The sequence below is a fragment of the Jaculus jaculus genome, chromosome 13 (assembly GCF_020740685.1).
Source record: "Jaculus jaculus isolate mJacJac1 chromosome 13, mJacJac1.mat.Y.cur, whole genome shotgun sequence".
NCBI lineage: Eukaryota > Metazoa > Chordata > Mammalia > Rodentia > Dipodidae > Jaculus > Jaculus jaculus.
The window spans coordinates 34065313-34182644 of NC_059114.1; the positions used below are offsets into that span (position 1 = coordinate 34065313).

Genomic DNA, 117332 nt, shown 5'->3' on the forward strand with positions numbered 1-117332 from the left:
AAAGAATTGGCATGGTTGGTTCATATCTTAACATAATAAAGGCAATATACAAAGTTCCTAAGGCCCATATAATACTTAATGGAGAAAGACTGGAGGAATTTCCATAGAGATGAGGAACAAGACAGGGTTGCCCTCACTCACCTCTGCTCTTCAATATAGTACTGGAAGTCCTAGCTCAAGCAATAAGACAGGAGAAAGAAATAAAAGGGATACAATTTGGAAAGGAAGAAGTTAACTTAGCTCTATTTGTTGATGACATGATTGAATATGTAAGAGACCCAAGAGACTCCATCCCAAAACTCCTGAAGGTGATTAACTCCTATAGCAAAGTAGCAGGATACAAAATCAATGCAGAAAAATCAGTAGCCTTTCTACATGCAAATGACAAAGATACAAAGAAAGAAATAAGGGACATGGTCCCATTTTCAATACAAAAAAAAAAAAACCTTGGAATAACATTTCTTGAGAATTTTCACATCTGTGTTCATGAGGGAAATCGGTCTGTAATTTTCTCTTTTTTTTCTTTTGTTCTATCTTTGTCTGGTTTTGGTATTAGGGTGATGCTGGATTTGTAGAAGGAATTTGGTAGGATTCTTTCCTTTTCTATTTTATGGAAAAGTTTGAGAAGCATTGGTGTTAGTTCTTTCATGAAAGCCTGGTAAAATTCATCACTGAATCCATCTGGGCCTAGACTTTTTTTAGTTGGAAGATTTTTGATAACTGCTTGGATATCTGTATTTGTTATAGGTCTATTTAAGTGACTAATCTCATCTTGATTTAATTTAAGTAGGTCATATAAATCAAGGAAATCATCCATTTATTCTATGTTTTCAAATTTAGTGGAGGATGTGTTCTTAAAGTATGTACCTATGATTTTCTGAATTTCATTGATATCTGTTGTAATTGTGCCTTTTTCTTCTCTAATTTTATTAGTTTGTGTCTCTTCTCTCTTTCTTTTGGTCAGATTTGCTAAGGGTTTATCAATCTTGTTTATCCTTTCAAAGAACCAACTCTTTGTTTCATTGATTCTTTGGATTGTTTTTTTTGTTTGTTTGATATTAAGTTATTAGCTGGGCATGATGGCGCATGCCTTTAATCCCAGCACTCAGGAGGCAGAGGTAGGAGGATCACCATGAGTTTGAGGCCACCTTGAGACTTCACAGTGAATTTCAGGTCAGCCTGGGCTAGAGCAAGACCCTACCTTGAAAAAAACAAAATAAATAAATAAATAAGTTATTATTGAAAGATGTGTATTTCTTCTTGCCATTTTTCTTGTTTGTAGTTCTTCCAGTTTCACCTTTGCTGTCTTGTATTAACTAGTATTTGAGTATGGTTTATTTTTTCCAGGTCCCTTATATGTGTGCTTTTCTTTCTCTTCAGCATGGAGGATCCTTTCAAGTATTTTCTGTAGAGCTGGTTTTGTCTTCATATATTCCTTTAGCCTGATTGTGAAATGTCCTTACTTCTCCATTTATTTGAATGGATAGCTTTGCAGGATAAAGTAATCTTTGTTGACAGCTGTTATCTTTCAGAGCTTAGAATACATTATTCCAAGCCCTTCTGGCTTTTAAAGTTTGTGTTTAGTAATCTGCTGCTAACCTGATGGACATGCCTTTGTATGTGACCTGATTTTTCTCTCTAACTGCTTTCATATATTTTCTTTGGTTTGTGTGTTTTGTAGTTTAATTGTAATATGATGGTGAGAGGTTCTTTCCTGATTTTTGTCTGTTTGGCATTTTCCTGTATCTGTATTGTCATCACTGTCCCTACTTGGGGGAAGTTTTCTCTAAGATTTTGTTGAAAATACCTGTTACACCTTTGGAATACAATTCTTCTCCTTCTACTATGCCCCAAATTCTTATGTTTGATCTCTTCATAGTGACCGGATATCTTGAAATTCCCATTCATGCTTTCCTATTGGTTTGTCTCTGTTGGACTGTATTAGATCTGCCACCTGGTCTTCTAGTTTAAATATTCTATCCTTTCCTTGATCTACTCTACTGGTGAGACTTTCTATAGAGTTTTCTATTTGACTTACTCTGTTTTTAATTTCTAGCATTTCTGATTTTCCCGATTGGTATTTTTTCATCATTTCTCTTTCCTTACTCATGTTTTGTATTTACCTCCTTATGTCATTAAGTTGGTTTCCTGTGTTCTTGTTCTTCTTTTTTTTAAAATTTATTTATTTTAGAGTGACAGACACAGAGAGAAAGACAGATAGAGGGAGAGAGAGGGAATGGGCGCGCCAGGGCTTCCAGCCTCTGCAAACGAACTCCAGACGCGTGCGCCCCCTTGTGCATCTGGCTAACGTGGGACCTGGGGAACCGAGTCTCGAACCGGGGTCCTTAGGCTTCACAGGCAAGCGCTTAACCGCTAAGCCATCTCTCCAGCCCACCTGTGTTCTTCTTAAGGAGCTTGTTTTCTTTTTTGATTCCTTTGTTTTCTTCATTGATTCCTCTGATATCTTCTTTGATTTCTTTGAGTATATATAACATCTTTTTTAAAAAAATCTTTGCCAGGCATTTCATTTAAAACATTTTCACTGAGGGGTCATTTCTGAAGAATTTATAATTTTTGGTGGGATTGTATTGTCTTGATTCTTTGTGTTTTTTATATTATAATGTAGATATTATTGTATCTTGAGATAGTTTGATACTTGGGTTTTCTAATTATCTGAAGTGTTCTTATCTGTGTAAATCAGACTTTATTTATCTTCAGTGTAGGAGTTTAAGGTGCCTGGTGTAGCTTTTATACTCCAAGAGAAATAGCAGAAGTGACCCTAGGTCTTGAGTTCATCTGCTCCTCATGTATTATAGTAGACTGAAGCAAATTACTGGCAAAATCTAAAAAACAACTAAGCAATATAGACATTGAATCAAAACCAGCATAGAGTATTTATACAAGCATGGGGATTAAACTAAACAGATGATCTAATAAAGCCAAAGTCCCTAAGGGTGTGTGTTGCTCCATACCCTGAAGCCTGTCAACTAGGAGGTTGAGATTTCTAGTCTGAAATGGGTTCCAAGTCAGCCTGGGGCCAATCAATCTCTGCCCCCAATAATAAAAAAAGAAAGACAAAGGCCCTAAAAATTGGGAAACATCAAAGGCAATAATGGTCAACACAAAATCGAGCTTATTTGAGATGTATAAAGCCAACTGAGAATATGTCATTCAAATGTAATACATAACCTTTCCTGACATGGAAAGAGAGATTATCACTTCCAGTGCAGGCCTATGTATCTGGCTTTGTATAAGTAGCCCCTGTTACCTTTTGGATGGCTTCCAATCTCACGAATGCTGAATGACCACCTTGATCTCTCTTGGTGTCAAGTGGCCAGGGATGAATGAGTTCTCCCGACCTTCATAGCTGTTTCTGTTTATTTCCCTCTCTAGGCTGGTTTGGTGTGGCTAGTGTGTCACCGTCTTACCTGGAAGCTCTTTTTTTTTTTAATGCAAGATTGAGAGAGGAAGAGAGGTAGAATTGGCCGGTCATGGCCTCCAGCAACTGTATTCAAATTCCAGACTCCTGTGCCACCTTGTGTGCGTGTACACCCTTGCTTGCATCACCTTATGTGTCTGGTTTATGTGGGATCTAAATAGCCAAACGGGTCATTAGGCTCTGCAGACAAGTACTGTAACCACTAAGTCATGTCTTCAGCCCTGAAAATATTTTTTTAAATACAAAAAAAAAAAAAATAAATAGAAGGGAGAGCAGGGTAGGGTAGCTCATACCTTTAATCCCAGCACTCAGGAGGCAGAGGTAGGAAGATCACTATGAATTCAAAGCTCCCTGAGACTACATAGTAAATTCTAGGTCAGACTGGATTAGAGAGCAAGACTCTACCTTGAAAACCAGGGCTGGAGAGTTGGATTAGCAGTTAAGACATTTCCTGCAAAGCCTAAGGACTCAGGCTCAATTCCCCAGTGCCCATGTAAGCCAGATGCACAAGATGGTGCATGCATCTGGAGTTCATATGCAGTGGCTAGAGGCCTTGGCATGCCCATTCCCTCTCTCTCTCTCCCCACATCTCTCTCAAATAAAATAAAATAAAAAACCCACAAAAATAAATAAATAACAATATAAAATGGAAGCCTGGCATGGTGTTACACACTTTTAATCCCAGAACTTTGGAAGCAGTAGGAGTATCACTGTGAGTTCAGGGTGAGAGCAAGACCCTACCTCAAAACAACAACAACAACAAAATAGAGGAGCAGCTAGTTGGAAAGAAGTGATTCAGTGGAGGGTGATACTAGAGGGGAGAAAGTGGGTGATAGGTGATTATGATCATGGTATATTGTCTGTATGTATGAAGGTTGTCAATCAAAAGTTTTTAAAAATGCCAGGCGTGATGGGTCAAACCTTTAATCCCAGCACTTGGGAGGTTAAGGTAGAGGATCACCAAGTTCAAAGTCATTCTGGGCTAGGGGAGACCCTACCTCAAAAACAACAAAAGTTGGGGCTTCGGGGCATGGTGTCACATGCCTTTAATCCCAGCATTTGAGAGGCAGAGGTAGGAAGATCACTCTGAGTTCTAGGCTACCCTGAGACTACATAATGAGTGCCAGGTCAGTAAGACCCTACCTCAAAAAAACAAAAAGGAAAGAAAGAAGAAAGAAAAAGGAAGGAAGGGAAGAAGGGAGAGAGAGAAGAAAGGAGGGAAGGAGGAAGGAAAGAAGTATATAACAATACAAAAATACTAATTTGAGGGCTGGAGAGGTGGCTAAGCAGTTAAGGTGCTTGCTTGCAGTGCCTGACAGCCTAGGTTTGATTCCCTACTACCCACATAAAGCCAGAGATGTATAAAGTGGCACATGGATCTGGAGTTCATTTGTAAGGGCTAGAGGCCCTGGTGTGCCCATTCTCTCTCTGTGCCTCTCTCCTTATTTTTTTAAAAAAATATAATTTAAATTTTTTAGTTCGAATGAAGGTAACCTATATGATTATCCCAAAAGCCATGTTATTAATTGGAAATCCTTTTGCCAGGGATGAGCTACTTCTTAATGAGTTGTTGGTCAGGGAGGCCTCAGAAGCATCTAAAACAACATAGGCTGTTGTCATTGCTCTTAGTTGCCTACTAAAGCTAGATGGTAAGTCTCTGTTGCTGAAAATAGCACACACTGTGATTGCAGGGAATAGAGAAATCAAACTCAATGGAGCCAGAAGCTTTCTCCTGCTGGCTAGCTGCCATAGTGCCTCGTAGACTGCTGCAGACTAAGAGTCATCATCAGTCTTACACAGCTGTGGGTCCTGTGTTCTCCACAACTGACCTTCCAAGCATGATGTTCCCACCGGTAAAATAATGACATGATTGTATGGAGTAGTCCACCACTTTTTGATTGTAGTAGAGGCCAGCTCTAAAGGAGGGAATTCATGCCTGGTACTGTAAATCTGGTCAAAAGTGAGTGGTGAGGATGGAGATCCGCTATAGTGGGGAAACCTTCTACTGTTGTTACGCTAAATGGGTAGGTTGTAAAGTTGCTTTCTAAATATTATGTTCATGCCCACATATAGTGAGTGCTGCTCTCAACCTTGATCATAAAAGTTTCTTTCTTTCAATAAACTTTAAAAAATAAATAAATAAAAATAAAGGGCTGGCCAGGCATGGTGGTACACGCCTTTAATTCCAGCACTCGGGAGGCAGAGGTAGGAGGATCACCACGAGTTCAAGGCCATCCTGAGACTATATAGTGAATTCTAGGTCAGTCTGAACTAGAGTGAGACCCTACCTTAAAAAACCAAAATAAATAAATAAAGAAAGGGCTGGAGAGATGGTTTAGCAGTTAAGGCGTTTGCCTGCAAAGCCAAAGAACCTCAGTGCGATTCCCCAGGATCCACATAAGCCAAATGTACAAGAGGGTGCATGCATCTGGAGTTCATTTGTAGTGGCTGGAGGCCATGGCCACCCAGTCTCTCTCTCCCTCTCTCTGCCTCCCTCTTTCTCTCTCTCAATCTCTCTGAAATAAATAAAAATAAAGTTTTAAAAAATTCTTTCCTTTTTGGCTTTTTCAGGTAGGGTCTCACTCTAGCACAGGCTGACCTGGAACTTACTCTGTAGCCCTGGTTGGCCTCCAATTCACAGTGATCCTCCTACCTCAGACTCCCGAGTGCTAGGGTCAAAGGCGTGTGCCACTGTACCTGGCTAGAAATTTATTTTTTCAGTAGGTGGAGGTTAATGCAGAGACTCATGGTCAAAAGTTCTGAGAAGAACATAATATAGTGATTTCAGCCCTAAATAGGACATTTTTTTGCCTTTCTTTTTTGTTTGCTTCTCAAGCTAGGGTTTCACTCTAGCCCAGGCTGACCTGGGACTCTATAGTCTCAGGATGGCTTCAAACTCACAGTGATCCTCTTACCTCTAGCTCCTGGGTAAAGGCATGCACTACCACACCTGGCTAAGTAAGGCACCCCGCCAGTGCTCATAGAACGTTGAAGAAGAGGGGCAGGAAGAATATGAAGAGCCAGAGGATGGGGTGGAGCGCTGCCTTCTGGGTACAACATGGCTCTTTCGCTCTTGAACTCACAATAACTGTGGTTACCTGCACAAGACCTGCATAAGGTTGAGTCCATCAACATAAAATGTACTTGGTTTTTGGGCTGGAGAGATGGCTTAGCGGTTAAGCGCTTGCCTGTGAAGCCTAAGGACCGTGGTTCGAGGCTCGGTTCCCCAGGTCCCACGTTAGCCAGATGCACAAGGGGGCGCACGCATCTGGAGTTCGTTTGCAGAGGCTGGAAACCCTGGCGCGCCCATTCTCTCTCTCTCCCTCTATCTGTCTTTCTCTCTGTGTCTGTCTCTCTCAAATAAATAAATAAATAAATATTTAAAAAATAAAATGTACTTGGTTTTGTCCTTCATATGTTATTTGATTGTAGCCTGATTTGGTCCTTGTTCTGAAATTCTTACAGGTTTACTTAATCTTCTGGCATTTGTGTAGCCCCTTAGTTATTTTATTGTCCATGGCCATAATCCGGTTTGGGGCATTTAATATTGTATTGCTCAGGGGCTGGGGAGATGATCCAGTGGGGAAAGTTGCAATTTGATGTGACTGAAGAATACAGTTGATGTGGTCTGATACTCTTATGCACACACAGGTGTGCATGTATACAGGTGTGCAGCCACATACATATATGCCTGTTTAGACGCAGGTAGGTATTGGCCACAGAAGGCTGTCTTCAATAAATAGCCACAAGATGGCAGCATTGTACAATCATTGCAACTGAAGAGCTTGAGTGGATTCTTTTGAATATATTTTATTTATTTATTTTTAATTTATTTGAGAGAGAAAGGGAACAGAGAAGAGAGAGAGAGAGAGAGTGTGTGTGAGAGAGAGAGAATGGGTACGCCAGGGCCTCTAGCCACTGCAAATAAACTCCAGATGTATGCACCACCTTGTGAATCTGGCTAGGTAGGTCCTGGGAATTGAACCTGGGTCTTTAGGCTTTGCAGGCAAGCACCTTAACCACTGGGCATCTCTCCAGCCCAAATCTGAGTGGATTCTTGAAGATTCCTTTGTATGACCATACTCCAAATTCTATTAGATAGATGTCTGCTTTTGTAGTTTATCTTTATTTTTTTCAGTAGAGTCTCACTGTAGCCCAGGCTGACCTGGAATTCACTATGTAGTCTCAGGCTGGCCTTGAACTCACAGCAACCCTCCTACCTCAGCCTCCTGAGTGCTGGGATTAAAGGCGTGCACCACCATGCCCCAGCTTTTGTAGTGCATCTTAATCACAGCATAATTAGCAGTTCTTTTTCCCAGGGTGTTTGGGATTGCATGGACTGGAGAAATGAGAAACCAAGGTTTTGAAGTGAGAAAAATCTGAGTTCAAGCCCAAGATGGACACTGATTCATTTAGTGCACTTGGACCCGTGGGCCTCAGCTGTTTTATCTAAAAATTTAATACAATTAAGTTACTTTCACTATGAAATCTTTTTATAACATGAACTAATATGCATAAGAATAATATATAGGGGGGAGAGATGGCTCAGTGGTTAAAGGTGCTTGCTTGCAAAATAACAGCTCAGGTTCAGTCCCCTAGTACTCACATGAAGCCAGGTATACAAAGTGGTACATGCGTCTGGAGTTTGTTTGCAGGGACAAGAAGCCTTGGCATGTTGTCTCTCCCTCTCTCTTAAAATAAATTTTTACAAAGAAGAAGATTATGTAAATTTTTATAAATACTGTGAAACAAAGTAAATATTGAAAGTAATTATTGCCTTAGCATGGAAAAATTAACCAGAGTAGATACCTTGTAGAAACCCAATATTATCATGTTGGTCAGAAGAAAGGTCCTAAGGCCTTTGGAATAGCCTAGAAATTCTTATTTCTGTTTCCTATGACACATTTAAAGCCTATGGTGCTCTAGTGGAAACAAATTGAGTACACGAAAATCAGTTGCAGTGACGTCATAGTCGTAACAGGTTTTTTAAATTTTATTTTAGGCACTGAACAATAATTGTGATGTTCCTATTTCATCTGGCAGTCTGTTTCCTTCCATCAGGAAAATTAGAGAAAGTCACCTTTGGCATTCATTGCCTAATAATAAATGCAGCAAAGTGTATTCCCATGACACTTATGGTTTAAACAAAGTGTTCTTGAATATCCTATTTCAACAGAGGTGGAGCTATGCCATCAATGACATGGGGTGGGACAGTAAAATATAAACTAAAGGGAATGGCAGAAGCTGGGCTTGGCAGTGAACATCTTTAATCCCTGCACTCTCAAGGCAGAGGGAGGAGGATCGCTGTGAGGCCAGCCTAAGGCTATATAGTGAATTCAAGGTCAGCCTGGGCTAAAGCAAGACCCTCCCTCAAAAAGCCAAAACAAAAAAAAAATTAAAATTAAAACATTGTCAGGTGTGGTGGTGCATAACTTTTTAATCCCAGCAATTGGGAGGTAGAGATAGGAGAATTGCTGTGAGTTCAAGGCCAGCCTGGGACTACAGAGTGGGTTCCAGGTCAGCCTGGGCTGGGCGGAGCTGGGATAGAGTGAGGCCCTACGTCAAAAAAAAAAAAAATATATATATATATATACATATATATATATATATATAAAATAATATATATATATTTTATATAAGTATATATATATATATATATATATATACACGCACACACACATATGTACATATATACATGAGCTTCATATACACTAAATGTGCTAGCAGGTAAGTAGAAAGGGTCTTAAGTGGATCATTTGCCTACCTAAACAGCATAGATAAGAAGCACTTTTAGGAATTCAGATCAAGTTTGAAGCCTGCCAGGAAGTAAGGAGATAGTTCACTACAAAGTACTCTTAACTGTGAAGGACTTTTTCAATCTAAACTTTTTTTAAAGATTATTTATTTATTTATTTGAGAGTGACAGAGAGAGAAAGAGGCACAGAGAGAGCGAGAGAGAGAATGGGCACGCCAGGGCTTTCAGCCACTGCAAACGAACTCCAGACTTGTGCGCCCCCTTGTGCATCTGGCTAACATGGGTCCTGGGGAATCGAGCCTCGAACCAGGGTCCTTAGACTTCACAGGCAAGCGCTTAACCGCTATGCCATCTCTCCAGCCCCTCAATATAAACTTTTTTAAGGCTTTGTGGATTAAGAGCCTACAACCCAAAGGTTCTTCCCCATGCCCCTCCCCATCATAACTCTAGCTCTGTTCACTGCAGAAAGTTCTTTTTTTTTTCCAAGTAGGGTCTCACTCTAGCCCAGGCTGTCCTGGAGCTCACTCTGTGGGCCCAGACTAGCCTGAAACTCACACCTATCCTCCTATTCTCTGCCACCCAGGAATTATTACTTTTGTGGTTTTTTATTTAAAGATCATTTATTAGAAAGAGGGAGAGAATGGGCACACCAGGAGGACATCTGTCCACTGCAAAGAACTCCTGCATGCACCACCATGTGCATGTGGCTTACGTGGGTACTGGGGAATCAAACCTAGGTCCTTAGGCTTTATAGGCAAGTACCTTACCCACTAAGCCATCTCTTTAGCCCTTTTGTGTTGTTTTTTATTTATTTACTTGAGAGAGAAGGAGAGAGGCAAAGAGAGGGAGAGGGAGAGAGAGAAAGAGAGAGAGTGCCAGAGCCTCCAGCTGCTGCAAATAAACTCCAGATGCATACAATACCTTGTACATCTGCTTTACATTGGTTCTGGGGTATCAAGTGTGGGTCCTTTGGCTTTGCAAGCAAGTTCCTTAACTGCTAAGCTATCTCTCTCCAACCTTTTTTTTTTTTAAATGTTTTTTACTTATTTATTTACTTGAGAGAGAGAAAGAGACAAAGAAAATGGGCACACCAGGACCTCCAGCCACTGCAAATGAACTCCAGATTAACGCACCACCTTGTGCATCTGGTTTAGGTGGGTATTGGAGAATCAAACCTGCCTCCTTAGGCTTTGAAGGCAAGCACCTTAATTGCTGAGCTATTTCTCCAGCCTCCCACCCCTCAGGGTGGGCTCGAACTCTCAGCAATCCTCCTACCTCTGCCTCCCAGGGCTCAGATTAAAGGTGTGTGCCAACCTGCCTGGCTCTAGAAATCCTTTTTATAACTGTGTTCAGCTTATCTAAAACCAAATGAAGAAGTTCCTCCCCTTTCTGAAATAAGTGTCTATGCCTTCTAGCATTGGCATGAAGACTTGAGAGTTAACAGGATGTGTTTCAAGACCCAGCTTTCCTCAGGAACGGCAACTCAAGCATCTTCCAAATTTAGTGTCACAAAGGATAGATGAGCACTAATGAGTCACAAGGAGAACAGTTTTAACACAAAGGAGGAGAAGAGGGACCGAGAAAAGAAAGAGACACAGAAATTTCCGAAACTCCAAATTAGAAGACTTCAAATAAAAATTGCTACCATAAACATTACATAGTGCCATGCAACACAGAACATTTCCAGGAGTTAGTGGTTCATGTGATTAAAAGAGAAATACTAAAAAATAATTTGGTAATCTAAATATTGTCAGGTCAGTCTGACCAGCAAGCTGGGAGTGGGGTAGAGAATGCAAATAAATTACAGCAGATCATCTTTTTTTTTTTAAATCAAGGTAGGGTCTCACTCTAGCACAGGCTGACCTGGAATTCACTATGTAGTCTCAGTCCTCAAACTCACGGCGATATTCCTACCTCTGCCTCCGAGTGTTGGGATTAAAGGCGTGTGTCCCCACACCTGGCTTTTTAGTAAGGTTTTTAATGAGTGCATGGAAGATCAGTGATGTGTACTCTATCCCTGTTAGGCCATATCTCTGGCTTTTCATGTATTATACATGCAGAATGTTCATTCCAGACAAATGACAAAAGGAGGGGTTGATGATTATATGTCAATAAAAATGTTAAAATAGCCAGGTGTGGTGGCACTCACCTTTATTCCCAGTGCTTGGGAGGCTGAGGTAGGAGGATTTCTGTGAGTTTGAGGCCAGCATAAAAGTACATAGTGAATTCCAGGTCAACCTGAGCTAGAGTGAGACCCTACCTCGAAAAACCAAAACAAAGGCCAGGAGTGGTGGTGCATGCCTTTAATCCCAGCACTCGGGAGACAGAGGTAGGAGGATTGCTATGAGTTCGGGGCCACCCTGAGACTACATAGTTAATTCCAGATCAGTCTGGGTCAGAATGAGGTCCTACCCTGAAACACCCCCCTAAGAATATTTTAAAAATATTCCTATAGCAAAAAATATTTATTTGTGAGCAGATTGAAAGAATATAAGCACACCGGAGTCTCTTGTCTCTGCAACTGAACTCCAGATGCATGCACCACTTTATACATCTGGCTTTATGTGGGTACTGGGGAACTAAACCTGGGTCAGAAGCCATCGCTGAGCCATCTCCCCAGACCTTATTGTTGGTGTGTGTGTGTGTGTGTGTGTGTGTGTGTGTGTGTGTGCGCGCGCGCGCGCACGCCTACTAGGGCCTCTTGCTGCAAATACCAGAAGCTTGTGCCCCTTTTTGCATCCAGCTTACTTGGGTGGCTTGGGAATTGAACCTGAGCCAGTAGGCTTTGAAAGCAGGTACCTTTAGCTTCTGGGCCATTTTCCCAGCCTGAATCCTTCTTCTTCCTAACTAGCCCCACTTCTACTTTAAGGTTTGTGTGTGTAAACACATGTCATATCTCTGTGTGGGACTCACTGATTAATCAGGGTTGCTTATATGAGCATGGGTGGTGGGTATTTCCCAGTGGAAAGACAATTTAGCATTGACTGCACCACTGAAGAAAATGTCTCCTTTCCTAGTAACTATTAGCTGCCAGTAATTCCTCAGGGAGAGGTAGAGGGGTGCCTTCTGAGCTCCTACACCACTCATGGCAGAATGCTGATGTGCCCAGTCTCGTGCAGGTCTTGTACATTTTTTTTCATGAGATAGGAACTGACCATCAACTCACTTTGTAGCCCCAGACTGGCCTCAAATTCACAATGATCCTTTTGCAGAGATTAAGCACACACACACCACACCTAGCTCAGGTCTTATTCATGTAACCACAACTGCTGTGAGCTCTTGAGTGTAACAGCTGAGCCTTATCTGGAAAGCTGTTTCACAGCACTCTTCCACACCCAATGGCTCTTATGTTCTTTGTGCCAGCAAATAGTGGCTTCCTTCCTAGAAACTGTGACCTCTCAAATCACAGGCTTTTGACCAGTTTTTTTTTTTAAACTTTTTTTTTGTTGTTTTTAAATTTATTTATTTGAGAGCGACAGACACAGAGGGAAAGACAGATAGAGGGAGAGAGAGAGAATGGGCGCACCAGGGCTTCCAGCCTCTACAAACGAACTCCAGAAGCGTGCGCCCCCTTGTGCATCTGGCTAACGTGGGACCTGGGGAACCGAGCCTCGAACCGGGGTCCTTAGGCTTCACAGGCAAGCGCTTAACCGCTAAGCCATCTCTCCAGCCCCAGTTTTTTTTTTTTTATACCAGGCATGAATTCCCTGTCATGAAGAGTGCCTCAAAACCAACCAGACAGTAATTGATTACTACCAAAAATTATGGGCCACTATTGCATCAATGGGCACATCTTGCCTGGCTGGTCACTTATGTAGCATAAGATACATTTAATATAGACTTTAAAAATATATTTTAGCTGGGCGTAGTGGCACACACCTTTAATTCCAGCTCTTTGGAGGCAGATGTAGGAGGATCGCTGTGAGTTCAAGGCCACCCTGAGACTACATAGTGAATTCCAGGTCAGCCTGGGCTAGAGTGAGACCCTACCTCAAAAAAAGAAAAAGAAAAAGAAATTTAATCTAGGCATGGTGGTGCATGCCTTTAATCCCAGCACTCGGGAGTCTGAGGTAGGAGGATGGATGGCTGTGAGTTCGAGGCCAGCCTGAGTGTAATTCCAGTTTAGCCTGAGCTAGAGCAAGACCCTACGATATATGTGTATGTGTGTGAAAAAAAATATATATGTATGTATACACACACACACACGGCATGGTGGCATATGTCTTTAATCCTAGCACTTGGTAGGCTAAGGTAGGAGGATTGCTGTGAGTTCAAGGCCACTCTGAGACGACATAGTGAATTCCAGGTCAGCCTGGGCCAGAGCAAGACTCTACCTCAAAAAACCAAAATTATAAAATAAATATATATATTTTAGGGACTAAGAGATGACTCAGAGTCTAGAGGCACTTGCTTATGAAGCCCAGGTTCAATTCCCCAGCCACCCACATGGAGTTGGACTCTGATGTGCATCCCCCATGCATGCAAATTAAAAGAAAACACACACATTTATACATATGTATACATACATATACACATATATACATATGTATATACATATATATATATGTGTGCGTGTGTGTTTATATGTATGTATGTATGTATGTGTGTGTGTGTGTGTGTGTGTGTGTATATATATTCTTTCTGTTTTGTTTGCCTCTTTCTCTCTCTTGAGCCACTTTGTGGAACTGGATTTATGTGGGTACTGATAATCATACTTGGGTTATTAGGCTTTATGGGCAAGCACCTTTTTAATCACTGAGCCAACCCTCTGGTTTTGTATATATACATTAGGGGTATATATTAGGGAGTAGGGAGATGGCTCAATGAATAAAGCTTTTGAGCAAGTGTGAGAATAAGGACTTGTAAGGACCTAAGTTCAGAACACTAGCATCCACCTAAGGGCCAGGTGGATCCTATCACTTGGGATGCAGAGATAGGGATCCCTGGGGTAAGCTAGCTAGCTACTGGCTGAATGAGTGAGCTCTAGGTTCAACTGAGAGACATTGCTTCAGTAAATGAAGCAAAGAGTGATGGAGGAAGACACTTAAAGTCAACCTCTGGCTCAGTATGTATGCACACATACATGTACTCACATGCATATACACACATGGTGTCCACACAAAAGAAACAAAAATGAAGAGGAAGAAAATATATTTTAGAAGACGACTTATATAGAAAAATGTTTCCAAATCATTAAGAAAAAGCATCTCAAAACAGAATGCATACTATGAACTTTTTTCTAATGTTAAGAAATAGAATCAAGTATATTTATACACATATATATGCTAATAGGCATGCCATGCTAGGGTTTAGAAAATGATATCCCAAACAATGGCCTAAGATTTAGCCTTAGGGGCTGGAGAGCTGGCTCAGTGGTTAAGGTGCTTGCCTGCAAAGCCTGATAGCCTGGATTTGATTCCCCAGTACCCATGTAAAACCAGATGCACAAAGTGGCATGTGCATGTGAAGTTCATTTATAGTTGCTGGAGGCCCTGGCACAACCATTCTCTCTGTCTGTCTCTCTTCTCTCTCCGTGCTTGCAAATAAATAAAGATAAATATTTTTTAAAAGAATTACCCTTAGAAGCAGAGTTTCTCTCTGACCTTAACCTGACCTCCTATTGCTTACTCCTCATTCTCCTCTGAAGCCAGTCATAGAAACCAGAATTTCTCTTCTTTACAGTGAGTCACAGAAACCAGAACCTATGTTCTTCAGAACCAGCCATAAAAAGTAGATTTGTTGCTCTAACCTCACCTTTCCTGGGTGTCACAATTGGCCATAAAAAAAAATTCTCTGACTTGTTTTGTCTCACAGTAGATCATAACACCCCCCCCCATTCCAGAAAGGATTTGACCCCACACACAGGAAGAAGGAATGCTACAAATGAAGGAAGAATCCAGACAAGCCTTGTTGAATTTCCCCACTCAGTCTTCTCTTTAATTAGGTCATAGCTTTTAAAACTTTATTTTATTTATTTATTTACTTTGGGGAGGGGGAGAAAGAGAGAGAGAGGGAGAGAGAGAATGGGCACTCCAGGGCCTCCAGCCACAGCAAATGAACTCCAGATGCATGTTCCCCCTTGTACATCTTGCTTATGTGGGTCCTGAGGAATCAAACCAAGGTCCTTTGGCCTTGCAGGCAAACATCTTAACCGCTAAGCCATCTCTCCAGCCCTGTGTCATACTTTTGTCTATTTCTTTTTTTGTTTGTTTGTTTTTCAAGGTAGGGTCTTGCTTTAGCCCAGGCTGATCTAGAATTCACTATGTGGTCTCAGGGTGGATTTTAACTCATGGAAATTCTCCTTCCTTTGCCTCCTGAGTGCTGGGATTAAAGGCGTGAGCCACCATGCCCAGCCCAATCACATTTCTAATGCTTCAGTGACCATTGGCATTAAAATCACTCTTCAGGGACTGGAGAGATTGTTCAGTGGTTAAGGAACTTGCCTGCAAAGCCTAATGGTCCAAGTTCAATTCACCAGTACCCACATAAAGCCAGATGCACAAAGTGGTATACTAATCTGGAATAATTTGTTTGCAGTGGCTGGAGGCCCTGGCACTCCCATTCTATCTCTATTCTCTCTGCTTGCAAATAAATAAATAAATAAGTAAATATTATTTTTAAAAATCCATCTTTAGGAGCTGGGCATGATAATACACACTTTTAATCCCAGCACTCAAGAGGTTGAAATAGGAGGATTGTCATGAGTTGAAGCCAGCCTAGGGCTACAAAGTAAGTTCCAGGTCAGCCTGGGCTAGAGTGAGAATGTGCCTCAAAAAAAAGAGGGTTAGAAATAATAAAAATAACAAAAATAAAAAGGACAGGTTTCTGGGGAGATGGCTCAATGGTTAAAAGTGCTTGCTTATTATTGCTAAAGACTCCACATACTTGGGCTGCAAGGCCACTGAGAAATCCTGCTGGAACTGAGCTGATAACCTCCTCCATGTAGACCAGCTAACAGAAAGCTAGAAGAAGCCATTCTACATGTAGTTCAATGGGAGCAAGAGATACCACCAGTGGAGATACTCAACAGTGGACACTGCAAGCCTTATAATTGGCCATCCAGGCCAAATCAGCCAAGGGATGCAATAGTGGCATGTCTGTCATGGGAGAAACCAACTGCCCTCTAATTGGACTGGAGGCCCACTCCATGGGAGGGAATACATCCCTGATACTGAAAACTTAAAACAGGGTAGTCATGAGCCCTAGGGGTGTAACATCTGCTGATGTCTGGATAAGTGTATATACTATGCTTATCAAACTGCCCAGTAAGCACTTCTCTTAATATTTATACCCTTACACTAATGCTACTCTCACTTTGGGTAGAGAATCTTCTCTTTTCAGATGCCAGTGACCTTGGCATGACTCAGAAGATAGCATAGTGCTGGAAAGAAGTGACTGGAGTACTGAGTAACATCTCGATCACACCTTCCAAGGCTCAGGGTCTAATGCGGAAGAGGTGGCAGAAAGAATGTAAGAGCCAAAGAAAGGGTAGGACTCCTTACAACATGCTCCTCCAGACACAAAATGGATATCCATGACCTCACCGTGCCTGACACTACCTACACCAGACCATCATAAGAGGAGGAAAAGATCATGACATCAAAATAAAAGAGACTGATTGAGATGGGGAGGGGATATGATGGAGAATGGAATTTCAAAGGGGAAAGTCGGGGGGGAGCGGTATTACCATGGGATATTTTTTATAATCATGGAAAATGTTAATAAAAATTGAGAGAAAAAAAAAAGAATGCACACACAAAAAAAGTGCTTGCTTGCAAAGTCTGCTGGCCCAGGTTTGATTCCCCAGTATCCATGTAAAGCCAAATGCATGTGCATCTGGAGTTTGTTTGCAGGGCAAGAGGCCCTGGAATACCCATTCCCTCTCTCTCTGCTCACAAATATATAAAAAAAGAAATTTTTTTTAAACCTTAAAAAAAATGAGACATTGTTGGTGCTGTCACTGGAAAACAGGCTGACTGGATTATCCCTCTGACCAAGAGCATATTTCATTTGTCCTCAGGGTTTTTTTTTGTTTTATTACAGAGAAAGAGGCAGATAGAGAATGGGTGCTCCAGGGCCTCTAGCCACTGTGTATGGCATATTTTAAAGCATTTCATTTTTCTAATTATTGTACCAAGCAATTCTAAAGATAGTCAGACCAGCTTGTGTTTTGGCATTTAACTGAACTTCTTATCTTTTTAAAATTTTAATTTTATTTATTTGACAGAAAAAGAGGCAGACAGGAGATATAGAAAGAGAGAGAATGGGAGTACCAAAGCATCCAGCCACTGCAAATGAACTCCAGACATATGCACCACCTTGCACATCTGGCTTGCCTGGGGAATCGAACCTGGGTCTTTGGCTTTGCAGGCAAGTGTCTTAACTGCTAAGCCATCTCTCTAGCCCTTAACTGAATTTCTTGTGCTTGCCCTTATTATACTCAAACCCACTTTGATTACTGTGAACTTTCCCTTGATACTTGCTTTGAAAATGTTCTTTCTTCCTTCTTTTTCATTTTTTCTCTTTCCTTCCTTCCTTCCTTTCTTTCTTTTTTTTCTTCTTTCTTTCTTTCTGAGAGACAGAGAGAAAGTGACAGAAAGAATGAATGGGTGAGCCAGGACCTCCAGCCACTGCAAACAAATTCCAGATGCAAGTGCCACCTTCTGCATCTGGCTTATATGGGTATTGAGGAATTGAACCTGGGTCCTTAGGCTTCATAAGCAAATGCCTTAATCACTTAGCCATCTCTCCAGTACATTTCTTTTCTCTCTCTCTCTTTTAATATATTTGAAAGAAGAGAGGGGGCCACTAATTCTGATTTTGCCACTAAGCTATCTCTGATCTTGGACAAGCCACTTTATTTATTTTTGGTTTTTCGAGGTTGGGTCTCACTCTAGCCTAGGCTGACCTGGAACTCTATAATCTCAGGGTGACCTTGAACTCATGGCAATCCTTCTAATTCTGCCTCCTGAGTGCTAGGATTAAAGGTGTGGGCCACCACGCCTGGCTAAAAATTTTTATTTATTTGCAAGCAAAGAGTGTAGAGTGGGGAGTATAAAGAGAGAGGTGAGACAGAGAATGGGTGCACCAGAGCCTCCAGATGCATGTCACTTTGTGCATCTGGGAGAGAGAGAGAATGGGCTCGTCAAGGCCTCCAGCTGCTGCAAATGAACTCCAGATGCATGCAACACCTTTTGTATCTGGCTTACATGGGCATTGGAGAATTGAACCTGAGTCCTTTTGCATTGCATGCAAGTGCCTAACCAGTAAGCCATCTCTCCAGCCCTAAATTCAAATCTTAAGATGAATTCAATGTAAGTCACATCTGAAAAGATTTGTCAGTGATGAAATAGTGACACAGCCCAGAGACAAATGAGGACCCTCACACACAGTAGTACTTTACATAGAACTTTTTTTTTTTTTATTTATTTATTTGTTTGAGAGAGACAGACACAGAGAGCAAGACAGAGGGAGAGAGAGAGAATGGGCGCGCCAGGGCTTCCAGCCTCTGCTAATGAACTCCAGACGCATGCGCCCCCTTGTGCATCTGGCTAACGTGGGACCTGGGGAACCAAGCCTCGAACCGGGGTTCTTAGGCTTCACAGGCAAGCGCTTAACCGCTAAGCCATCTCTCCAGCCCTACATAGAACTTTAATTATATGTCTCTGTAGTACCTCATTTTTGTTGTTTCTATTGAGGCAGTGAGGCAGGCTAGCCTTGAATCCAGCAATCCTCTTACCTCAGTATCCCAAGTGATGGGATTAAAGACATGAGCCAGAAAGCTCACCTCCTCAGAAACATTTCTAGAAGTTTAGATTAGTAGGTCCTAGTGTGAAATTTTTTGGGTTTATTGTAATTGTTCCCCCACCAGCACCAAAAAAAGAGGTCAGATACAGAAAGTAAATTTTTTTTGTTGTTATTTTTATTTATTTATTTGAGAGTGACAGAGAGAGGAAGAGGCAGATAGAGACAGAGAATGGGCGCGCCAGGGCTTCCAGCCACTGCAAATGAACTCCAGACGCGTGCGCCCCCTTGTGCATCTGGCTAACTTGGGTCCTGGGGAGTCGAGCCTCGAACCAGGGTTCTTAGGCTTCACAGGCAAGTGTTTAACCGCTAAGCGATCTCTCCAGCCCCAGAAAGTAAAATTTTTTACCTTGTAAATTAAAGGGCATCAGGCTTTTAGAATACTTTGAGAGATTCAAATGGGAAAGTGGGGGGGATGGGGAGGGAGGAAATTACCATGGGACATATTTTATAATCATGGAAAATGTTAATAAAAATTTAAAAAAAATTAAAAAAAGAAATAAAAAAAAAGAATACTTTGAGAGAGAGTGAAAGAGGCAGGCAGAGCAAGAGAATGAGTGCTTCAGGGCCTCCAGCCACTGCAAACGAACTCCAGACACATGTGCCACCTAGTGCATCTGGCTTTATGTGGGTACTGGGGACTTGAACCTGGGTCCTTAGGCTTTGTAGGCAAGTGCTTAACCACTGACCCATCTCTCCAGCCTAGGGCTTAAATTTTTTTTTTATTTGGTTGCAGAGAGACAGGTGGGGGAGGGAGAATGAGTGTGCCAGGGCCCATTTGGTCTTTTTGAGGTAGTGTCTTATTCTAGCCCAGGCTGACCTGCAATTCACTATGGAGTCCTGGGCTGTCCTTGAACTAACACTGATCCTCTCACGTCGGCCTCCAGAGAGCTGGGATTAACGGCCTGGCCCTTTGAACATTTTAATAAAATTCTGTTTACAAAGTTTTAAACGTTGTAATTTTTTTTTTTTTTTGGTTATATGTACGGTTTGCATTATCATTGCTTTTACTATAACCAAGATACGAGTCAGCCTTTCTTTGGGGAGGGCACAACTTTAACCATGCGCGGTTTCTTCACTGTTATGAACCTTTTCCGTTTATTATGTCGCTAATATTCCTTGCGAAGCACATGTCAGTACTGTTCTTGAAGATTAAGTAGGCAGCAGCCACTTCTAGCTCTTGTCTGCTCTGGTGGAGTGGGTGAGTGCAGAGCACGGGCTCCAGACTTCTAATCAGCGAGCCGGTGCCCACGCGAAACCAGGCTGATAAGGCAGGTCCCCAGGAGTGACCCGCAGAAGGGTCAAAGGTCAAAACACGCTCCCAGGGAACTCCGAAGGAGGCCTAGAGCTTCTCACAGGCCGCGAGATGAAGGTCACCGCTCCCGCCGCACGGCCGAGCAGTTAGCGAAGGCGGCCGGCCAACCGCCGGAAGTGGAAGTGGGTCTACCGCGGGGGCGAGACGGCCGCGCCACGCCTGCGCCGTCGGCAGGCGTTGCAGCGCGCGTGCGCGGCTGTGGTGCTTCGATGACGCTCGTGGCGTGGGCCGTGACTCTCGCGGATCCGGTTCCGCCCTCCCTCGCGCCGCCGACCCTGCGGGGCTAGCGCCCGAGCTCCCTTTCCCAGAGTGCCGCGCGCCGTGAAGAAGCGGCTCCCAGGGACCGGGGGCATTTTGTGTTGGCTGGAGCCGGAGTAACAAGATGGCGGCGTCGGCTGAGTGACCCTCGGCCCGGAGCCGGCGGCAGCGGAGGCAGCGGCAGCGCCGCCCCAGCTCAGTGCGCGGCCTCGCCAGCCTGCGACGTCCCGCGAAAGCGACACCACGGCGGCCGCCCGGAGACGAGCGGCCTCGCCTGAGTAGCCGCACAGCCCTCGTAAGCTGCCCGGCCCGAAGAAGCCGAGCGGTCGGCGGGCCGTTCCCCTTGGCCGATCGCGGCCTGAGACGCCGGGAGCGGCCGCCGTCGCCAGCCCCCGGCCGCCCTCCGCAGCCTCGCCCGGCGGACCGGCCCCGGAGGCCTCCATCCCCCGCTCAGAGGTGTCGGGGCTTGGCCCCAGCCTCCGTCTTCGCGGCGCAGGATGGCGAGCAGCAGCGGCTCCAAGGCCGAGTTCATCGTCGGAGGGAAGTACAAACTGGTGCGGAAGATCGGGTCCGGCTCCTTCGGTGACATTTACCTGGCGATCAACATCACCAACGGCGAGGTAATCGCCCGGGGCAGGGGTCGTTGGCGCAGAGCGCGTTGGCCGCCCGGCCCCCCCGCGACCCGGGCCGCTGGCCCTGCACGCACGCACGCGCGCACGCACCGGGAGTCGGGGCGAGCGAGCTTCCCAGCTCGGCTGCCTCCCCCGCGACTTCCCTAAAAGGGAAAAGCCCGGTGGGAAGGCGGGGGAGGGGGGACGACAAACCGTGAGGCTCCCAGCGTGTTAAGCATGTCCCTTTTTAGTCGTTCTTGAGGAGAAGAGATTAAAACCGTGCCCCCCGCGGCTTTCCTTCTGTTTTCCATATTTAATCCTGCTGGGTTCTTGTGCCAGTTAGGACCGTTTCCATTTACCTAGTTCCTTCAAAATCTGGCCCTAGATTTTGAGGTTGCTTCTTTAGCAATCGGTTCGTTCCAGAGGAAGTGTGGATATTGTCATTACCCCCCAAGAAGCCTTTTGAGGCTGGTGCCTCGTTTTATCACAAAGAGCTCTTCTCGTCCCTCCTGTCACTTCCTCCTTGTTGGAGCGACTTGGAGCTTTGCTAATGTGTCTTCTGCTTCCCAAGTGACACACCGAGTCCATAGGTTCGCTGATGCCCTCCTCCCTCTCTCCCCGCAGGAAGTGGCAGTGAAGCTAGAGTCTCAGAAGGCCAGGCATCCCCAGTTGCTGTACGAGAGCAAACTCTATAAGATCCTTCAAGGTGGGGTCGGCATCCCCCACATACGGTAAGAACCCATAAGCACATAGTGGAGCTTTGAAGAAAGCACAGCATGGGGAAATGGCTAGAGACACGGTTGGGACCAGCCGAATCTGGACCTTGCTGTGGAGTTCCCTGTAACCAGTTGTTATGACAACTATGTCAAACGTAAATTTTAGTTTGTCAACTGAATTAAAACAATTCGTTGGTTACACTGCTGCGATTAGCTTCTGTCATTTTTCCTTTCATTTGCAGTTAAGCAGACAGGTCGGGTTCTCTTTGATCCCTACGCGGAAGGTTTGTCTTCTGCTGTCTTTACGGCGGCACCTTTGATGTTTTGTCCTCCCAGTGACCGAGCTCAGCCTGTTCTGTCTGCTATCCGGGCTGGCTTGGGAAATGGCTGCTCTTTTGTTGTGTTTTTGTTCCAACATGTCTTCCTCCTCCGCTTAGAAAATGGCGGAACGACGTGACTCAACTCGTTCCTGCCCTTTTCTCATCTTAAGTTCACAAATTATGCTTCCTTGATTTCCTCTCAGCAGCCTTAAATGGATTAACTCTTTGAAAAGCCGAGGAAAAAAACTTCCTGAGGTGGTGAGATCGAGGGAGGGAAGATGGCATAATGACAGTAGGTTGTTCTGTCTGCAACAGATGCGACATGAAATTGCTAAATTATACTAATTAAAAATTTTCATATTCTTCCCCAAAGTGCTTATTACTCTTTCCTTTTGTGAATCATAATGCTTGGTACATTTTAGCTTGTACTAAGTTTTTATGGGAAATGGGAAAGGCAGTTTGAACAGTAGGGACGACGTTGAAATCTGTTACAAATTAACTGTATAAAAGAAAGCCTCACTTAACTTGATAAGTATCTTTAATCTGTTATTTTGTCAGTAAAATTTAAGAAAAACTGTCTTTCTTGGGTGGTGAGATATTGGTGAGTAAAATAGAAATAGTAATCAGTAATAGTAAAAGAAGATCACATAAAAAGATACTGTGTTCTTTCAAGTGGTTAGTTCTTTTTATTTTATCTTTTTATTTTTTTATTTAGAATTTTGTTTTTTTCTAGATAGGGTCTTGCTCTAGCCCAGGCTGACGTGGATTTCACTACGAAGTCTCAGGGTGGCCTCAAACTCACAGGGATCCTCCTACCTCTGCCTCCCAAGTGCTGGGATTAAAGGCATGCACCACCACATCAGGTCCCCTTCCTTTTTTTAAAGATAAGGGTATCATTCTGGCCCCTGTTGGCCTGGAACGCTCTTAAGATTCTCCTACCTTAAGCCTCTCTGAGTGTTGGGGTTAAAGGTAATGGCCACCTCACCTGGCTCCCAGATGGGCTAATGCTTTTTGTAAAAGGTTTTAGGTAAAGTGCTTTTTGTTTTGTTTTGATTTGTTTCTCGAGTTAGGGTCTCTAGGCCAGGCTGACCTGGAATTCACTTTGTGTACTCTCAAGATGGCTTTAATTCACATCGATTGGTCCTCCTGTCTCTGCCTCCTGAGAGTTGGGTATGCCACCATGCCCAGCAGATTAATTACTTTTGATTTAATTTTTTTTTTTTTTTTTTTTTTTTTTGGTTTTTGGAGGGAGGGTTTCACTCTAGCCCAGGCTGACCTGGAACTCACTAGGTAGTCTCAGGTGGCCTCGAACTCATGGTGATCCTCCTACCTCTGCCTCCCGAGTGATGGGATTAAAGGTGTGCGCCACCACGCCCGTCTCACTTTTGAAATTAACCTTTTTCAAGACTAGAAACTAAAATTTAGCTTAAGACCTCCCCCTTTTCTAGCAGTACTCAAAATAGTTGCTAAGAGATCCAGAATAGCTGAGAATTAAATGGAATGAGAAGTACTGTATTCTTTCTATTCCAGTTTCTATTAAGTAGTGGGTTACCTACATGAATTAATTCTGATGTGGAAACCATCAGAATAACACTGTAGAGTCTCATGCTCTGTGGACTGAGCTAGCTGCGAAATACACTACTTTAAAAATCCAGTGTGAGGGCTGGAGAGATGGATTAGTGGTAAAGGCGTTTACCTGCAAAGCTTAAAGACCCAGGTTTGATTCCCCAGTACCCACGTAAGCCAGTTAACACAAGGTAGTACATATATCTGGAGTTCATTTGCAGTGTCTAGAGGCCCTAGTGCACCCATTCTCTCTATCTGCCTTGGTCACTGTCTCTCAAAATAAATAAAATATTTTTTAAAAAAGAAAACTTTATTTAAAAAAAAGTGTGAGCCAGGCGATATGGTGCACACCTTTAGTCCCAGCACTTGTGAGGCACAGGTTAGGAGGATTTCTGTAAGTTTGAAGCCAGCCTGAGAATACATAGTGAGTTCCAGGTGAGCCTGGGCTAAAGTGAGAGGTAGGGACTTTGAAAAACAAAACAAAACAAAAAAACATAAAATCAGCTTTAATAAGTTTTTAATGAAATTGAATGATGGAATAATGTACCATTGGTTATTAATGATGGATTATCTGAAAATTCCAAATTTCTGTGGCAAAGATTAATGTGAAATTGGAGATAATCCAGGTTTGAGTGTTGGATCAGTCATCATCCTCATCTTGTGGCCAGATCAGGGCCTTTGACTCCTGCTGGATAGCTTTCCTGTTACTTTTTTTTTTTTGGTGGTGGTGGTTTTTTCAAGGTAGGGTCTCACTCTAAGTCAGGCTGACCTGGAATTCACTTGGTAGTCTCAGAGTGGCCTTGGAACTCAAAACAATCCTTTCTACCTCTGCCTTCTGATTGCTGGGGTTAAAGGCATGTGCTACCATGCCTGGCTTCTATCACTGGTTCTTTACAGGGAAGGTCACCTGTGTCTGGCACCTTTGACATAGCATAATTCTTTTAAGATTGATCCATGTTAGAAGACACAAATCAGTTTAAATTTAATGTATTGTGAATCATTTTCAACCAACACTAAATATCAGGTGTTTTCATTGTCTGGTAGCTTTTACTGGAGGACAGTGCAGATACAGACCAATTAGGGCAGTGAGTAATGTGCTGAATAAGCATATGAATAAATTAAACCAACTTGTGAGCTGAGTAGTGGATGCCTATTATAGGAAGGTGAATGCAGAGTTAGGCTTTCTCTGGGTGGGGCTAAATAGATTGCTCAGGAAGAAAGCCTGGTGAACTGGTTGGGGAGGGCATCCAAGAATAGAGTGGCTTCTGGGAGTGGTTCCTTAGGCAGAATGTGGTAATTGTGTAAGGGTGGAGAAAGTGTACATTTATTTCAGGATTGCTAGGGGCAGGTACATAGAAACAAATACAGTTTATTAGTTTTAAAGGAAATTATGAAAGGACAGTTTTTGCACTGAAGAGTAGTAGATGGGAAAGGATTGCATAGAGGTTCTTAATAGCTTGGTAAATACTGAATTAAGTTGGCTGGTTAGTTTTAGGTAGATAAAATATGGCACTCTAAAGCCTGGTGTGGTGGCACAGTCCTTTAATGCACAGTCCTTTAATCCTAGCACTGAGAAGGCAGAGGTAGGAGGATCATTGAGTTTAGGCCAGCCCAGGAGTTCCAGGTTAGCCTGGGCTAGAGTGAGGCCTTATCACCAAAAAAAAAAAAAAAAAAAAATCAATAAAAGTGAGGCAGTCTTATCCATTGAATGACAGCAATTATTTTTGCCAGATTTTTTCTTCATACACACATATATGCATATGTATATATATGTATACACAATCTGTTATAGGATTTACCCTAAGATACTTAGGGATATCCTAAGACAAGCTCAAAACTACCTGGCCTACATAGATGGCCTGCCTAACCAGCTTCTTCCTATAGAAGCCTAGCTTACAGAGCAAGGGTGAAAAGATGGCATCCAGTGTCATGCCATTTTAAGCAACTATATCCACGCCACTTGTGAATAGACACCATGATGCTCACTTGAAATTACTGCTTCTGAGCTGGGGGTGGTGGCTCATGCCTTTAATTCCAGCACTCAGGAGGCAGAGGTAGGAGGATTGCCTTGAGTTCAAGGCCACTTTGAGATTACAAAGTGAGTTCCAGGGCAGCCTGGACTAGAGTGAGACCCTACCTGGAACCCCCCCCCCAAAAAAAATAAAAAGGATGAAAGAAAAACAATTACTGCTTTTGTTACAGTTTCTTTTCTTGGTGTTACTTAGAATTGTAAAGAAACAATTTAATGTGTATCTAAGCAGTTTTTCCAGGCAGGATCTCACTCTAGCTCAGGCTGACCTGGAATTCACTATGTAGCCTCAGAGTGGCCTCGAATTTACTGTGATCCTCCTACCTCTGCTGGTATTAAAAGCTTGCGCCACCACGCCCAGCAGCAGTGCAATTCTGAAAGTATCAAATTTGAGTTCTACATCTCCGTGTGGTATTGAATGTGGCCTTAACTTCTGGGTTATTAGTTTGCTCAGCTATATAAATTTTTTTTTTTTTTTTTTTTTACTATTTTCTAGTTCTGTTGGGGTGGGAAAATGCTGATTAGAAAGGCTTGGAAATTCTGCCCTTCTTGGGGTGAGGGTGAAATACTTATATGCACTTGAGAAGGGTTTTGTGTGAATAAGAATTTCCTTCTTCAGGTGGTCATGGTGATGGCATTGTAGTTCTCAGGAGGTAGAGGTAGGATTGCCATGAGTTCAAGGCCACCCTAAGACTAAATAATGAATTCAAGGTTAGCCTGGGCTAGATTGAGGCCCCTACCTCAAAAATTAAAAAAAAATAAAATCCCTCCTTTAAAGTCTTTTGCTCAGTTCATCTCAGCCCTTTCAGTTCTGGAATTTTGAGATGTTTTAGAGGATAGTAGTTATAAAACATTTCATCAGTTTGATGTTATATCTTACCTTTAAATATTATTTTATGGCTAAAGTAGCACATAGAACTTATCTGCTGGAAAACTATTGACCATTAAACAAGAAGTATAGCTGAAATATACTTTTATAGGAAAATCATGTATAAAAAAAGATGGGTTGAGTCATGGGAGAATTAATTGCTTCTGTCTGTGTCTTTTAGCCAAAAAATATGTTAATTTTTTGTTGCTATTTTTATTTATTTATTTGAGAGCGACGGGGGGGGGGGAATGGGTGCATCAGGGCTTCCAGCCACCACATACGAGCTCCAGGTGCGTGCACCCCCTTGTGCATCTGGCTAACGTGGGTCCTGGGGAATGGAGCCTCGAACTGGGGTCCTTAGGCTTTACAGGCAATGCTTAACTGCTAAGCTATCTCTCCAGCCCCTTATGTTAAATATGCTAGAAGCTATTTATACCAAGTACAAGTAGCTTAATTTTAATTAATTCTAAATTTTCACCATTAACCAACTTAGATTTTTTTGTTTGTTTTGTATTTTGAGTTAGGGTCTTACTCCAGCCCAGGTTGACCTGGAATTCACTGTGTAGTTTCAGGCTGGCCTTGAACTCACAGCAATCCTCCTACCTCTGCCTCTTAAGTGCTGGAATTAAAGGCATGGACCACCTTGCCTGGCAACTTTATTTATTTGAGAGAGATACACACAGACAAACAGATAGAGAAAATGATTATACCAAGGCCTCTGGTCACTGCAAATGAGCTTCAGATGCATGTGCCGCCTTGTGCATGGGTTTGAGGTAGCCCCACTTGGGGCTCAGCCGTGGTGGTCCATGCCTTTAAATCTCAGTTTAGAGGCAGTGGTAGGATTGCTGTGAGTTTAAGGCCAGCTTGGGACTGCAGAGAGAGTTCCTGGTCAGCCTAGGCTAGAGTGAGAACCTACTTCAAAAAACATTTTCAAAAAGCTCATTCTTTCCATCCATTTTAAATAAATGAAAGAAATTTAAAAACAAAATGAAAAAATGACTATCCCAAACAAGCTGGGATGATGGAGTATGGCTTTAGTCCCAGTGCTACCGAGGCTGAGGTAGTTGAGTTTCTGTGGGGTTTTTTTTTGACAATTTCCCATAATTTGAGACAATAAACCCTTGTAATCCCCCCCACACTTTCTCTTTGCAACTCCACTCTCTCAGTCAGCCTCTCTTTTATTTTGATGTCATCATCTTTTCCTCCTCTTATGATGGTCTTGTGTAGGTAGTTTTAGGAACTGTGAGATCATGGATATCCAGGCCATTTTTGTGTCTGGAAGTCCTACCCTTCCTTTGGCTCTTACATTCTTTCTGTCACCTCTTCAACAATGGACCCTGAGCCTTGGATGGTATGATAGAGATATTTCAGTGCTGCACACTCCTCTGTCACTTCATGTCAATATTATGGTGCCTTCTGAGTCATCCATGGTCACCACCACCCAAAAAGAGAAGCTTCTCTAACAGAATGAGAGTAGCATTAATACATGGGTTATGAACATTAAGACAAGTGCTTACTAGGCAGTTTGGTGAGCATAGCATATACATTTGGCCAGACTCCAGGAGACGTTATAACTCTAGGGCCCATGACTTTCCCTCCCTCATGGGAATTCAGTATCAGACATGTATTTCCTCCTGTGAGCAGACCTCCAGTCCAGTTAGAGAGCAGTTGCTTTCCCCTGTAGACATGCCGCTATTGGCATCCATTGGCTCTTTTGGCCTGGCTGGCCCAACTTAAGGATTGCAGTGTCCACTGTTGTTTATCTCTGCTGGTGAGTTCTCTGTCTCCCATGGAACTGCATGCAGTGGAGGTTTTTCCAGCTTTCTGTCAGCTGTTCTACAGGGAGGAGGTTTTCAGCAGGATTTCTCACTGACTTTGCAGCACAAGCATGCGGTGTCTTCAGCAATAGGGTCTTACCATCTACTCCTGGTGCAAAACCAGTAGCCTTGGCAATGAACTGCAATGTTTTGGGGGTATCAGGGACCTTCCTGGCCAACAATGTGCTGGAATATGTATTCAGTTCCTGGCTCTGAAAATTTTCTATTTATTTTGGAGGTGGGGAGAGAGAGAAAAGTATGGGAAAGCCAGAACAAGCTTCAGATGCATGTGTCATTTTGTGCAGCTTTTAGTGGTTACTGGGGAATGAAGTCAGGCTTTGTGGGCAGGTCCCTTTATTACCCCTGAGCCATCTCTCCAGCCCCACTGTAGAATTTATCTGACAGAAGAAACATGTGGCTATAATGGCCTTTGGTGGCTGCTTGGTAGTAGTTGATGTCTTTAGCTTGTTCTTTGTTGAAAACCTAGGGCGCTGCCTTTGCCTTGCCTTAATGATCAATGCACTGGATGTGTTGTGGCTGTTGTAATGAGGATTTTGGAAGCGCTTAGCTTGGGTTGGGAATGGGACTCAGTTGGTAGAGTGCCTGCTTAACATGTAAGGAAGCTGTGGAAGTAGGGGCATGAAGATCAGGAGTTCAGGGTCATCATTGGCTACATAGTAAGTTCAAGGCCAGCCTGGGCCATATGTGACATTGTCTCAATAAAATGCAGGGGGCGGGAGGGCAAAAGGAGTGAAAACATTTTCCAGGCATTGTTCATAACTAAGGTATAATTGGACCAGAACCACGTACCCTCTTTGAGCTATACCAATCATTCTCTAACTTTGTAACACATTGGAATTACATGAGGATCTTTAAGAAATAACATCTCTATCCTAACCTAATGTTTTGATTTGATTTTTGGAATATGAAGTAGATTTTTAAGATGTTTCTCAGGTAAATTTGATGTGCATCAAAGTTCTGGAACAACTGCATAGCTGATCCCATTTTTCCTATAGCTACTTCTCAGTAAAGTGTGTACTTGTTTTGTTTGTTTTGCTTTTTGAGGTAGGGTCTCTATGTAGCCCAGTCTGACCTGGAATTCACTGTGTAGTCTCACGGTGGCCTTGAAGTCATGGAGGTCCTCCCACCTCTGCCTGCCAAGTGCTGGGATTAAAAGTGTGCACCACCATGCCTGGCTAGAATTTGTTTGTTTAAGAGAGAGAGAGAGAGAGAGAGAGAGAGAAAATGAGTGTGTGTGTGTGTGTGTGTGTGTATGTTTGGGAGCGTCAGGACCTCTTACACTGCAGGTTCTATATGTACCTTGTATACCTGGCTGTATGTGGGTAGTGGAGAATTAAACCCAGGCTGGCAGGCTCCTTTAATATCTACTGAGGCATCTCTCCAGTCCCCAGAATACATTTTGCAATGTGTATAAAAGTTGCCAACTTAAAACAAAGAATCTCTAGGAGTGTGGGGAATGTAGTTAATGGTAAAATAATTAACTTGGTATTCCAAAGGCCTGGATTCAGTCCCTAATACTGCAGAAAAGAAAAGGAAAGGAAAAAGGGAGTTGGAGTAGGTTCGCATTGCTGGCAGAAATCACATGATCAAGATCATCTTGTGGGAAAAAAGGATTTATTTTGGCTTACAGACTCGGGGAAGCTCCATCATGGCAGGAAAAACAATGGCATGAGCAGGAGGTGAACATCACCCCCTGGCCGACATAAGGTGGACAATAGCAACAGGGCAACAAGGTAGTGAGCCAAACACTGGCAAGGGGGAGCTGGCTATAACACCCATAAGCCTGCCCCCAACAATACACTGCCTCCAACAGGCATTAATTCCCAAATCTCCATCAACTGGGAATCTAGCATTCAGAACACCTAAGTTTATGGGGGACACCTGAATCAAACCACTACAGAGAGAAAAGATAAAAACAGTATGGTGGCACATATTATCGTTCCCTGTACTAACTTAGTAGCTAAGGTAGGAGATCACAAGTTTGAGGCCAACCTGGGATATGTACTCCCTTGTTTTAGAAAAGAAGAAAAAGGGCCGGGCTTGGTGGTGTACACCTTTAATCCTAGCCCTTGGGAGGCAGAGGTAGGAGGATAACCATGAGTTTGAGGCCACCCTGAGAGTGCATAGTTAATTCTAGGTCAGCCTGGACCAGTGTGAGACCCTACCTTGAAACAACCAAAAAAGAAAGAAAGAAAGAGAGAAAAAAGAAAAGAAAAAGGGGCTGGGGAGATGGCTCAGCAGGATGAGAGCTGTGTGTAAGCATGAGGAAGTTAATTCTATCCCACATAAAAAGTTAGGTATGGTCACATATGTCTGTGACCCTGGTGCTGAGGTGGATAAAGACAGGAGGATCACTGGGTCTCCTGTTCAGCCAGCCCAGCTAAAAAATGGAGAGCTTCAGGCTCGCTGAGAGGCTATGTCTCAGAGAAATGAGGCAGAAGAATGCTAAATATCTTCCTCTGGTTTCTGCACAAATGCATGTTAATACACAAATATTACACACATGTCAAAAGTATTTTTTTTAAGTTTAAAGAATAGGCTGAAGAGATGGCTTAGAGGTTAAAGACACTTGCTTGCAAAGCCTAATGACCTGGGTTTGCTTTCCCTGAACCCACATAAAGCCAGGTGCACAAAGTGGCACATACATCCAGAGTTTGTCTGCAGTGACTAGAGACCCTGGCACATCCATATTCTCTTTCTCTCTAAAATAAGTAATAATACTAATAATAATAATTATTTGCTTTTTCGAGGTATGGTCTCACTCTAGTTCAGGCTGACCTGGAATTCACTGTGCAGTCTCAGTTTGGCCTCGAACTCCCAGCGATCCTCCTACCCCTGTCTCTGTAGTGACGGTATCAAAGACGTGTGCTGCCATGCCCAGCTTAAAATAAATCTGTATTTTTTTAAGTTCAAAAAGATGAACCACTGGCTAGTGAGAAAAAGGACAAGAATCATTGCAAAAAAATGACAGAGCCAAAACTAGAACCTTTGTTTAACATGTTTTCTGTTCATTTTGATATGTAAAATTTTGATGTCCTTGCTTTTTCTTTTTTTGTTTGTTTGCTTGGTTTTGGGGGGCAAAGGGAACAGGGTCTCTAGCCCAGGGTTACCTGAAACTCACTTGGTAATCTAGGTTGGCTCCAACTCATCCTCCTACTTCACCTCTTAAGTGCTGGGGTTAAAGACATGGCTGTTTTTTGTTGCTGCTGCTGCTGCTGCTGCTGCTGTTTTTGGTTTTTCAAGGTAGGTTCTCCCTCTAGCCCAGGCTGAGCTGGAATTAACTATGTAGTCTCAGGCTGGCCCCAACTCACAGTGATCATCCTACCTTGGTTTAGCAGACAGCTTCAGGTTCGCTGAGATGAACTTCTAGACCAGGCACAATTATTAAGGAAGGGATATTTATTGAAGCTTATAGACCCAGGGGAAGTTCCATAATGGCAGAAGAAGCTGGCCTGCTTTCACAGGACCAAGAAGAGAGAGAGAGAAGCACAAGCCTAAAAGCCACACAGCACAGCACACTTCAGGAACTCCAGCTAGGCACATTTGCATATCTTTAGATTGAAATCTGAAACCCACCACCACACCTTAAGATCCACCCAGTGACACTGCCTTCAGCCAGGTGGCTGCAGATGAAAACTACAAACCATAAAAACACTGAATATATTGGAGGGCCATGTATTCAAACCACCACAGTTGGCCTCCCAAGAGGTGGAATTAAAGGTTGTGCACTACCATACCTGGCCTGATTTTTAGGTATTTTTTAAGATTATTTATTTATTTAGTTATTTGTTTGAGAGAGAGAATGAATGGGCACACCAATGGCCTAAGCTACTACAAGTGAACTCCAGACACATATGCTGTCTTGTTCATCTGGCTTTATGTGGGTACTGGGGAATCAAACCTGGGTCCTTAGGTTTTGCAGGCAAGTATCTTAGTCACTGAGCCATCTTTACAGCCCTCTGATTGGGAGAAATAGTGGGTGCTCCAAGGCCTTTAGCAACTGCAAATGAACTCTAGATGCATGTGCCACCTTGTGCGTCTGATTTACATGGGACCTGGAGAACCAAACTTGGGTCCTTATGCTTCACAGGCAAGCAAGTGCCATCTCTCTAGCCTTAATTTTTTTTTTTTTTAATTTGAGACAGAGAGGGAGAGAGAGAGTTTTTTAACATTAAACCTTTTTTTTTTTTTTTTTTTTTTTTTTTTTTGGTTTTTCGAGGTAGGGTCTCACTCTGGCTCAGGCTGACCTGGAATTCACTATGTAGTCTCAGGGTGGCCTCGAACTCTCGGCGATCCTCCTACCTCTGCCTCCCGAGTGCTGGGATTAAAGATGTGTGCCACCACACCTGGCAACATTAAACTTTTGAGTAATGTAGTGAGACTGTTGCTGGGAATTAAGATAAAAGTGGTTAAGATAACAGGTAAAAAATAGGCTTTTAGCTGGGTTTGGTGGCACATGCCTTTAATCCCAGCACTTGGGAGGCTTTCTTTTCAAGGCCAGCCTGAGATTATATGGTGACTTCCAAGCCAACCTGGGCTATAGTGAGACCCTACCTCAAAAAATAAATAAATAAAACAAGGGGGGAGGGAATTATGGTTTATTGTCTATAATTATGGAAGTTGGCAATAATAAAAAGAGGAAACAAAGCAAAAGACATCAAAATGGAAGGGAGACTAATTGGAGAGAAGGGATTCAGTGGATGGAGAATTTGAGAGTGAGGGACAAGGTTGGGTGCTGGGTGGGAATTATGATTAAGGTATATTTATGAAAGTTAAGTTAAAAAAAAGAAAAATTGCTGTTTTCCTATCCTATGAAAGAATCAGCTTTGTTTCCTCAGGAAATTTGATGTCATCCTCTAAAATATAAACTGAGTCTTCATAATTTGTGCACCCTTCTTTATTACCTGTGTCAATTGTACATGCTACATTGTAAGGAAAATAAAAGCTAGAAAAGCAGGAATCTGGTTTTCTTGTTAATAAACATTGATTGTTGAATGAAGCAATTGCATTGGTAGTGGGTAGTGTCATGTATGAATGGTGTTTGTTTCTCTTCTGGAGTCAAGGAACATGGGTGCATCTTTGAAGGCAGAGGGCAAGGAGGTGAAGACCTTGTATATCATACATAGTTCAAAGGCCTTCATGCTGGTCACCTGTGAGAAAGTAGTTGTGCAAGCAATTTTAGGAAGTAGGGTTCAATTGGAAAAGAGGGAAGACTAATCATGTCATATAATGGTTATTTTTTCTTTTTTAAAATTTTACTGTAAGCCACAATTTTTTCTCAATTTTTATTAACATTTTCCATTATTATAAAAAGTATCCCATGGTAATACCCTCCCTCCCCCCCCCCACTTTCCCCTTTGAAATTCTCCATCATATCCCCTCCCCATCTCAATAGGTCTCTCTTTTATTTTGATGTCTTGTTTTTTTCCCTAAGCCATAATTTTTATCCTTGACTATGATTTTTTTTTCCCCCAATCCTAATGTATTTGTGAGGATAGGGAGAATGAATAGAATTGGGTCTGCAGGGCTTCTTGTCTCTGCAAAGGGACTGCAGAGGAATGGTGTCAGTTTATGCATCTGTCTAGTTTTACATGTGTACTAGGGAATCAAACCAGGAGCAACAGAGGCTTTGCCAGCAAGTGCCTTTAATTGCTGAGCCATCTTCTCAACCTGGTACCTACTTTACTATATTCTCTTTATTGATTTATGTATTTATTTTTTGGTTTTTCGAGGTAGGGTCTCACTCTGGCCCAGGCTGACCTGGAATTCACTATATAGTCTTGGGGTGGCCTTAAACTACCTCTGCCTCCCAAGTGCTGGGATTAAAGGTGTGCACCACCACCCCCAGCTATTTTTGGTTTTTGAGGTGTAGAGTCTCACTCTAGCCCAGGGTGGCCTGGGATTCATTCTGTATTCCCAGGGTGGCCTTGAACTCAGGACGATCCTCCTACCTCTGCCTCCTAAGTGCTGGGATTAAAAGAGTGTACCACCATACCTGGCTATATTTCCTTTTTAAAAGAGAGTCAGAGACAAACAGAATTGATGGGCCTCAGCGACTGAAATCCAACACCAAATGCTTGCGTCACCTACTGGGCATGTGTGACCTTGCATTTAACTCACTTTTGTGTGTCTGGCTAATGTGGGTTCTGGAGAGTTGAACATGAGTCCTTAGGCTTCACAGGCAAGTGCCTTAAACACTAGCCATCTCTCCAGCCCTATATTCCTTTTTTTTTTTTTTCAAAATGTTTTCATTGTGTGTGTGTATTTATGTTAAACACGGCATTGAACACAAATACATGTTGTGCATTGAGCATATTCCACTGTTACGACTATTTCTTTTCCCTCCCAATAGTCTTGTTCCCCTAGGCACTTTGCTTTCATTTTCATGTCATATATACATATATGTTCTTAGGTATCTGTGTAAAATCTAGGAAGCAAAAGAAAAACATTTGTCTTTCTGAGACTGGCTTCATTCGCTTAATATGATTATGTGTATTTGTATCTGTTGTCTTGCAAATAGCTTTTTTTTTTTTTGAGGTAGGTTCTCACTCTAGCCCCAGCTGACCTGGAATTCACTATGTAGTCTCAGGGTGGCCTAGAACTTGTCACGATCCTCCTACCTTTGCCTCCCAAGTGATGGGATTAAAGGCATGCGCCACCACACCCAGCATTTAAAAAAAAAAAAATTTGTTTGAGAGAGAAAGAAGCTGAAAGCGAGAGAGAATGGGTGCTCTAGCATCTTCAGTTCTGCAAATGAGCTCTATATGCATGCATCACCTTGTACATCTGGCTTACATGGTTCCTGGGGAATTGATCATAGATTTTTTTGGCTTTGCAGGCAAGCACCTTAATCACTAAGCCTCCAGTCCATGTTCTTTTTCTTTAAGTACATTTATTTATTTGCAAGGGGGAGAGAGAGTGAAGAGAAACAGAATGGGCACTCCAGGGTTTTCCAGCAGCTACAAATGAAGTACAGATGTATGTGTCCCTTTGTGTATGTGGTTTTATGTGGGTATTGGGGAATTGAACCTGGGTCAGTAGACTTTGCAAACAAGTACCTTAGCTTCTGAGCTGAGCCATATCTCCAGCCCTGTTCATTCTTTTTTTTTTTTAATAAAAATTTTTATTTATCTCAGAGAGAACATGGGCATGCCACGGCTTCTGACCACTGCAAACACATCCACACACCATTTTGTGCTTCTGGCTTTATGTGGGTACTGGGAAATTGAACCTGGACTGCCAGGTGTTGCAAGAAGCACTTTTAACTGCTGAGCCATCTCCTCAGCACAATAACTTTGTTCTTTATGGTTGAAAAGAATAGCATTGTGTGTGTATATGTATTAGGAGTTTTAAAGTTTTGAGACAAGGTCTTAAAATGTATCCCAAGCTGTCTTAACAGATGATGATCTTCCTGTCTCAGACCGGTAGAGATTTTAGAACAGGAATAAAATTTCTACTCCTTAGCCAGGCTGCCCTCCAGATCTTCTTGCCTCTGCTTCCCTAGTGTGATTATAGGCATGTGTCACCGTTCCTGGCATTAGCAGAGAAATGCAACCTAAACTTATTTTAAAAAATTATTTATTTGTGAGCAGCTCAAGCTGGAGGCCGGCGTGGAGAGGACCAAGGTCTCTCAGGCAGCTGCAGAGCTTCAACAGTATTGCATGCAGAGTGCCTGCAAGGACGCCCTGCTGGTTGGTGTCCCAGCTGGAAGTAACCCCTTCCGGGAGCCCAGATCCTGTGCTTTACTCTAAAAACTGTAGGGAAAAACTTTATTGAAGAATGCCTCCAAGTCTCAAGTAAACAGTTTTCTAAATGACTTAGATATTTCAGACCTTTTCTGGTCTGGTCCTATATGCAGAATTCTACAGAAATTAATGATTCTTCTATTCAAATAAGGAAACCAAGTAAAAGAGTAGGATTTTAAAATGATAAATGGCTTATTTCTTGTGCTGAAATATTTTGTATTAAGACAAACAGAAATCTTACCACCAAATATACTAAAATGCATCTCTTTCATAAGTGAAATACTGTATTGCTATATATGGAATATCATGTATGTTCTATTTACTGGATGTTTACATTTTAGGAAGAAAACATTTTTACTAAAATAATTGGGTATTTATAATTTGTTGTTGTTAAGAGTTTTATGTTATAATAAAATTTGTTCTTAGGGATTTAGAATTACTAACTGAAGAGAGGGAAGTATAAAATTGGGAGAGGAGAACAAGCTTTACTAATCACATGATATCTTGATTTTCTAAGTGAGATTTTCATTTCTGAATGAGAAAAAAAAATTTTTTAACACTAAACTTAAAAGAAGTTTCTTTTCAGACTTGTTTGAAAGGATGTTACATTATGTTAGGTTGCCCCATCTTATATATGATGTAAATTGATCTTTTTTTGAAGTTCTTTTATACTTTTGCTTGTACTTTTATTGTCCTTCAAAAAATACTTTTCATGTCCTTAAAAAGAGTTGAAAATGTGACAGAACATTGCAAATGGTTAAAAACAAGTCATGTGCAACGATCACAAGCTAAGGGAGTTATTCATGTCACAAGTGTTTTACTTGGATTATGTGCCGTTGATTGAATTTGGGATACTTTTAGAGCCATCCATTGTGTTTGTAAAGGAAATCTTTGAAGAGCTTGAAAATAAAAGTTTTACCTAATTCATCATTGTCTGTGACAACAAAAAAAAATTATTTATTTGAGAGAGAGAAAGAGGCAGATAGAATATAGGTGTGCCAAGGCCACCAGCCATTGCACATGAACTCCAGACGCATGCTTCACCTTATGCGTCTGGTTTACATGGGTCCTAGAAAATCAAACCTGGGTTCCTAGGCTTTGCAGTAACTTTGCCTTAACTGTTAAGCTATCTCTCACACTCTCAAACTAATTTTTTTTTTACTTTGTTTTTTCTAGGTAGGGTGTCTAGCCTAGGCTGAAAGAGTGTCACTGAATTTATCTAATTCTCTTTGGGCTCTAATTAGGGAAATCTTCAATTAGAGATTACTTTGCACATTATTTCTTTTAAAAGTGATTGTGAAATTGCCTTAAATGTAGGTAATGCTGGACTAGTGGTAATTGTCCAGCACTTGGAAGCTAAGGCAGGAGGATTGCAGGTTCCAAGGCCAGCCTGGGTTTCATAACAAGATTCTGTGTCCCAACAAACAAAAAATGATGGGGAAATAGCTCAGCAGTTAGAGGCTCTTGATTCCAAAGCTTGATGGCCTGGGTTCAATGGCACATGCATTTGCATGAGCAAGAGACACTGACATGCTCTCTCACTCTTCTCTTCCTCATCTTTCTCCTCCTCTTCCTTCTCATTTCTCTCCTTCTCTAGATAAAGGGCTGAACATGTAACACAGTAGTAGAGTGGTGGATTCCATCCCCATCACCTTTAAAGAAAAAGACCTAGGCAAATTAGATTTATTAGATTTATATAAAAATCTGTTAAAGCTCTTAATAGTGTCAAACATTTATTTTGGCAAGGTCTTGACAACTCTAACACTGGCTTAGTGCTGCAGGATGAAAGTATAAAGAGAGAAAAAAGGCTGGACATGGTAGCACATGCCTTTAATAATCCCAGCAGTCCCAGCACTGGGGAGGCAGAGGTAGTATAGCCCTGAGTTGGAGTCCACCCTGAGACTGCATAGTGAGTTCTGGGTCAGCCTGGGTTAGAGCAAGACCGTATCTCGAAACCCCCCCCCCCAAAAAAAAGAAAAGATAGATAAAAAGGAGAGAAAAAAAATGAAAGAAATGTAAAATTGAGAGGATAAGGAGAACTTTTAGTTTATCGTTTACTTTTAATACAATTAATTAATATTACCCTCATCTCCTTACTCCTACTCTCTTTGGTTTGTTTCAAGTAAACATTTACATGAGCAGAGAGAATAGAGAGGTAAGAAAGAGGAAAAATAATCACAGCTGGTATACAGGGGTTTAGGTGTAATGAGGACGCACCAGTTCTGCCACTGTCACATTGACATGTCTGTTTCTTTTTTTAGGCTAGTGGGCAAGACCTATGGAAACTTAAATATTCTTCTCCTTATTAAGTTACATTTTTTGACACAAGGATGTGAAGTAGATTTTATGTGTTTGATGGTAGTTATTCATGTCTCAAGTGTAGGAAGTAGTTCTCAAAAAGAGGTGAGCAACCGTTGTAGGAAGACACTTGGACTTCTTAACCCTACTTAAGCTTAGGTTCTTTGCCCTTTGGTTTAAGATGTTAGGGGATCCTATTCATTGTACCTAAATATGAAGCCCAGCAGGCAAGGTCTGAAATATGACAGTTAATTGCAGGTTTATTTATTTGTATTTCTTTTCTTTTTTTAAATTCTATTTATTTATTTGACAGAGAAAGACTGGGGAGAAAGAGAAAGGGGGAGGGAGGAGAGTGAGACAATGGGTGTGTCAGGGCTTATTTGTATTTCTTGTGAGTGCCATGCCTACTGTGTCTACAGCTTTGCTGGATGGCATTGAGGGATAATGATAGTGAGCATATAGGACCACTGTTAGTTAGACTACTTTTTAGAAAAAGAATATAACTTTATTTATTTATTACAGCGAAAGACCGATAGAAGGGGGGGAAATGGGTGCGTAAGGGCCTTTAGCCATTGCAAATGAACTCCAGATACATATTCCACCTGGTGCATCTGGCTTCATGTAGGTACTGGGGAATCTAACCTGCGTCATTAGGCTTTGTGGGCAGGCCCCTTAACTGCTGAGCCATCTCTACAGTCCTTGGATATTTTAAATATAAACTTTGTACATATGGTATATCTTGGCATAGGTTCTTACGGTGTTCACAAACTTCATTAGCTTAAACTTTTAAATGACTTAACAATATTTTTTAGACAGTTTCAGTGTATCACTAATCTCTTAATATTGGCCATATTCTTTCTGAGTGAAATTTTTTTCTTTTTTAAAAAATAATTTTATTATTTGAAGGAAGGAAAAGAAGAGAGAGAGGGAGGGAAGGAAGAAAAGGGTTTACCAGGAACTCTAGCCATTGCAAATAAACTCCAGATGCCTGAACCAGTTTATGTATCTGGCCATCTCTCCAGCTCCTCTCTTTTATTTTGATGTCATCCTCTGCCTATTATGAGGGTCTTGTGTTAGTAGTACTAGGCACTGTGAGATCATGTGTATATACCCAAGCCTTTTTGTGTCTGAAAGATTGTATTGTCAGCAGCCCTCCCCTTCCTGTGGCTCTTATATTCCTTCCGTCACCTCTTCCACAGTGGACCCTGAGCCTTGGTGTGCTAGAATGTTTCAGTGCTGAGCACTCCTCTGTTACTTCTCCTGAGTGGAATTTTGTAGTAACAAATGGTGGTGATTTTCTGTCCTTAGGATAAGAAAAATGGTTAGTAATAGTCCATGAATTACATATTATATCTGTAATTGCACATTTATCTGTAATATAGTCCATGATAATTAAAACTATGCTTCTTGAAGCCTGGTGTGGTAGCCTTTAATCCTAGCACTTGGGAAGCAGAGGTAGGGGGATTGCTCTGAGTTTGAAGCCAGCCTGGGAGTACAGAGTGAATTCCTGGTCAGCCTGGACTAGAGTGAAACTCTACCTCAAAGAAAAAAATCCCTAAATGATTCTTATGAAATAACAAATATCTGTTAAAAATGCTTATTGTGCCATATGTGGTGGTGTATGCCTATAATCCCAGTACTTGGGAGACAGACGTAGGAGGATTGCTTACAAATACAGTTTGTAAGCAATCCTCCTACATTTGGTGGGAGTTAAGATAGGATGTTTCAGGCTGGAGATCTGGTCCAGAGGTTAAGGCATTTGGTTATAAATCCTAATGATCTAGGTTTGATTGCCTAGTACCCACATAAAGCCAGCTGCAAAAAGTGGCCCATTGGATCTGAAGATTGTTTGCAGTAGCTTGAGCCCCTGGCATGTCCATTTTGTCTCTGTCTCCTTCCCCTCTCTATCTGCTTGCAAATACATAAAAAAATTTTTTAAAAGAGTGGATGGCTTTTTACCTAATATGGTTATCATTTCTGAAGGGTGAGAAACTTGTCCACGGTCACAGGAATCAGTGGCAAATGGATACAGACTTCATCTGTCATGCTGCTGTGCAATGAATGGAAATGTCGTATTTTTGTTAAGCAGTGTAACTTAGTTAACCACTGTATTTGTCTTGTGAATTAAGGAAAAGTTTCTTCAAGTAAAATCTAGGCATTGCCAGCGTGGTGGTATACAGAGTGGGTGCCTCAAAACAATAGCAACACAACAACAAAACCAAAACCTAGCCAAAAAAGGAATTTTTTATGGTAGGTTTTTTTTGTTGTTGTGGTTTGGTTTTACGAGGTAGAGTCTCACTTTAGCCCAAGCCAACTTGGAACTTACTCTTTAGTTGTCTCATACTGGCCTCAAACGTAGAGGCAGGTAGAGAGAATGGGCACACCCAGGGCCTCTCTAGCCACTGCAAATGAACTCCAGATCATGTGCTGCGTTGTGCATGTGGCTTACATGGGTCCTGGAACCTGGGTTCTTAGGCTTCATAGGCAAACACCTTAACCTGCTAAGCCATCTCTCCAGCCATTTTTTTTTAAATTTATTTATTTGAGAGCGTCAGACACAGAGAGAAAGACAGATAGAGGGAGAAAGAGAGAATGGGCGCGCCAGGGCTTCCAGCCACTGCAAACGAACTCCAGACGCATGCGCCCCCCTTGTGCATCTGGCTAACGTGGGACCTGGGGAACCGAGCCTCGAACCGGGGTCCATAGGCTTCACAGGCGAGCGCTTAACCGCTAAGCCATCTCTCCAGCCCATCCAGCCATTTTTTAAAAGTACTCTAGCCTGGCCTTGAACTCACAGTGATCCTCCTGCCTTAATTTCTCTTACCAAGCCCAGTTGGGAAATCTGTCTCATCTTAGGATTTAGTAACTTAAATGTTTTTCTCATTAAGTAATTGTTTAAGTTTTTGTAATAATCTTCTCTTCTTTTTTTACTTTGTTTTGTTAGGTGGTATGGACAGGAAAAAGACTATAATGTGCTAGTCATGGATCTTCTGGGACCCAGCCTCGAAGACCTCTTCAATTTCTGTTCAAGAAGATTCACAATGAAAACTGTACTTATGTTAGCTGACCAGGTGTGTGAAATTTTGCCAAAAATAAAAATTAAGAAACAAAACTACCAATGACAGCATTAAAAAAAATATTTATGTATTTGACAGGGGGGTAGAAGCAGATAGAGAAGATGGCCGCCAGGGCCTCCAGCCACTGCAAACAAACTCCAGACGCATGCGCCCCCTTGTGCATCTGGCTTACATGGGTCCTGGGGAATTGAACTGGGGTCCTTAGGCTTCACAGGCAAACACCTTAACTGCTAAGCCATTTCCCCAGACCAACAACATTTTATAAGCCAGAATATTATAATCTTATGTGTCACTATTTAAATTTAGACAAGCAGAAGTAGGATATTCATTCAAGTGCATTAACCCAATATGATTTGTAAATGTCTTCCTCTGTGTATAGGATAAAGTATTATTAAAATTTTTTTTTTACTAATCATGTTGTTAACAGCATTTGGGAGGCTGAGGCAGAGGGATTACGAATTCGAGGCTGGTTTGGATTGTTAGGAAGACCCTTTCTCAAATGAACAAAGGGGAAAACATTGAAGTAATGAATTTTCAAGCACTTGTAGCTTTGAAGCAAAGCTTTAAAATTTGAGTTACGGGCTAGAGGGGTGGCTTAGCAGTTTGTCTGCAAAGCCATAGGACCCAGGTTTGATGCCCCAGGACCCATGTAAGCCAGATGCACAAGGAGGCACATGCGTCTGGAGTTCGTTTGCAGTGACTAGAGCTCTGGCCTGCCCATTCTCTCGCTCTCTTTCTCTCTGTCAAATAAATAAATAAAATTTGAGTTAGGAGCTGGGCATGGTGGCACATGCCTTTAATCCCTGCACTTGAGAGGCAGAGGTAGGAAGATCACCATGAATACAAAGCCACCCTGAGAGTACATAGTGAAATCCAGGTCAACCTGGGCTAGGGTATAACTCTACCTCAAGAAAAAAAAAAAATTCTTTTTTGAGTTAGATTAATGTATTGCCTGAAGTTTGAAGTAATTAAATGGCCTTACACCTGTGATCCTGACACTCTGTGGAGGCTGAAGTAGGAAGGGACAGCATGTGTTCAAGGCCAATCTGGACTGTAGGGTGAGATCATGACTCAAAAGCAAAAAAAAAAAAAAACAGGTCTTTTTGGGGGAGGGGTGGAAAGCTGAGGAAAGTCCTGGCCGACCTGAAACTCACTGTGCCCCAGACTGGTCTCTTAACTCAAGGCAGTTCTCCTAACTAGTCTCACAAGTGTGCTTCCACACTAGCTAGTTAATTGCTTTGGTTGTTAAGATGTATCTCATGTAGCCTATGCTAGCTTACCAGGCATATACCACCATGCTTGGTTTTATATGTTGCTGGGGATCAAACCCAGGATTCTCTCTGCTAAATGTATACTTATTCCCCCATTTTTGTTGTCTTTTTAAGGGTAGGACAATAGTGGAAATGATAGAAGTAAAATTCAGTGTGCTTATTAAAATGCTGCTATACAAAGCTTGGAATGGGGCTGGAGAGATGGCTTAGCAGTTAAGTGCTTGCCTGTGAAGCCTAAGGACCCTGGTTTGAGGCTTGATTCCCCAGGACCCACGTTAGCCAGATGCACAAGGGGCTGCACACATCTGGAGTTGGCTTACAGTGGCTGGAGGCCCTGGCGCACCCATTCTCTCTGCCTCTTTCTGTCTGTCACTCTCAAATAAATTTAAAAAAGAAAAAGGAGAAAAAAAAAGAAAGCTTGGCATACAACTTTAATCCAGTTCTCAAGAGGTTGAGGCAGGAGGGTCACTAATTTGAGTTCGATACAATGACATAGCCAATTCTAAACCTTCCTTAGCTACTTACTGGGGTCCTACCTCCAAAAACAAATGTGAGAGGGTGCTATTTATTTCTTTTTTTAAAAAAATTTTTTGAGGTAGGGTCTGGCTCTAGCCCAGACTGACCTTGAATTTACTATATAGTTCCAGGATGGCATCAAACTCTCAGCAGTCCTCCTGTTTCTGCTTCCCAAGTGCTGGGATTAAAGGCATGCACCTCCACACCCAGCCAGAGAACGCTATGTCTTAAATTGGATAAGAAAATGAGATGATAAATAGCTGGTATCTGGTGACCAATATGTGACAGACTCAAGGTTTTGTTTTTAATATTTAACTTAAGCTATATAAGTTAAAACAATGTATTTTTTTTTTTTTTTTTAGATTTATTTATTTGAGAGCGACAGACACAGAGAGAAAGACAGATAGAGGGAGAGAGAGAGAATGGGCGTGCCAGGGCTTCTAGCCTCTGCAAACGAACTCCAGACGCGTGCGCCCCCTTGTGCATCTGGCTAACGTGGGACCTGGGGAACCGAGCCTCGAACCGGGGTCCTTAGGCTTCACAGGCAAGCGTTTAACCGCTAAGCCATCTCTCCAGCCCAAAAAATGTATTTTAAATATGTGAATGAATCCTAATAAAAGCAATTCCTTGTATTTGGTAGGCTTAGTAAAACATATATGTAGTGAATATATATTGAGTGTTTACCACTGGTGAAGAGTTGGCCCTTCTATGGCCTTAGAGTGTTGAAGAGAAAGATACAAAAGTGTTCAAGCCAGCCATTATGGTGCATGCCTGTAATCCCAGTACTTGGGAGGTAGAAGTAGGGGAATCACTGTGTGTTTGAGGCCTCTCTGAGAAAAGGAAAAAAAAAGTAAGGGAAAATGAGGATGAACAACTAATGAGAAGAGCAGGAATATAAGGGTACATAAATAAGTGTCATTCTTTAGATATAGAATATATTTATGTAATAAAAGCTGTCTGTATGCAGGGAACTCCAGGAAGTAACAAGAAAAGACAAGTCAAAACAAATAATAGGCAGTGTTTAGTTTTATAGTGCATAAAGTAGCAAATTCAAATTGCCAGTTAAAATGTTCAGATTCTCAAACTTCATGTTAGGAACAGAAAAGTGAGGTAAAGCTGGGCGTGGTAGTGCATGCCTTTAATCCCAGCACTCGGGAGGCAGAGGTAGGAAGCAGGATGGCCATGAGTTCAACGCCACCTTGGGACTACATAGTGAATTCCAGGTCAGCCTCGACAAGAGTGAAACCCTGCCTCGAAAAACCAAGGGGGGGGGGGGGGGACATGAGGTAATCCTTTTTTTCTCCCCAAGGTGGGTTCTCTCTCTAGCCCAGGCAGACCTGGAACTCACTGTTGTCTTATTGACAACAGTCCTATCTCTGCATCCTTAGTGTTGGGTGGGATTAAAGGTGTGTGCCACCACACCCCGCTTGAGATAATACTTTTTACCTGCCATATTGAGAAAGTTTTGAAAGCAAATGCTTTTAACCGCTAAGCCATTTTCCTAGCTGGCAAAGTTTTAAAACTGAAATAAATGATTGGGGAAAATAGTATTTACTAGTGGTGGAAATACAAATTTCATATCCTATTTTGAAAGGTAGTGGATGTTGTTGTACAAAAGGAAATAGAGTATCCTCATCAGTTCCTCATTGTATTGAATTTATAGCTCACGGAGAAAAGCAGCAAGTAGGCTTTTATCTAAATATGTATTTATAGCATTGCATAGAGGGAGAAATTGGAAGCTACCGGAGAAAATGTTTCTCTCTAATAGAATTTCTGTAGGTGTTAGAAAGGATATTATAGGGGGCTGTGGAGATGATTTAACAGTGAAAGATGCTTGCTTGCAAAGACTGCTGTCTGGGGTTCAGTTCCCCAGCTACCCATGTAAATCTGGATAGGCATTCCTTTGTACTCAGGAGGCAGAGGTAGGAGGATCAAGGTGAGTTTGAGGCTACCCTGAAACTGCATAGTGAATTCAAAGTCAGCCTGGGCTACAGTGAGACCCTACCTCAAAAAAAAAAAAAATCAAGAATGAAAGGGGAGAGAAGAAAAATAAAAGAAGAGCTCCAGGAGCTGGGGACATGGCTTAGTGATTGAAGGTACTTGCATTGTTATGCTGCCAACCTGGATTCACCCCATGACACCCACATGAAACTGGATGTAATTTGGACAAACTTCTATAATCTCACTGTGACTAATGCAGTGGGATGCATAAAGAATGTCATAGTTTGTGGGTCAGCTAGTCTGGCCTTCCCAGTGGCAAAAACTGGAAGGAGAGAACCAATACCCAGAGGGTGTCCTCTTGATCTCCACATTGTATACACACACATTTTTTTAAAAAAGAAAAGCTTGTTGAGTGATATGCTTAATGAACTTTTTCAGATTATATAAGCATGGAGAGAAACATGGTAAAGTCACCTAAAACAATTTAAAACACTTCAAAAATTGTCTGTTTGAGGGGTGGGCACATGCCACAGTGTGCTGCTGCAAATGAATGCCAGTAGCACATTGGGGGCAGATGCATTCCTGTTCTGCATTGGCTTTTTATATGGGTACTATGGAGGATTGAGCTGGTGTCAGCATGCTTTTCAAGCAAGTTCCTTTACCTGCTGAGCCATCTCCTCAGCCCCTACTACTTCTATAATTTGAACATGTCAGACATCAAGTATTCTTATCAGGTCAGATCCATTTTTTAAAAAATATTACTAATTTATTTACTTGAGAGAGGTAAATAAATAGAAATTGTGCACATTAGGCCTCTAGCCATTGCAAACAAACTCCAGATGCACAAGCCACCTTGTACATCAAACCTTGGTCCTAGGCTTTGCAGGCAAGTGCCTTAGTCACTAAGCCATCACTCCAGTCCCAGATCCTTATTTATTTATTTATTTATTTGAGAGAGAGAGAGAGAGAGAGAGAGAGAGAGAGAGAGAGAATGAGCGGGCCAGGGCTTCCAGCCACTGGAAACGAACTCCAGATGCATGCGCTACCTTGTGCATCTGGCTTACGTGGGTCTTGTGGAATTGAACTGAGGTCCTTAGCTTTGCAAGTAAATGCCTTAACCACTAAGCCATCTCTCCAGATCCATATTTTTAATCGGACAAACCAAAGACCAAATCAGGTTTGTATCTGAATATCCATGAAGCTAGAAATAAATGGAACTTACATTTAATTTTTTCTAATGCTGTCATTATGAACTATAACTGAAAATCTGGAATACTTGAGAAATGATAATGCTTCTATCACCTATTATTTTTTCCTTTTTTCTTTTTCAGATGATCAGTAGAATTGAGTATGTGCATACAAAGAATTTTATACACAGAGACATTAAACCAGATAACTTCCTAATGGGTATTGGGCGTCACTGTAATAAGGTTAGTCAAAGCTCTTTGCATGAAAGAACAAAGAGTAAAATATTGACACGAACTGCTTTGGTAAATTTTTCAATCTTTAAAAAGCTATCATAAGTAGAATTTGCTGTAATTGCTTTAAAAGATTGTGCTAGAAGGATGATCAGCTAACTCTATTAACTTAGTAACTTGAAATATATCCTTCCAACTTACCCAAACAAGATGAGTTATCTTTTTGAAAGTATTAAATTCCAAGGCTTAATGAGCTATAATCATCAGTATTTAACTTAAACAGTTGTATCTATTTTTCATTCACTTGAATAGTGAAAAGTTCTATATATATTTCTTCTGAATGCTACAAATCAGATTTTAACCTTTGGCTCTAAAGTGTGGGTTTTGTTATATATGTGCTTGTGCCAGTGTGGGATCCCCTGACCCATCTGTCACTATGACGTTAACATTTGGTGATTAAGCATAGTTGATACTGAGAAAGAATTCTTCAGTCTTTTAATTCGTGTATTGAAAGGGATTAACTTTTGGGCCTGGTTCAAAAGTAGTTAACAGTGTCTTACTTGCGTCCTAAGTTGGGTGAGTTCTCCAACCCTCTGCCCTACTTTTAAAGGAAAATACAGACAAGTGAAATGAACATGCATACTGTAAAACTCTAGTGCTCATTTGGAGTCTCAGAATGGTTCAACTTATGGGGCAATTGGGTTTTAGTGACGCATGATTGCAGTTAGAAACTAATTGTATTGAAATTTTTCTGCCATGATTAGTTTTGAGTGAATTGCTTTTATCCATTCAATGTTGAGCTCGGGCAGACAGGCAGCATTGGCAATGCACTAAGCATGTTATGATCCGATAATCTTACAGAAATTCTCAACTTCAGGACAACTTGGGGGCTTTTTGTTCTTGTGGGGCTTTTTTGTTTTGTTTTTGGGAGGAAGATTCCCATTTGAAGTGTAAGGGAACATTTGGTGTTTTTAGGTCTGGCTATAAATGTTTACCTTTGTTTGCCTGTATGAATGCCAACTTGGAGCCATTACATTAGAATTGTTATTTGTAAGTGTGAGATACTAATGTTGGTCTGACCAGTTTTAGTAAATTATATTTTTCATTGAACTTTAAATAATGAAAGGCTTTTCAGTCTTCATATTATTGATCCTGTCATTCCCAAATCTCATTTTTAAAGTGTAGCTTCTCTTGAAGCATCCATGTTCTTAGTCATTGAAAAACCTAGTAATCTGGTTGAAAAACAGAAAATTACTGATCTAAACTTTTTGAGTGATTTTGTCAATTTGACTCTCTTCTTTTGGCCATTTTTCCATCCCTCCTTCCCATTTTCTTTCCCTAAAGACCCCTTATCTTCAGATGAATCCCTGTGCTGCATAAGGAGGCTTACAGTATATGATTTTTGCCTTCTACTTAAATGATGGCCTTGTGAACACTTCATTTTGGGGGTTTCCCCTCCTTAATCATAGTTGAATTTTGGAAGTCCATGTTGCCTGGTAGTGAATGCCTTTTTCAGGATCTGTGTCCTCTTGCAGATTCAAAAGAATTTTATTGAGCTGCTTTCCTGTAACAGTTTCCAAAGGACTATAGGACAGAAGTGAAGGGTTTTGTTTAACTAAGATTCAAAGACTAGTTGGTTTTGAACCCGTTATCGTGTTTGACTTAGGTAGTTGGGTTTTTATTTATTTATTTATTTATTGTTTTTTTGGTGTTTATTAAATAGTTTGAAAAATGCCAGTTGTATGAGACTGGATCCTTTGGTCAGTTTGTTCTAGTAGTTTTCTATTCATGGGGAAGAAGAGTTGGGAGGGGGGTTGAGGTTGATTTTTGAAGTAAAATTTCTTACTTGGAAAATTGTTCTGAATTTGATATTTAGGAGTGGCCACTCCAATCTTAGTGAATTTGCACATCTCTTAAGTAATCAGCCCTGCATGCTTTTGAAAATAAATTTTAAGGTGACTAAATGCCTTCTACCTCTTCCTTACTGAAGATTTTTTCCCCATACACTCTTGTGGGGGGAGGGCAGATTCTGGTGCCAAATATTGCAGATCAAAACCCCCCAGTTTTGATTTAAAAATTAAAAAGCCAAATGTCACCATTGCTATCCCTGTTTCAGGCAGTGACACAATATAGTGGCATTAAAAACCCAAGTATTTTAGAATTCAAATGTTCTTAAGCATGTGATTCTTATTTGGAAAACTGAGAAGCTACAGTGCTTGGTGGAAGAAGGATGGCATTTGGCTACCCTGTTCTTTCTCTAATGCCTCGGTGTTGCCTGTCTGCGCCAGCCATTGTTGCAATGTAAGCAATACTGTTTGATGCACTGCCACCCTCTATTGTCTGTTTAGTGTTTAGAATCTCCAGTGGGGAAGAGGAAAAGAAGCATGACTGTTAGTACTTCTCAGGACCCATCTTTCTCAGGATTAAACCAGGTCTGAAACTGTCTCCTATTCCAACCTCAATCCCAAATTCATGTGCTTTTCTTTTTTATTGTTTTAATTACTTTTGTTTTAACTCTGGAGAATATAGATCTTGCTAAAGCACCTCTTATGTTGGCATTATTCAGACATACTTGGCAAACATAGAACATTACTGAGATGTTTCTTTGTGGCTTTTGCTTAAAACTTGTGAAGCTTAGGGCAAACCTAAATGAAAATAGGGACTTTTATTTTAGATCTGTAACATTGGAAATACTATGTTGGTCTGGATTTGGAATTCCCTACCTATAGTAAACTGGAGATATCAGTTTTTAAAAACATTTTGAATGCATAGAAAAATAGAAGTGGGGTGTGGTGGCTCATGCTTTAATTCTAGCACTTGAGAGACTGAGGTAGGAGGATCATCTTGAGCTCCAGGCCAGAGTTCTGAGCTACCAAGTGAATTCTAGGTCAGCCTGGGCCAGAGTAATATTCTGCCTCAAAAAGAATAAAGTTGTTCGTCCTTATCAGTGCTGTAAAATGAATTTATCCTTCCTGACATTTCTCCTCCCTAAAAACTTAGGCTGTGTAGGTCAGATTTCAAATCTGATTTATCACAGCTAGAAGTTTTCAGCTTCTACTGGAAAGATCATTATATGCTGTGGAACTAGACATTATATACTTTTGTTGTTGTTTGTTTTAATTATTTTTATTTATTTATTTGACATAGAAAGAGGGGGAGAGAGAGAATGAATAGGTGCACCAGGGCTTCCAGCCACTGAAAACAAACTCCAGATGCATGTACCCCCTTGTGCATCTGGCTAACATGGGTCCCAGAGACTTGAACCTGGGTCCTTTGGATTTGCAGGCAAACGTCTTAATCACTTAAGCCCTCCCTCCAGCCCTTGTTTGCTTTCTTTTTTTTTTTTGTTTGTTTGTTTTCCAGCCCTTCTTGTTAAAAATTTTATTTTTATTTATTAGGTAGGTAGATAGAGAGAATAGGTATACCAGGGCCGCCTCTGGCCACCGCAAACAAACTCAAGACAACATGTGCTCCTTATATATCTGGCTTATGTGGGTCTTGGAGAATCGAACCTGGGTTCTTTGGCTTTGCAGGCAGGCACCTTAACTGCTCATTATATTCTTAACAGTGTAGTAGGACTGGGGATATAGCCTATTTAGTAAAGTGCTCTTTTTGCATGTATATAAAGACAAGTGCAGAAGCCAGTTGTGGTGGCATGTGCCTTTAATCCCAACACTCAGAAGGCTGAGGTAGGAGGATCATTGTGAGTCTGAGGCTACCCTGAGACTATATAGTGAATTCCAGGTCAGCTTAGGCTACAGTGAGACTCTCCCTTGAAAAAGACAAATTCGATCTCTAGTACTACTCAAAAAAAAAAAAAAAAAAAAGCAGTGCCTGATGCAAGCCTATGAATTCATTGCTTGGAAGGTGAAGGCAGATAGATGGGTCTCTTGGGTTTTCTGTCCAGCCAGGCTAGCCTGATTGATGAGGTCCAGGACAACTAGAGACCCTAACCAGAAGGTGAGAGTGGTGTTCCTAAGGATGACACTCAGGTTGTGCTCTGGCCTCCATTCCCACATGCACACCACATACTTATTTAAAAAGAAGTTTAATAGAGGCCAGCCTGAGACTACATAGTAAATTCCCTGCCAGCATGTGTTAGAGTAGAGTAAGATCCTACCTTGACAAATCAAAAAAAAAAAAGTATAATTGTAACAATTTAAGCACCTACTGAACTACATGTTCCATTGCCATTACTGACATGGAAGGTAATGAATGAGTGCATAGGCTGATTTAGATTTTGGTACCCCAGTAATTTAATTCTATTATTTAAAATAACTCTTTAACATGCTTTATTTAAAACATGGCTCACTTCGTAGCCTAGGCTGCCCTCAAACTCATGGCAAGTCTCCTGAGTGTTAAAGTTTTAAGTGTGAGCCACTATGCTCACTACTTTTGCATTTCTTTCACGTTTGTGGAAATGGACAGTTCCCCCCCCCCCTTTTTTTTTTAAGAAAACATGTAACATGCTTCAGAACAGAGAAATTAGAACAGGAAAACTAATAGTGATATGTAGTGCCTTGTCCTTGTGTGTTATTTAAGGAACCATTTAATTCTTCCCTGAACTTCTGCCTTATTTCAGGGACCACCTGCTGCTATTGAAAGGGCTTCTGAAATTCAGTTAGCTTTATCCAAGAAAAGAAATAACAACTATTGGGCTGGGTATGGTTGGTACATGCCTTGGTTGGTACATGCCTGTCACTACTGCACTCAGGAAGAAGAGACAGGGGATTGTAGTAGGTTTGAGGGCAGCCTGGTTTATATAGAGTTCAGGCCAGTCATAGCTACATAGTGAGACCCTATCTTAAGAAATGAAGGAAGAAAAGAAAGGAAGGAGAGGGAAGGAAGGAGGAGAGATGGCAGCTATTATGGGGAGAGTAGATGGTAGACAAATAAAAAGGTGCATGTTTTTAAATCTTAATATGTTATAGCCTCATTTTTACTTATCCATTCTAGGTTTTACTTACATTTTGTAGCATAACCATTTCATAATTTCATGTAAGTTATAACAAACTCTTAATATTTTATACATGTTAGCGATATTAGGTGACCTTGCAAAAATATTTTTTTGTTTCTACTGCTAAAAAATAGAATTAGCATTTACCAGGCATGATGGCATACACCTTTAATCTCAGCAGAGGTAGACGGATCACCATGAGTTCAAGGTCACCCTGAGACTACATAGTGAATCCCAGGACACCCTACCTCGAGAAAAAATAAATAAATAGAATTAGCATTAGTGTTTCTAAAGAGAAAAATCTGTGTTTTTTAAAACAGTAACTCATTTTTTTCATGCCTTTAAGTAAGTAATCTGCATTTTTTTAAGATTTTATTTTTATTTATTTGAGACAAAGAGGGAAGGGAGCTTCTAGCCACTGCATACAAAGTCCAGATGAATGCGCCACCTTGTGCATCTGGCTTAGTGGGAACTGGAGAATCAAACGTGGGTTCTTTGGCTTTGCAGACACGCACCTTAACCACTAAGCCATCTCTCCAGCCCTGCATTTTTTTTTAAGTAGATACAAACCTTAACATACATAGTTAGTGTAAGTTCACAAAAAAGCAGCTTGACTCAAAAAACTATGCCTGTTGTCTTTGCATATGTCCTCTCTCAAACTTACTTGATTCTGACTTTGCTTATTTGGTTCTGCCTTCACATAATTTCTTATTTTTATATTGAACATTGAGGTGGGTAAGAAAATAGGGGTTTTATTTTTGGTTTGTTTGTAATACTGTTTCTTCTATGTGGAGGAGAGAAGTCTAGTGAGTACGGAGTTCTGTGAGTCAGTTTTTGTGGGAAAATAATATTAAGTTACAAATGGAGCTATTGAATATAGGTTTAGATTTTAAAAACCATAAGAGAGCTATCAGGTATTCCTCTTTATTTTGAAATTCTACAGAAGCAATACCAGAAAATGTCCTTTAGAGGAAATTACATGTGCCAATTACTTTTTATTCACAATTCTCATATTTACAAGAGTGGTGGTTTGTTTTTTTTTTTTTGGAAATACTATGAATATAGTGTCCTGAATATTTGTGGAGTTAATTTTTCTTGTTTTGAGTATGAATCTGTAGAACTTTATGATTATTTTTATTTTGCTTAAGAGAAGTATATTTTGCTCATTTATTATTTGTATACTAAGCTATGGTTTTTATCTCAAGAGAAATGCAGTATGAAGCCGGGTGTGGTGGCACACGCCTTTAATCCCAGCAATCAGGAGGCAGAGGTAGGAGGATCACCATAATTTCAAGGCCACCCTGAGACTACAGAGTGAATTCCAGGTCAGCCTGAGCTACAGTGAGACCCTACCATGAAAAACCAAATAAAAAAAAAGAGAGAGATAGAAGAAATACAGTGTGAGCTATTCTACTATTTTATATTTCTCATATTCTTCACAGAATTCGATGGCTTTAAAATGGAGTTTAATCTTATTACTAAGCTTTTAATTATCTAGCATATTTATTAGCAATTTAGTCTTCATTCATTTATAGGAAACCAAATGAAAATCAGTAATGTATTTACAAACTAAATAGCTAGTGTTTTTACAATCCAACAGTATATAACAAGAGTACTTACAGTACCTGGCAGAAGCAAGTGTAACACTCACATTTCTTTTGTGTGTGTGTATGTGTGCGCACGCACACGCCCTGGAATTCACTATATAGTCTAACTATATATAGTCAAACTCAACAGCAGTTTTCTTACCTTTGCCTCCTGTGTACTGGGATTAAAGGCATGCACCACCATGCCTGACTAAAATTTTTTTTAATATTTTATTTTAACTTACTTATTTATGAGAGAATTGGCATGTTAGGGCATATAGCCACTGCAAATGAACTATAGACACATGTGCCACCATGTGTATCTGGCTGACATGGGTTCTAGGAAATTGAACCTGGGTTCTTAGGCTTAGCAGGCAAGTGCCTTAACCGCCATCTCTCCAGCCCATTTTTTTTTTAAATTTTTTTGTTTATTTTTTATTTATGAATGACAGAGAAAAAGAGAGAGAATGGGCGCGCCAGGGCCTCCAGCCACTGCAAACGAACTCCAGATGCATGCGCCCCCTTCTGCATCTGGCTAACATGGGTCCTGGGCAGTCGAGCCTCAAACCGGGGTCCTTAGGCTTCACAGGCAAGCGCTTAACTGCTAAGCCATCTCTCCAGCCCCAGCCCATTTTTTTTTTAAGTTTATTTGTATCTGTTTATTAGAGAGTTAGTGAGACAATGGGTGTGCCAGAGCCTTCAGCTTCTGCAAACGAACTCCAGACACATGTACATCTGGCTTATGTGGGTCCTAGGGAATTGAACCTAGGTCATTTGGCTTTGCAGGCATATGCCTTAACTGCTAAGCCATCTCTCCAGCCCATACTCATCTTTTGCTGCTGTTGTTTTTATTTATTTATTTGAGGAAGAGAGAGAATGGATGCTCCAGGACCTCCAGCCACGGCAAATGAACTCCAGACACGTGTGCCCCTTGTGAATATGGTTTACGTGGGTCCTGGGGAGTCAAACCGATGTCCTTTGACTTTGCAAGCAAACACCTTAATTGCTAAGCCATCTCTCCAGCCCCATCGTCTTTTATATATATATAAATAAAAGATATTTTTATCTATTTATTGGGGGAGGAATGGGCGCGTCAGAGCCTTCAGCCACTGCAAGCAAACTCCAAATGTGTGCACCCCATTTTGCATCTGGCTTACATGGGTCCTGGAGAGTCAAACCGGATCCTTTGGTTTTGCAGGCAAACTTCTTCACTGCTAAGACATCTCTCCAGCCCCACTCCCATCTTTCTTAATGAGAGATACTTGGTCAAGCCTTTTTAGCCTGAATCAATAACTTGGTTTACTTTATCACACACTAATGTAAATAGGCAGGTTTTCTGGCATGCCAGATTGCAAATTATGGCAAGAGACCCAATAGCTTAACAAACAAAAAAATTAGAAAATTAGTTTAATTAGAAAGGAAACAAAAGCCAGTTTGGGTGGTATATACCTTTAGTCCTAGCACTCCAAAGGCTGAAAAGTAGGAGGATCACCACGCACTTGAAGCCAGCCTACAGCTATGGAGTGAGTTCTAGGTCCACCTGGACTAGAGTGTGACTCTGCTTAAAAAAAAAAGAGTTGTTACATAGAGCTGTCCTGCTTGAGAACATATAGATATAGCTTTTATTACAAAATAGGATAATAATTTTTTTGTGAAACCCAAAATCTTAACTAAGATTTTATTTTAAATAATAGGTGCATGTGTTACAGATTTCATTTTATTTTAAAAAAAAAAAAGTGGGGCATTTTCTTTTTCCTAAGTTTTCATTCTATAGTGCAAGCTTGAATTACTTTTTACTTTTTTGCTTTTTTCTGAGGTTGGTTCTCGTTCTAGCCCAGGCTGACCTGGAATTCACTATGTAGTCTGAGGTTGTACTCAAACTCAATGTGACCTTTCTACTTCTGTCTCCTGAGTGCTGGGATTAAAGGCATGCACCACCACACCTGGCAGGTTTTTACTCTTTGGTTTTTCAAGGTAGGGTCTCACTCTAGCTCAGGCTGACCTGGAATTCACTGTGTAGTCTCAGGGTGGCCTTGAACTCATGGTGATCCTACCTCTGCCTCTATAGTGCTGGGATTAAAGACGTGTGCCACCGTGCCCAGCTCAGGTTCTATCATTTAAAAAAATATTTCATTTATTTGAAAGAGAGAATATGGGTGTGCCAGGGCCTCAAGCCACTACAAATGAACTCCAGATGCATGTGCCACCTTCTGCATCTGGCTTTACTTGGCTGCTGGGGAATTGAAACCAGGTTCTTAGGATTTGCAGGCAAACCACTAAGTCATCTCTCTAGCCTCTTGAACTACTTTTTGGTATTTTGAGGTAGGGTCTCACTATAGCTCAGGGTGGCCTTGAACTCATGGCAATCCTCCTACGTATTCCTGTCAACTCGTGAGATTAAAGGTGTTTGCCACCAAGCCCAGCTTTGAATTGCTGTTATTTTTAATTAATTAATTAATTTTTTATTAATAATATTCCATGGTAATCCCCTCATACTTTCCCTTTTGAAACACCATTCTCCATCATATCCCCTCCCCTTCTCAATCAGTCTGAATTACTACTTATTTATTTATTTATTTATTGGTTGTTAGAGGTAGGGTCTCACTGTAGCCTAGGCTGACTTGGAATTCACTATGTAGTCTCAGACTGCCCTTGAACTCACAGAGTTCCTCCTACCTGTGGCTCCCTAGTGCTGGGATTAAATCCTGGACCACCGTGCCTGGCTTTTATTTTTGTTATTAATAACATTTTGTGGGATTGTTGGCATTATCAGACTTTTAGGATTGTATTATTTAAATAACATTTTGTTTGACATTACTGAAGAGTGGCCTTTGTGGGTGGGAAGAGTCCCAGATAGCTATGTCTAGATTTGGAAACATGTTTGTTTACCAATAGAAATAGGGTGTCAGATTTCATTATATCAAACAGCCATGCTAGGAGGCATGTATATACTTCTCCACTTACTGTGTGTACAGACAGGCTCCTGAGGATAGAGTGAACTGGGCTGGTGAAGTTGTGCAAATAACAAGGATAAACTGTGGTTTTTTTTTTTTTACTTGATTTATTGATGAAGAATAGTCAAAGCTTACCTGTTCTACTTGTAATATTTCATTTGATATATTTGAATACATGCCATTAAATTAATAAATAGCCATTTCCTTGAACCAGGTTGAAATCTAATGTCCCTTTATTTCTCTTTTAAAGTTATTCCTTATTGATTTTGGTTTGGCCAAAAAGTACAGAGACAACAGGACAAGGCAACACATACCATACAGAGAAGATAAAAATCTCACTGGCACTGCCCGATATGCTAGCATCAACGCACATCTTGGTATTGAGCAGAGGTGAGACTGAAACTTGAATGTTTTTATCAGATCCATAACAGAAACAAGCTACTAATGGCTTGTTGCATTTTTTTTCTTGTAAATACCTAAGAGTGTCTTGAATGAATATTTGAAGAATGTTTATTAATTGTTCTGCATATTGCTTTTAGTTAGTGTAGAGAAACCAATTAAATTAGGTCTTTGTGTGCTTTGTTGAAAGTTGTGTCTTTGGGAGAAAACCGTGCATGATGGAAAGTTCAATGGGTGGTGCGCACTTACAGTCCTAGCATGTGGGAGGCTGAAACAGAATGGTGTTAGGATTTTGAAGCTAGCTGCTACTCTCCAGTACTGTGGTAGGCTGAAGATGGAAGGTTGCTTTGAGTTGGAGGTCAACCTAAGCTACAAGAGTGAGCTCTTATCACAGAGCAAATAGATCGTTATGATAGATCCATAGTAAATTCAAAAGGGGCTTGGCAGACCACCTCCTATTTTTTTAATTTTTCACTTAAATATATAATTTAGTGGGATAATGCTCCAACAATTTCAAATCTATGTTCTCTTTCCACTTTAATTTCTCTTTTATAATTTTTTTTCTCAATTTTTATTAACATTTTCCATGATTATAAAAATATCCCATGGTAATATCCTCCCTCCCCCCACTTTCCCCTTTGAAATTCCACTCTCCATCATATCCCCTCCCCATCTCAATCAGTCTCTCTTTTAGTTTGATATCATGATCTTTTCCTCCTCTTATGATGGTCTTGTGTAGGTAGTGTCAGGCACGGTAAGGTCATGGATATCCAGGCCATTTTATATCTGGAGGGAGCATGTTGTAAGGAGTCCTACCCTTCCTTCCTTTGGCTCTGGACCTCCCTGGCCAGCAACTCACTGGAGGTATCCCATCCCTGGCACTGAAAATTTTCTAACAACGATCTATGGCTCCTGAGTGTTCCATTGTCCAAAACCGGAGGATTCCATATGATTTATTTGTATCCTCTTAGATTTTGATTAGCCCTCCTTCCACCTTTGCTTTACTCAATCTCTTCCCCTGACCTCGCTTTGGGCCTTTTTAATAATTTTTTTTGCATGTATTTGTTAGGGTGGGGAAGAGAGAAAGTATAGGTGCACTAAGGCCTCTTCTCAACTCCACACACATGCACCACTTTGTGCATCTGGCTTTGTGTGGGTGTTGGGGAATAAGTCCCAGTTCTAATTTCACTTTTAAAAAAAAATTTGGTTTATTTTTATTTATTTATTTGAGAGAGAAAGAGGCAGAGAGAGAGAGAGAGAGAATGGGCGCGCCAGGGCTTCCAGCTACTGCAGATGAATTCCAGATGCGTGTGCCCCCTTGTGCATCTGGCTGACATGGGTACTAGGGAATCAAGCCTCGAACCGGGGTCCTTTGCCTTCACAGGCAAGCGCTTAACCGCTAAGCCATCTCTCCAGCCCCCTAATTTCACTTTTTATGCATACTAATATATTACAAAGAGTGAGTATGGGTGTGGCAGGGCCTCCTGCCATGCAAGTGAACTCCAGATACATTTACCACTTGGTGCATCTGACCTTATGGGGGTACTGGGGAATCAAACTTGAGCCATCTTCTCTCAAGCTCAATAATGTATTACCTATCTTTAAATATATATCTGTGTGTGTGTGTGTGTGTGTGTGTGTGTGTGTGTGTGTGTGTCATTGTTAGCTTTTTGGAGAATCCCTGTTCTTTTTTTGTTTGTTTGAAGTGTCTTGGTCCTTGTTTTTCGGTTTCATAACTTTTGTTTTGTTTTTTCGAGGTAGGGTCTCACTCTAGCCCAAACTGACCTGAAATTCACTATGTAGTCTCAGGGTGGCCTCCAACTCAACAGCAGTCCTCCTACCTGCTGGGTATGGTGGTACACACCTTTAAAAACCCAACACTCAGGAGGCAGAGGCAAGAGGATTTCTTTTTTGTTTGTTTGAAGTACAGAGTTGCTTAAACCTTTTTTTGTTCGGTTTATTTCTTAGGACTGCTTATAATTTTAGACCCCATTAGAAAATTTTTAAAATATTTTTATTCAGAGAGAGGCAGGAGGGGAGAGTTGGGTGCACTAGGGCCTGTAGCTGCTGGAAATGAACTTCACATGCATAGGCCACTTTATGTATCTGGCTTCGTGTGGTTACTGGGGAATTGAACCCAGGTGATTGGGCTTTGCAGGCCTACTCTTAACTGCTAAGCCATTTCTCCAGCCCTCCTGAGAAAAAATTTTTAGTGGTAATCTGTTCCATTGTGAACTTTTAATTATTTTAACTAATTACCTACTTGCATAACACACCAAATACTTCTTTCCTCATTTGGAGACTTTTCCTGTGCACAGACTTGATTTTCTTTATTTTCTGTAATACAGAATATAAAATAACTTTTTCTCTTCTAGCCGCCGAGATGACATGGAATCATTAGGATATGTTTTGATGTATTTTAATAGAACCAGTCTGCCATGGCAAGGGCTAAAGGTAAATCAAGCTTAAGTGTTGGGGTTTTGTTTCTCTTATTTGAAGAATGAAAATAAAACAGATGTTGTGTCCACACTCAAGAACTGGGATAGGAAGATCACCTGGGCCCAGGGGGTTGAGTTCTTACTCAATAACATAGCAAGTACCTTTTATCCCAAATCTTAGGGGAAAAAAAAGTGTAAAACCATGTATTGGGTAGGGAAGAAATCTTGGTGAAGCGTTTGCTACATAAGCATGAGAGCCTGAGTCCAACACCAGTATTCATTTAAATGCAATACACAGTGTCTTATACCTGTAATTATATCAGAGGTAGAGACGGGGTATCCGTAGGGCCCACTGGCTCAGTAGATTAGCTGAATCTCTGGTTTTATTGAAAAACTATGCTCCAGTAAAAAAAAAAAAAAAAAAGCAATAGAGGTAGAAATCCAACCTTGAACTCTGATTTTTACAAACACATACACTAAAAATTGTTGGAAAACAAGTATTAGGGAAGATGTCCTTTAAAGTATTTCCAAACCTAAGATTGAATTGACATTAATTTATTTTTGCCTTTTATTTGGGAAATAAAACCTATTATTTCAGTAAGAACTAAACAGAAGTCTTTCATTATGCCCAGGGAATAATTTCTTATTTTGTTTTGTTTTTAAATTAATTAATTTTTATTTACTGAGAGAGAGAGAGAGAGGTAGATGTGCCAGGACCTCACTGCAAACAAGCATCAGACGCATGCACCACCTTGTGCATGTGGCTTACATGAGTACTGGGGAATCAAACCTGGTTCCTTTGGCTTTGCACACAAGTGCCTTAACTGCTAAGCCGTCTCTCCAGCCCAGCAATTTTTTTTTTCTGAAACCTATTGGAAATTACTTAACTTTTATCCAGATGGAAGTTGATGTGTACTAAGGTATGAAAAATAAATCACCCTGACATAGAATTTAATAGCTGTTTAAATATTTTAGAGAGAAAAGGGCCAGGCATTGAGACACATACTTGTTAAAAAGCATTCTGGAAGGCTGGGGTGGGAGGATCACTGTAAGGTCAGCCTGGGCAACAGAATGAGTTCCAGGTCAGCCTGGGCTAGAATGAGACCCAAATCAAAAAACTAAAAGAAATATGGTAAAGTGCTCTGTTCCTATGTGAGCAGCTTTATCCATTAAGAACTTTATCCCACCCATTTTTAGTAACCTACCTCTTGAGTCATTGTGTATTTCTGTCTCATGAGTTAAGCTATTAGGGTCCTTACAGAGTGCTGGAATCCTCTTTTTGTTTGGTTCTCATTTTCTGCAGGCTGCAACAAAGAAGCAGAAATATGAAAAGATTAGTGAAAAGAAGATGTCCACTCCTGTTGAAGTTTTATGTAAGGTAAGTGTATATGCTGATTATTATTCAGAAATAATATAGGTAATCCCCCTTCCCCACAAGAAAAAAAAAGCCAGTGTAGTGGCTGTCCGGAGCCCCAGCACTTTGGATGGAGGCTAATGCAGGAGGTTCACATCTAGTTAAAGGCTAGCTTAGGTTATATAGTTAAGATCCTATCTCAGAAGGGGTGGGGGGAGTGCAAAAAATATTAACTGCTTACCCTACTTAAACATCCTCTTAGGGACCTATTTATCATTTAAAGTTTGTATTTTGGTTACTCTAAGGATGAGTGCTTTAAATCTCTGCTTTGTCTGTACTTTCTGGCTTTTTTTTTTTTAAACGAGAAAGAGAATTGGCATGCCTAGGCCTTAGCCACTTCAAAAGAATTCCAGATGTGTGCACCACCTTGTGCTTCTGGCTTATGTGGGTTCTGGGGAGTCAAACCTAGGTCCCTTAGGCTTCATAGGCAAGTGCATTAACTGCTAGGCCATCTCTCCAGCCCTCTGGTTTGTTTTGTTGGTTCTTTTTTTTTCCAGGCAGGGTCTCATTCTAGTCCAGCCTGACCTGGAACTCTGTAGCTTCAGGCTGGCTTTTATTAACTCATGGAGATCCTTCTACCTCAGCCTCCTGAGAGGTGGGACTTACACGCTACTATACCAGCCAATCTTTTGTTGTTGTTTATTTTATTACCTTTTTTTTTTTTTTTTTTTTTTTTTTTTTTGAGGTAGAGTCTCACTCTAGCTCATTCTGACCTGGAATTCACTCTGTAATCTCAGGGTGGCCTTGAACTCATGGCAATCCTCCTACCTCTGCCTCCTGAGTGCTGGGATTGAAGGCGTGTGCCACCATGCCCAGCTTTTTTTTTTTGTTTTTAATTATTTTTTGTTGTTGTTGTTTTTTCAAGGTAGGATTGGTATGAGTTCCAGGTCAGCTTGGGCTAGAGCAAATTCTACCTCAAAAAAAAAACAAAAAACATATTAGATAATCCTTTTGAACAGAACTTCATCAATCTGTAAAAAAAATTGATAATATATTCTCTTAAACTTGGTATCGTGGTACATGCCTATAATCACAAATGTTAACATTTGGCTATACTCTTGCAAAATGTACCTTTTCAGAATTATTTATTTTGGGGCATGCCAGGGTTGTTTTGTTGTTGTTTTGTTTTGTTTTGTTTTTTCAAGGTAGGGTCTTACTCTAGCCCAGGCTGACCTGGAATTCACTCTGTATTTTCAGGTTGGCCTCAAACTCATGGTGATCCTCCTACCTCTGCCTCCCGAGTGCTGGAATTAAAGGTATATGCCACCACGCCCTGCTTGCCAGGGTCTTCTGCCATTGCATACTAACTCCAGATGCAACTGCCACTTTGTGTATCTGGATTTAGGTGGATGCTGGGTTATTGAGCCTGGGCCAACAGGCTTTGTAAGCTCCTTAACTGCTGAGCCATGCATTTAGCCCAAAATCTACTTTTTTGTCCTTATTAAGATATATTTATTTATGCCGGGCATGGTGGCACATTCATTTTATCCCAGCACTCAGGAGGCAGAGGTGGAAGGATCACTGTGAGTTCAAGGCCATCTGTGATTACATAGGTAATTCCAGGTCAGCCTGGACCAGAGTGAGACTCTACCTCAAAAAACAAAACAAAACAAGTGTATTTGTAAGCAAAGATGGTGGTCAGGGGAGAGAAAGAGAATGAGGAAAGAGGGAATGGCGGGATCACCAGGTTTTCTTGCCGTTGCTACGACCACCAGAGGCATGTGCCTCTTTGTACATCTGGTTTTAATGTGAGTACTGGGCAATCAAACCCAGGCTGCCAGGCATTGCAGTCAAGCACCTTTAACTGATGGGCCATCTTCCTAACTCCTGCTTCTTTTTCTTTTGAATGAGACTTTACTATGTAATCAATGCTGTCATTAAACTCATGATCCTCCCGACTCAACCTTCTAATGGCTGGGGTTACTTGCAAGAACTACCATGCCCAACAACTCTTTTAGTTCAAAATAATTGTATTCTAACCCCCACTCTTTATTTTTATTTTTATTGGTTCCTTTGAGGCAAGGTCTCTCTTTACCCCAGGCTGACCTGGAGCTTTGTAGCTCCAAGTTGGCTGGAGCTCAAAACAACTCCAAGCAATCTTCCTACCTCAACCTTCTGAGTACTGGGCTTAAAGATGGTCACCACCACACCTGGCTTATGCTAACATTTTTATAGAGCAAATAAATCAACTTCAAAGGGTAGGATGAAAGTGCCCCCCTATTGTCCTGTCCCCAAAAAAGAATCATATTGTCTTTGAGTTTTTCATTTCTTTTTAGATATGTAAGTAATAAGTGGGGATGTCTGTCTGAGTTGTGATCACAATGCTATAGCAAGAGGATTTGTATTTCTTCTAGGACATATTGTTATGTTATGGAATGAAATTTTGTTTAAAATTTATAGGGAAGCCAAGCTATAATTATTCCTACAAAATAATGGCACACCATACTTAAAATAAATGTATTAAAATATTCCCGACTTAAAAGGTTTTGGTTTTCACTCTTTTAACTCTTGAACTTACAGGGGTTTCCTGCAGAATTTGCTATGTACTTAAACTATTGTCGTGGGCTGCGCTTTGAAGAAGCCCCGGATTACATGTATCTGAGGCAGCTATTCCGCATCCTTTTCCGGTCAGTTGTTCTAGTATTTTTAAAAAATATTTTAGTTTTATTTATTTATGAATAGTGGGGGGAGAGAGAAAGAGTGGGTGAGTCTGAGCTTCTAACTACTGCAGACAAACTACAGACACATGTGCCGCCATGTGCATTCGGCTTACATGGGACCTGGGTCCTCTGGTTTCATGGGCATGTGCCTTAACCACTAAGCCATCTTTCCAGCCCTGTAATAGAACTTTTTTTTTTTTTATTCTCCTCAGAAGTTTTTATTTTTATTTTATTTTTATTTTTTATTTGATAGAGAGAATAGACATGCCAGGGCTTCCAGCCACTGCAAATGCAGAGATAGGAGGATCGCCATGAGTTCAAGGCCACCCTGAGACTACATAGTGAATTCCAGGTCGGCTTGGGCTAGAGTGAGACCCTACCTCAAAACAACAACAAAAGGCCTGTCTGGCCCCATGAGACCCTTCCTCAAAAATTCAAAAAAGGGGGTTGCTGGAGAGATGGCTTAGTGGTTGCTTGTAAGGCCAAAGTACCTTGGTTCAATTCCCCCAGGCCCATGTAAGCCAGATGCATGTGGTAGCACATGTGTCTGGAGTTTGCAGTGGCTGTGGGCCCTGGCATGCCCATTCTTCTCTCTCTCTTGAATAAGTAAATAAAAAGAAAAATTAAAAATGTTCAAAAAAAGGAATCTGATAGCATGCAAGCAACCCCAAAGGAGTGTAGAGAGAGAATGGGCACACCAGGGCCTCCAGCCACTGGAAACAAACTCCAGGCGCATGTGCTCTCTTGTACATCTGGCTTACGTGGGTCCTGGGAAAATGAACTGGGTCCTTTGGCTTTGCAGGCAAACGGCTCAACCCCTAAGCCATCTCTCCAGACCCTATTCATTTGTTCATTTTATTTTATTTTTTTCTGAGGTAGGGTTTCACTCTAGCTCAGGCTGACCTAGAATTTACTATGTAATCCCAGGGTGGCCTCGAATTCACGGTGATCCTGCCTCCCAAGACCTAGGATTAAAGGCGTACGCCACCACGCCTGGCTCATTTGTTTATTTTTAAAAGAATACCTGTTGCTTAGAATCTTAAAATCCCAGAAATCTTTAAGGGACTAGCACCATCTGCCTCACATGCTTTCAATTCCGTGCATATTCTTTCTTTTTAAGAAGTTTCTCCTGCTAGGAATGTTCCCAGCTATTAGTAGTCTAATTTGCTGTTGTAGTTCTTCATGTTGTCTTTTCACTCCAACTCAAAATACTTCTTTCAGTAAAATTTCAAATGCATTTTCTTTTTTTTAAAGAAAATGAATTATTGGGCTGGAGAGATGGCTTAGCAGTTAACTCAACTTGTCTGCAAAGCCAAAAAATACAGGTTCAATTCCCCAAGACCCATGTAAACCAGATGCACAAGGTGGCACATGGGTTTGAAAGTTCATTTGCAGTGGCTTGAGGCCCTGACAGGCCCATTCTACCCCATCTGTCTAGTAAATATTTATTTTTAAATATTTTATTTATTTAAGAGAAGGAAAGAAGACTTATATGGGTTCTGGGTAATAGAACCTAGGTCTTAGGCTTTGCAGGCAAGCGCCTTAACTGCTAAGCCATTTCTCCAACTGCTAAGCCATCTCTCCAACCTCAAAGGTATTTTCTGTTTGAAAAGATAGTGTGTTTTCTTTCTAATACTACTGAACATAATGAATGGTAACATTTTCTCTCCATCAGGATATGTAAAAGGTTGAAATAGGGGGCTAGAAAGATGGCCCAGTAGTTAAGACACTTGCCTGCAAAGCCTAATGACCCAGGTGCAATTCCCTAGTATCCATGTAAATTCAAATGCACAAAATGGTACATGCATCTGGAATTTGGTTGTAGTGGCTAGAGGCTCTTGTACACCATTCACTAACTCTGTCTCTCTGCTTGCAAACAAATTAATGGCCTCTAACTCATGGTGATCTTCCTACCTCTGCCTCCCAAGTGCTGGGATTAAGGGTGTGTACCACTAAGCCTGGCCTAAGTTAATTTTTTTTAAATTATTTTATTGGGGCTGGAGAGATGGCTTAGCCATTAAGGCATTTGCCTGCGAAGCCTAAAGACCCAGGTTCGATTCTCCAGGTCCCACGCAAGTCAGATGCACATGGTGATGCATGCATTGGAGTTCATTTGCAGTAGCTAGAGTTCCTGGCACGCCCATTCTCCCTCTCTCTGCCTCCTCTCTGTCTCGAGTAAATAAATCAGAAAGAAAAAAATATTTTATTGAACATTTCAAAGTTAACTATAGGGAGAGAAATCTTAGAGGCTACCATACTTGGGAGGAAATACTCATGTTCTAATAAAATGTCCTTTCATTGTCTTGGAAGGTCAGTAGGATATTTACTGTATGCTGATGTTACCTACCACATTAACTTGTAACTTATTTTTATTTTCTAGGACCCTGAACCACCAATATGACTACACATTTGATTGGACAATGTTAAAGCAGAAAGCAGCACAGCAGGCAGCCTCTTCCAGTGGGCAGGGTCAGCAGGCCCAAACCCCCACAGGCAAGCAAACTGACAAAACCAAGAGTAACATGAAAGGTTAGTAGCCAAGAACCAAGTGACGTTACAGGGAAAAAAATTAAATACAAATTGGGTAATTCATACATTTCTAACAGTGTTAGATCAAGGAGGTGGTTTTAAAATATAATAAAAATTTGGCTGTATGTTTAAAAAAAATAAAAAGACGTCCTTGGAAAATTTGACTACTAACTTTAAACCCAAATGTCCTTGTTCATATATATATGCATATGTGTTTGCATATACATATATGTGTGTATATTATTATATCATTTCTCTTGGGATTTTGGGTCATTTTTAACAACTGCATCTTTTTTACTCATTCATTAACCCTTTTCCAAGATAAACATTTGGTGTTGGGAATATGGAATCAATCAATCCAAAATCCTAGACCTAACACTTGTTGATTTTTAATAATGAATCTGGTTAGCAGTGGTATTTTGACTTCCTTTCAGACTAACAGTGTTCAGAATTTTGTTTGTTTGCATGTTAATGCTTTAGCATTTAATACAGAAAATTACGAATGTGATCTAATTTTAAGAGGTGAGTCTGGCATTGTTCCCAACCTGTCTGTCTTCTCAGTTGCAGCACATCTCATTGAACTGCAAAAATCAATATATTTTGGTCACAAAAATAAAGCTGTCTTCTATCTACAAATAAAAGGACTTAATTTCAAAATGATTCTTTGGTAGAAATGTTGGCTGTTTTAAGTGTTTCAAATATCAGACTCTTGAAGTTTGATGTGGATTCAAGTGTGCAGTTAGGCCTTGCAAATTGAAGATGACTGGGGTGAATGCCATTAAACTACTAGTCTATTTTCTTTTTTCTCTGGCACTCAGTGCTTCTAAGGAGTAGAACTGTTAGGTCCATTCCCTATCACAGTTGCCATACAGTTCAACTCCTGCTTCTGAGTTAGTATTTATCTTTCTTTTCCCATTCCTGGGCTTTACTTCCTCATACTGGCCTACTTTGTGCAGTTGGTGAGCAGGTAAAGCTTGGATTTTGGTTCATAGCTGTTTAATTTCTGACTGACTGCTCTAGTCTGAACTTGATTGTTACAAATCTTTGTTACATTTTTAGTGTTGTGGGTTAATAATTTTCAATATCTGGTAAACTTCAAGAAATATAATTAAGGATGTCCTCCTCATCCCAGCAGCTCATTATTAAGAATAAGTGAGATACTTCCTTTCCCTATTGTTCTGTGTATTTGGGAAGGAGTCCAAGTTGAAGATGGATAGGGAGCTGGGTTAGGTGATAAAGCTTTTCAGGATAACAAACACCTTCTGAATGCACTGACTATACCCCTTAGCTGGGACTATTTACCTCTTGAGCTTTTTAATACTGCATAACTAATTACAGTGCTGTAAAGCTTATGGAGCAACTTTTTAAACTTGACACCTACAGTATATTTGCTTTTTCTTACAAAATGAACCTAGATTTTACCTACAGCTAGCTGGGATAATAGGATCATCACAAGTTGCAGTTTCTGGTGGTAAAATTGGATTAAACTCTCATCCAGTCTAGAACATTTTACTTCAGGCATTCAGCAGCCTTCAGAAAGAATTATCTTATTTTGAGCTACTTTATGTTGTTCTACTTACTGTGTCTATCTTAATAAATAAGCAGAATTTTTGTCCTGCCTTACCAGGTCTTAAAGATGAGAAGTTGGATCCTCTGAGTTAGTATGTTTCCTTGAAAAAGAAAAGTTGTAATTAAACTTAAGTTTATGCCTTATTTGGTATTGTGGCTATTTTTCATAAAAGTAACCCAGAATCTTTTTTTTTTTTTTGGTTTTGCGAGGTAGGGTCTCACTCTGGCTCAGGCTTACCTGGAATTCACTATGTAGTCTCAGGGTGGCCTCGAACTCTCGGCGATCCTCCTACCTCTGCCTCCCGAGTGCTGGGATTAAAGGTGTGCGCCACCACGCCCGGCTAAAATCTTAAGACATTTAACAACAGACACAGTGGGTCCTGCAAATTTTGACATGAACAAGATGATATTATTAAAGCCTTAAAAAGTCTGATTTATCAATAAATAATTCATGAATGACTTTAAAAGATGTACTTCTAGCTGTGCGGAGTGGCACACAGCTTTAATCCCAGCACTCGGGAGGTCGAGATAGTAAGATCACTGTGAGTTCAAGGCCAGCCTGAGAATACATAGTGAATTCCAGGTCAGCCTGGACTAGCACAAGACTTTATCTAAAAAAAACAAAATAGGGCTGGAGAGATGGCTTAGCGGTTAAGCGCTTGCCTGTGAAGCCTAAGGACCCCGGTTCGAGGCTTGATTCCCCAGGTCCCACGTTAGCCAGATGCACAAGGGGGCGCATGCGTCTGGAGTTCGTTTGCAGAGGCTGGAAGCCCTGGCGTGCCCATTCTCTCTCTCTCCCTCTATCTGTCTTTCTCTCTGTGTCTGTCGCTCTCAAATAAATAAATAAATAATTTAAAAAAATAAAATAAAAAATAAATGCATTTCTAAGGCCAGGCTCGGTGGCCTGAGTATAGTCTTTGCTACTCCTACGGGCAAAGGTATAAGGATAGTTCATTTGAACCCAGAAATATAGAGAGGCCTCATCTCAGAAAGAAAAGAGTGGAAATCCTAGATGCCATCCTTCAGGAGACTCTTTGGCTTCTTAGAAATAGCAACATTTGATGAACAAAGAAGTTTGACCCCAAAACACTAAGTCTTCTCGGTATATAAAGCTGTAAAAATGCACCTAATAGGCTGGAGAAATGGTTTAGCAATTAAGTCCCTAGCCTGAAAAGCCTAAGAACCCAGGTTTGATTCCCCAATACCCACGTAAGCCAGATATACAAGGCGGCACATACATCTGGAGCTCATTTGCAGTGGCTGAAGCCCTTGGCATACACGCCCCCACTCCCCTCTTTCTTTTTCTCCTCCTGAAGGTAGGGTCCTGCTGTACCCCAAGCTGACCTTGAATTCACTCTGTAGTTTCAGGGTGGCCTTGAACTCAGGACAGTCTTCTTACCTCTGCCTCCCAAGTGCTGGGATTAAAGGCATGTGCCACTTTGTGCATCTGTCTTACATGGGTCCTAGGGAATCAAACCTGGCTCCTTTGACTTTGCAGGCAAACACCTTAACTGCTAAGCTATTTCTCTAGCTCAAGTTGACCGGAATTCACTACATAATCTCAGGGTGGCCTCAAACTCATGGCAATCTTCCTACCTTTTTGCCTCCCAAATCCTGGGTTAAAGGCATGCACCATCATGTCTGGCTGTATTTTTTAATTTAAGGAGAAATTTATAATCTCAGTCATTCATTGATCCTAAGACATTTTCCAATGGTGAAAACACCATATAGTATCCTGTTAGTTAAAATTTTCAGAAGGTGTTTTTTTATACATTATGACTCCCCCCCCTTTGTTGTACTTTCAGAAGCTTGCATGTTAATGAAGTCAGTAATTCCATAGAAAATTATAGTAAGTTCTAGCAGTTCACTGAGAATGTTCAGATTCCTTGAAGTCTAACTCATTTAGCATGTATGGACTTGTTATGTAATAGGCAGATTTCTGTTCTGATTACTTTTCTGTTAGACCTTTTCAAATACTGCATTCAAAAACCAAGAAAGAAGGGGTTTCCTAATGTCCTTTTTGTTTTAAATAGTGAAGAACCCTAAAATTCTAATTGTTTTTCCTTACAAGAGAAAAATAATGTCAGACTTTTAACCTTTCACAGAAAAATGCTTTTCAAGGCATACCAAAAGTAAAGAGAAATATGTTTAGGATATTTAAATCCAATTGATGCAAACATGGTGGCACATGGAAAGCTAGGACAGAAGATTGCAGGTTTGAGGGTGTCCTGGGTTACATGATCCTATTTCAGAAAGGGGTATGCGCGCACACACACACACACACACACACAAAAAAAATCTAATTAAGTTCACCTTTTCTTTATTTGTTGGTTATGTGAAGGGAAAATTTTCAGCAATAGAGAAATTTTTAAAGAGCCAATTCTCCCATAGTTCTGTCTCTACTGTCATTTGCACACCATCCCAGATATAGATGTTAAAAAACAAAATTGTTGGCATTCAAAAATGATTTAGAAAGGGTTTTTTTTTCTGTCACATTAACCGACCTATGTCCATGGTCTTCTTGAATACTTCCAGTATAAACTGGGCTTCATCTACCATGTATTTCTGGCTTAACTTTTTCTGACTTCACCAACTGCTGCCCAGAACATGGCTGATTAATTCAGCAACCTAACCCCAAACACATGGGAAGACCTTGAAATAATCTGGAGAGACTGACCTACTGTGAATACACTCAATCGGAAGAAATCCTAGGGAACTGTATCTTACTGAAATCTTCAACTTTTATCAGCTTTCTTTTCATTATGGACAATAAAAATGGAGATTTTTTTAAAAATTAAGTAGTTCATCAGGAAATAAAGACGAGAGTATAAGAGTTGATTTGTGATCATCTGGAGCTCATCATTCTGAGGCTTGCTGGACCTGTCAGGCTTGAACATGTCATTTTGTGTGGATGCTAACGCAACTACGAGAAGACCTAGAAGACTAGCAGTATTGTTGTGCCTCGGTGTTATATGATGCTGCTCGTCTACCAGTTGTGGAAGGATTCACTTTCAGCAGGTATTTTAAAGCTCTACAACCTTAGAAATTGTTTGGAAAATTATTTCACATAGAGAAGACAGAATAATTTGTACTGTTGTTAACAGTGTGGAATGGTACTTTGTATTTATTACCATTCTCTTTGTAATGGTAAAAATAAAATATTTTTCACAATTTAATAATTAATAGTTTCTATAGAGAAAGAAGAGTTACCATAGAGCCGGTTGGATTCAAAATTTGCCTAATTTAATTTTGTGTATCCAAAAGACCACACAAGAATATTATTAGAATAGTTAATATGAATAATACATCTGGTGAATATTACATTCAAAATAACTGAGAAAGTTATGTTTTTATTACTGTGAAAGGATTCTGAATTTCAAATACCCATCACAAATGTGTAAGCCTTACTACATTATAAATATCATTTTGAACTGTCAGTGATGGCTCCCAACTGTAATCTTAGCACTCATAGCACTCAGGAGGCAGAGGCAGAAGGGTTCCTGCACACACACACATGAATACAAATAAATAATAGGAAAAAAATTGTAATGTAGCTATTAACTCATGACATCAACCCTCCAACTCTTGATAGTTTTCTCCCTTTTTCCTCCCCTTAGGAACAAAGGAATTCATTGCTCATTTTAACTGATGTTATAATGAAGATGTGTTCTCAACTTGCAGAAGTCCAGAAATGCCACATAGCCTGGAAGATTAAAAACCAAGAACTAAAGCATACTGAGGGAGAGAATGATTGATTATTAGTTGAAGGTTGAACGTTGGAAAATTATTGAATGATCCTATGGAGGTTCCTCTTGCTTCAGTTACATCATGGGACAGTTCACTGGAGAAATGACCCCTGGGTGGAATATATTATTACTGGCCCATCTGAAGAGCTAAATCTGGATTTGACTGCTGCATTCATTCTACCACGCATATTGTTAGGCTTACCTTTAACTACTCATTAAACAATTGTAATCACTAACTGTCCCAGCAATTCTAAACATATATAATTCTTATCAAGCAAATTTACCTATTAAAGACAGTAGAGTTAATTATATTTTGACTGACAAAAATAACTTGTTTCCTTTTTGGTTTGTGGCTGGTATTCCATCTGGAAAACTACTTGAGAGTATGTAGTATAACGAATCTCTCACTAAAATGTAATGGCATAATTGTAGCAAGTTATCTTAAAGAAAATTCCACTGGCTTTAGTGACTGTGAACACTTTTTTCTTTTTTTTAAGTGGAATAGAGATGGCTTAGCAGGTGCAAACCTGCAATGCCTAATGACCCAGTTCAACTTCCCAGTGCCTACGTAAAATCAGATATAGAAAGTGGCACATCTGTTTAGAGTTCGTTTTCACTGGCGCTTCACCCATTCTCAGATCTCTCTACCCACTCCCCTATGTCTATCTTCTCTGTCTTTCTGAGTGCAAATAAATAAGTAAAATATCTAAAAGATTTTTAAGGGCTGGAGAGATGGCTTAGTGGTTAAGGTCCTGGTCCGCAAAGCCAAAAGACCCAGGTTTTATTCCCCAGGATCCACATAAGCCAGATGCACAAGATGGTACTGGAGCAGCAGCTGGAGGCTCTGCCACACCTATTCTCTTCCTCCATCTCTCTCCCTCTCCCAAATTAAAATAAAATTTTAAGGGGGGGGAGGGCTGGAGGCTGAATAGATAGCTAGGGGCTAAGGCACTTGCCTTCAAAATCAAAGGACCATGTGACTGGAGTTTGTTTATAGTAGCTAGAGGCCCTTGTGCACCCATTCTCTCTCTCTCTCAAATAATAATAAAATATTTTAAAACAAGTTGTTATTGGCAACTTCCATAAGTAGAGACAACAGATCATGGTAATTCTCTCCCACCACCCCCATTTTCTCCCTCCCAAATCCACCCTCCATTGAATACCTCCTTTCCAAGTAGTCTTCTGTTTTGAAGTCGTCATTTTTTTCCCCCTCCTATTATGAAGGCCTTGTCTAGGTATTATCAGGCACTGTGCAGGCATGAATCAAGGCTATTTTGTATCTGGAAGACAATATTGTAAGCACTCCTCCCTTCCTTTGGAGGAACATTATTTCTACCACCTCTTACACAGTGGACCTTGAGCCTTTGAGAAAAAACATTGTGTTTATTTTTTTTTCCTCCAACCACAGTATTTGTGTGTGAGAGGGAATTGGTGTGCAAGTGCCTTTAACCACTGAGCTGTCTCCCTACCCTCTTTGTTTTTGTTTTTTAATCATATTTATGAATATCTTCAGACTTGGCATGGTGGTGCATGTTTAATTCCAGCACTAGAGGCAGAGGTAGGAGGATCATAGTAATTTAAAGCCAGCCTAGAACTAGAGTTAGTTCCAAGCCAGCCTGGGTTGTAGTGAGACCCTACCTCCAAAAAAAAAACAAAATTGTTTTTTCAAGACTTAAAACCAAATCATGAGGGACTTTGGTCATTTCTATTTGACAAGAGCACAATTTTTGCTAAAGAAGTTAAGAAAGATATGGTGTGGTTAGGTCTTCTGGAAGGATAGATTTAAGAGACACTAATGTCTTGAAAACTGGCTGTAGGTGAGATGAGAAAGTATCTTTACAGTATTTTCAGGTTACTGAGAGAGAGAAGTAATTTTCCTTCTCTGCCTCTAGCCATAGATAAAGCCTACAGTGCTTAGGATTTACAACCTTAGTGTTTATACCTAATTTGTATCAAGCAGTGTACTTAGAAAAAATCCTAATTGTAGCTGAATGTGGTAGCACACACCTTTAATCCCAGCATTTGGGAAACAGGTAGTAGGATTACTGTGAGTTCAAGGCCAGTCTGAGACTACATAGTAACTTCCAGGTAAGCCTGGGCTAGAGTGAAACTCTATATCTCAAAAAACAAAAAGCCTGATTGTATGTGATTGAAACTATATTCTCAGTAGGGCAGTGCAGCCTGGTTTACATTTGACAGATTTTGAAAAACACTGTTTTCTGGTACCAAAGGTGTATAGATGTCTGCTGGTACTTCTGTATCTTTTGAGAATTGCTTCCTGGAATCACTAAACCAAGAAATGGTTTTGATTATATATTCATATGTGAAATGATTGTCCCAGTTGTACTGAATTTGAAATATAAGAACTTTTGACTTGAAATGTTAACATTCTTTATTCAATTCCTTTATTAGGTTTCTAAGCATGAATTGAGGAACGGAAGAAGCAGAGCAGATGATTGGAGCAGCATTTGTTTCTCCCCAAATCTAGAAATTTTAGTTCATATGTACACTAGCCATTGGTTGTGGACAACCATTTATTTGGTGTAAAGAACTTAATTTCAGTATAAACTGGCTCTGGGCAGCATTGGTGATGCTGTATCCTGAGTTGTAGCCTCTGTAATTGTGAATATTAACTGAGATAGTGAAACATGGTGTCCGGTTTTCTATTGCATTTTTTCAAGTGGAAAAGTTACCTAAATGGTTGACACACAGATTGGTGGGGAAATTGTGCATATGCCAATTTTTGTTAAAAATTTTATTTGAACTATACTGCTTTGAGATCTCATTTCAGAGAATGGCATGAACAGTCTTCAGCCACAGTTGTGGTGGTTGTAAATGCTCACAATTGTGTCTTCTTAGGGTTGTTCCATCCCTGGGGTTTGCAAGTTGTTCACTTAAAACATTCTTTAACTGGTTGGCTTCTTGTTGCAAGCTAGCTGATGTGGTAGCAACCAAAGATTCCAGTGTTTGAGCATATGAAAGACTGCCTGCTTACCTGTGCTAGAAATAACAGCATCTAAAGTGAAGACTTAAGAAAAACATAGTGACTACTAGATTATTCTTAGGACTCTGCATTAACTCTATAATGTTCTTGATATTTAAAGAAAAGCATATTTGTCACAAATTTAGTTAACATCTTACAACTGAACATGTATGTATGTTGCCTAGATAAATGTAATCACTGTAAACATCTATATGATCTGGGTTTTTGTTTTATTTTGAAATGGGAGCTTTTTGTTTACAAGTTCATTAAAAACTAAAAACTTTCTGTAAGGAAATGAGATTTTTTTTAAGAAAAACAACAAAATGCCTTGCTTACTCACTATGAAATAAAAATCTCCCCAGTTTTTTGATAGACTACTTCAAGCCATTTGTTACATGACATTTCTTTGCAAGTCAGTTAAGATTTAGTGTGTGGATTTTCAAGAAGATATATATTAAAAAAATTTTTTTTTGTTTTTTTTTGTTGTTTTTTTCTTTTAAGATGAAGGGGAAGGCATTCTTTCTTTTCCTTTTGACTTGCAGGCACAATACTGCCACCACCAGAACTGGGCATTGTCACTCCTGCTGCCACCGACTGGCAGCAAGACTGATTTTGAATACGAATGAAAGCGCTCTAAGGGTTTAACTACAAAATACTTTCTTTGTAATACTTGTGAAATGGCTATAAGAGTGTCATACTGTGTGAAGTTTGTGATTGTTGACCCTCTCTAGCCCCCCAGCCCGCTTCTGTAGATGACCTGTGTGTGCGCGCATATGCGCGTCATCTCAGTCTTGTACACTTTTTCTCTGATCCAAGAGAAGGAAAACTTACCGATAATTCTTTAAATAGTGTAATTTATTCATTTACAGCATGTCAGGATAAATTAAAAGAACATTTGTCTGAAAATGCTGCCAGGAGCCTATTGTGTAAATGTAGGTATTTTGTAAAATAATCTCAAAGTTGTAAATTGACACAGATTGTGTCAGGTTTAACTTGTTTCTGTTTCCCCTTCCCTCCCCCTTTTTTTTAATTTGAAAAGCAATAATTAGTTCCATGAGTGCTCCATTCTGTCATCAAGTGATACATGAGGACCGTATGTGGAAGAAATCTTAGGTTGGGCGTTGGGGCGGGCAGCAGCTTTGTTTCTTTCTGATAATCATCTTGTCAGTTAAGGTTTTCATTTCTTGATTAATAAACCCTTTGATACTTTTAGCCAGAAATCAGTCTCATAAAGCTATTTTTGAGTATAGTTTGTGTAAGATAAAACTGTTTAGCTTTGGTAATGACTTTTCCAAGCTGAACTCCCTCTCTAGCAAGATATTTTTCAGTGCTTTTATTTACTATGCACTTAGACTATGCACTTTTTCTGAAATATTTTTGTAACACTTTTTTGTATTTTTGCCATTTGAAAAGGTTGTGGTGTAGTTGGTCTGTAATTAAGTTGCAGGTTTAAAACTGCTTTTAGCTTTGTAAATCAAAATCTAGGTGTTTTTGTCCTGGTATATTGTCGTTCATCTACAGCTGGAGCTGGAATCCCAGTGATCTTCTAGCTACCATTCATTTTCTTCACAGTTCACAAAGAAGAATGTGAAATTCAGTGAATGCTGTTACTAATCCTGTCTGGAAATGAAATTCATTTCACCAAATTAATTGTTTTTCCACTAAAATGATGATACAAGTTGAAGACACATCACTCTGAAATTGGAAGATCTCACCACTTAAGGCTCCACAGTGGCTTTACTCAGCTGAACTCTAGGTTACTCCTCTTTCCTTTGTTCACCCATTGGGGGGCGCAGTTTTTTAAATGTTGGGAGATGGCCATTCTAACTACTGTTGAATGTCTCTGTTTTGGGAAGGTATAACAAGAAAATAAAAAAATATATATGAAGGGAGAGGCTGGTTATCTCCTCCCATATGGTTGTGCTTTTGCTGTTACAGCCTACAAACGGACATTTGGAGGTTTGCTACTAAGTTTTTCTTTGTCAGGACCTACTCATACTAATTATTTCAGGCATAACATAGTGTAATAGCTTAATTCCACTGTAATAAAAATATCCACAGCAGAGATGTTAGAGGCTAAGCTGTTGAGCTAGTTTTCCCTTAAATTTGTTGAAATGATGTAGGATACTTTGTAATAACTAGAATGAGCCATAGGCATCCAAAAGGGGGCTGGCTAGCCATTGTTGTTGTTGCTATTGTTTTGTTTTTTTGAGGTAGGGTTTCACTCTAGCCCACGCTGTAGTCTCAGGGTGGCCTCTAACTTAGGACGATCCTCCAACTTCTGCCTCCTGAGTGCTGGGACTAAAGGCATGCGCCACCATGCCCAGCTGGCCTAGCCATTTTTAGCTCAACTAAAAATTCAGTAGCATTCAATATAGGTGAATCTTTAGTAGCTTTTTTTCCTTCTATTTTGGGACCTTTGGCTCTGAGTCAAACTGGTATGTACTGATTATTTTAGGTGTTTTTTTTTCTCTTTTGCCAGTTTAAAACTATGATAACCATATGTCCAAGATGTGAGGTTTATGTGAAATGAAGCAAAAATATGTAAACAGATCAAAATTTCATTCCAAATGTCCTGTCCTATTTATGGCAATGCTGGAAATTGGACACAGGGCCCATTAGGTTACATCTCTAGCCTGTTCTCTTAAAGTAAGAATGTAACATTATACTTGCAATGTTTCACCATTATGATGTTTTGGGAATTCCTATTCTTCCCCTACACACAGATAGCACAGAAACTTCTAGTAGTACTGATTTTTCACTGTGGCCCAGGCTGGCCTCATACACACAGCGATCCTCCTCCTTTTTGCCTCCCAAGTGCTGGACATACCTTTGTCCAGCCCTTTCAACTTCCGTACATGTATAGACAACATGCCATGATCATCATACTCTCTCACCCTAGTCCCAAATACCAGCTTCACTGAATCCCTTCTTTCGAGCTACATAGACTGTTGGGTTTTTTTTTTTGTTGGTTTTTTTTTTTTTTTTTTTTTTAGGTAGTGGCAGCCACTGTGAGGAATATCAGGGCCACTTTGTGTCTGGAACACAGTATCGTAAACACTCATTCCTTTGACTCAAGTGCTTTCTGCCACCTTCCACAATGGTCCCTGGCCTTGGAGGGTATGATAGAGATTTAGAGGGCAGTTTGGTGGTCATATATCCATTTGGCCAGGTAAGTCATTTCTCCCCTAGGGCTTATGACCTCCCTAGTGCTTAGACCTTTGTTTACTTTTTTCAGTATCATGGAGGGGTCCTGGCATCCAATCAGAGAGTAGTTGCTATATTTGGCCTGGCTGGCCAGCTGTAGAGCTTTTAGGGGTTCACTGCTGATTAGGACTTTGGTTTTTCTCCCCAAACAGGCTGCATAGCTCCAGTATCATCACAGCTAATCAACAGGGAAGAGACTTGTAGCTCAGCTCCAACTTGATTTTTTATTATTATTATTATTATACACAGGGAGCATGCCAGGGTCTCTAGCCACTGGAAATAAACTGCAGATGTAAGTGCCACCTTGTGCAGTGGCTTATGTGGGACCTGGGGATTTGAACCTGGGTCCTTAGGCTTCACAGGCAAGTGCCTTAACCTCTAAGCCATCTCTCCAGACCTCCAGCTGGATTTTTCAGCGACCTGCAGCCCAAGTATGTGGAAATCTAGCAATAGAGTCTTAATCTAGGCTGATTATCAACCAAGAGCCTTGGCAATAGCCTGTAATGTTTTGGGGCCACTAAGGGACTCCCTGATCTATATGCTGGAAGGTATCCCATCCCTGGGACTGCAGTTTCCGTGTAATAATTCATGGCTTATATGTACATTATCCACCTCCACAATATACTTCCCAAACTTAAACATTATTAACAAAGCAGAACATTTTCATATGACTTAAACTTTTTTGTTCATTTTTCAAGGAAGGGTCTCTAGCCTAGGCTTACTTGGAACTCGGTCAGTAGTCCCAAACTGGCCTCAAACTCACTGATCCTTCTACCTCTGCATCCTGAGTGCTGGGATTAAAGGTATGTGCTAGCTAGCTAGCATTGAACCCTTAACCCATACTTCTGAAACAACCAAAGATGGCAATCAAGTCTAAATTCATCTTGGCAAGGTATAACTGTGCAGTAAAATGGTGTATTGTTAAAATAGGACGTTTCTGAGGTAACCTGATAGACTAGTTCTCAAGACCTGAGAATGTGCAATGGCAGACTTTAGTGGCTCCTGGCAGAGTATCAGGCTTCTGTACTGCAGCAGAGAAACAAAACAAGCCATCCTTTGGGGCCAGACGGATGTTAAAAAGTGGTAGATACATGTCAGCAGGATGCAGGATCCACTGGAGGCATACAGTGGTCACATCTGCTGTTTACACTATGATAGCAATTTTAGTTCATTGAATAAGAATCTATCATTTCATGGTGTTACAGAATAAAAATGGAAGAAAAAAATGTTTCACTGTCAGCCTATAAAAGCAAATAGAGGCCAAGTGTGGTGGTTCATGTCTTTAATCCCAGCACTCAGGCGGAGGTAAAAGGATTGCTGAGTTCCAGGCCAGCCTGAGCTAGAGTGAGACCCTGCCTTGAGAAAATCAACTGAGTCATGCTTGTAACCAGTACTCAGGTTGAGGCAGGAGCATTATAAATTCAAGGAATAGAAATGGCAGAAAAATAATCTTGCAAACTAGTTTTCAGAGCTCTTATATATGCTGTCCTTAATCACGTTATCTCAGTGAGACAGCTGTTTGAAGTGAGTTACTCATAACCTTCTTGAAACAAGATTAGTAATAGCACTGTTCTCTGCATGTATGGATTTTCCACATTCTCAGCTTTCCATAAAGGCATGTGGTTGGAGGAAATATATTTGTGTGTGTAGTATGTACTGTGTGGGTATGTGCAGTGCATGAATGTATGTTTCCTGTGCTTGCATGTGGAAGACTGTGCCTGTAGGTTCTTTTTAAAAAATGCTTTTAAAGGGCTGGAAAAATGACTTAGCGGTCAAGGCACTTGCCTGCAAAGCCAAAGGACCCAGGTTTGAATCCCCAGGACCCACATAAGCCAGATGCATAAGGGGGCACACGCATCTGGAGTTCATCTGCAGTGGCTGGAAGCCCTGACATGCCCATTCTCTTTCTCTACCTGCCTATTTCTGTATCTCTCAAATAAATAAAAATGTTTTTAAATTTTTTAAAACTGTTTTTAGCTGGGTGTGGTGGCACATGCTGTTAATCCCAGCACTCCGGAGGCAGAGGTAGGATTGCTGCAAGTTCAAGGCCAGCCTGACACTACATAGTGAATTCCAGGTCAGCCTGGGCTCGAGTGAGACCCTACTGGGCCAGGGGGAAGAATTATTTAAGAGAGAGTAGGGCACACCAGGACTTCTGCCACTGCAAACGAACTCTGGATGCATATGCCACTTTGTGAATCTGGGTTTACAAGAGTGGTGGGGAATTGATCCCAGGCTTTACAGGCAAGCATCTTTCCTCACTGAGCCATCTCCTCAGCCCCTCCCTTAGGCTCTCAATAACATTCCTTTGTTAGGATGTGCTATCTCCAGGCTGACTTCAACTTCCTGTGTTCAAGCATCCTCATCCCAAGTGTTGGAACTATAGGCCTGTACCACTGCACTAGACTTCCTCTTTTTAGAAGAGCTTATGTTGTCTGTACATGTCAAAACAAGTATGGTCAGCTGTGGTAATACACCCTAGCATACAGTCTCCTGATGCAGAAGGGTCATATTCAATGTTCAAAGCCAGCTTTGGGTACAGACCCTGCCTCCAAAATTACAGTGGCCCAACAGAAGTTAAAATTAAATTAGGGTACAGAGATGGTTAAGGCACTTGCCTGCAAAGCCAAAGGACCCAGGTTTGATTACCCAGTACACATGTAAAGCCAGATTCACAAGGTGGCACGTGCATTTGCAGTGGTAGAGGCCCTGCCGTGCCGTTCTCTTTCTCAAATAATAAAATACAAAAAAATACTTTAAAAAATTCATGGGCTAGTTATAATGATTCGTGCCAGTTACCCCAGCACTCAAGAAGAGGTGGAGGTTGGGAAATCATGAATTCAAGGACATCCTGGGTAGCAGACCTTGGGGGAGGGGAGGACAGAAAAGGAGCTGAAAAGATGATTCAGCAGTTAAGAGGCGCTTGCTTGCAAAAGGTTCCAGGCCACCGTTTATTTCCCCAGCCAACTACATAAATCTGGCCAAGCATTTGTAACTGCAGGAGACCCTGACATGCCCATACAAACACATGCAAAGAAATAACTAAAAAGAAATCGGTATTTTTATCATGTTGTTTTTTAAGGTGGTGGGAAGATTTTACTCATCACAGTTATTTTTGTTGTTTTCAAATCAGGGTCTCACTCTAGCCAGGTTGACCTGCAACTTACTCTATATTCCCAGATTGGCCTTGAACTTAAAAAAAAAAAAGTGAGAAAATGTACCCAACATTAAGGGACAGAATTGGGATGGATGCTGATAAGGTGGAGGATGATTTTCAAATGGTTGGGTGATCTATTAGGGAGCCAGAAAATAAGTTCTCAGACCAAGTCTGGCCCTCTAAAATATCCTATGTGTCAACACTTGGTTCCATCTGAAAAACTGGTGACTCCTAAAGAACCATTCTATATGGGAGAAATTCTTAGATGTTAAGCCTGATAGCCTGGCACTGTGGCTTAAATATATCTTAATATTTTTGTAAATGCCACTTATCAGGCTTTGGTGGTTATTCCCCCCCCACACCCCGCATTACTGGTATTCAGACTCACACATGCTAGACAAGCTTTCTACCCCTGAACTGTACCAACTGTATCTTTGATTTCTATCCTTAGAGGGAAAGCTGCTACATTTATAACTACATGTATTACTTTTACTGAGTAATTTCCATGCCTTCTACAAAGCCATATTCAAATGTGCATTATCATCCAGGAAAATGTTATGGCTGATAGGAAGACTGCTTGCAAAATTTGGTTACACTGCCTTGTAGTGTGTCTGCAGTTATAATTACTGTGTATGAAGTGATGATAGGCTGAGAGGGTTAGACAAGAAAATGCCAATACAAGGGAAGGAGAGTAAATAAGACCATTAGCAAGATAGGTTTTCGGTGTATTCGCCAGGGGGTTAAACTCAAGGCCTTATACATGTCAGGAGACAAGCACTCATCACCAAGTTACAACTAGCTCAAGACTGATGAATATTGACATTAATTTTCTTTTGAATAATACCCTGTTTTGAGAGCAGAGCTCACTAGTGGTAGGGGTAGAAAAGACAGGATAATGCACTGTCATCCCTGGTGCTGGAGATCAAACCTTGTATATACTAGGTAAGTGCTTTACCACTGAGCTACACCCCCAACCCAAGACAGTGGCTTGCTTATTATTTAGGGCATGTTTTCATTATGTAGCCTCGTGACCCATCGTTGTATAGCAAGTTCCTCCTAAGTGAAATACTCCCTTGATGCTGAGTATAGTGACCCACACCTTCAATCTCTGCGTTTAGGAGGCTGAGATAGAATACCCATGAGTTTGAGGCCAGCCTGGGGCTACACTGTGACTACAATGACCCCTTGCCTCAAAACAAAAATATTCCCTCTTGAGAGAGTCAAGAAGTCAACAAATATGGGAAAACTGAAAAGATTATGAATTACTCCCCAAGATGCAGAAAACAGCTATTTAGGGGCAACTCTGACCTGTGTTATATAGCAATTTTCTGTGAATTGAAATATTCCCTCTTGAAGGCAGGGGCAAGGCAGAGTTCAGTAAGTCTGGGGGAAAGGTTGCCAGACCCCTCCCTAAAGTTACATGAAGGTTAAACAAGCCAGGCTTGGTGTTGAAGGCTTTAATCCCAGCATTGTGGAGACAAAGGTGGGAGGACCACTGTGAGTTCCAAACCAGCTTGAGCTCCTGTGAGCCTCTACCTCAAAATAAGATGAAACAAGTACTTGGGGAGGAGACTCCCACCTTCCCCGCTGAGCTCCGTGCGGGTTGTGCAGTGAGCTCCAGAGACGCAACTTCCATGAGTTGGCTGCCACTTATGCTGGGTGGGATTTTCCATGTTGTAGCTGCCTGTGAATCATCCATACCCATGTAAGCAACCCCTCACCCTGTTCTGTAAGTACTGCCAATAAACTCATTGGTTCACCTAAACTGGTTTTGGTGCAATTATACTTTGGCCTATAATATGAGCCCTAGATGAGTGTGTTGAGTCTCCCCATATGCCTCAGTCTTCCAAGCACTGGGATTACATGTTAGTGCCCAACAAAAACAAATTCTCAAGCCCAGCCTAAAACCCACTGAATGGAACTCATGGTAGGTTCCAGTCATGCCCAGTAGATTCCATTGTGCAATCAAGTTAGAACCACAGATCAAAAAAGGCCAAATTGGTAGCAGGTTGAATTGAGAATTGAAGATCCATGAGCTATGATTTGTCAGCTTTGTCTGATGAAAAGGTGATTGCTGGATTGTCAGTCTGCTGCCAGTTACCAGTATGCGCGCAGGTCAGAAACGCCACAGATTAAGAATTTGTTCCAAGCCGGGCGTGGTGGCGCACGCCTTTAATCCCAGCACTCAGGAGGCAGAGGTAGGAGGATCACCTTGAGTTCAAGGCCAGCCTGAGACTACATAGTGAATTCCATGTCAGCCTGAGCCAGAGTGAGACCCTGCCTCGAAAAACCAAAAAAAAAAAAAAGAATTTGTTCCAGACAATGGAAACATGAAATAGTTTTCATAGCTCACAAAGGGATTTGAACATTTTAGCTCCTGAAGCTGTATTCATCAATACCATGGCACCCCACCCACGTTCCCAGTAACCAGAGACAATGCCCTAAACCAGAGGTGTGGCTTTGGGAATTGTCATGACAGGAAGAGCCTGGTAAGTTTTACACTGAGAACTTTGTATGTGTAGAGGGTTGAATCCAGCTCTGGAGAACACAAGGATAAAGAACGGTGGATTTACTGAAGGAAGGAGAAGCAGCACAAGAACACTGAGCAAGTTAGCGGTGAGGAAGCTTTACTGTCTAGTCAAGGTCCTTAACGCTGATGACTACACTAGACAAACGATCATTAAGGAGACATGTATTTCTCTTTTAATGTGAGCCATGTAAAAATGCCTTCTCTAGAGCTTCCAAGTGGAGGCAACAGGGAAAAGTGATGGAAGCATACCACCAACTCTTCGTGAGCCCTTGGCCAGAACAAGGCAGCCCAGTCACAGTGAGGAGTGGAGGTGTTCAGTCAGGAATGACGTTCTGGGTCACAGGCTGCTGCTGTGTGCTACCACAGAGAAAGCGGCTTCTGCCTATGTCCATGCTAGGTCTTCCAGGAAAGCAGAATCCAAAACTAACAAACTCAGATGGCTCTTGCACTGGCTCCTTGCCTCTCTTTCAGGGTTTGTCACACAGGAAAACAAGCCATCTGTCCCCTCTGTTGCTAAGAAATGTGCAAACACAGCAAGAAATCTGCTGAGGGTTTAGCATTGCAGCTTTCCCATAAATGACCAACAGCTGTTTGGCCTTTAGGGCCTGAATCTGTTGGTGGTATAGCAATAAGAGGAGAATATTTCTGCTAGAACATTTTTGTATTATACTCTAACAAGAATGTGACCAATAAAACCACTGTTGAACGTTAATGTAGATGAGAATATTACCTTTCAGTGATACTGTGCTGTTGGCTCATTGGATTTGTGATCTGTTAAAACTGCATCAGATCTGCTGCCAAGTAACATGGGCCATTCACTCAGGGTGTAGGAGCTGGGCCCGGGGTGCTATAAGGTCATAGTCACTGGCAACCATGGCCAGGGCAGTGGCTGCATCTTGGAGCCCACTGACCATCCATGGGCCTTTCTCTCCCTGTGCAGGCAGTATGATCTCTTGCATTTGCTTGTGCTCGGCAGACTAGCAATCGCCTGTCAATGCCACAGCCCTCTGGGTTCCAGCCCAAGCACTGCGTCAGTCTGTACTGCACACACAGCTGTAATCACACCACTTGGGAGGTGGAAAAGGAGGATCAAGGTTATCCCTGGCTACATATAAAGTTTAAGCTAGCCTAGAATACATTAGACCCTGTCTCAAAAAGAAAAAAAAAAAAAATCAAGCTGGGTATGGTGGCGCACACCTTTAATCCCAGTATATGGGAGGCAGAAGGAGGAGGATTGCTGTGAGTTTGAGGCCACCCTGAGACTACAGAGTGAATTCCAGGTCAGCCTGAGCTAGAGTAAGACCCTACCTCAAAAAAAAAAAAAAAAAAAAAAAAAAGCCAGTGCTGGTGGCACATACCTTTAGACCTAGCTAGCACTCAGGAGGCAAAAGGAGGAAGATTGCCATAAGTTCAAGTCTACCCTGAGAGTACATAGTGAATTCCAGGTCAGCCTAGGCTAGAGTGAGACCCTACCTCAAAAAAAAAAAAATCAATGCGTGAACAGCTCCTCCTCCATGCTGTGCTATGTAACCTTTTTTTTTTTTTTTTTTAAGTTTTTCCAGGTAGGATCTCACTCTAACCCATGCTGATTTGAAATTCACTATGTAGTCTCAGGGTGGCCTTAAACTTGTGTTAAGTGATCCTCCTGCTTCTGTCCCCCCCCACCCAAGTTCTGGGATTAAAGGTGTGTGCCACCATGCCTGGGCTATGTAACTTTTTAAATACTTTTTAAATTTTATTTATTTGCAAACAAAGAGAATGGATGCTCAGGGCTTCTAGCCACTACAAATGAACTCCAGATGCATGCACCACTTTGTGCATCTGGCCTTTTACCATGAATACTGGGAAATTGAACCTGGGTCATTAGGCTTTGCAGGCAAGTGCCTTAGTCACCTAGCCATTTCCCCAACTCCATATTTTTAAAACTAATTATTCTGGGAGGGAGAATGGGCATGCCAGGACCTCCTGCTGCTGCAGATGAACTCCAGGCTTTATGTAGGTATTGGGAATCAAACCCGGCCATCAGGCTTTTGAGCCATCCCTCCAGTCCTGTCAGGTTCTTTTCTTGAAGGTTGTTAGTCTGAAACAAGAGGTTTGCGGTCCGTCCACTAGTGAGGACCCATGAGAATAGCTTCTTGGGATGAGTGGCTTTCAGGCCTCAGCTACAGAACAAGGGACTGCAACAGTTTTCTTCTATCTCTCCCTCTCTCCTTTACCTCTCCAGATTTGATTCCTGGACCTCCTTTAAGCTGAGCAAATTGTTTACTGCCTCCTAGCCTAATAACCTGTGTGAGTAGACTATTTCTGTGAGACCAAGACTCAGCCCCTAGCCCATGCAATTAGCAAATCAATGCAGAGATCTCAAATGCTGCTATGTAAACAATCTCCATTGCAGCAGGCGTGGGCGAGCTAGCCTACCACACTCACTTCCCTCCAAAATGAAGTGCCTTTCAAAGGCTAGTTTGTGAAAGCTTTCATAGTCAGCTGTTTGAGCTGTTTACAGTCATCTGACACAATGCAGGGAACTAGCAGGCTCTACCAATTCACTAAACCACTCTGGAAAATGTGTGAGGCTGGCTGTCTAGCCTGACTCGCTGCCCTTAGCACTTTTGTTCCAGCAATTAACTTTGCTTTTGAATCTGTATCTACTTGCATTTTGCTCTTTCCAACCACATTAGTTATCTCAGGTTCCATTAGTGTTCTCTCCATGGCTTGTTCGATTTCTAATAAAGGTAAAGCCACCACATCAAAGCTGCCACAGTGACAGCTTCCTCTTGCATTAACCTTTGCTCTGAACCACAGGCAGCATCTCGGGCTGGGGCACCTCCTTGGAGACAGTAAGATAGTCTTGAGACTGGTGTGGACAATGCCCAGTTACCAGAATGAATTCCTTTCTTAAGTGGGGGAGCAGTTGAATCTGGGGCCTCTGGCCATTAGCATATGCTCTACCATTGCACCCTCGGGCCACCAGCCCCTGGATTTTGCTCCAACATTGACAATGACATAGGCTAACTCCCTTTTCTACCCCAGATTGTTCATGTGTGCAGGAGGAATCACAGCACTTAGGAGGTGAAGATAGGAGGCTCAGGATTTCAAGGTCATTTTTGGGGGGGGGTTCAAGGTAGGATTTCACTCTAGTCCAGGCTGACCTGGAATTCATTATGTAGTCCCAGGATGGCCTTGAACTCACAGTGATCCCCCTACCTCTGCCTCCTGAGTGCTGGGATTAAAAGCATGCACCACCACACCTGGCTCACACAAGGTCATTCTTATTTTTTTGTTGTTTATTTTTATTATTTATTTATTTGAAAGTGACAGAGAGAGAAAGAGGCAGATAGAGAGAGAGAGAATGGGCATGCCAGGGGGCTCCAGCCACTGCAAACAAACTCCAGATGCGTGCGCCCCCTTGTGCATCTGGCTAACATGAGTCCTGGAGAATTGAGCCTCGAACCAGGGTCCTTAGGCTTCACAGGCAAGCGCTTAACTGCTAAGCCATCTTTCCAGCCCAAGGTCATTGTTGACTACATAGAGAGATTGAGATCAGTGTCAGTTACATAGGACCTCAAGAGAGACAGAGAAAAAAAAGAGAGATAGTTCTTATATCTAAACAGTTGGATGTGCTTTTTCATTTTGACCTGGGGAGCTCAGTCATAGAACACTTGGAAAGCACATGCAAGGACCTAGATTCCATCTGACAACTGGGGCAGGGGGTAGACTGAAGACATCTGTAGTATTTGAATAAGTTGAATCAGATATCCCCCATAAACTCATGTGTTTTGGGTGCTTGGTTCCCAGCTGGTGGCAATTTGGGAAGTGGAGCCTTGCTAGAGGAGGTATGTTGTCGGGGAAAGCTTAAGGGTGTTACAGCCAACTCCTCCTTGCCAAAGTTGAGCTCACTCTCCTGCTGTTGATTTCTCCTGCTGTGGCAGAGGTGATGTCCAGCCTATGTTCATGCCATGCCCTGCCTTGCCATTGTGGAGCTTCCCCTCAAGACTGTAAGCCAAAATAAAAAATTTCCTCCCTTCTGTTGCATATTTGGTTGGGTGCTTTATACCAGCAATGAGAAGGTAACTCCAACATTTTCTATTCCCCTACCAAAACCTTTATTGTAGGGGATGGAGAGATGGCTTAGAGGTTAAAGGAGCTTGCTTCAGTTCCCCAACACCCATGTCAAGCCAGATGTATAAACAGTTCCAGATCACACTATAGAGTTGCAGGTCAGCCCGGATTAGGGTGAGACCCTACCTAAAAAAATAAAAATATTGGTCTTGACAAAGACTTTCTGAATACAACCCCAATTGCTCAGGCAATAAAACCACAGATTAACCACTGGGACCTCTTGAAATTACAAATATTTTGTACTGCAAAGGACACTGTGAATAAAGCAAAGAGGCAACCTACAGAATGGGAAAAAATATTTTCCAGCTATATATCTGACAGAGGATTAATATCTAGGATATACAAAGAACTCAAAAAGTTAGATAATAAGAAATCAAACAACCCAATTAAAAAATAGGCTATGAGTCGGGCGTGGTGGCACACGCCTTTAATCCCAGCACTCGGGAGGCAGAGGTAGGAGGATTGCCATAAATTCGAGGCCACCCTGAGACTCCATAGTGAATTCCAGGTCAGCCTGGGCTAGAGTGAGACCCTACTTCGAAAAACCAAAAAAAAAAAAAAAAAAAAAAAAATAGGCTATGAAGCTAAATAGAGAGTTCTTTAAAGAAGAAATACGGATGGCATATAAGCATCTAAAAAATGTTCTACATCCCTAGTATTCAGGGAAATGCAAATTAAAACTACATTGAGACTCCATCTCATTCCTGTCTGATTGGCTATCATCATGAAAACAAATGATCATAAATGCTGGCAGGGATGTGGAAAAAAGAGGAACACTTCTACACTGTTGGTGGGGATGCAATCTGGTCCAGCCATTGTGGAAATCATTGTGGAGGTTCCTAAGACAGCTAAAGATTGATCTACCATATGACCCAGCTATAGCACTCCTAGGCATATATCCTAAGGACTCATCTCATTTCCTTAGAAGTACATGCTCAACCATGTTTATTGCCAATCAATTCATAATAGCTGGGAAATGGAACCAGCCTAGATGTTCCTTAACTGATGAGTGGATAATGAAGATATGGCACATGTATACAATGGAGTTCTACTCAGCGGTAAAGAAAAATGAAGTTATGAAATTTGCAGGAAAATGGATGGATCTGGAAAGGATTATACTAAGTGAGGTAACCCAGATCCAGAAAGCCAAGTGCCGCATGTTTTCTCTCATATGTGGATCCTAGCTACAGATGATTGTGCTTCTGTGTGAGAAGAAAAAACACTCAGTAGCAGAGGCCAGTAAGTTAAAAAGGAGATATAAAGAGAAGAGAAAGGAAGGGAGGAGTGTACTTAATAGGTTGGCATTGTATATATGTAAGTAAAAGAATAGATTAATGGGGTAAAAAGGCCCAAGTGTTGGGCTGGAGAGATGGCTTAGTGGTTAAGCGCTTGCCTGTGAAGCCTAAGGACCCCGGTTCGAGGCTCGGTTCCCCAGGTCCCACGTTAGCCAGATGCACAAGGGGGTGCACGCGTCTGTAGTTCATTTGCAGTGGCTGGAAGCCCTGGCGCACCCATTCTCTCTCCCTCCCTCCATCTGTCTTTCTATGTCTGTCGCTCTCAAATAAATAAATAAAAAATGAACAAAAAAATTAAATTAAAAAAAAGGCCCAAAGTGAGGTCAGGGGAAGAGATTGAGTAAAGCAAAGTTGGAGGGAGGGCTAATCAAAATCTAAGAGGAAGAGCCGGGCGTGGTGGCGCATGCCTTTAATCCCAGCACTCAGGAGGCAGAGGTAGGAGGATCACTGAGAGTTTGAGGCCACCCTGAGACTACATAGTTAATTCCAGGTCAGCTTGGACTAGAGTGAGACCCTACCTCAAAAATCAAAATTTAAAAAAAAATCTAAGAGGATACAAATAAATCATATGGAATCCTCTGGTTTTGGACAATGTAACACTCAGGAGCCATAGATCATTGTTAGAAAATTTTCAGTGCCAGGGATGGGATACCTCCAGTGAGTTGTGGGCCAGGGAGGTCCCTGATGCCCTCAAAACATTATAGGCCATTGCCAAGGCCCTTGGTTTTCCACCAGGAATAGATGGTAAGACCCTATTGCTGAAGACTCCACATACTTGGGCTGCAAGGCCACTGAGAAATCCTGTTGGAACTGAGCTGATAACCTCTTCCATGTAGACCAGCTGACAGAAAGCTGGAAGAAGCCATTCTACATGTAGTTCAATGGGAGGAAGAGATATCAGTAGTGAAGACACTCAACAGTGGACACTGCAAGCCTTATAATTGGCCAGCCAGGCCAAATGAGCCAATGGGTGCAATAGTGGCACATCTGTCATGGTGGAAACCAACTGCCCTCCAAATGGACTGGAGGCCTGCTCCATGGGAGGGAATACATCCCTGATACTGAAAACTTAAAACAGGGGTAGTCATGGGCCCTAGGGGTGTAACATCTGCTGATATCTGGATAAATGTATATACTATGCTTATCAAACTGCCCAGTAAGCACTTCTCTTAATATTTATACCCTTATATTAATGCTACTCTCACTTTGGGTAGAGAATCTTCTCCTTTCAAATGACAGTGACCTTGGCATGACTCAGGAGGTATCATAGTGCTGGAAAGAAGTGACTGGAGTACTGAGTAACATCTCAATCACACCTTCCAAGGCTCAGGGTTTAATGCAGAAGAGGTGGTAGAAAGAATGTAAGAGCCAAAGGAAGGGCTGGACTCCTTACTCCGTGCTCCCTCCAAACATAAAATGGACTGGTTATCCATGACCTCATAGTGCCTGACACTACCTAAACAAGACCATCATAAGAGGAGGAAAAGATCGTGACATCAAAATAAAAGAGAGACTGATTGAGATGGGGAGGGGATATGATGGAGAATGGAATTTCAAAGGGGAAAGTGGGGGGAGAGACAGTATTACCATGGGATATTTTTTATAATTATGAAAAATGTTAATAACAATTGAGAAAAAAAAGAAAATAAAAAATGTAAACAAAAAAGAGGGGGGCTGGAGAGATAGCTTAGTGATTAAGGTGCTTGTCTGCAAAGCCTATGTACCCAGGTCTCATTCCTTAGTACCCATGTAAAGCCAGATGCACAAGGTAGCACATGCTTCTGAACTTGGTTTGCAGTGGCTAGAGGCCCTGGTGCTCTGTGCTCACTTTCTTTCTCGCTAATAAATAAATAATTTTTTTAAGTTTAAAAGTGCTGGAGAGATGGCTTAGCAGTTAAGGTGCTTGCCTGTGAAACCTAAGGACCCAGGTTTGATTCCCAAGTACCAGTAAGCCAGACGCACAAGGAAGCGCACACAGCTGAAGTTCATTTGCAGTGACTGGAGGCCCTGACACACCCATTCTCTATCTATCTGCCTATTTCTTTCTCTCAAATAAATAACTATTTTTTAAGAAGCTTAAAAACCTTTATTGTAGTTACAATAGGAAACATAGTGGAATACTAATTTTGTGACTTTGATTTCTTTTGAGGCAGGGTCTTCATATGTAGCCCAGGCTATCCTTGAACTGTTTGTTTTTTCTAGGTAAGGTCTCCTTCTAGCCCAGGCTGACCTGGAACTTACTCTGTATTCCCAGGCTGGTCCCAAACTCACAGTGATTCACCTACCTCTGCCTCCCAAGTACTGGAATCAAAGGTGTATGCCATCATGCCTGGCTATCCTTGAACTCTTGATCCTATTTCTGCCATTCATGTACTGAAATTTTAGACTTTGGTCAACATGCCTGCTAAATTGATAGTGGAGGTGGTTTTGTTTGTTTGATTTTATTTATTTATTTATTTTTAGTTTTTCTAAGGTAGGGTCTCTCTCTAGTCCAGGCTGACCTGGAATTCACTATGTACTCTCAGGCTGGCCTCAAACTCACAGTGATCCTTCTCCTTGGGTCTCCCCAGTACTGGGATTAAAGACGTGAGCCACTATACCTTGCTGATTTTCTTTTGTTTTGTGTTGACATAGGGTCTCGTGTAGCCCAGGCTGAAGTCAAGCCTGCAGTGTAGTTAAGGCTGGCCATGCACTCCTGATTGTCCGGCCTCCGCCTCCCAAATACTGGGATTACAGGTGTGCACCACTGTGATGAATGAAGGCTCAGCTCTGAATGGTGGGCAGAACTAGAAGCTTAGTACTTTTATCTCCTTGAGTTCTTTATCCAAGTGAAGAAAATGAGGGGGTTAGGTTGCCAGGGTTTGGTTGGACAGGGAAAGTAAGTAGATGGGCTGCTTTTGCCAGCTCAGACCCACCTGACTGGTTTCCACAGCTCTTCTCCAGGCAGGTGGGTGGCACCCAGACTGTGCATGAGTCATTGTAGATACTTATCTGTGCAGCAGCCAGCCCTGCCCGCAGAGCACAGGAATTGCTGGGCAACCTGGGCAAGAAAGCTTGCACCTGGGTGGTTGTTGGGAAGAGTATATTCTCCTGACCCTGACGTGGACAGTAGGCCCTATCTACTTGGGGGAAAGAGGAGACCCAGAACAAAAGTGATCCCTACTGTGGAGGTGGAGTAGCTCAGAGCCCACATTTAGACAATGTAGTTGTAGTTCAATGTAGTTCAGGCTGAGAGAAGTAGTTAGCTGCGTGGCCAGAAACTCAGCAGTGAGGGCTGAGGCACGAAAGCATGAATCTTGGCCTTTCCACGAAAGAGCTATGTGATGCTAGGCAAGTCTCTCAGCTTCTGTGGTCCTCACAAGTGATGGTGTTGAGTGATGGACATCTCAATTCCAAAGGAGGAACCAAGATCTATTCCTAGAGTTTCTGCAAATTCAGTGTTTTATAAAATTCAGTCAGATTGTTAGCAATAGGGCAGACCCACAGTAGCCCAAGGAGTTCACTTTTCAGAAACCTCCAGTCCGGTAAAACTAGATCCTTAACTACACTACAGAAAGGCATTTCAGTGATACGGGAATGTAGGATGTCTTTGAGAGTAACAGAGCCATTCTCTGCTCTTGGTTGTGCTTTAACCCAGGAGTTAGGGTGCTGGATTGACTGTCACGGCCACACAAAACTTCCACGGAGTCAGTGACCTCCAGGTTCTTGTTTTATGAATTTAAAGAATGAAGTCCACAGATCATAGCAGGTGACACTTAAAAAGACTTATTGTAGAGTATTGGAGATCTTAAGAGAAAGAAAAAGGTAAGCTCCAGTAAAGTGGAAGGGGTCCTGAGTGGGTAATCCACCTACTGACTCTGATCCAGAGTTTTATATGAGAGGAATTCTTTAGGAAAAGAGTCAGGTTTAAGGGGAAAAGAGACCTACGGAGGGAACTCCTTTAGGGGTAAACTCAGTAATGGCCACTTGGTGGAATTGAAATCATTTTTTAGTTTTTAAATTTTTTTTCTTTTACTTATTTGCAAGTAGAGAAAGAGAGAAGAGAGAATGGGCACACCAGGGCCTCCAGCTGCTACAGATAAACTCCACATGCATACACCACTTTGCGCATCTGGCTTTACATGGATACTGGATGATTGAAACCTGAGTCATTAGGCTTGGCAGGTAAGTGCCTTAGCTACTGAGCCATTTCTCCAGCCCTTATTTTTTTCAAAGGTTTTTGTTGTTTATTTTTACTTATTTACTTGAGAGCGATAGAAAGAGAAAGAGGCAGTGAGAGAGAAATAAAATGGGCGCGCCAGGGCTTCCAGCCACTGCAAATGAACTCCAGACGCGTGCGCCCCCTTGTGCATCTGGCTAACGTGGGTCCTGGGGAATCAAGCCTCGAACTCACTGCGATCCTCCTACCTCTGCCTCCCGAGTGCTGGGACTAAAGGTGTGAGCCACCACACCTGGTCTTCAGTATTTTTTTTTTTTTACAACTGTTTACTTTTTACATATTTTATTTATTTGCAGCAGGGGTGGGATGAGAATGGGTGGGCTAGGGCCTCTAGCTACTGCAAACAAACTCCACATATATGTGGCATTTTGTGCATCTGGCCTTATGTGGGTACTGGGGAATCAAACCAGGATCGTTAAACTTTGCAGAAAAGCGCCTAAACCACTGAACCATCTCCTCACTCCCCTATTTGTTACTTGTTAAATGATTTTTAAAATATTTTTTATTTATTTTATTTGCAAGCAGAGGGAGAGAATGGGTGCGCCAGGGCCTCTAGCTACTGCAAATGCACTCCAGACACATGCGCCACTTGCTGTGTCTGGCTTTATGTGGGTGCTGGGGACTCAAACCCAGGTCATTAGGCTTTGCAGGCAAGCATCTTAACCACTGAGCTATCTCTCGAGCCCCAATTTGTTTTTTTCTTATTAAAAAAGTTATTTTATTTGAGAGAAATAGGCAGAGAGAGGGAGAGAGTGAGTGTGAATGGGTGCTCCAAGGCCTCCAGCCACTGCAAATGAACTGTAGACACATGTGCTACCTGTGTGTCTGGCTTACGTGGGTTCTGGGGAATCAAACTGTGGTCCTTTGGCTTTGTAGGCAAATGCCTTAACTGCTAAGTCATTTCTCCAGCCCTTTTTGTCCTTTTAAAAACAATTGTTCATTGGATTATTCTTGTTTGTTGTTCCTCTTTTCTCATTCCTTTGTCTCTCTGTTCTCACTCATTTTCCTGTTAGCCCTACTGATAAAGTTTACATGGTTCTCTTGCCCTATATTAATATTGACAATGTTGTTTTTGAATATGGACATTGAAGCCCTACATGTTGGTATTAAGCTATATTTTACATATTATACTTTTTTTGAGGCAAGCCCAACAGACTGCCTTATTTTTTGCAAGAGTGTCAGAGAGAGGGAGAGAGAATTGGTGTGCCAAGGCCTCCAGCCATGGCAACTGAACTCCGGATATGTGTGCCCCTTTGTGCACATGTGCCACCACGCATGCTTGTGTCACCATGCATCTGGCTTATGTGGGACCTGGAGAGTTGAGCATGAATCCTTAGGCTTCACAGGCAAGTGCCTTAACCACTAAGCCATCTGTCTAGCCTGATTATTATATATTGACTAGCCTGATCATTATATATTGATTGTTAAATTATCTAAAGGACACAGGGCTGGAGAGATGGCTTAGCAGTTAAGCGCTTGCCTGTGAAGCCTAAGGACCCCGGTTCGAGGCTCGGTTCCCCAGGTCCCACGTTAGCCAGATGCACAAGGGGGCGCACGCAACTGGAGTTCGTTTGCAGAGGCTGGAAGCCCTGACGTGCCCATTCTCTCTCTCTCCCTCTATCTGTCTTTCTCTCTGTGTCTGTCGCTCTCAAATAAATAAATAAAAAATGAACAAAAAAATATTTTAAAGGACACAGAATAGTAACACAAAGAACAAAATCAGACCTACTGTAGTGGTTTAAATGTATGGACCCATAGACTCAGACTGCAAACTTGAGTGTCCAGTGGGCGAAGGCCCACTAGGGAAGAGGTAAGCCGCTGGGGTTGATCGAGTCCAGCCGTAAGGTACGTGGACAGCACTTTGAGCTTGGGGGCTTTTGTGGTGCTGCTGTTTGTGGTGTCTCTCTGCTTGGATCTGTGGAAGTGAGTCTGATTCTTCCACCATTGACGGTGCTCTTCTGGAACTTGTAAGCCTGAATTAAACCCTTTTCTCCTATAACCTGCTTTAGCTTGGGTGTTTGTCCAGCAACAGGAAGCTAGAAACAATACCTAACATCAAATCTGTGGGCCTACATCCAACAAAACAGAGTGTAGGAAACAAGGATAGAACAAATAAAAGAGGGGAAAAAAAATCCATTTCCACAAATGCTCAAATCACAACAGAGAAACTCAAAAGAGTAAGGAACAACAAGCCACCAAAACACTCCCAAACTCTCACCTCCCCAACATTGGGGGTAGAAATGGGGAGAGGGAAAGTGCCAGAGAAAGAACTTAAGAGTTCTACTTCTAAAAATCCTAACAGCCCATGCAGATTCTACAAACAGGCAAAAGAAATTCAAATCTGAACATGGTGGTGCATGCCAGCACTTGAGGGGCAGAGGTAGGAGGATCACAGTGAGTTCGATGCCACCCTGAGACTACATAGTGAATTCCAGGTCAGCTTGGGTTAGAGTAAGACCCCACCTCAAAAAAAAAAAAAAAATCCAAAAGACAATATCCAAAGTGAGTGAAAGTAAATTGGAGGAAAAAGTCATAAACATGGAGGAAAAATTTATCAAGGAACTAGAAATGCTGAAAAAAGAAACAGAAATTATGTGATGATCAATCAAATGAAAATTACTTTAGAGCACCATACTGACACACATGATCATGCAGAAGAACTAATCTCAGAGATGGAGAAGAGTCGAGACCATAATACACACAAACTAATATAAATAAAAAAAATTAAAGAACATTACCAATATTTCCAAGAATTTGTATAAGCTAAAAAACCTCAGAATAGGGCTGGAGAGATGGCTTAGCGGTTAAGCGCTTGCCTGTGAAGCCTAAGGACCCCGGTTCGAGGCTCGGTTCCCCAGGTCCCACGTTAGCCAGATGCACAAGGGGGCGCACGCGTCTGGAGTTCGTTTGCAGAGGCTGGAAGCCCTGGCTCGCCCATTCTCTCTCTCTCCCTCTCTCTGTGTTTCTCTCTGTGTCTGTCGCTCTCAAATAAATAAATAAAAAAAATAAATAAAAACCTCAGAATACATGGGGTAGAGGAAGGAGCTGAGATAAATATAAAAGGAATTGTTTGTTCAATGAAGTTATAAAAGAAGATTCCCCAAATATAAAGACAGAGAAAAGCCAGAGAAGGATTTCTGCATAGCATATCACAGTAATGATTCAGGGCTGGAATTCTGGGAGGAATTAGGTTCCACAAAGATTCAGAGGGTCCCCAGGCCCATAAGCCCTAACTTTGGGTCCTTGTCCAAGTTGTCAGAGAATTGAAAACATGGACTTAGAGAAGGGTAAATTATGAATTATGAGACTTATTTTAGGAAGAGTTAGGATAAAGAGGGAAAGCAAAGCAAGAAAGGCCAAGCCAAAAGCAATTTTCCCTTTTTCCAGCCTGTTTGGGGAAGGGGAGGCCAAGAGGACCACCCTCACCTAGGGAAGGAGAGAAGAAGGTGGGAAGGATAAGGGGGCCAAGGGAGCTCAAAGGGGCTTACTAAGGGTTGGAGAGATGCTTAGTGGTTAAGGCACTTAGCTGAAAAGCCTAAGAACCCAGATTCAATTCTCTAGTACCCATGTAAGCAACATGCATAAGATGACACATGTGTCTATAGTTGTTTGCAGTGGCTAGAGGCCCTGGTGCACCCATATTCTCATTTTCTCTCTCTCTCATAAATAAATTTAAAAAAAATTCAAGGGTGGCTGGAGAGATGGCTTAACAGTTAAGGTGTTTGCCTGCAAAGCCAAAGGACTCAGGCTCGATTTCCCATGATCCATGTTTGATTCCCCAGGACCCACATAAGCCAAATGCACAAAGTGGTGCATGCATCTGGAGTTCATTTGCAGTGGCTTTATTTTGCTTTCTTTTTTATAAAAACTTTTTTCATATTTTATTTATTATTTTTTATATTCAACTTCCATAATTGTAGACAGTAAACCATGGTAACTTCCTACCCCCGCCTTTCCCATTTGAAACTCCACTTTCCACATTCCCTTTCCCCTCTCAATCAGTCTCTCTTTCATTTTGATGTCATCATCTTTTCCTCCTATTATGATGGGCTTACGTAGGTAGTGTCAGGCACTGTGAGGTCATGGATATCCAGGCCATTTTGTGTCTGGAGGAGCATGCTGTAAGGAGTCCTACCCTTCCTTTGACTTTTACATTCTTTCCACCACCTCCTCCACAATGGAAGCTGTGACAGAGATGTTTCAGTGCTGAGCTCTCCTCTGTCAGTTCTTCTCAGCAGCATGGTGCATCTGAGTCATCCCAAGGTCACCACCATCTGAAAAGAGAAGCTTCTCTAACCAAAAGTAGCATTAATATATGGGTATGAACATTAAGGGAAGTGCTTACTGGGCAGTTTGGTGAACATAGTATATACATATAGCCAGACACCAGGAGACCTTATACCTCTAGGGCTCATGACTACCTCTGTTGTAGGTTTTCAGTATCAGGCATATATTCTCTCCCATGGAGTGGGCCTCCAGTCCAATTAGATAGCAGTTGGTTTCCCCCATAACAGACATGACACTATTGTACCCATTGGCTCATATGATTTGGCTGGCCAAATATAAGGCTTGTAGTGTCCACTGTTGAGTATCTCTATTGGTGATTTTTCTCTCTCCCATTGAACTACATGCAACATGGCTTTTTTTGATTTTTCAAAGTAGGGTCTCACTGTAGCCCAGGCTGACCTTGAATTCACTTGTAGTTTCAGGGTGGCCTTGAATTTACGGTGATCCCCCTACCTTTGCCTCCCAAGTGGTGTGATTAAAGGTGTGCACCACCATGCTCGGCCTTTTTCCATCTTTCTGTCATCTGGTCTGTACAGAGGAGGTTTTCAGCTCAGCTCCAGCAGGATTTCTCAGTGACCTTGCAGCCCAAGTATGTGAAATGTTCAGCAATAAGGCCCTATCATCTATTCCTGATGGGAAACCAAGAACCTTGGCAATGGCCTGTAATGTTCTGGGGCATCAGGGACCTCCATGGCCAACAACTCACTGGAAGGAATTCCATCCCTAACACTGAAAATTTTCTAGTAACAATCTATGACTTCTGGGTGTTCCATTGACCAAAAAAGCAGATTTCCATATGACTTGTTTATATCCTCTTAGATTTTGATTAGCTCTCCCTCCTACTTTCCTAAATTTTTTTGGTTCATTTTTGTTTATTTATTTGAGAATGGCAGAGAGAGAGAGAGAGAGAGAGAGAGGCAGAGAGAGAGAGTGAGAGAGAAAATGGGCACACCAAGACTTTCAGCCACTGCAAATGAACCCCAGATGTGTGCGCCCCCTTGTGCATCTGGCTAAAGTGGGTTCTGGGGAATTGAGCCTCAAACCAGGGTCCTCAGGCTTCACAGGCAAGTGCTTAACCGCTAAGCCATCTCTCCAGCCCCCTCCCCCTTTCCTTTTGTCTTCTCCATTAACCTGTTTTCTACTTACATATATACAATACCATCCTATTAAGTCCTCCCCCCCCCCGCCCTGTTCTATCCCCTTTTTAGCTTACTGGCCTCTAGAAATTATATTCCTACTCACACAGAAGTGCAGTCATTTGTAGCTAGGATCCACATGTGAGAGAGAACATGTGACATTTGGCTTTTCTGAACCTGGGTAACCTCACTAAATATAATCCTTTCCACAACCATCCATTTTCCTGCAAATTTCATAATTTTATTTATTTGAGAGAGAGATAATGGGCATATGTCATGGAGAATCGAACCTGGGTCCTTTGGCTTTGCAGGCAGGTCCCTTAAACACTAAGCCATTTCTCCAGCCCAAAGGAAATTTTTTTTTTTTTTTTGGTTTTTCGAGGTAGGGTCTCACACTAGCCCAGGCTGACCTAGAATTTGCTATGGAGTCTCAGGGTGGCCTCGAACTCATGGCGATTCTACTACCTCTGCCTCCCAAATTCTGGGATTAAAGGCGTGCACCACCACGCCCGGCTAGATTTTTTTTTTTTTTAAAATAACTGTTTTGATCTCCATGCTCGTTACAGGTTTGTCTAAATGGTATTTCATCTTGATTTAATTTTAGTAGATCATATAAATGTAGGAAATCATCCATTTCTTTCAGATTTTCAAACTTAGTGGAGTGTATGTTCTCAAAGTATGTCTAGTTTTTTCTTTTTTTTAATTTAAATTTTTTTGTTTTATTTATTTATTTATTTATTTGAGAGTGACAGACAGAGAGAGAAAGAGGGAGAGAGAGAGAGAGAGAGAAAGAGAGAGAGAATGGGCGTGCCAGGGCCTCCAGCCACTGCAAACAAACTCCAGATGCATACGCCCCCTTGTGCATCTGGCTAACGTGGGTCCTGGAGAATCGAGCCTTGAACTGGGGTCCTTAGGTTTCACAGGCAAGCGCTTAACCACTAAGCCATTTCTCTAGCCCATAATTTTCTGAATTTCGTTCGTCTCTGTTGTAATGGTGCCTTTTTCACTTCTAATTTTATTATTTGTGTCTCTTCTCTCTTTCTGTTGGTCAGATTTGCTAAGGATTTATCAATCTTGTTTATCCTTTCAAAGAACCAACTCTTTGTTTCATTGATTCTTGTATTGTATTGTATTGTATTGTATTGTGTTTTTGATTTCTATTTCATTAATTTCTGCCCTAATCTTTATTTTTTCTTCCATCTACTGATTTTTCGGTTTGCCTTGTTCTTCTTTTTCCAAGGCTTTAAGGTGAAGCATTAAGTTGTTTACTTGTGACCTTTTCTTTCTTTCTTTATTTTTTTGTTTGTTTTGTTTTTTTAAGGTAAGGTCTCACTCTAGGCCAGGTGTGGTGGCGCATGTCTTTAATCCTAGCACTTGGGAGGCTGAGGTAAGAGGATCACCATGAGTTTGAGGTCACCCTGAGACTACATAGTGAATTCCAGGTCAGCCTGAGTTGGAGTGAGACCCTACTTCAGAAACACCCCCGCAAAGAAAAAAAAAATATATTTTAGGGCTCGAGAGATGGCTTAGCAGTTAAGGCCAAAGGACCCCAGGTTCAATTCCCCAGAACTCACGTAAGCCAGATGCACAAGGTGGCACATGCATCTGCTGTTGGTTTACAGTGGCTATATGCCTTGGCGCACTTATTCTCTCTCTCTCTTCCCCCCACTCAAATAAATAAATAAAAATTTAAAAAATTTTATTTTTTATTTGTTTGAGAGAGACAGTGAAAGAGGGAGAGAGAAAGAATGGGCACACCAGGGCCTCTAGCCACTGCAAACAGACTCTGGCTGCAAGTGTCACCTTGTGTGTCTGGTTTACATGAGTCCTAGGGAATTGAACCTGGGCCCTTTGGCTTTGTAGGCAATCACCTTAAGTGCTAAGCCATCTCTACATCCCCCTGATTTCTTTTTTTTTTTTTAATTTTTTTCTTTATTTATTTGAGAGTGACAGATGAGAGAGAAAGAGGCAGAGAGAAAGAGAGAGAATGGGTGCGCCAGGGTCTCCAGCCACTGCAAATGAACTCCAGGCACATGCGCCCCCTTGTGCATCTGGCTAACGTGGGTCCTGGGGAATTGAGCCTCAAACCGGGGTCCTTAGGCTGCATAGGCAAGCGCTTAACTGCTAAGCCATCTCTCCAGCCCCCCTGATTTCTTAATATAGGCACTTAGAACTATAAATTTCTTTCTTGGGAATGTCTTCATTGTGTCCCAAAGGTTTTGGTATGTTGTCTTATCATTATCATTTGATTCTATGAATTTTTTTCTTCTCCTTGATTTTGTCTGTAATCCATTCATCATTCAGTAGTGTACTGTTTAGTTTCTATGATTTTGTGTATGCTCTGCAGTTTTCCTTGCTGTTGATTTGTAGTTTTATCCCACTGTGATCAGATAGAGTACAAATAATTATTTCAGTTTTCCTGTATTTGTAAAAGTTTGCTTTGTTTCCTAATATATGATCTATTTTAGAGAATGTTCCATGTGCTGCTGAAAATAATGTGTATTCTGCATTATTTTCTTTTTTAAATAAATTTTTGTTATTTCTTTCTCTATCTGTATGTGTGTGGGTACATCAGGGTCTCTTGCCACTGCAAATGTAATGCCAGACACTTGTGCCACTTTTTGCATCAGGCTGGCTGGCTAGCTTCTTTCTAATTTTTTTTTTTAAGTTTTAAAATTTAATTTGTTTGAGAATGAGAGAGGCTGATAGAAAGAGAGAATGGGCATACCAGGGCCTCCAGCCACCGCAAATGAACTCCAGATGCATGTGCTACCTTGTGCATCTGGCTTTCATGGGTCCTGGGGAATCAAACCTGGGTCCTTTGGCTTTTCAGGCAAGTGCCTTAACCACTATGCAATCTCTCCAGCCCAAATTAATTTTTGTCATACTGTAGTTCAGGCTGTCCTGGAATTCACTATGTAGTCCCAGGATGGCCTTGAGCTCACAGAGATTCTCCTACCTCTGCCTCCCAAGTGCTGGGGTAAAAGGTGTGCGCCACCAAGCTTGGCTTGCATCGGGCTTTATATGACTGGATGGGGAGTTGAATGCAAGCCAGTAGGCTTTGTAATCAAGCAACTATAACTTCTGAGAGAGATGTCTCTATCCCTAAGGAACCTTTTCTTTTCCAGTCAGTGAGATCACAGTGTAGCTCCTGATGTGCATTGGATGCGATCACATTTGATATCCTGAAACTGCGTCACAAAGGTTGTGGGAGAGGTTAATATGTGGATTTTTGTTTTGTTTTGTTTTTCCAGGTAGGGTCTCACTCTAGCTCAGGCTGACCTGGAATTCACTATGTAGTTTCAGTGTGGCCTCAAACTCACGGTAATCCTCCTCCCTCTGCCTCCCAAGTACAGGGATTAAAGGTGTGCGCCATCATGCCCAGATCTGGATTTTTTTTTCTTTTTTGAGGTAGGGTCTTGCTCTAACCCAGGCTGACGTGGAATTCACTAACAAGTCTCAGGATGTTTCTCAAACTCACAGTGATCCTCCTACCTCAGCCTCCTGAATGCTGGGATGAAAGGTGTGAACCACCATGCCTGGCAGAGAGAGACTAGGTGCACAAAGCTTCAACTGACTGTGTAACCCAAACTCAAACTCCTGTCTAAGCCTCCCAAGTGCTGGGTTTATAGACATGTATCACTCGGCTTCTACAACTCTTAAACACTTTTAATTGGCCACAGGGAGCAACCAGAGGCCAGAAGAAATACAAGGAAGCACACATGCATCATTTCACAACACTATAATTAAAGCTTTGTGCTCTCTTTGGGTCAGATTCATTATCAGTTCTCTCATCCAGGATTTTGAACTTGAGCTTCATGACATGCTGAGTGAGGAAGTCGCTTCTGTCCCTTGTCTATACAGTGTAGATAATAACAGCATTCACTTGTGTGTTTGCTGAGTCTATTACAGTACAGTGTCACCAAGAAGGAGGCTTCCCCGGCACTTACTTCCCTTGTGTAGAGAGGTTCAAAGCCTAAAAGCAAAGTGTTAAAGTCTGCCACCTTCCCCTTCCAACCCTGGTAATGAAAATTGAACCCAAGTTCTTGCATATACTAGGCATGTGCTCTATTTCTGAACTATATACCTCCTCTTCCTCCCCGCCACCTCCCCAGACAGGGTTTCGCTCTAGCCCAGGCTGGCCTGGAATTCACTATGCAGTCCAGTAACCTTGAATTCACAGCAATCCTCCTACCTCTCCCTCTTGAGTGCTGGGATTAAAGGCATGTGCTAACATGCCAGGCTCCTCTCTACCTTTTTTTTTTTTTTTTTTTTGTTTTTAAAGTAGGGTCTCGCTCTAGCACAGGCTGACCTGGAATTCACTATGTAGTCTCAGGGTGGCCTTGAACTCACTGTGATCCTCCTACCTCTGCCTCCCGAGTGCTGGGATCAAAGGTGTGCGCCGCCACACCAGGCATTTTTTTTTTGAGACAGGGTCTTGCTACATAACCCTGGCTGGTTTGGTGCTTGCTCCATAGCCTAGGTTGGCCTCAAACTCATAACTATCCTTCTGCTTTCCTCCACCCAAGTGCTGGAGAGGCAGTTTAAAGTTAGCAGAACCCCAACAGGAGCCATGGTGCTGGAGTGTGAAGGCTGTACTGTGGGAGGGTCCACCTTGGGAACGGAGGTGACCCCAAGGCTCAGGTCCACTGCAGAAGAGGTGGCAGAAAGAATGTAAGAGCCAAAGGAAGGGCAGCACTGCTTATGATATAATCTTCCAGGCACAAAATGGCCTGGATACCCATGACCTCACAGTGTCTGGCACTACCTACACAAGATCTTCATAATAGGAGGAAAAGAGGATGACGTCAAAATAAAAGAGAGACTAATTATCACGGGGAGGGATATGATGGAGGCTGGATTTGTGAGGGGTAGATGGGGGAAGGGAGAGAATTATCATGGTTTATTTATTATTTGTTTGCTCTAAGTCCCAGCCCTCTGTGTCGGCTCTGAGAGGCTCTGATGAGGAGTGGTGAGCTGAAGGGTGGGGGCTGGTGGCAGATGCACAGGAGGCCAAGTAGGCTCCAGGAAGGTGGGCAGGCAGGCCCAGGGCACAGGCGGCCTGAGGCTCCTGTTGGCTAGGACCTGCTCTTTTAAGTTTTTGTTTATTTATTTACAAAGAGAGAGAGAGAGAATGGGCATACCAGGGCCTCTAGCTTCTTCAAACAAACTCCAGATACGTGTGCCACTTTATGCATCTGGCTTTCTGTGGGTACTGGGGAATCAAACCTGGGTTAATGACTTTGTAGTCAAGTACCTTAACTGCTAAGCCATCTCCCCAGCCCTAGGACCTGCTCTTAATGACAACTTGGGAGACATCACTTATCCATGGGAGACAGGTCTTTCTTTCCTTTTTTTAAAGTTTTTTTTTTTTTTCTTTTTTTTTTTTTCATGGTACGGTCTCACTCTAGCCCAGGCTAACCTGGAATTCACTATTGGTCTCAGGGTAGCCTCACACTCACAGCAGTTCTCCCACCTCTGTCTCCCGAGTGCTAGGATTAAAGACAGGCACCACCACACCCATTCAGGCCCTCATTTCTTAGCAAAAGTGTACCCTAAAAGTGTGGACACCTAGGGCTCTGAGTAGAAATAAGGCTGATGGGTAGCTGATGGGCAAAGGCCTTCTGAAGTTTTGCTTGTTTTCTGGATGGGATGTGGTGGGAAGGGCTGGATGTGGCCAGAGATCTGAACTCTTCTCTGGGCTCACTGCAGACTCTGAATGAGACCCTTGTCCCCAAAGCACCGTCTCCCCACATGGGAACTAGGAGTATTCTTATGCAAGGATTAAACCTGCATTCTTTTTTCTTGTGGTATTTATTAGGAATTAAATCCATAACCTTGCCCACACTAAGTAAGCAAGGATTAAACTAAGCAAGCAGGATTAAACTTGTATTCTTTTTGCTTGTGGTATTTATTAGGAATTGAACCCATAACCTTGCCCACACTAAGTAAGGTACCACTGAGCTATGTCACCAAACCTCTTTATGTTTATTTATTTATTTATTTTTGAGGTAGGGTCTCACTCTTTACCAGACTGACTTGTAATTCACTATGTCATCTCAGGGTGGCTTCAAACTCACAGTGATCTTCCTACCTCTGTCTCATGAGTGCTGAAATTATAGGCATGTACCACCATACCCAGCTACATTTAATTTTGAGACAGGCCTTTAACTGTAATCCATGCAAGTCTTGAATTTGACAATCTTCCTGCAATAGGCTGCCAAATAAGTGGAATTACAGGTCTTTCTCAAGCTTAGTTTTCTCATTTCTGTTTCAGACACAGGGTCTTGCTTTGCTGCCTATTCAGCTGCAATTGCTTGAGAGATTACAACCATTGACATTGGGCCAGTTGATCTGCATTGGGACAACAGGAAAAATGCAGACTCTTTTGAAAGTCAGGGTCTGAATGCTGAAGGTGTGCCCTGTTCTTCAAAGTCTGCTTTATGTCCTCACCCCCAGATTAACAAACCCACCTGATACTATGGGTACCTCTTTTGGTCTCTTTTTTCTCTCTCACCTCCTCCTCTGTTTACAAATAAATAAACAAAAATACTTTAATAAATGAATAAAAATTTTGTAAAGGGACTAGAGAGATGGCTTAGTGGTTAAGGCATGTGCCTGTAAAGCCAAAGGACCCAGGTTTGATTCTCCAGGACCCATGTAAGCCAGATGCACTAGGTGGTGCACATATCTGAAGTTTGTTTGCAGTGGATAAAGGCCCTGGGGCACCCATTCTCTCTCTCTCTCTCTCTCTCAAATAAACTAATTAATTAATTAAATATATATCTTTTAAGGTAGGGTCTCACTCTAGTCCAGGCTCACCTGGAATTCACTATGTAGTCTCAAGGTGGTCTTGAACTCATTGTGATCCTCCTACCTCTGCTTCCCAAGTGCTGGGATTAAAGGCTTGCGCTACCATGCCCGGCTAAAAATATATTTTTTAAAAATTATGAGAACTTTTTTCCCTCCTCTCTCTCTCTCTCTCAAATAAATAAAAATAAAATAATGTTTTTAAATTAAAAAGGGCTGGAGATATGGTTTAGCAGTTAAGGCACTAGCCTACAAAGCCAAAGGACACAGGTGTGATTCCCCAGGACCCACATAAGCCAGATGCTCAAGGTGGTACATGCATCTGGAGTTCGTTTGCAGTGGCTGGAGGCCCTGGCATGTCCATTCTCTCTTTCTCTCAAATAAATAAATGTAAAATAAAATTTTAAAAAATTATGAGGACATTTAAACTTGGACTGAATGCATTGCATTTTATACCATAGATGGCTATTAGTTTATGGGGCACAGAGTCAGAATGTGGTGGTTTGATTCAGTTGTTCCCATAAACTCATATGTTCTGAATGCTAAGTCCCTGGCTGGTGGCAATTTGGAAATTGTAGCCTCTTGGAGGCAGTGTATTGTTGGGGGTGGGCCAATGGGTATCACAGCCATCTTCCCCTTTCCAGTGTCTGGCATACTTTCCTGCTACTGTTGTAGCTGGGAAGTTCTGTCCGCTGGGAAGTTCTGTCCACTGGGAAGTTCTGTCCAGCCTCTGCTTGTGCCGCATTGTTCTTGCCATCATGGAGCTGCTTCCCCCTGAGCCTATAAACCAAAATAAACCTATTTTCTCCATAAACTGCTCTTGTTAGGGTGCTTTCTGCCAGCAGTGCAAAGTTGACTGCAAATATATATATTTGGTTATGTTTTCATTGTTTAGAGATACTTATTTACGTATTTATTTTGGAGGGTTGGGTCTCACTCTAGCCCAGGCTATGACCTCATAGCTATCTCCTGAGTATGTGCCACCATGCTCAACTATTTACTTATTTATGTATTTTTATTGTTTTCTTTTTACGAGGTAGGTTCTCTCTCTAGCCCAAGCTGATGTGGAATTCACTATGTGGTCTCAGGCTGGCCCCAACCTCCCCAGTGGATTTATGGCGTGTGCCACTTTCCCTGGCCTATTTATTTATTTTTAAGACAGGGTCCTGCTACATGACCCAGACTTACTTGGCATTCATTATGTAGCCCAGGTTGCCCTTGAACTTGAGATCCTCCTGCTTTTGCCTCTCAAGTGCTAGAATTGTATTCGCCACTATGCTAATTAAGTGGTGTTTATTGAGTCATTACTAGGAATAGGAGGAGGACAATGGATTTTATAACCTTTGTCAAATTAATCCTTACCTTTCTAAGAAGTGGCCACTAAAAGCAAGTGATTCTCCAAGGTCACACAGCTGGCTAGCAGTCCCCACAGAATGGAATTTATGCTCTCATTGGCTCTTTCTCAGCCCTCATGACTGTCACCTGTTTAAACCTGGGCTGGGCTGGGAGGGCATGTAACTTCCTGAACATACTCTCTAGAAGGATTTGTTTGCATTTTATAAATACTTTATTTATTTGCAAGCAGAGAGGAACACAGAGAGAAAATGGGAACACCAGGGCCTCCAGCCATTGCAAACAAGCTCCAGACGCATGTGTCCCCTTGTGCATCTGGCTAATGTGGGTCCTGGATAATTGAACCTGGGTCCTTTGGCTTTGCAGATAAACACCTTAATTGCTAAGCCATTCCTCCAGTACCCCAGTCCTTTTTTTTTTTTTTTTTTTTTTTTTGCTTTCTATTTTCTTTCATATATTTCATTTTATTTTATTTTGAAAATTTTTTATTTATTTATTTGAGAGCGACAGACACAGAGAGAAGGACAGATAGAGGGAGAGAGAGAGAATGGGTGCGCCAGAGCTTCCAGCCTCTGCAAACGAACTCCAGACGCGTGCGCCCCCTTGTGCATCTGGCTAACGTGGGACCTGGGGAACCGAGCCTCGAACCGGGGTCCATAGGCTTCATAGGCGAGCGCTTAACCGCTAAGCCATCTCTCCAGCCCCATATATTTTATTTTTATTCATTTATTTGAGAGAGAGAGAAAGAGAATGGGCGTGCTAGCTTCTGCTGCTGCAAATGAACTCCAGATGCATGTGCCACCTTGTGCATCTGGCTTATGTGGCCTCTGGGGAATTGAACCTGGGTCCTTTGGCTTTGCAGGCAAGTGCCTTAACTGCTAAGCCACCTGTGGTGGTTTGATTCAGGTGTCCCCATACATTTAGGTGTTCTGAATGCTAGGTTCCCAACTGATGGAGATTTGGGAATTAATGCCTACTGGAGGGAGAGTGTATTGTTAGGGGTGGGCTTATGGATATTATAGCCAGTTTCCCCTTGCCAGTGTTTGGCACAATCTCTTGTTCCTATGTCTACCTTATGTTGGCTAGGGGTTAATGTCCACCCTCTGCTCATGCCATTGTTTTCCCCTGTCATCATGGAGCTTTCCCTTGAGTCTATAAGCCAAAATAAACTTTTTCTTTTTTATCCCAAAGCTTCTCTTGGCTGGTTGATTTCTGCCAGCAATATGACCCTGACTGCAACAGTAATGTAGGTACTGAGGAGTAGTGTCATTTGCTGCTAGACACCTGACTGTGTGGCTTTGGGCTTTTGGAGCTAATTTTCTTTCTTTTTTATAATCTTATTTTATTTTATTTTTTTTCTCAAATTTTTAAAATATTTCCATGATTATAAAAAATATCCCATGGTAATACCCTCTCTCTCCCCACTTTCCCCTTTGAAATTCCATTCTCCATCATATCCCCTCCCCATCTCAATAAGTCTCTCTTTTATTTTGATGTCATGATCTTTCCCTCCTCTTATGATGGTCTTGTGTAGGTAGTGTCAGGCACTATGAGGTCATGGATATCCAGGCCATTTTATGTCTGGAGGGAGCATGTTGTAAGGAGTCCAGCCCTTCCTTTGGCTCTTACATTCTTTCTGCCACCTCTTCCACAATAGACCCTGAGCCTTGGAAGATGTGATTGAGGTGTTACTTGGTACTCTAGTCACTTCTTTCCAGCACTGTGATACCTTCTGAGTCATGCCAAGGTCACTGCCATCTGAAAAGAGAAGATTCTCTACCAAAAGTGAGAGAGGTATTAATATAAGGGTATGAATATCAAGAGAAATGCTTATCTGGCAGTTTGATAAGCATAGTATATACACTTATCCAGACATCAGCAGATGTTACACCCCTAGGGCTCATGACTACCCCTGTTTTAAGTTTTCAGTATCAGGGATGTATTCCCTTCCATGGAGCAGGCCTCCAGTCCAATTGGAGGGCAGTTGGTTTCCACCATGACAGATGTGCCACTATTGCACCCATTGGCTCATGTGGCTTGGCTGGCCAATTATAAGGCTTGCAGTGTCCACTGTTGAGCTATCTTCACTGGTGGTATCTCTTTCTCCCATTGAACAGCGTGTAGAATGGCTTCTTCCAGCTTTCTGTCAGCTGGTCTACATGGAGGAAGTTATCAGCTCAGTTCCAACAGGATTTCTCAGTGGCCTTGCAGCCCAAGTATGTGGTCTTCAGCAATAGGGTCTTACCATATATTCCTGGTGGAAAACCAAGGGCCTTGGCAATGGCCTATAATGTTTTGGGGGCATCAGGGACCTCCCTGGCCCACAACTCACTGGAAGGTATCCCATCCCTGGAACTGAAAATTTTCTGGCAATGATCTATGGCTCTGCCATTGTCCAAAATCGGAGAATTCCATATGATTTATTTATATCCTTTTAGATTTTTATTAGCCCTCCCTCCACCTTTCCTTTACTCAATCTCCTCCCCTGACTTCACTTTGGGCCTTTTTACCCCCATTAATCTATTCTTCTACATCTGCCTCCCTAGTTCTGGGATTAAAGGAATGAGCCACCATACCTGGCTTTGACTTTCTTTCTGAGTTGAAAAACTGGAAAATATGGCAGCATTGGGCCTATGTGGGAAATTTGGCAAAAGCTGAGGGTTCTGGCTCTCATTTAGGACTGTGCCCTAGCTCAATCAAGATGCTCTGAACCAGAAATATCCAAGCTGTGGCCCATGGACCTCTTGCATCCCAGAAGAGCTTTGGCTATGGCCCATAGATAACAACATCATTTCTTGATGTCAAAAGTTTGGGTACCTCTGTAAGCCATAGTCCATTTCTTTAGGCCCAGTCCCTTCCCTCCCTGTGGTCATCTACCTCTTTCCATGGGTGGGTAAATTATTTTGTTCCTTTGTAGTTTACATGTCAAAATAAGTGAACTAACTGAAGGAAGCCTGACACACTGTCCTCCACCTGCCAATTCACAAACTACTTATCAAAGCTTTGAGAAGTTTTGCTATTTCTCAAAGCACGGTGGTCCCCATTGGTTATACTGGATGCCTCTCCAGACACACACTGATCCATAAGCCTCTGGAGCCGATGCTTTGGTGTCTTCTGCAAGCCCTCGGCAAGTGGCTGAGGAATGTCTCTGATGTGGGGGTGGCTGTTTGACTCAACTCAGGGCAGAGACAAAAGAAGGGCAGGTAATGAACTTCAAACCCATAGTGAGTCAGCACCTTGCCTTGCCCTTGGACCGGGTGTCTCCTCACAAGCTGCCTGATGTCATGATCACCAGGATCATAAGTAACTGGAACCTCTCCCCTAGGACACTGGCCACTGTTCCAGGCCCTTCTCCAGCTGCGTGATTGGTGGTATTGAGGAGTGCTGACTCAGGTTCCTATCACACCAGTGCCCTGGGCAGCCCAGAGGTCATCTCATCTCATCTAGTTCTGTCTTGTCCTTTGATCTTGCTAAGGTGATGACTTCCTGGAACACACTGCAGAAAATGAGTTGGCATCTGTCCTCAGCCAATGAAAGAGAGGGATATGATTGATTGGTCATGCCTGCCCTGGGTGGGGTAGGAGGGAGCGGTTGCTTGCACCTCCATTTGGCTGCTAGGGTCTAATCTGTGACTCAGAGGCTCCTCCCAGGGTGGAGGGATCTGCAAGAGAACTGGGTTCAATAGCTTACAGAGGGAGTAGACATGAAGGCGACAGTGAAGGCACCGGCTTCAGGTAGCCAACCCGTGTGCCCGCACTGCTGCAGCCTCACCCCCCACCCCGCCCAGAAGCAGCCAGGGAAGGACTCTGTGACTGCAGGTCCCCCGGCTACAGCTCATCACACCTGAGTGAGCACTGGGTGCACAGCCTGCTCCTAAGCCTGTGAGACTACCCTGTGGGAAAGTGAACTGAACCAAGCTGATCCTCTTTTGGGATTTGCCATTTCAAGGCAGCTTAGAGAGCAGTGAATAGCAAGAACAAGCTACGAGCTGGAGAAGATAAAGGCAAAGAGAGAAAGAGAGAGAGAGAGAGAGAGAAGGCAAACTAAGTTGGGGGTCATGATACATCATGAAGCTGACATAACCCGCTAAGTTACCAGCTACCCAGAGCTGCTGTGGACAAGGGTAAGTAGGAAGGCAGGAAGAAATGCATGCTGGGCTATCGATGATAGTGTCCACATTATCTACCAGGTCTATTTCTGGACAAAGGGGTTGATTCTTAGCTGGGGGCTGTGAGGTCAATGGCATTAGGACAGGAGCACTATACTTTCCTAAGCCCTGAAAGGCCAAAGGTCTAGCTGTGGGCTCTACAGGCTAAATGTGCCCCACCTCCCATGCCTTCTGTCCTTGTTTACCAGATCAAGTAACAGGCCTTGGCCTTGGGGTGGCCATTTGACCAAGAGAGAATGTGTGACTGTCTCAGGAGCTCTTCCCGCAATTTTCTTAGCTGCAACCTGGGACGACCAGGGCCCCTCATGAGCTGGTTGGGAAAGAGAAACAGAAGAGCTTAGCACAGTGCCTGGCAAACAGTGCATCCTAGTAAATGTCTGGCTGAGGCAGGACAAGAAGGCCAGATTATGGGGACATGGGAAGAAAGAGGAGCTCCTCACTGCAGTCTAGTTGAAGCCTCTTGCTAGCTGAGATGCAAGAATTGTAGCACAACCAACATTCTGGGAAGGGTGGAGACAGAGATGAGATTCCTTTCCTGATATGGCATTTAAACATATTTTATTTATTTATTCATTTGAGAGAGTGAGAGAGAAAGAGGTAGATAGAAAGAATGGGTACTCTAGAGCCTTTAACCGCTGAAATGAACTCTGGACCAAAATGCTACCTTGTGCATTGGCTTCACATAGGTACTGGGACTCGAACTCAGGTCCTTAGGTTTTTCAGGCAAGCACCTTAACTGCTGAGCCATGTCTCCAACCCTAAAACATTTTTTTTTTTGAGGTAGGGTTTCACTCTAGCTCAGGCTGACCTGGAATTCACTAGGTAGTCTCAGGCTGGCCTTGAACATCTGCCTCCCAAGTGCTGGGATTAAAGGGTGTGCCACCATGCCCAGTTGTTTTTGTTTTTTGAGGTAGGCTCTTGCTGTAGCCCAGGCTGACCTGGAATTCACTATGTAGTCTCAGGCTGGCCTCAAATCCATGGTGATTTTCCTAACTCTGCCCCCCAAATGCTGGAATTAAAGGTGTGTGTCACCACACCTAGCCTTAAAACAATATTTTATGTTCAAATAGCAATGAAGCATGTGCTACAGGTTTGATTCCTCAGAGCCCATGTAAGCCAGATGCACAAGGTGATGCATTTGTCTGGAGTTCATTCGCAGTGACTAGAGGCCCTGGCACACCCATTCTCTCTCTCTCTCAAAAAATAAAATTTTATATATATATATATGTATATATATACATATATATATATATATATATATATATATAAAATTTATTTATTTGCAAGAGAGCAGAGAGAGAAAGAAGGAAGTCCCAACAGGAAATTCCTTCCCAGAGGCAACGTCCAAGCCTGCTTGTCATCTTGGGGACTGGACTTCAGCCTCCCAGCCCTCCTCCAGTTCTCTAGCCCTACCGCTTGCTGCCCTTCCCAGCCCAGACAGGAAGAAACTTAGCCTAACTCTCCGTCCAGGCCTGTTCTGAGCTAACCTGGCCAGATGAACTGCCAGCAGCCACAACTTGAGCCAGTGGCTAAACAAGCAGGTAGCACTCCTCTGGGGCACGAGAGGAAAGAAGGCTGAGCTGGAGGCCTCCTTGCCTAGAAAGGACCTTTATTTCCCCAAGAACCTGGACTCTTGTGTGTGCCAATAAACTCTAATCAGAGGGGACTAGGCCCTATTTTCTGACTAGGGTCCCGGCCCCAACCAAGAACAGCTGACTCTGATCACAGGACTGAGCACATCATGACAACTAAAGACCCCAAGAGCCGTCACACTCCTGCACAAGCAAATAAATGGCCCATCTACTTCAGACTTCCTTCTTCCTCAACACAGCTCAGCTGGAGCTGATACAAGGGTTAAAAATTGCCCTTTGGGGGCTGGAGAGATGGCTTAGCGGTTAAGCGCTTGCCTGAGAAACCTAAGGACCCCGGTTTGAGGCTCAATTCCCCAGGACCCACATTAGCCAGATGCACAAGGGGGCGCATGCGTCTGGAGTTCGTTTGCAGTGGCTGGAGGCCCTGGCATGCCTATTCTCTCTCACTCTCTCTCTCTGCCTCTTTCTCTGTCACTTTCAAGTAAACAAATAAAACATAAAACAAAAAAAAAAAAATTTAAATTGCCCTTTGGAGGCCTAGTGTGGTGGCACATGTCTGTAATCCCAGCCCTGAGGAAGGAAGGGGTGTGGAAGCTGGAGGACTGAGTTGGAAGCCAGACTGGGCTATATTATATAGCACGATCCTATCTCCAAAACCAACCCACCAAGCACACAAACAAAATCACCTCAGACAGAGGTATCTGAGCCTCAGTGACACCTGCAGCATACAGAGACCCCGAGGGGAGAGACAAGTCGGGGCAGGGCCTCAAAGTCAAACCCCAGGCCCCTTCCTCATGCTGAGACTTGTGCTATGGGGCGACACCCAGCCTTCCTTCGGCCACTCCCTGTGAGTCATGCCTGGCATTGGGCAGGTTTTGCAGCTGCTGCTTTTGTGGCACTGTGGCTGCCATCTGAGGACATGCTCCTCTGTGGGACTTGCTTCAACCCTAGTGGTTCTGGCCTTCATGGTGAACACGTTCAATCTCAGGGTGATTAGTTCTAGGACACCCCACCCCCCAAACACCTGAATGCTTAAGTTCCTTTTACAAAATGATGGGGTGATTGTGTATGGCTAATATATAGCCTCCTATTCACCTTACATTATGGCTAGACCATTTAAAATATCAGGCACAGGCCTGGAGAGATTACTCAGCAGTTAAAGGCATTTGCTTGCAAAGCTTGCCAGCTTGGGTTTGTTTCCTCAGTACCCATGTAACATCAGATGAAAAAGTGACAAATGCATCTGGAGTTCATTTGCAGCATCAAAAGGCCCTGATGCAAGCCAGGCATGGTGGCACACACCTTTAATCCCAGCACTTGGAGGCAGAGGTAGGAGGATGGCTGTGAGTTCTAGGCCACCCTAAGGATAGCATAGTGATTTCCAGGTCAACCTGGGCTAGAGTGAGACCCTACCTCAAAAATAAAAAATAAAGCAAAAAAAAAAAAAAAAAAAAAAGAGGCCCTGATGCACCTATACTCTCTTTCTCTCTCTCTCTTCTCACAAGTAAATAAATATATAAAATCCAAGCACAATATAAGCTCTGGTTAAACTGTACCACTTAAGGAAAATTGTACCCATTAAGTGGGAAAAGTCTTAAAGTAACAGGGTGGAATTTGCTTGGATGAGTAAGTTCAAGGAAGACTTGGGATATGAGAAAGGGCCAGAACAGCGGCAGACAGAACTGAAGGGAGACGGGGCTGGCAAGAGCCGCTGGCTAGCTCAGGGCTTCCTGAGGCTTGTTGGGCCAGTTCCTGCCTCTGGGCTTTGGTTCCCCCTACATACAATAGGGCTCAGGGCTGGGGCTCACTATTGGACTTTACTGCTTTGTTGGGGTCCCTACTATCCTCCAACTCCACCCTCTTGGCTGGTGGAGGGGACTCTGACGCTGATCCTTATAGAGACCCAGGCTAGCTGGGAGCTGGCCTATCTTTCTTTGGATCCCTGCATGGCTAAACCCAGAAATTGGAGAGGGTCACACTGATATCCCTCTGTGTACATTGGGACAACAGGTACACTGGCAAAGGCTTCAAATCATAAAGTTCCCTGTGGCCCTGGGTGAGTCATGGCCCCTCATTTCCCTGCCTCTCCCCTCCCCTGTCCTGTACTCCCCTTCCAGGCCCTCTGTTGAGCAGCTGGCCTGGCTGCTAGCCAGTTGTGAGGCTCTGACTGCTGGTGAGGTAGTGGAGGAGGGATGCCCACACAGTCTCTAGAAATGTGTTTGCTTTCTTCTGTTGGGAAGAAACTGGCAAGGCTCTCTGCATGGATTCCTTCCCAGCCAGATCAGTGGGCTCTCCCCTTCCTTCCCAACTAGGCACACAGGAGCCCCTCTTGCCAACCAAATTTCAGGGAACTTTCTCATGTTTGTTTGTTTTATAGACAGGAATTTATGTAGCCCTGGTTAGCCTCCAACTCCATGAGTAAATGAGGATGGTCTGAACTTTTGATCCTTCTGTCTTCACCTCTCAAGTGCCGGGGTTAAAGGCATGTGTCACCACCCCTGGTTTACGAGGGCTGGGAAGAAACCCAGAGCTTGTGCGCGCCAGAGAAGCACTACCAGCTGACCTACATCCTTGCCCTACTGCTTGTCTTTCTTCTTGGTTTTTCGAGGTAGGGCCTCACTCTAGCCCAGGCTGACCTGGAATTTACTATGTAGTCTCAGGGTGGCATCGAACTCAAGGTGAGCCTCCTACCTCTGCCTCCTGAGTGCTGGCATTAAAGGCGTTCACCACCATGCCTGGCTCCGCCTCTTTTTTCAAAAACTTGATTTATTGTTGCATAAATATAAATCCTAATACAATTGGGACACCACAAGAGTGTCAGGCTCTTTTCTTGGAGCCAGGACCTCAGGCCCTTCCCTTAACTTGGAACTTAACTGTCACAGGGCCCTAACTTGTCCTGTATTTTCTCTGGCCTCGGTTTTCCCTTGCTATGGGAGCAATTGGATGAGGAGAACCCTTCCGGTCCTCCACCAGATCACCCAGGACTGTGATGGTTGCGAATATCACACGAGCTGGGGGTAGCAGGCTGCATGTGCTCCGTGTAGTAGCAACCAAGACTGGAGCTATCCTGTCTGCCGAGAAGGATATGAATGTGAAACAAACACAGCATCTGAACCTAAAGTGTGGGCCATGCTCAAAAGACTTGAGATGTCTTAGCGGTTAAGGCACTTGTCTGTAAAGCCTAAGGACCCAAGTTCTATTCCCTAGTACCCATGTGAAGCCAGATGCACAAGGTGGCACATGGGTCTGGATTTCATTTGCAGTGGCTAGAGGCCCTAGAGTGCCCATTCTCTCCCTCTTCTTCTCTCTCTTTCTAAAATAAATAAATAAATTAATAAAATAAAATAAAATAAAAAGGCTTGTTATGAATGAGTTATGAGGTGAGGGCAGAGCTTCTTTCCAAAGGGGTTCATCACCCAGAAGATTATGTTTAAATTAAGATGCAAAGGCAGCTGGGTACATGCCTGTAATCCCAGCCCTTAGGAAAAAGAGCCCAGGAGATCAGGAGGCCATAGTCAATCTAAGCTACATAGTTCAAAGCCAGCCTGGGCTACATGGAACTCCGAACCCTGTCTAAACACCCTGGCCCCATTCCCCAGAAAAGATGCAAAGGAGACTTCAGTATCAGAAAAGGAGCTAGGCAGCAGGGCGTGGTGGCACACGCCTTTAATCCCAGCACTTGGGAGGCAGAGGCAAGAGCATTGCTGTGAGTTCCAGGTGAGCCTGGGATAGAGTGAGATTCTACCTCAAAAACAAAACAAAGAAACAAACAATAAACAAAAACAAAACAAAGAAACAAACAATAAACAAAACCAAAAAAAGGAGCTAGGATGAGGGGCCAAGGTGTCTGAAGGAATGAGGGCTAAGGGAGAGGGGACCAAGCATTAATACCACCATTCAGAGCCTGTGGGCCCTTAGGACCTTAATGTCCCAAGTCATTTTTTTTTTTCCATCTGCAAATTGATGATAATATCGCACTCACAAAATACTCATGAGGATTTAGCTATATAGGATTGCTACTTATTTCAGGGTATTGTGAACAAAAAACACCCAATAAACAGCAGTGGGGTGTAATAGAGCACTTGCCTAGCGTGTGAGAGGGCCTGAGTTCCATATCAGCACTGCAAATAAGTAAATTATATACATGTCAGAAGAGGGCTGGGAAGATGGCTCAGCTGTTAAAGGCACTTGCTTACAAAGCCTGCCTGCCTGGATTTGATTCTCTAAGATCCAAGTACAGCCAGATACACAAAGTGGCACATGCATCTGGAGTTTGTATGCAATGGCAAGAGACCCTGGAGTGTGCTTTGTGTATATGGTTTTCCATAGGTACTAGGGAATTGAACCTGAGCTGACAGGTTTTGTAAGCAAGTGCTTTTAACCACTGAGCAATCTCCTCAACCCCAAGACAGGATCTTTTTTTTTAAAATTTTTTTTGTTCATTTTTTATTTATTTATTTGAGAGTGACAGACACAGAGAGAAAGACAGATAGAGGGAGAGAGAGAGAATGGGCGCGCCAGGGCTTCCAGCCTCTGCAAACGAACTCCAGACGCGTGCGCCCCCTTGTGCATCTGGCTAACGTGGGACCTGGGGAACCGAGCCTCGAACCGGGGTCCTTAGGCTTCACAAGCAAGCGCTTAACCGCTAAGCCATCTCTCCAGCCCAACACAGGATCTTTAACTAAACCCAGAGGTCTCTTATTTGGTTAGACAAGCTAGCCAGTAGCCCCACAGACTACTGTCTCTACCTCTTCTGGGCTGAGATTACAGGTAAACCACTAAACCCAGCTTTTAAAAATATGTGTATTTATTAGAGATGTAGAGAGAAAAAGAGGCAGAGAGGGAGAGAGATAGAGCAAATGGGTGCACCAGGGCCTCCAGCCACTGCAAACAAACTCCAGACATATGCGCTGCCTTGTGCATCTGGCTTTATGTGGTTTCTGGGGAATTTGACCTGGTCCTTAGGCTTTGCAGGGAAGTACCTTAACCACTAAGCCATCTCTCCAATCCTCAACTCAGCTTTTAAAAAAACGTTTTTATTGACAGCTTCCATAATTATAGACAATAAACCCTGATAATTTCTTACCCTCCCTTATTTTCTGCCTCACAAATCCACCCTCCATCATATGCCCTTCCACTATCATTAGTCTCTCTTTAATTTTTATGTCATCATCCTTTCCTCCTATTATAATGGTCTTATGTAGGTAGTTCCAGGCACAGAGAAGTCATGGATATTGAGGCCAATTTGTGTCTGGAAGAGTGCATTGTACGGAGTCCTACCCTTCCTTTGGCTCTTACATTCTTTCTGCCACCTATTCTGCAATGGACCCTGAGCCTTGGAAGGTGTGATAGAGATGTTGCAGTGCTGAGCACTCCAATGTTACTTCTTCTCAGCCCTATGGTGCCTTCAGAGAAGCTTCTCTAACCAAAGTGAGAGTA

General features: G+C 42.1%; 1 protein-coding gene across 3 annotated transcripts; it reads left to right on the top strand.

The window, feature by feature from the left end:
• The first annotated feature begins 20971 nt into the window (after positions 1–20971).
• On the top strand, positions 20972–75933 carry Csnk1a1 (casein kinase 1 alpha 1). 3 transcript variants are annotated; one of them, XM_045133156.1, is made up of 11 exons: positions 20972–21191; positions 21807–21913; positions 41507–41633; positions 46699–46797; positions 49134–49217; positions 56533–56672; positions 59057–59135; positions 60423–60497; positions 63054–63160; positions 65574–65686; positions 73450–75933. In XM_045133156.1, exons 1-11 carry the CDS (start codon positions 21069–21071, stop codon positions 73455–73457), a joined length of 1062 nt encoding a protein of 353 aa, XP_044989091.1. In that variant the 5' UTR covers positions 20972–21068; the 3' UTR covers positions 73458–75933. The 3 variants fall into 3 exon arrangements, with proteins under 3 accessions (XP_044989091.1, XP_004664818.1, XP_004664819.1); XM_004664761.2 differs by having other exon boundaries at positions 20973–21191; positions 65574–65722; XM_004664762.3 differs by lacking the exon at positions 49134–49217 and having other exon boundaries at positions 20979–21191; positions 65574–65722.
• The last annotated feature ends 41399 nt before the right edge of the window (positions 75934–117332 follow it).

Excerpts from the sequence above, each read along its gene's own strand:
- Csnk1a1 (XM_004664761.2), top strand. The coding sequence starts at position 21,069 with ATGGCGAGCAGCAGCGGCTCCAAGGCCGAGTTCATCGTCGGAGGGAAG. Across the intron at positions 59,136-60,422 it reads TGCCATGGCAAGGGCTAAAG|GCTGCAACAAAGAAGCAGAA; the intron begins GTAAATCAAGCT and ends CATTTTCTGCAG. Across the intron at positions 60,498-63,053 it reads CTGTTGAAGTTTTATGTAAG|GGGTTTCCTGCAGAATTTGC; the intron begins GTAAGTGTATAT and ends TTGAACTTACAG.